We start from the raw sequence: 144179 nt of genomic DNA, 5'->3' as shown, positions 1-144179 counted from the left end.
ATAGAGTAACGTGATTAATGAGACCTGAGATAATTCTAATAAGATATTTAAAGAGACATTAGAGATTACATGATTAGAGACAGTCAGGGGAACTGAGTGATGTCTTAGTATGAGAAATGGTGTTCATATTATGGTTATAGAAGGAAGTAAGAAGAAGGATGGAGAGATAGCATTTCTAAGAAGAGTGCAGGGTAGGATGTCCTCAGGTAGCTTAGGTGAGCAGGGAGGAAAGAGGTAGAGAAAAGGTCTGCAGGGATGAAGTAGATAAGGTAAGGTAGTGGTAAAAACAAAAAAAGGAGTGGAGTAGGAGGCTAGAAGAGGGTTATGAAGTATGATTTAAATTGAAGGGGATAAGTGAAGTATAGTGAGTAAGTTCAGCCAATATAGGTGCTAGAGAAGGTACATGATTCTGTAAAGTATTCTTTTAGGGAGCATTTACAGGTAAGTAGGTTAGAAATAGTTCTGGTGGTTAGAGGAAAGGAGTTCCGTTTTTTTTTTTTTTTTGCTACTGACTGTGAGTATAGGCTTTGTCCAGGGGAGTTATTTGGTTTATTTATGTGAGAAGTTGTTTGCCTTCTGATCTAAGAGTTCTTTTTGGAAAATATACGTTGATTAAAGGAGTAAGGGCTGGGCAGGCTAATGGTTTGCGTATGATCTTATGTGTTGTTATAAGCTGAACGTAGGAGAAGTTCCAACCAGCTAAGGGTATGCAGAGCATTACAATGATACAATGATGGGCAAAGGAGGATGAATTAGTAGCAAACCTGACAATTTTGTTCTAGTAGTTTTCAAGTTCATTTTTTATGGAGGATTGTAAGTTGATTAGAATTGGTGCTCCACAGAGTAGGGAGACAGACATTAGGTTCTGGCTAGAGTATTTTTGTGGTGTGCTCAAAAATGTTTTTTTCTGCATAGCATGCCGAGTTTCTGGTGGGTTTTCTAGATACTGCTTTGGATGTAGATGTCAAATTTAAGATTATCATCTGTTATGACTGTTAATAGTTTGGTATGGTGGGCAACTTAAATTTTAGTGCCATTTGCTTAAAAGATTTGTAAAGATGCTTTGTTAGGGGTGTGATTTTTGGGGGGTAAAGAAGAAGAGTTTGTTTTTGGGGGGGGGGGTGAGAGAAATTGTGCTCTTGTAAGCCTGGTTTCAATGGAGATGACAGTTTGTTGAGTGATTTCTCTGAGGTGAGTTAAGGTGTTTGAAGACCCGATGATGGTAAAGTCATCTGCATATTGTGAAACTACACAAACCCGAGACATGATGAATTTGTGAGTAAAGCAATGAACAGCATGCATGTATGCATAGGAGAAAAGAAACAGAATCATAGAACTATATGGCAGATGTGAATGGAGCTATTTCTAAAGTCTGCACGTATTTCTTTGATCGTTTAGCTAAGTTCAGATTTCTTTATGTCTTAATATCTTCCGTCAGTGTCTTTATGTGAGTAGTGCTTTATATTTGTCTGCTCTGTGTTCAAACCCCCCTTCTATTGGGCTTGATACTGTAAAGACCAGAACTGCAGGAGGAGAAGAAGAGTGAAACTTTAACATTTCTCTTCTTCTTTAAACTTCTATTTTGCAGGGGAAGCCCCCAAACTCCCCTTAACTTATATATATATATATATATATATATATATATATATATATATATATATATATACACACTAACTCCAAGATTGCCATAGCTCAGAGAAAAGGGAATATTCTGGGAAATGGCAATCCCATGCTTAATATATGTAAGTCTGCTTTATCTGCAGTTCAATCTTCATGTTTCAATACTCACTCTAGTGGGTCCTGATGTTTCAAATGGTTAACTTCTATTGTTTTATCTAATAACCTTTAAAAGAAGGTTACTCTATGAATGCACTACCATTTAAAATTAAATCTTGTCCCACATATTTTAAAATCTGCAGCAACTAGTTACTGATAGACATGTAAACAAAACAGCAGGTTTAGCAAAATGAAAAATAGAGTATAGTTTATTGCTTGTTCTAAAATTGTGAGTGGTGTGAGCTATGGTCCATGAAAACATTAAAGTTTTGTCATTGCTGCACAGTTGATAGATTACTTTTCAGGCACTGTTTTATAGCATCATGTTAAAATCCATTTAGAATGTATATTTGTCTGTTTGCTTTGATGATTGTTCCTTCAAAGACTGTTTAAATAGGATAAACCATTAGAAAAGAACATTCTTTCAATCATTTATTCATTCTCTGATTACCCAGATAATCCGCTTCTGGATTGTGGGGAGACAGAACCAATCCTGACACTGAGAGAGTGCAAAGAAGAGAAACTATTCTGCATGACATACCAGAGAACTATGGAGTATGCATACACATAGACACTCACATTCACAACCACACCCACACAGATGCAGACGCAGCATGTAACATTGTGATAGCAAGAATACCAACTGAAAATCCATGGGAACAAGAAGGGGAGGTGGGATGTGCAGATTCCAAAGCAAAATGTATCCTAGCTGAAAAATGAAGCAAGTGTTGTGAGGCAGCTGAGCTAACTTTTGCAATACTGTGTTGCTGACAAAGCTTTAAGACACTTTAAATTATAACTTTATAAGTTTAGAGGATCAAGTTTTAGAGCTAAACTATAATTTTTATGCAGATGTTTAGTGTCCTCAAAGGGTACAGTTAGTCTGTCACTTCATGCTAGATTAGGAGGGCTTTTCTACCTTTTTTCACAGAAAATACTAGCATCTAAATTCTTCATTTGATTGGTTCCTTAAGCCAAATAAGCTTAGATAGAACAGTATTTGACTGGATATTCTATATTCTTTAATAGCAGCAATTACATGTCAGATTTCGGTAGATAAAGAAAACTTGCCTAGATCCCCTAAGAAACCAAATGCACCATCTTGGCGTAAGACAACCTTTATTAATCAAATGTATTAATCACAGAATTTATTAGTCACAGGCTTATTAATCACAAATAATACATAGCTTCAAACATAAAAAAATACAGTAAGCAGCATCATGCACTCACCTCTGTGTCACCATGATGTAAGCAGCATTATTTCAACCGCTTACTTACTCAAAACTGTGGTGGTGGTGCTGCGGTAACACTGTCACCTCACAGTAAGACGTTGTCCCGTTCGATTCTGAGCTAGAGCATCTTCTATCTGGAGACATGCGTGAATGGGCGTACCTTCGTGGAAGGTTGTGCATCAGGGCTGGCAACTAGGCACGTAAAAATCTACTGCCAATCATTAGCGGACCGGAGTTCCGCTGTGGCGACCCCTAACCGGGAAAAGCCGAAAGACACAACAACAACAACAACAACAACAACTTACTCAAAACTTCTCAGCAAAAGCAGAAGCAGCGTGACACCACTCACTTCAATAACAAACCAAGCACCTTCTAAGATCCAAAACATAAACACAAGAGGGGGAACAGAAGAGGGACATCCCACTCCCTCTTCTCTGCCTGCCCTCTACACTCACATAAAAAAAATCAACACATGCCAGCTGGAAAAAAAGATCAAGCAGATCACCCCTAAATCTGATATCTCCTATCCCCCAGCAACTGCAAAAAACTAAGTTAACTCCTCCTTGCCATTACCTCACTTCCTCTCTAACAGCCATTCTCCTTAATCTTAACCCTTCCTCATCAGTAACACTGCAAAAACTCCTTCATCCTCCTAACTCTAAAACTCCTCAGTCCAACCACCTCTCCACCACCACCACCCCCAATCCCCCAGGCATTTCAGGACAAATTAGTTTGTGTTCAAACCATATATATCCACCGTATGCTCATGCATCACATACTGCCAAAAGACACAAGTCATAAAATACCAGGATTTGCTGGAAACTAGAGCAGTGCAGAATAAAAATGCTTAGTTCCAATATTAGTAGGAACAACAGGACTAATAAAAGTTAATTTACAATCGTAGTTAAATATGTTACCAAAACATGCAACCCCATATAAACTGCAGAAGGAAGCAATTCTGTGCACATTGTGGGTGCTGAGAAGAGCGCTTTTGGACAATATCAAAGACTGAAACAATACTAATTGCATGAATTCTAATATTACCCTGACTTAGGAATGATGTCCATTCCTGTCATGGTATAAAACAAAAATACTTGGAGAATTTAAAAGTGACAGGTATTAAGAGAAAGAGTGCTAGTCTCTGTCAGCAAGAATCAAGGCACTTGCATAAAAACAGTGAAGTAATTTCCTGTATAGTGCAAGTGATTTGACAAACTAAGGAAATTGATCACAAGAAAGCACGTGGCTGGTAATTCATGTGATGGGTGGCTCAGCTCCTGATGTTAGGCATGCATAAAATGTCAAGTTAAGTCCAAATGATACTTATTCTAAACCATTGCTGTAAGCCTTTTTTTAACTGACAAAAATCCATCAAAGACAGCATTAATACACAGTAGGTGTATTCATCTAGATATGCATCAGTAAATGCAGTGAAGTCAGTGCCATGCAGCTAATAATAACAATGCCATGAACACTGGAATTATTTAATTTAGTGTGAAAAAAAAACACATGCTGATTCAAGTCAGGACAACAAATATTTAGTTAGAGTGCTACAGATATGTTGCCATGTGTGTGTTTGCATCTAAGGTGACAAAGACATAACTAGCGCTGGATGGCTTAAGTGGTTGCGGGGGGGGCATGATTGACAGCATAGAAAAGATGGCAATTGGCCCTTAAAGTCATTGGTGGGATCAATAAATCTCTGTTGACAAACATAAGTGCATATAATGATTTTAGCAGTTGTTATTAACCTTAGGTTAATACAGAGTCCTGTAAACTGAGAAAACTGAGGTGGGGATTTCAACATAGAATGTAGAAATTCTAGTATCTTTGTTGAAAAGCTTATATGTGATAAGGAATATGTGGAATACCAGGTAGTCTTACATAAAAGGCTGTAGTGTTCCTGTAAAGAAGATGTCTACTACTGCACTGAACTGGCTGTCCATGCCATTTTGGGAAGGCTGAGAAATGTGAAATGTCTCTCCATCTTTAGAGACATTTCTTCCTAAGCATGTGCATTTGCTGTTGGTTCTGTTATGTTAAGCTGCCATTACTGATGAAAGTTTTCACTGACATGATGAGCTCAGGAGGAGATTCCACTGCTTCCCTGGAGAGACTTTACCATGGTCTTTGTGTCCACTTCAGTGCTTAAATTATCTTGAACTTCACTTTCTAGTTTCAGGCATAAAATTTGGATTGCTGCCCAGCAGAACTGACTCTTTCCTTTACAAGATGAGCTTTATAATCCACCAGATCATGGCCTCTTCTTTAAGCAATGGTGTCTTTCCACTGTTATTATTGGAGGACTTGGGGATCCCTATCTTGAGGAACCCTTCCCTTGAGCACCATGATCTTGATAACCTGATAATTACTGAACTATCTCCTACCTTCCATTTAATAGAATGGCTGTTGGGAAGGCTGTTTCCTGACAGCCTGATTCAGCTTTTCAGGCATAACAAGTTCTTGCTCTATTTCAGTCTAGATTCTGGATTAGACATAGTATTATGATGGCTCTTACTTGGGTCATGAATGATGCCTTAATGCTAAGGGATAAGTATTGCAACTTCATTTTAATTTTTCTTTGGATTTCCCCAGCATTTTATATGGTGGACTACAATGTTCTCTCTGGCTGTTTTGGACCTGTTGTGTCTTCAAGCACTGTTATGGACTGATTTGCCTCCTATCTTTTTTGCACAAGCCCAGAGATAGTTTTGGGTTTTCACACTTCAGCCAGGCATTCTGTCGCCTCCAGTGTTCCACAGAACTCTTTTCTATTTTTTTGTTGTTCTCCATATATATGCTTCAGCTGTGCAAATGATACAAACCTTTATCTGTCCCTCAGGAAAAAATGTCTATGGCAGACTTTCATGGCAAGGATGCAGAATACATCTAAAAGTGGCTATTCAGCAATTGGCTGTAACTTAACACTCTAAGACAATGGCTGTGGCTACTCATGCCACTTTATGGAACTCTATCTCCCAGTTATGATAAAATGGAATTTTTGGTCAAGCTGAAAAATCTTGATGTGAATTTAGAAGATACACCATCACTTAGGGACCAGCTGTTGTCTATCATCAAGTTATGTGATGTCATGTATCCATTTGAGGAGCATTGACCATAATGGACACCATCTTCCTTCTTAGGACCTTTCTGTGGCCATGTATTTATCTATTATGTGTTTGCTAATCAAGATAGAGCTCTGATCTACATGGACCTTTTTAAAAACACAGCCCAGGGGCACTGTTTGGTTTAATTGACTTTCTCAGAGTCACACAGTAGGCAAATGGAGGCTGTGAAAATCAAACTTAAGACCACAGGAAGCAAGTGTTTAATAGCTCATGTCTTCATTCTCTGCACTTACTGCAAGGAAGGATGGCTGGCATAATGGTTAAGGTGTTTACCTCACAGACACAGAGTTTGATTCTCACCCTTGAGAAACTGAGTAGGCTTAAAAATAGCCCAAGGGAATAGCTAGCCCAGTGCACTCCTATGAACCTATACCACTATATCTTATTCTACTCTTATCTGGACTCTTAAAGTTCACAGTACCTAGGGCTTTCTATTACTGAACTGGACGGCACTCATTGGTTGCTGAATTACACAGTCTGGCTGCTGAAGTTGTGGGTTACCTTTATATTACACTAGTCCAGACCATGTTGGTTTCACATCATCTTTACAGTTTTAATGCTGGTCTGTTTAGCTCTACATGATCAGAGCCCCCTAATATGAATGAGCTTCTGTCCCCATCTGTGTCTCTGTTAAGACGTTGTATATTGAATTGATGGGGTTATTAGATGTCCTTAAACTGTACTTGGAGACTGTTGTTGCCTAGTCTATTATCAGTCACTATGTTTCTAGAACCTTCCCCTCACTGGGTGAGGGTATCCTCTATCTAGATTTTTTTCTAAGAAACCACTTATTCATTTAAGTTTATGATTTATTCATTTAAGTTTATGATTTTGTGACTACTGTTTTAGCATTGTATCATAACTTGATTCCAGCTGTGCTGTGTTATCTGTGCCCCTTAATTTTGCATTTATTGTAATGGTGTTTGGGCTCAAGCATCTTAGTGAAGTAGAACTTGGATTAAATGGCCAAGACATCATTATACCATATGCCATATTTTAGCTGTACTGTTTGGATTTTGTTTTCTGTTTGTTGAATGTTGGAAAAGTAATACTTTTCAACATAAAATAAAGAAAATCATGCCTCTGTCCTGTAGAGTTCAGAGGTGTGATTGTTGTCTCAGCCCACGTATGGCCCTTTTGAGAACTGTCCTAGCCGGAATTTTTCAGACTGTCGATAACTACTAATAGCACGCTTTTTCCAAATCCTTACTCTGCTTTCAAAGTTTTACATAAAATGAGTAGGAACTGTCCCTTGAGCTTTAGGACAATCTCATTTTTACTGCAAAACCGGTTAGAGTGATGCATACCATACCAGAAATAGCTGCCTGAATCAAAATATCAACATTTCTTTCAGCAGAAATGAGAGAGAGAAGAATAAATCACATTTTTAAGAATACTGTCATGAAAGCAAGACGAAGAATGCAACTGCTTTTACTTTGAAGTGCAAAACACAATTCATTAGAAGTGATATAATACATAGCCACTACTGAGTTGAACAGACTGCCTTAAAATGTTTTACATTTTATATTAGCCTCAAAACAATGCATGACTCAGTAGGCACATTTAAAAATAAATCTTTCATCATCTTATGATTCTGTTTTCTAGTAAGTTTTTTCAGTTGTCAGGAAATGCTATATGATTTAGCATAGAAGTTTAAATTTAAATGAATTATCAATGAACTGTGCACTCTATTTGTTAAGGCATTTTGCCAATATGTACAGCATTAGTATTTCAGTTCCTTAAAAAATACATCATTTGGCAATGCATGAGTCAGTAATGTATTACCAAGTCATTCAGAAGCTGTTTGCATTAAGTATTTAATGTGAACCAACATTCCTATATATTTTTTCTTTTATCTATATCATTCATATAAACATTTTGTATCAATTCTTAAGACTGAGTTACATTTCCAGAAATGGGTTAAGGTAAAATTCAAGCAATGTTTTGTATCCTGGGAATAGTATGTTTCATCTGACTGTCTTAGTATAAACAAACAATTAAGATAAATGAGAAAAACATTTCTCCACCCACAGACACTTTAGTGTTCTTTTAGTTTTGGAAGTACACGTGGTGGAAATAGCTGTGAAGCTTATGCCTTTGTCTGGATATCTCTGCAAAGTCTAAATGAAAACAGAATGAGTTTTTGTAACATATCCACTTGGTATTGAGATAAATAATGTTTAGCACAACCACTTAATGAGGTGTCACAAAGAACAGTTGAGTCATTCCAGGGTTTAATTTTTCAGGAGTATGCCAATCAATTGATGGTCATTCTTGCAACTGTCTTTTCAGTGAAAATGTTTCACTGAAAGCACTTTCATTGATAGTGGGGAATTCCCTTTCAGGAGGGTATGGAGTGTCACCTCACATGGAGGGGTGCAGGTGGCAAGAAAAGGTTTTCTCTGAGTTTCACTGAAAGTGCATTTGCTGAATCATTTTCAGAGTTTTTGCTTTTGGGAAAAGTGGTGTCTATCTATCAACATGAATCAAAATGTTCTTAACTATTGATGATGTACTGACCTTGCAAAAATAAACTCTAGACTTGCCTGCTCCAGATAAAGTCTAATAATCAAAGCTAGAAAAGCTGGAAATGATAAATATACTTCGGTGTATAATTTTCAGTTAGAGTTTTTGAGGTGGAGTCCCTACAAAAATGAAATATCTTCAGGCCCATGGTAACATTATTTTAAGTTTTCCATTTTTTATTAATAATATAAAGCTCATTTACCATTTTGCTATCCAATGGTTACATGGGGAGGTGTTAATATTCAGGTTGTTAAGCTTTTGATTAATGCCAGAGAGTGGGATAATGTCAGAGCCTCAGCTAGAAGCAGGTAGGCAGTGTGCACTGATTATCCATTATCCTGTACTTAACTCATACCTTCAAAGAATGGCACCCGATTCAGTAGGCTGGACCTGCCTTTTACAAACCAAACTGGTTTGGGTTTAGGAGTTGCAGACTTCAGATGTGATTATGAGTTACATAATAATATGCTCCATGAATTACAAATATTACCAGTATGATTAATTCATCTGTAGTTCCTAGGGTCAGTGGTAGGCTACAATTCTGTAAGGATGCCATACTGGTTGTTCACCAGTCAGTAAGGGTGCCATACTGGTTGTTCACCAGTCTTCAGACATGTACTCAGTGGGAAGACTGGAATTTCTAGTTTGAAAAGGCATGCTTTTGACAGTAATGAAGTTAGATAGCAGTGCATATTTATTATTGGTTGTATATATTAGCCATTTAATGAACAGGTAGATAAACTCATTGACGGTGATTGTATTAGGCTCAATAGGTACAAACTCCAACTGATTGAGCTAAGCATCCTGGCCAGTTGGAGACATAATAGGTGTTGTATACCTGAAGGAACAAGATAACCAGGCTTGTTTATTGATACCAGAATATTCAGAAGTTCAAGGTTGTCATCATGTGGAATTTGCTGTGAAGTAATGGGACTGAGGATAAATACAGATATATCCCCATAATCATCAGAGGATCTGAATGAATGATATAATCTGAACCCAGCTAAAGAAATGAATTTTCCCATTACACTGAAATCAAGTTTCAGTAATTATGCAGATATGTATGTGTCAGGAAGGCCTCAAGAGCAAGTGATTTCTTAGTAAGACTCCTAGCATTTAGGTTGCAGGGTGTGAGTGAAGTATAGTAAGTTCAGCCAGAATTGGTACAGAAACAGGTCCAATATTTTGTAAAGTATTCTTTTAGGAAACATTAAAAGGTGTGTAGGTTAGAAATATTTCTGGTGGTTAGAGGTAAGGAGTTCCATTTTGTGCTACTGATAATGGGTATAGACTTTGCCCAGGGGATTTATTTGGTTTATTTATGGTGAGAAGGTGTTTGTCTTCTGATCTAAGAGTTCTTTTAGGGAAATCTATGTTGATTAAAGGGTAAGTGCTGGACAGGCTAATGATTTGTGTATGATTTTATCTATTGTTATAAGTTGAATGTAAGAGTAGTGGAGGGGGAATTACAGCCAGCTAAGGGTATACACTGCTTTAAAGTGATTGGTAAAGGAGGAGGAATTAGAAGCAAACTTGGCAATTTTGTTGTAGTAGCTTTCAAATTAGTTTTTTATGGAGGATTATAAATTGGTTAGAATTGGTACTCCATACAGTAGGGAAGGCATTCGGTATATTGGCTAGAATAATTTTCATGGGTATGCTCAGAAAATGTTTGTTTCTATCTAGCATGCCTAATTTCTGATGGCTTTTATTGATATCACTTTGGATGTGGAGGTAAGATTTAAGATTATCATCTATTATGGCTCCTAATAGTTTGGTATGGTGGACTAATTCAATTTCAGTGCAATTTGCTGAAAAAGATAATGAAAGATGTTTTAATAGGGGTGTGAGTTTTGGGTTTAAAGAGGAGAATTTTTATTTTTTGGGGGTTGAGTAGGAATTATGCTCTTGTAAGCCAGGTTTCAGTGGAAATGACAGCTTGTTGAGTGATTTCTTGGAAGTGAGTGAAGGTGTTTGAAAATAAGATGATTGTAGAGTCATCTGCATATTGAATCAAGGTGCCTTCACAAGAAGATGAATGTAGGCTATTGATAAAAAATATTGAATAGTAGAGGACCAAGGATGGATCCTTGTGGGAACTCCTGTGGAAGTCGGTAGGTATGCAGGGATGGATCCTTGCCATTTTACAGCTTGTTGCCTGTTGGCAAGGCAGTTAGAGAAACACTGAATAGATGAAGATGATAGACCCAGGGTGGAAAGTTGACTGAGGAGTTTACTGTGAGAGACCATGTCAAAGGCTTTTGCTAGACTATAAACACTGCAGATACAAGTTTGGTAGAGTTGTGAGCTTTCTTGACATTGTCTGTAAATTATAGTAATGCTGTGGAGGTGCTGAGGTCTAGGCGAAATCCATGTTGCATGTTGGTGATTAGCTTATTTTGCAAGAGATAGTGGAGAAATTGTTGATGTATACATCAATGATTTTAGAGAGGGGAGACAGGATGGCTATGGGACAGAAATTTGTAATGTCAGTGGACTTACTTCCTATATGTAAGGGGATGATATGTGCAATCTTTCACAAGTTAGAGACACAAGATTCAGTTATTGATCTATCAATACGAATACTGATTAGGTATGCTGTTGTACCTGCAGCTAGATTTAGGTATTCTGGGAATGATTTTCAACTGAGGAGGAACAATGTTTTAGTTTATGTAAAAGCTTTTTTATGAGAGTTATAAAAACTGGTTGAAAGTTAAAGTGGGTGGAGTTGTCAGCATGTGCATTGGAGAGGTTGCAGTTAGTTGAGTTTTGTGAAGGGCATGTACTAGGATCAAAGGAAGTTAACTGTGTGGAAATGGGTGTGTTAGGTGATTCTGAGGTTAAGTTGGCTATGTGTTCTATGAAGTATGTATTAAAATAGGTAGTTGATTGAAGAGAAAGAATGTCTGGGTATGGGCTGGAATCCTTTTCTGTACTTGGTTAATGAGAGAGGACATAGAGGAACAGAATTTTTACTGTTGCTTTTATGGCTATCCTGTAAGTGAGTAAAATAAAACAATGACCTCTTAACCTGTTTCTTGACTTGGTTTTGTAGATGTCTGAACTGTCACCAGTTTTTGCCATTTTTATTCTGTTCCTAGTCCATGCTTTGTCTGTGACGTTCATAATGAGTTTGCATTGGTTGGTGAACCATGGGGTACGGCTGTTTTTAATTCTTTTTCTACCCTGTGGGACTAAGGTGTTAAGAATATTTAGAAATGCTGCATTGAAGTTTTTAACTGAATCGTTTTATGGGAGTATTTTTAGGATGGGCCAATTGACTGCTTTCAGAGCTTTAATGAAAGACTCTTCGGAGAAACTGGAGAGATTACAGGTAGTTTTGAGCTTATGTTCTTTTACTAGCTGTGTAACACTCCTGTGAGTATAAGCTGGCAGGTGGTCACTTAGTGCATTAGGGAGGTTACTGGAGGAAGCTTAGTAACCAGAATCCAGTCCAGGATAGATTGTCGAGAGCTATTTTTTTCATATCTTGCTGATTGTTAATAAGTTAAGTGAATTTAAAGAGGTTCATGCTGTTGATTGCTGAATTTGCAGATAAAGACTGTCAGTTGATGTTGACATCACCCAGGAGGTTAATTTCATTTGTGATTGTATCTGCTATCCAGAATAGTATATTTTCAAGTACTGGAAAGTTTTGTCTTAAGGGAATATATTGTTCAGCAATGCATATGCTCTTGGCTCTGTTAAGTTTTAGGAATGTGATTAGGATTCCTACTTTTCCAAAATGTGGGGTTGTATCTGTATAGGGAGTTACTGAGAGCATATTTGGGAAGATTATGGCTATTTCACCTCCTTTTTTTATGTGCTCTATTGAGCCTAATAATATAATTGGGGTAATATTTCAGCATCTTTTATTTCAGGCTTTATCCATGTTTCTGTGATTTTGTTGCATATGCTTCTAATGTTTAATTGACTGTTTTAAACTCTTAGGATGCATTCTTTCATTTGGGGTTTGATAGGTTGGGGTGGATGTCACCACATTGATGTTTGGTGGAGAAAGATGATTTGCTTATTACTGCATTTTTAGCAGAGAAGGGTCAACGTATTACCTTGATATTAGGACTGACATTTTTTAGTATTTTGGGTTACAAGAGCTGAATGGAGTTATGGGAAATAAGCTTGAAGAGATTTTTGAAAACCTAGCAGGAAGATTTATTTTATTTATTTATTTATTTTACATTTGTTAACCGGGGGGGGGGGGGTGTCTGACTTAGCCAAAAAGGCCCTTTTTCAGCATAGGCCCAGGGATAAAAGCTCCACAAAGAAAAATTACAGATACATTTAGTTATTTAGACATGATCAGTATACACACAAATTACAAAAGACATGTTTTTACAGTGCGATGTGGCACATCAACAGTTACAGTGGAGAGAACAAACAAAAAAATATTAATTTAAAAATAAAGGTAATTAATACATTTGTGGTATACAGCTGAAATTTGGAACATATGGAGACTACATACATAGTGCACAGGTACAGTACATACATTGCAGATTAGCCAGTGTTTGTAAGATTGAAAACTATTATCGAGTACTCTAGATTTAGTATGTATACTTTATCTGCTTTCACTAGTCTAGGGAGCAATCACGGCACTGCCAACTTTGCTTGAGATGTTGCCTGATGAGGTCTTTAAAGGAGGCTTTGGATGATGTGTTTTGATTGCTAGTGGGGACAGAGTTCCATTTTTTAGCCACTGAACTACTATATAGCACATCTCCAAAGCTATTGCAGCTGTTGGTGACTTCTAGTAGTAGCTTACTTGATGATCTAAGAGGCCTTTTGGCTGAGTGATGTACTAGGTTTTTGAGGCAGGACACTTATTGGGGAGGTAATAGATTGAATGACAGAGGCAGAGCTGATTGTAGGTTAAGAGGTTGGACAGTTCAAGACAGTGGAGCCGTCTCAAAGCAGTACAGTGATGAGTTCTATATGAGCAATTTGCAGCAAAGTGGGCAATTCTGTTATAGCAGGCTTCCATTTTGCTTAGTTCAGTTCTGTTGAGATTAGTCAGAATGGGAGATGCATAGAGTAGGGTGGATAGAAGCTGGGAGTGAGCAATGGCCGATCTTGTGTTGTTGGTAAGAAATGGTTTGATACGGTAGAGTGATCCCAGTTTGGCATGCACTTTTTTAACAGTTAAGTTGAGATGACTATCACATTTTAGATGGGAGTCTATGATTATTCCCAATAGCTTAGCCTGTGTCACTGGAGCGATTGGAGTAGCATTTGTGAAGTAGATAGTGAATTGACAGTTATCAGTGTTTTTGTTAGAACTGGTTATAATCATAAGCTGAGTTTTCTTTGGATTAATGATAGGGTGGGCTTTGGTTAGGTAGTTTTCAACATCAAAGAATGCTAGTTGAGTTGTTTGCAGGAGGGTGGGAATGTTTTGTGCAGCACAGATTAAGGTAGTGTCATCTGCATACTGAATGATAGATGCATGCTGTGTGGCAGTATGGAGGCCATTTGTGAAGTCTGTGAATAGTAGTGGTCCTAAGATAGAACCCTGTGGGACTCCTATAGTTATGGGCAGCTGAGGAGAGAGGTAATTTTCCCATTTCACAGCTTGGTACCTGTCAGTTAAGTAGCTTTGGAACCAGGTAAGAGTGGAATTTGATAGGTGATATTGGTTTAGTTTGTTTAACAGGATTTGGTGTGAGACTGTGTCAAATGCTTTGGACATATCCAAAAAAAGAGTTGACACCTGTAGGCCTTCATTTTTGAGACAGTTTACTGTGTCTGTGAAGCAGAGGAGGACGGTAGTGGTACTATGGACAGGTCTGAAACCATGCTGAGTAGGTGACAGGATGTTGCTGTCTAGGAAATAGTTTAGCATCGGTATGGATGCATTTTTCTAGGATTTTGGCCAGGGGGAGAGTAAAGCAATGGGTGTGTCATTAAGTTCAGTGGAGGTCCCACCTTTATGTATGGGTGTAACATAGGATATTTTCCAGAGTTTGGGCACATAGTTATCAACAATTGATCTGTTTATGACAGTGGAGACTGGGATAGCAATAACATCTGCTGTGAGTTTCAGAAAATAGCTGGAGAGTAGGTCAGCTGTTGTTGATGAGGTTTTTAGTTTGGAGCGCATGCTTTTGAATGACATGGTGGAAACTATTCTGAGGGTAAAGCTTGTATTAGTGTTTTATAAGATGGTTGATAGGTGAGGATTAAGTAACGGTTGGAGGTATGCTTATTTATTATTACTACTGGGATGAGAGGAGGAGGAGGGGGATGAATAAAATGATATAGGATGGAAACATATGGATAGCAATGTAAAAATCTTGCAGTATGGTGAGGTGAGGTAATGAGCAGTGATACTAGTAAAGAGAATAGTAAGGTTTTGATGAGGAGAAAGTAGACTGAGATTTGAGAAGGAATTTAGAACAGAGGTGAGTGGAGATGGTATAATTAGAACAGCTTGTGATTGGATAGTCCAGTTAGGTACAGGATAGGAGGATGAGTACAGGAGGTGGAGTAAGTGAGGTATAAGTGTAGATGTAATGGGGTGGGCAGGAATTGGAGGTAGGGTATGGGGAGTGGAGTGGATTAAAGCCCAGGTGCATTGAGGACTGAATTGAGTGGGTTGGCTCATGATGGAGTAAGTACCATGAAAGCAATCTGTAAAACTGCAGCAAAACAGGAGGTAATACAAGTCCTGATAATTCTGAAGACAGTAACACAAGCTGCTAGATTGCTGTTAACATACACATATGTTAACTGTAACAGGAAGTATTGCAGTGACTTTTGCTTGACATGAGGTTATAGTAGCTGGAGAAACAACTGAGATGAGGGGAGGGCTAATCAGGCACTTCAATGACATGTAGTTACTCACCACCACAGATAGTTTACCACCAAAAACAATCAAGAGAGGTAAAATGTTCTAAATATTTGACATGAGTCACAACATTTAATTTTATTGTTATGGTCTTTTATTGCTTTTCCAGGGAAATTTTACACTGCTAAAGTAAAATATGCTAAAGTCTTAATTCAGCTTCACTTACAGCAGTTTAAGGCCTGAGGGTGTGGGTGCCCCTCCAGCAGATTTAACATTATAGCACAGAACATGCTAATGCAGAAGTGAGGGAAAGCAATTAAGTTGAGTTTGATTCTTGGAAACTGCCTTGCATGAATTTTAACTGAAGGTATTGCTTCTTGTAACCGGAGATGAAATTCAGCTGCAGAAATTCCTTTAGTAGTGAGATTATCTTAACTATTGCAGCAAAAATTTTCAGATATAATCTGTGTTTAGTACACTGAGAGAGAGAGAGAGAGAGAGAGAGAGAGAGAGATTAAAATAATTAGGATTGTTTGATGGTTGAACTGGGTAGGTAAAGTACTATTTATCTATACTCTAATGCATTACATAGTGTTTGGCCAACATAAGCAGTGCAGTATATTTCACTTTTGTGCATTCCTGCTTTATAGCCTTTAAATAGGAAAATAAGGAAGCTAACAGGAGAAATGTCTAGGCATGCAAGTTCAGGATTACTAAAATGTATGCTTCCACAGTTTAGAAGGACAGAAGGAAAATAAAGTAACAAGAGATATATGTGGATATACAAGTTTGGGATTACTGAAATGGAGGTTTATATATTTTAGAAGGACAGGTAGAACACCCATCTCAGTTAGTCCCCCCATTTTGCTACAAAGCATGCAGTCTGCAAATGTGACATTAAGCACTTTAAAATAAGCAGCTTCAGTTTTTAACATATATGAAAACACTAGACAATGACCCAACTCTTTTCACAAACAGAACTGTCTCATACTAGTAACAATTGACTAGACTAGCCAGTAACAGTGCTATTCATAAATCTTACCATCAGGTACTACAATTGAAACCTTTGGTAGAAGCCAGTAGAAACATGCAAATATATATGCTTGAGATTATCAACAGACAGAAAAAAAAAAACACTTAGCCAGATGGCAACGCACTGCAAACTTACTTGCTATAACTGTGCAGTTCATAAAGCAAAAATTAGATGTTTTCACTGAATCCGACATCACAAAGTTGATAGAAACATGTTAAGATATCTCTATCTGTCTCTCTCCCTCTCTCTCTCTCTCTATATATATATATATATATATATAAAATCAGTAAAGAAGGTAATATCCCATGTCATTTTGCTGATATAATGACTAACTTTATGGCTCTGGTTGAACTTAGAGAAGCATATTACTACTTTGCCCCATCTGTGCATCACAACGAATAAAGTGAAGTAGAGAAAGCAAAAGCATTTTTGTGTTTGTCTGCTACCCACTCCCCATTGTGGGGATGGTATTCACATACTCCAGATTGCTTAACGTACTAACTCCAAGACTGCATCAGCTCAGGAAAAGGAAATAAGATCATTCTCTCTTCGTCAATTCATTGTGACTTTGGATATACTAAATGTGGAGATCAGGGCTGTTGGGGCATTACCCACTGCATCAAAAGAATACAAAATATTTACTTTAAAATCAGCTTGGTTTACTATATCACAACACTACCTTGATCAGATTCATGGTAGATTATGATTGACACAGGAAACACAGAGAAATTGGAGATAACCCAACTTTATTTGGCTTTCAGGATATGACCTTGCAATGATGACTCAAAGTTAAATTATTATAATTTCTGGTATACATTTTATCAGCTGATACAGCATAGCTGCATCTCTAATTAGAAGACCAGTTACATAGCTTTATGTATGTATTTTGGCCAATCTTGACAGAAGAGTCTTTGTGTACTCAAGCTTTGATAAGTCAAACATGAGTGTTATAAAAATCATGCTAACAATATCTTAAAATATGTTTATGTATTATTTTTTGATTATGGGTGCAATTGTCATAGTATTAGATTATATAGCTCCTAAAAACTCAAAACATATAATATGTGTGTTTTTAATTATTTTCATTTTTAAGTTTCAGATTATCCACATATTTAAGTACCATTTATTTTCAAAAATAAATGTAATACGAGTGATGGACTTATTAAATAGTCATTTACAGAATTGTTATAGTTATATTACTTCTTGCAGGATGTTAACATAAAGAAACTACTTTATCCCTCCTACAACTTACCTTAATTTTTTTTTGGGGTGGAGGTGGCCTGCATAGCCACCAACCAAAGGCCATTTCTCGGTGCCTCACACTATAATCACTTTCTACCTGGCCTACCCAAGAGAGCTATCTAGCAGGCCAAAGCCACTGTGGGAAATTATATTATTGTACCGAGTGGCTAGAGAAGATGGCGAGGCACCTGAGCTTTGTACCACTTTGGCACCCAGCAGGAATTTTCTTTGCAGTTTTATTGTGACCCTTGAATGCAAGCAGGTAATGATGCTAGAATGTGTGCATCATTTGCACTTCAGTGAATTGCAGGATGTTTGCCATTTTACATTGTTCTGTTCCACTCATGCATGTCAGTGTCAGCCCTCCCCCCAACTGCATCAGAAATGGAACTCCTACTTGCTATATAGTTCTAATAACAAATTCTTAAGTGAATCCACCTCAGTAAATATATATTTGAGGGTTGATGCTTCTGCAATTTAGAAATTAGTATACTGTGGACATTTATCATACTATAGTTCTAATTATAGGCAGTCAGATAATGGCAGGTTATAAGCCTGTATGCAGTTGTCCATATACCTGGTTTGCTATCCATTTAATGATATCAATTGACAGACTGGAACCTAACATTTGCAGTTTTTCATGTCAAAATGATACAATTATCAAAATGAACAAAAATCTGTATGATAGCCTTATATTCAGTTGTTCACTTGTATTTTATTGAACAAGACCTAGTCTTCTCAAATAAATATTGATTAGTAATGTGCGGTGGTGCAGCAGTAGCATTGTTGCCTCACAGCAAGAGGTTCTCCCGTTCGATTCTCAGCTAGTGTGCAGGGAGTGCCTTCTGTGTGGAGTCTGCATGTCCTCCCCATGGGTCCAGTGTCGTTCTGAAAGACATGCGTGAATGGGCGTGCCTTCGTTGAAGGTTGGGCGTCAAGCTGGCAACTCAGCACCATGAAAATCTACTGCCAATCATTAGCAGACCGGAGTCATGGCCACAAGTTTAACATCCAGACTTTCACATTACATTTTGCTTGCGGTAATTCAGGTATGGAACATCAACAAAAAGAACATAATTCTGATACACAGAAAGCTAAATATAGTTCATCATTGTTGAGATACAGCTGTTTTTGCCAAAGTCTGGAACTGCATCTCATTAACACTGAAATCAACCCAAGAGCTTAGCTCTTTCAAAAACCAGTTAAAATCTCATTTGATTGACAAATGGTCCTGTTTCTGCATTTCAACAGGCCAGCTTTATGACTTTTATTTTTTACTGTAGATTGCTCTCACTACTAGTCTAACTCTGTGTACAAAGCCTATAGTTTATCCATCCTACCCCCAAAGCCAGATGCTGTCCACCCCCTCACTTTCTTCCAATGTCATTTTCACTCTTGCATGGCTCTTCCTACACTCAGCTTACTCCTCCCACCCCCACATCTCTACTAGTACCACCCTCCCCTCTTCTTTTCTTTGTTCTAGCACCCTCTCCCTACTCAGTGTCTGACTACCTTCACCCTTACTGTTACCTCTTTCAGATCTCCTCGTTCTCACCACCCTTTCTGCCTGCATTCCTCTTGCTATCCTTCCTAATACAGATCACTAACTTGCCTCCATCCAACCCATTAATGTACTTGTCAAGATTCTACATTCTCACCGAATCTCTCTTGGACACATCAGACAAAACTATAACACTTCCTATCTTATTCGCTCTCTCTCTTTCTCTAAAGACTAGGGGTCTAAATACTATCCACCAAAGTAATGCCTCTGAGAAGCCTGTCATCTCTTTTTTAATAAAAATGCATGGTTTATACTCTCCATGTTATTTTTTCACTTCCTGCTATACCACCAAATGGAAAAGGATCTATATTACAACTGACTTAGACTCATTAGGTCACCTTATAAATAAAATATATGATGAGATATTGATATGTATGTGTGTGTGCGAGTGTGTGTGTGTGTGTGTGTGTGTGTGTGTGTGTGTGTGTGTGTGTGTGTATATATATATATATATATATATATATATATATATATACATACACAAACACACACACTTTTTAAATATTCATGCAAATTTATGCAGACTGTTTAAAATATGTACACTGGAAATATCTGTATACTGTTTGTATACTGTCATTTTTTGTGTAATCTTGATAATTTTTGTAAAAAAAAATCTGCTGAGCTTTCTCTCTTGGCCTTCACAGAAAAGGGGTTTAGCTAAACCCAGTCAGACTTTCCCCATAAACAAAGGCAAAATGAAATAAAATAAAATAAATGAAAATTTAAAATTCTATACATAAATGAGAATGAACTCTGCAAAGTATTTAGGTCATAAGTATATTGCTCCAATAATTCTTAGAATCATATAAACAGCTGTGTCATGTGGCCGTTAATGCCTTGCTTGTACCAATCCTCAGACCATACCTTGCTTTCTCAAGGCAAGATAGGCCAGTCATGCAGGGGTTAATTTGTGAATGCCAATCCAATAGTCTAACTTCTTTTTAAAGAAAGATAGTGTCACATTGTTTGATCTGGAGTGGAAGTTTGTTAGAGAGAAGGGGTAGTCATTGAGTGATGAATCTGTCATTCCACTGTGATTTGTTTATTTGCTGAAGCAGTTTCAGATCGCTGGTCATAGTGTTCATTGGGTTGTTTGATTTGTAGAGATAGAGGTCTGGGTCTACTGGATCCCTAATAGCCAATAAAGCAATCAAAGATTGCCCCTAAGGTGTTGATAGGGCACTTAATACAGGTATTTTAGATCCATGACTTTTTTTTTGTTAGGAACCTCTGATGTCTCTCCAACTGCTAAATATGTCTAGTAAAATACATTCTACAGGGGGCATTGTATTCTATGATTGGCCTGATCAATGCAAAATATAGAAGGGTAAGGACATCTTGGATCTGGAAGAGATTCCCTTTGCAATCAGCTGTATCAGCTAGAAGGATTTCCTGATCACTGCTGCAACATGATAATCAATAGAGAGGGAATTGTCTAACCATATTCCAAGATCTTTCAAAACACCTTCATTTTGAGTATACTGTTATCTATGCTACGAGCATGGTTGAGGTATTGTTTACCAAATGCAACAATATTGTACCTTTAGCGTTTACTTTTAGCCCATTTTTTGTGCACCAGCTATTAACATGTGTTACTTCAAGCTGTACTTTCTACATGTCAGAAGGGGATTTAGGGACGAGACCCAGCTTACACTCATCTGCAAAATGGTTAACCAGAGATATTTTTTTTTTTCATTTGGAGATCAGGGAAGTATATGCAAAATAGTACATGATGTAATATGCATCCCTAAGGAACTCCACTGGTTACCTTCATACTCTTTGAGGATGCACCTGCCACCCTTACTGTGTGGATTCTGTACCTTGGCCAGTTTGCTACCAATCTAACTACACAGGGATTAGTTTGGAGCACATTTAGCTGGTTATTTATGTTAACATGTGGTATGGTTTAAATGTTTTGGTGAGGTCAATATATGCTCTACGGACAGCATAACTGCTATGCATGCCTTGTGTTATTTTCCCAAAGAAGTTTACAAGATTTAATTGACAGTACCAGTTCTTAGAAAAGCCAAATTTCTTGATGTCAAGTCTTATAACTTTTTTAGTATCATATTTTATCAGGTCTGTTATGACACATTCCATGGCCTTGAAGCTGAGGTTCTTCAGGCTAATTGGTCTGTAGTGTCTCGCATCTATGGTGGGGTCACTGTTATTAAGTGACATCACAACTGCTGTGTGCCAGACTTCAGGGAAAATGACAGTGGTGAAGCTCTGAATAGCTGTAGGAGAAGCTCCACCAGTACATGTTTAAGGTTATTCAGCAGGCAGCCAGGTATGTTATCAGATACCTTGGAAAATGTGGGTTTTGCATAGTTATCTTGGGATGAAACTCACACTGAATTTGCTAGCTAATATCTTTATATTAACTACTGGATCCAAGTAGGTGGTGCCATTTTGAATAAGTTTGAAGCAATGTTGAATATTGTCCTATGGATTCAATAAACTCTGTGTAGCTTAGCGTGAAGCCTACACAAAGTTTATGTGTTTGCATGAAGAGTAGCAATGCTAATTGCATATGCATGCTGTGCATCAAGTATAAATATAAACAAGTGAGGTTTCATGACCACCATGTAAAGCAGCGCAAACACCTGCAGATATGTACACCTGTTTATCTGCAAGCAAACTAGTTCTGCAGAATTGTACGGGAAGCCACAATGACTACCAGGGTTTTTAATAAAGAAGCCTATACAGTTCCAGCACATTACATGAAAGTGTATACAGTGCAGAGTAGTGTGTAAATCTGCACTGTATACACTACAGTGCACAGTAGTGTGCAAATATGTTTCAGTCATACTGAATGCATTTTTTGCAACTGATCAGCAAGGGTATATAGACTGCATTAGAAATAATTATTCAGGGGAATTCAGGAGTGTGTATTGAAAAGGGACATAGAGATGAATTGTAAGAATGAACACAGGGGGAAGAGGACAGGTGAAGTACAGCAGATGAGGGCATGTAAATGTATATACACCACAAAGAAAAGAAAGTTGTATCATGAGCCATAGTCACATATGTACATAATACATTATATCTCCTGTGTGTGTATAGTCATATCATCACACAGTTATTCTACTACTGTATAGAAGGACAACACTTTAGATAAAACAATAGTTATGCTATGCTACATACATACCCATTGCTTCCTTTAGTCTTTCTAAATGCTCAGCATGGGCCTCCCTGTTTGCTACTATTTCCTGGTTGGCTGTAGAATGAAATCAAGAGAACAAGAGAAGAGAATTATGCATACCAGCCTTGCCTATATGCAGATTTCTATCTAAATTGTATCATCTTTATCTGTATACTTACACAACTGTGGGATGTCAGGACTCCTAAACTCATCCAGCCACTGGTTGACCATATCCTGCTTGCACCTTTTGAGGTCATTAAAATGGTGTCTGCACTGCTCTCCAGTGTGTGGAATGCCAGTTGTACTGGACACAGCCTTGGCTAGACTATTCCAAGCCTCAGATTTGCACTGAGACCCAAAATAATCCCTCTGCAGCAGCCTTTGTCTGTGGCGCTTTACAAGGAGTCCAGTAAATATTGTAGACTTCTCCACACCCCACCTTTGAGCCCTAAATTGGCCACCTTCCCTTCTAGCTCCAAACATGTCCGTGCAGGTAGAACAGCAACAGTTTAGAATGTTTTCTCACCAGTTCACGTTATTGAATTTAATGCTAGCACTCGAACCCAAACAACTATGCCAACCAAGTTTATGTGATGGCAAGCAGACAGCAACAGTGCCAAAAAGAGAGGAAAACAGTTTTTGAAACTGGAAAGTTAATCTGATAGTTGCCATTAGTTTAAGGGATGGTTAATGCTGTATCTGTTATTTAATTTAACTTTGTAGACATGTATTGGAGACACATATTTTATGACCTGACACATTTGTTGTGTGGCTTTATACACTGATAAAATTATTTTGTATAATGTGGGCTTCAAACCTATGCAAAATAGGCAAAACATAACATTCCACATATAGGTGATTTTTCATCCTTGTCAAAGAAGAAGTGCTTGTTGGACATGCTCATTAATTATATATAAATACACATGACAGAGTGAGGGGGTAACCATGTATGTGTGTGACCTAACAAATTCCTGGTTTATATATTCAAGTGTGTATGTATGATTATCATTAAAGTCTGAAGTCTATCCAAGGTCAGAAAATGCAATTATAATTACAGAAACATAATTGTCAGCAAACCCTCAGTTGTACATATACTTATATGAGCTCCAGTGCTTCACATACTTATTGTTATTTATAATTATGTTTATATTGTTTAATAGTTTTTAAAATTGAATGGAAAAGCATTAATAAGATTGGGAGTGGGCTAGATGAGAACCCTGGCTCACCTGTATTGTGAGCATTAACTTATACCAGTTGTCACAGGGAAGGTTGGACTATGAGTGTATTTTTTACAGTCGTTACTGTGCAGAGTGCTCATTGCACCTGAGACTTTGTTTGTCAGACCTGCTCATTAGTTATACATATACATTAAAGAACTGAGTGTTTGACTGTGTGTGTGTGTGTGTGTGTGTGTGTGTGTGTGTGTGTGTGTGTGTGTGTGTGTGTGTGTGTGTGTGTGTGTGTGTGTGTGTGACACGAATGTTCAGAAAATAATTGTGTAATTGTAGAACCATAATTGTACTGATACCCACAGCTGCACATGTAATATAGCTCTGATATCCTGCATATGCTCAATGCACATGCTACAGATAGTCATTCCTATTTGTAAGTATTTTTCTACTGCTTGTTAATTTTTATATAAAGTAAAGTGCAACATCAGTAAGAAAAGCTTGGCCTTGGCCAGATTAGAATCCAGGCTCATCTATACTATAACCCTTAACTTACAATTGCTGCCACTGGAACAACTAGGCAGCAGCTGTACATTTTCACATTCATTACTCCGTATGTGCGCTGACCACGGTGTAATGCTGCTTAGTGTGTTTGGATGGTGGCAAACCACACATGATACAATATATCCATTTTGAAACTCTCTACTGTCTGCTTCCTGTCTGCAGGTGTTCTGGACCTGCAGGTGTTGTGGAAGCTTGCTGACTGTTGTGCAATGCCACTTAGTGGGTTTGCACGATAGTAAGCAAATGATGCAACAATGCATCTGTTTTGAAATTAACTACTGTCTGCTTCCTGTCTGCAGGTGCTCTGTACCTGCAGGTGTTGCTGACCATCATGCAATGCCACTTAATGGGATTGCATGACAGTTAGCAAAAGAAGAAATAATGTATCATTCTTGAAACTGGAAATGTCTGCTTCTTGTGTGGGCCATTAGACCGTGTTTGCATGAAGGTAACTGATGAGCAAACATGACTAGCAAAGCTCACCTTGTATTATCCTTCTAAGAAGCATTCATTAGATATCATCCTTAAAAGATAAATGTGGGACTTGAACCATGATCTACAGATATTATATACTGTGTGGTTCCTCATGTTTACCAGGTGTGCTACACACACACACTCTTGATTCATAGGTGCAATTTATGCAGTCTTTATCATAGAAGTACGTTACATGAAATTTATTTAATTTATCCCTTTCATCATATTTGCATTAAGCCGTTCACTGTGCAAATATTAATGTTTAAAAGAAAAGCATAAACAGCATTACAAAATAAATTTTAGCACACATTACAGATTTTTACACAAGTATGAATTTGAGCTGTCACACCAATGGACCTACAAAACACAGTACGGGTTTCTTATCTCTCTTTGTAACAGAAATAGCTTTGCAGCAGGAATGCAAATCATTGTGCATACAAGCAAATCCAATTTCATCCACAGTATTAACAAGACATATAACACTTGTTCACTCTCAGTTGTTTGTACATGTTACTTACATATTTAGTGCAATAACTGATCATGCAAGCATTCATGAGTATTGTTTGCAGCAATGCAGCTCTGTCTTCTCTTTGTATTGTATTCATTCTTCTCTCATCTGAGCTGTAATCTCAGACAAGCAGTCTGTAGGGCATTTTGTATCACTGCCCTTAAAATGTATGAGAATTTTAAATGACAATACTATACAGTTTTTAACAAATGCAGGGGAGATTGGATATTACTAAAAAGAAACTGAGAAATGTGTGCTGCTCACTTCCATGTAAAACCTTGATACAATTACTTCTACACTTTGTAAGTATGACCTGGGTGACACACCCATTGCAGATAAGGTAGTCTGAATTGCTGCTGTGTTTTCCTTCTTTCTAGCATTAATCATTCACAGTTGTAATCCATTAGCAACTAATACTGAGGGAGTGCCTGCACTATATTTACATCTGATACATGGAGCCAAATGCTTGGGATTCAGTGATTCTAATGAGTTCACATCTCATTTTCATCTTAACCATGCTCATAGGCCTGACTATACACTATAAAAAGGTAACTATGTTGTTAGGGAACCTGAAGGTGAGGAGAATTGTGTATGTGGACAACACAGAAGAAGATTGCTATTAATTTGGATTTATCTACACATAAGATTTCTGATCTTGATAAGGTATGACTGAATTTTTCAGTTGCATACTAGATTTGCTAACATGTTACTAGGGAAAAAATATATATATATATGCATTAGCAATGCAACTTTTATCTGTATGCACTTCTTAGAAGTTTACTGATGGAATATACATTTTTGTCAGGGCATTTTACTTTATCAGATACACAAGGTTTACATTCATTTACTTGAATTGCACTTGGTCAAGTGATCTCATAATTGCAACACTTCAACAAAAAATTGAAATGCAGAATTCCGGTACGCTCAAAATAAATCCGGAATTTGAAACTCCCTACCTATCTGGACCTAGGAACAAGCATTAACATGGGTCAAGAAGGGGGTAAAATTTGTCATTTGGACATATTGGTATTCAGTATTTTCAACGTTCATATTTTAGACTTTGCAAAGTGGATCTGACCAAGTGCAAATCGGATAATTGAAGGTAAACTGATACACAGCCTTATTAAATTTCATCACAAGTTTTATTGTTGCAACTGTTTATTTTACACTCTTCTATGTTATTTCAGTGAAATGTAAATATCCAATATTGTCAATGATGCAGGGGCATTAGGCTTCTAAGATGGCCCATAGACATCTCTAGGGGAGTGCTGGGCACAGGTAGAGGTGACTGGCAATTGTATAAAATGATTTTTCTGTTGTACATATATACACATTTTGTGAGAATTTTTTGGAAAGCACTTATAACAAGTGACTGATATGGTATTCCTTGCTTTGTACAAACTGTCATTTGCCTGTTGTTTTGGAGGTGGGGGAGCCTAGTTCCACTTATGTGTTTCCACAACTAAAAACTTTTTTAAAGAGGATTTCTCTTGTTATTCCTTGTTTTGGATCAAACCTTGGTTTGTGTGTGACTTTGGTATGTTATAACCACATACATTTTTATATTTTAATGCCTGACTTCTAATTATATGATATTTATGTGTAGCATCCATCTTTTTCACTTTATGTAACCTAGGATTATGGCACGCAAGTGTCCCAATCCCCTCAAATCCCTCTTCAGTGACTCTGAGAATGACATAATTGTCAAAGCATTTAGATGACACTGTGCCTTTCTTCTTGAGACAGAATGTGGGAATATGTCTGGCAAAATGCAGATTTGGAGCTAGACAGTGAACAATGTGAATGGAATACAGGGGCACAGCTGGGTTTATGATGAGGTGCATCATAGGGCCACTGATATGATTTCATCAGCCCATAGATGAGCAACTGCAGTGGCCTGTGAACAGCCGGCTATGGGTGGAGCTGCTACAGATCCACTACTGACAAAAAATGAAGAGTTTCTGTCCACTGTCAGGGGTCTAGACAGCTCAGTGGAAAGGACACAACAACATGGAGACACAGGCACATTCCAATAGAGTGTCACACTGCCAGCCTTGCTATCTAGAATGTTGTAAATAATTATATGTCATTTGTGAATATTAATATAATTTATATAGAAATGTAACAAAATGAGATACTGCCAGCCCAGCTATCTGGAATTTTGTAAATAAAATCCTATGTCATTTGTGAATATCAACATGATTCATATGCTTGTCTTACAAATGTATTAGAAATATAGGTTATGTGTATATTAAACTACAGGTACAGAAGTGTGTGTTGAACAGGGTTTGTCCAGTACTGAGCTTCAAGGATGTGTCCACAGTGTTCCCTATTGGAAAAGACAAGAAATGTATATAAACTATATACTTGTGCAAATGTATATGTTTTAACAGTAGAAACTAGAACATACAGAGTTAACGTGCAAAACTTCAAGAAAATAGTTGAAATTAAATTGTTTTATGATTGTGCTATAAATGTTATCTCTCAGTTTCAATTCAGTAGCAGACACAATGTCTAGAGCTAGATGTTTTTGTATTGTCTTGAAGAGAAGTAATTACTAGGTTTGAGATGCAGAAGTGTTTTGTTGTTTTATGACTTCCAGGGTCTTCAAACATCTGAGAGATATGTAGTTGTCGCATAGAGATGTTAAATTCTGTTACTTTCTGACAAAGGGGGTTTAGCTTGGGAACTAAAGTCAGGTGACAAAAAGTGTTGTCATCCAAGCTAACCCAGCAGTAATATTTGATATTAATTTAAGAACTCTCTCAGAGAGAAAGAGGGGGCATTTTGCATCTTATCTTTGACCTAGAAACATCCACTCATCACCACCTTCTGCACTTGCCTTACTGTAAGTTTTTAGGGCATAGTAACTCTTTATAGACTCAGGACTATACATTTCTAAAGTATAGCTTAGATGTTTTCTTTATTTATTTGAGACTGTCCTGCAATGTTCTTTTAAATATTTCCTATGATTTTGAACTCTGAAGTTACTGTGTTGTTCTTTTATTATTTATTATTAAATATATTTAAACCTATCTTTCTGGTGATATTTGTGAGACATATTTAAGCTCTTAGAGTACTTGCTTATCTATTTGGTGAAACTTTACAGGCCACTCCTAAATAGCCTTGCTCTTGGTCAGACTACCATTTGGATTATTAGTAACATTACACAGTAGGATTGGACACCCTTTATTAAGGGCATAAAGCAGTTGATATAGAGTTGGCTTGTGGCAGCTGGAACTACCTTATAGTCTGGGCAGAAGAGAACATAGCTAGTAAACCTGTACCAGCCTTTCCCAGGTGTGTGTGATTGTTTGTATATAAATCAAATCTCAAAATGTGTATGTGTCAGCTACTTGGGCAGGGACAAGAAGCACTGGTTGGACAGAAAAGGTGCTGGAACTTCTGACTTGGCCACTCAGCTGAGATTGCAACCCTATAGCTGTGCCAGTGTGGTCTCTTATTGGAAATCTGGAGAAAGAGGGAGAAACCAACCCCAGACTGACTGTGATCTCTGTGCTCTTAAGGGAAATTGCACTTTACTGTGTGTGTACTTATCCTCCCAATGCATACATTCCCTACTGTTGCCAGTGGTGAGGATCAAGGCTCCTTGATTACTGGGCCAGTGCAGGGGCATCACATAGGGCATCCAAGGAAATAACTTAGGGTTGTAGATGTGGCACAGGTTGACATGCATGACTGCCTCCACCATGTTGCCAATTCACTAGATTGGATGAACAACATATTGGAATGGATAGTGTCTCTGATGGAATGTCTGCTGTGAGGAGATGGCATTCACGTAGATGTATGTCTGCCACATCATCTGATGTAAGTCAACATATCCATGGCCATTCACCCTCCTATGGTGGCACTACTTCCACTGCTCCGTCAGTGGTAGAGGTGTCCATACCCAGACATGGTAGGCCATGGGATCATGGTCCTGGGTGCACTAGTGAGGTGAGCTCATCCAACAGACATCTGTCATGTTCAGGTAGCAGCAGTGCATTGGACAATAGGCTTGGAAATGTCAGTGCAACTCCTAGTAGAGCCAGTTCTTGTGGTTGGGGATGACAACAATGGACTCCTTTATCATGCATGGCTCACACCTGTTTGACATACCAGGACATAAATCTAGCACAGAACTTGGCTATGTCTTGCAGACATTCACACACACACACATTTCACCTTGAGTGCCCATGCAGACAGACACACACACACACACACACACACACACACACACACACACACACACACACACACACACACACACACACACAATATTTACATCGGTCAGTCAAAAGGTTTACAGCTAATTTTGTCTCAGTGGCCATTTGATAATTTATCCAAATGTCTGCCTGTTTCTCTTTCTTATGCACATGCACTCACTACCTTTTGTGTCAGCCTAGGCCTTCTAACCCCTCCCCCCCCCACACACACACACAGACAACACCCTGTGCAAATGATGATAACTGTACTATAGCCTTGTGTTCTATCTTTTGGATTCAGGGATACATAAGTCTTTTGTCTAATGTCCAGGGTGCATAGCTGACTGAGTTCTTAGTATATATGTGTTTGTGATGCACTTTTGCAAATTGTAATGCTTTCTTTCTATTGTGTACATCCCTCTCAACCTCTTAGACAAAAAAATGACCAAGTCATAAATAAAAATGGGACAAAGGCTCCAACATAGGGACAATTATGAAATATTTTGGTCTTACAAACTTAGACAGTTGATAGAATAACAGGTTTTGCATTACTGTGAATATTCTGAAGGATATAAATTCTGAAAGTGAAATGTGTGTCATTATTTTCTAACTTCAATCTTTAATGTTTTGCCATTACAAAACTATGCAACCAACTCTGGACATTCTCTGAAAATCTGTAAATTTAAGAGATATGAATGTGTGATTCTTGATGAATGAGGCCTATTAGTTGATGGCGAGCACATACATTGATATAAGTCAGTGCTGTCACATATTGATGTCATTGCTGTAAAAATCACATGCCTTATACTTACTTACATTAGCAAGTAAAGGTATGCAAGGATATGCCATTAATTTGTGTTCTTAGACATTTATTTTTCTATTCCAGGTTCAGCACTTACCTTGGAAGTGTGGCAGTTGCAAGAATTTTAATTTGGGGCAGACTCTGTCTGATGCTAGCAGTTCACAACCATTACGTGTGTAAGTAAAGGTTGTGAGCATTGCCTAGCATCAATGTTACTGCATGTATATGTGTAAGATGAAGGTTTTAGCCCCTTAGATGGTGAGCGTGTGTGATATCCATTGTTTCTTGGCTAGTGTGTGGGCATATTGTGCATGCCTGCATATGCCTACACCCACAGTGGCTGGTGGTTACCCCTCTGACTCCTCACCTGTGTGTGGCTATGGTGACATTGCCAGTGGTGGTGGGATGTGTGGCCGTTCCCCTTGGTGTTCTTGATGAAGCTGTTTTCTTGGAATAAAACTGGGAAGCATGGCATAGATGGTAAACATTTCAGCACATGTACTGGGATTGTACTGCAGGGCTCCCCCAGATGTATCTAGGCACTGGAACTATGGCTACATCAGCCCAGATACATGGTCTATGATATTTCTTGTTTTAGTGTGTGCCTCATTATAGCATTTTTCAGTTAATTTGTGTGCATTTCTGCTGAGCATCATCAGCCACTGTTTGAGTACATAACCTGCATCCCCCAGTAAATGACCCTGTGGAGTATCCCCCCTAGAAAACATCTGATACAGTTGAGAGCTGTGCCAGACATGTGAGTTGTGGTAACTTCCTGGGTTGCTAGCACACCCCCTCAGGATGATTTCTTTAGCATTGCACATGACCTGGCATTTAATGGAGTGGAAGCCCCTTTTGTTTATGTGCACTCTTCCCTGTTTCCAAGGTTGTGCTTTGATTTCAACATACATACAGTTTATGATGCCCAAGACTTCAGGGTAATGTGCTACAAGGTAGAGCTCCTGCATAACGGTGCCTCTGTCCACAGGTGTACGGGGAAATATATGTAGTTACTGGCATGTTGTATTACAGCATTCAGGAATTGATGTAGGATCTTGGATGCTGATGCCTGTGACACCCTAGCATGTACCCTGTTGGTCTCTGGAAGGTTCCTGTAGCTAATGTTCTAAGAGCTACACAAACCTTAATCTCCACTGGTATTGGTTCTCCTCAGTTTGCCCTTGCTCTCAGTTGAGGACGACAGAGGTTGCAGAGTCCCAGTAGTGTGTCTCTATCCACCCTTTAGCACTCTACAATTTCCACCTCATGCAGACCATGAAAAGTTAAACAAGGTCTAAACACCATCCTCCTTCTTGGCCTAGGTCTATTAGCAGCAGCAGCAGCAGCAGTAGCAGTAGCATAGAGTTGGACCTACTGCACATGCACATGAATAAGAGCAACAGCAGCCCTTAACATTCTTTCTGTGTAGTCTATCTTTCATGGCTGTATTCCAATAAGTTTTGGAATTCACAGGCAATATCTGCACTAAGCACACAATTGCTTTATAGCATCTTGAACAGCTCCTCCATCTTGGATTAGGATCATAGGATCATAGGAGATTACTAGGCTATCAACCCAGAGGTAATTTTAAGCTTAACCATTTCATCCTAATGTAATACCATAAAAATGCTAGTCAGTACCCAAAATTGCATTTAGTGATGATTGCCCATGTCCAGGAGGGTTGTGGGCTCTAACCCTGGTAAGAATTTACGGTGCCCCATCCACTTGTCCAGGTTCCTCCTGAACAGTGTCATAGAGGTGCTCTGTTTTACATGAATTGGTAGCCTGTTCCAAAGATGCGGCAGTCATTGGGAAATAAATCTGTCCCTCCAGCATGTCCTATTTAAGTTGCAGGCCATATTTAGGTCCCTGGAATGGGTAGCCCTACTCTTGTTTTATTTACAGATATGCAGCAACTTCATTAGGTTTGGGTCTTGGACTGCCCTTTAGCATACCACTCAACCTCTTAGAGCAAGAAATCTGGACAAAGCCATACATAAAAGTGGGACAAAGGTCCAAAAATAAGAACAATTTTTAAATATTGCTCTTACAAACTTAAAACAGTTGATAGAAAAACAGGTTTTGCATTAGCATGTTTTCTGAAGAGTATGAAGTCTGAAACTCAAATGTCTGTCATTATTTTCTAACTTCAGTCTTTAATGAGTTGCCCCTAATTTGGCAGAAAACCAAACTTTTATGAAAAATGGACCAAAAATATGAGGCAAAAATCTGGATGTTCTGTGAAAATCTGTACAGTTGAGAGGTATGCTCTGTAGGCCAGGCATAAGTCTACCCTAAGAAGTCTATATGATACAGAGTATAGTGATAGGGACTTTCATCGGTCTGTGTAAGGCACATGCTGAAGCCTCTTGATCTTCATTGTTAGAAACCTCTGAGGTCACTCCAATTGCTGCAGGTGCATAGTATGGTACATGCCAAATGGGGCGTTATACTCAATTATGGTCCAGATAAGTGGCGAGTATATGGAGGTTATAACTTCTTTTGCTCTTGAGGTGATGCTTTTATTATTCAAGTGTGACACATAGAAACCTTTCCGTACTACAGCAGACAAATGATGGTTGAAGTTAAGGCTGCAGTCAACTTGTGATCCCATGTCCCTTACCACTTCATGGGTACTTAGGATATTGTTGTTGATTTGATAGTGTGAAGGGACATTGTTTGTGCTGAAGGGAATGATGATGCATTTCCTTGCATTCAGTTTCAGACTGTGACTAATACACCAGTCACTGGTCTGCGTGAGACCCTCCTGCAGTATACTGACATAATTTGGGGATTCAATGATTGTACCTAGTTTGCAGTTGTCTGCAAACTTGGTCAGCCACAATCCAACAACCAAACAAAATTCACTCTAGAGAAGATAAATAAGGGTCCAAGACCTGGAACAATGAAGTTAGTTGAAAAACGACTTTAATCACAAACCAGCCAAGCACACTTTGGTTAAAGAAACATCTAAGTAGATGCATTCATGTTTGTTTAAATTATAAGTGAAGTCCAGAAAATTAGTTGTGCTCCTGAGATAGGCTAAACATTCGAAAAATCTTTCCTGGGAATCTATCCAAAAAATACAAATGTCATCCAGGAAGCATTTATAAAAAAATCCATAACTTAACATATTCACAATTATTAACAAATAAGTGTTCCCACCATGACAAAACTATATTAGCATAGGGGGGGCACATTTGGCCCCCATAGCTACACCTCTTTCTTGTTTATAAAATTCACCTTCGAAATACATAAAGGAACTCTAGGATTTTGATTGTTCAAAAAATTGAATATTTCCAAGTCTATAGAACCTTCTAACAACAAGTCATTAATTAAAAGACTGATTTTTGATTTGGCAATGTTAACCTCATTAATCGAGGCTCTGGAATACTTGGAAGTATGAAGTAAACAATCCTTCATCTTAGACTCATATAAAATAGAATCCATGAGAACTGTTCCACCCCCTTTATCAGGTTGCATAATTCTTATTGTCTTGTTGTTTTTTAAGAAATTCAATAGTTGATTTTCATTCTTGGTTAGATTAGAAGCTATCCTGTGCCCACTGATAGAATTTCTGATCTCTTTTTCTAATAACATTTCTAAATTTTTAAGCTGGGGATGGAGTGGAGGGTTCATGGTACTTTTTTTCTTCAGAATAGATGGGTCACAAGATTTGGAATTAGTATCTTGAAACATTAAGGACAACTTTTGTTTCCTTAAAAAAAGGTTTTAAATCTACAATAGCTCTGGGAATACTCATTTTTCTAATAGGAATAAATTTAAAACCTTTTGAGAGTAAATTGAAATACTCCAAATCAACATCCTGATTACTATAATTAAAAATTTTGTAATTTTTATACTCAAAAATATTACCCCACTGTGTAATGTTGTTACTGGATAGTAAAGGTGTTAGGTCCTCCTGTTGGTCCTGTAATTGTGATAATTGTAAAACACTGGATTCTGATTGCATATCCTGTCTGACCTCCATGGGAGGGGTGGATAGTCTAAAGGGATATCTTGATGGCTATTTGTAAAAACATCCTGCAAATTTTCTAAATTTCCCTCTTTAACCACTGTATGTAAATCCTGCCTACTAACATTTGACCGATAGGTATTGTATGCCTTAGGTTTAGGATAAACTGTCCCTTGCTGATATTCCCTGATGTCCCTCTTCAATTTACCTACCTTTCTTTTCATATTGTGAATACATTCCTTGTCTATTTGTGAAAAAATGTTGTAGCATGAAGCCTTCTCAGATTCAACAGTAAATAACAAATCATTAACAATCCTGGTATTAATAGTATTCATTTTGTCTAGAAGGAAAGTTCTAACCCTTTCATTTTCTGCCAAAATAGCTCTCACCACATCCAGTCCACATTTATCAAAAATCTGGATCAGTTCTTTGTGAAAAACCGACCCCTCCTCTACCCTATTTGGGTATTTGCAAATTCGTAAACCCTTTGGAACTATATTTTTACTTAAACATTCAGTCACAAGGGTAGAATCACAACCTAACCTCTTGTATTTATCCATATAAAAAAATAGTAAATCAAGATTTTCCCTGTAAGTAGGTGTGATAGTCGTTGAATGTGAGGGAACAGTTTCAGAGAAATTAAAACTGTATTGTCTGTCCAAAAATTCATTATAGTCAAAAGAAATTCTGTTTACAGAAAAGTCACCTTGATTCCTAGATGCTCGTTGTTCTTTGGGAAATGCAGAGTGTCCGTTTAGTGCTTCACGCTCACCAGAAGAATTGGAGCGTAATAGGTTAGGAAAATTGTCCAAATCACGGTCCGTTGAGCCCAAAGGGCATTAAAACGATCGTCACCATTAGTCCGATTAGATGCAGCCACAATTCCTTAGTTTTGACCTGAGCTTCTGAGAACTATATACCAAACATTAGGGGGCCCAGCACTGACCCCTGTGTCACCTCACTGGTAACAGGTCTACTGGTTGATGTGGAGTCACCCACTTTGATGGTGTGTGTCTGCTTTGTGAGCCAGTTGGCAACCCATATTACAATGAAGGGGTTTACATTCAGTTTGCTAAGTTTATTGGTAATGCCTGAATGTGGGATTGTGTTGAAAGCCTTTGCCAGGTCGAGATATGCTTTGTGCACAGATTTTTCCCTCATCAATGGTCTTGGTCACATTTTCGAAGAAATTCACCAGATCTTCCAGGCATGATCTGCCCTTCATGGCGCAGAATATTGGGTAGGATCCAGGGTTTGAAGGTCACCTATGTCTTTATTTATGAGGTCCATAATGATATGTTTCATAGCTTTACAGATGAGGCTAGTCAAGCTTATGGGTCTGTAATTCCCCAGGTCTGTTGCTAGGCCACCCTATGTGGAGGAGAATAACTGTTGCTATTCTCCATTCTGCAGGAACAAAGCCTGTGGTTAGGCTGTGACTGAAAAAAATACTTAGAGGTGATTCTAGTTAATGTTTTAGCCTGTTTAAAAGATAGCCTGGGATGTCGTCTGGTCCCATAGAGGGTGTGTTTTTTGCCTTGGACAAGGTTGTGAGGACCTGGTTTTCAGATATGTAGGGTGGAGAGGAGTTTGGGAGAAGGTTTCTGGAGTGAAATTTTCACCAAACCTATCTACTAGCAGGTTTGCTATCTCTGTGAGGTCAGTGTGTTTGGTACTGTTGGCCATTAGTTTTGCACATGCTTGGTCCTACCCTTTAGGTTATGTACATAGCTGTAAAAGGCCTTATGGTTATCCTTGGCTGTACTTGCTAAGATTCTCTCAAAGGAGCCCTTGGAGGATTTGACAAGTTGTCTTATTTGCCTGTTGAGGCTGAGGAGGGTGCTTTTCAATTGTTGGGGTATTGCCTTTATTATCTTGGGCAGCAAAGTTTTGCATTTATTGTAAAGTTTGTTGATGCTGGATGTCCACCATGTCAGCTTGTTTTTACTTGGGGCTCTGGCTTTGATTCTTTCTGGTAAGGCCAAGTTTATACACTTATGCAAGTGATTGTAAAGGGCTTTAGTGTAAGCTTTGGAGTAGTTACCACTTCCAGCTTGGGGTGGGGCATAGAATGCATTTATACTTTCACCTAGGAGGATATAGTTTGCCTTGGTGAAGTTTTTTAGTCTGATTTCACCCTTTGAGAGTTCTGGTGTTAGTGCCAGCTTGAAAGTGACTGATTTGTGATCAGTTTTAACTAATGAGGGTCTGACAGTTGCAGCAGTGTATCTGTTTGACATGTTAGTGATGACCAGATCCAGAATATTTGTTGTCCTTGTCAGGGTATGGATGATTTGTTCCAGGGCATTTGAATTAACAAAGTCAACGAGCTTTTGTGCTAGGAAGCTAGGGCTAGTGTAGGTTTCTCACTTGATGGTGGGATAATTGATATCCCCATAACCAGTGTGAGTGGTAAAATTTGGATTGTCTCCAGTTTGGTCAAGTAGGCTTTGTGGGCATTATGACCCATGGTGGGGGATCTATAACTGGCTATGACTTGAATGGGGGTCTTACCCACCATAACCTGGATCTGGAGTAACTCCATGGAGTTGGCCAGTCTAATTAGATAGGAGGTGAATTTATCTTTAATATAGATTAAAACACTGCCTCCTTTGGTTTTCACACATTCATTTTGAGGTCTAAAGGTGTGGATGGCATTGTAGCCTTGCAAGGCATGGGTACTCTCTGAGGCCTTGAACCAGGTTTCCGTGTTTGCACAGACATCTACATCTTCTAGTGAAAGAAGTGCTTCCAGGGAGTGCAGTGTTTGGCTACGCTCCTAGCATTAACATATGATTCAGCTGCTTGTCGTAATTAGCATGCCACAATGTTTAATGTATTTGAATGGCTCTACACTGGAGTGCTTTCTTTTCTTTTAAACCAAATTTATTTTATAATGCACTTGTGAATGTATTTCAAATGCAGTAGGGCCTCATGATCAAATCATTTATTACTTAGACACCTGACATTGAGCAGCACTGCCATGATAATGTCTGCTTCTTTCTGACATTGAGCAGCACTGCCATGATAATGTCTGCTTCTTGATTTTTTTTTTCAGGTTACAAGATCTATTAACTGGACTTTACCTTAAAAAGGCACTGGGGCAATTAGGACTTTAGCCAGTGTGCAGAAACCTTGGAATGAGAGCCATCTTTGATTAAGGAAGTAAGGCCATGCAATAACCCTTTTCAAGTGAACACAGACTGGATCCAGCTCGAGTGACACCACTATTTAGCCAATTGTTCATAGGTTCATAGGTAGGTACTAGGCTATCAGCCCAAAGGCCTAAGTAAGCCTAGCCAACAAGGTTCCCTGGCTTAAGCCACCCAAGAAAGTTAATTTACTGTGCCCCTGTCAAGCAGAGCCACAGAAGTGATCCCCGGGGTGTATTTCCTATTTCCCATCCACTCATCAAGATTTTTCTTGAAGAGTGCTAATGAGGAACTTTGCTTGACATAGAGGGTAGCTTGTTCCAGAGTATAGGAAGTCTCTGGGACAGGAATCTATCCCTCCAGCATGTCCTGTTTATTGTGGTGACAAGGTTTAGGTCCCTAGAGCATATAGCTTGGAGGGATTGTGATTGCTTTAGGTGTAGCATGTCCAACAGCTCTGGGTTTAACATAGCTTTATACGTTAGGTAGAGAGCTCCTTGGAGTAGGCGATATGCTACAGAGTAAAGCTGGAGTTTTTTTGAGATGGTCAGTGTAGGGCATCTGTTTGAGGCCAGTAATTCTCTTTGCGAGGTACTTCTATGGCCATTCCAGCTGCTGCAGATGTCTTGTGAGGTACATTCAAAAAGGGGCATTGTACTCTATAATAGGTCTAATGAGTGCCGAGTAGAAGGGAACAATGACTTCCTTTTTCCTGGATGAGAACCCTTTTGTGATGAGGTGTGCCACATAGAAGGATTTCCTGACTACTGTGGCGATGTGATTATCAAAGGAGAGACTACTGTCCACCTGGGTCCCAAGGTCTCTTATCACACATTCGGCATTAAGCAGATTGCCGTTTATGTGGTAGTTCATGGATACAGAGTTTTTACCAAAGGGGATGACAATGCACTTTTTGGCATTTGCCCATGCCTCTGACACCAGGCATCTGTCTCAGTGAGGCCCTTCTGTCGGATGCCCACATCATTTGGAGACTCAGCTATGGCTCCTAGTTTGCAGTCATCTGCAAACTTCATTAGCCAGAGGCCTTCTGTGTTAACCTGTACTTCAGGGAAGTAGATACCAAACAGGAGAGGTCCAAGGACTGAACCCCGTGGTACTCCACTTGTCACTGGTTTGAAGTCAGATTTGGACTCTGCAACTTTTATAGTGTGGGTTCTGTCAGTGAGCCAGTTGGCAACCCATCTTGTGACATAGGTATTTATACCTAGTTTAGTGAGTTTTGCTATAATTCCAGAATGGGGGATGGTGTTGAAAGCCTCAGCGAGGTCAAGATAGGCTTTGTGAACCACCTTACCCTCGTCTACAGCTTTGGTGACTGCCACAAACAAGTTGATCAGGTTCAGAAGGCATGATCTACCTTTCACAAACCCAAACTCGGTGGGTTCCAGAGTTTGGAGGTTACCAATGTCTTTGTTTATGAGTTCCATGATGATATGTTCCATGGCCTTGCTGACCAGGCTCATCAGGCTAATAGTGCAATAGTTCCCAGGATCAGTGGTGGCTCCTCCTTTGTGGAGTGGAATAACTGTTGCTGTGTGCCATTCAGTGGGCACAAAGCCTGACGTGAGACTTTGATTGAACATGGTGCTTAGGTGGGGAGCCAGTTCATTCTGAAGTTTGTGTAAAATGCAACCTGGGATGTTGTACGGTCCCATGGATGCTGTGTTTTTGGTTTTAGAGAGTGCAGATTTTACCTTCATATATGTTATTACAGGGGCTCTGCATTCCTCCTGTATAGATATGGGCCCTTTAGGGTGTGAGAGGGGAGTAAAGTTAGCACTGAACCGATCTGCCAGGATGTTGGCAGTATCAGTTGGTTCTGTAATTTTCATGCCATTGTGCTGTAACTCAGAGCAGATCTGGGTATTGCCATTGAGATTCTTGACATAGCTATAGAATGCTCTGTGGTTGCCCTTAGAATCAGTGGCAATTTTGTTTTCATAGCTAGCTTTGGAGGATCTTATAAGGGATCTCAGCTTCTTACTGAGGCTGACCAGGGAGCTCCTCCACTCATGGGATTTTACTCTCTTTTTCAACAGTTTCTTCCTTCTGTTGTAGAGTTTGTTTATGGCAGAGGACCACCAGATTGGATTCCTTTTTTTGGAGACTAGTGTCTTGGTTCTGTTTGGGATAACACAATAAATGCACTCATGTAAGTGCTTATAGAGTGCATTTGTGTAAGATTCAGCAGTCGTAACTGTATTGCCCATCTGCATGGGTGTCATGACGTTCGCCACTTCTGTCTTAAGAAGCATGAAGTTGGCTTTGGAGAAATTTTTTACTGTGGTTTCCTTAATGGTGGATGGGTGTGGAATGCGGATATCTAGGGTGATTAGCTTATGGTCGAATCTGACCAACGAGGAGTTGACTTCAGGTGTGGAACACCGATCACTCATGTTGGTAATGACTATGTCTAGGATATTGTTGCCCCTGGTGGGGGTGTGGATAAGTTGATCCAGGGCATTAGAATTTATGAATTCCAAAAAGCGTTGAGTGAAGGAGTTAGTACATGAGTAGTTTTCCCAGTTAATGGTGGGGTAGTTGAAATCGCCCATTATTAGGGTGTTTGGTTGAACACTAATATTTTCCAGTTTATCAAGAAAAGAGGAGTGGGAATCCTGGGGCATGGTGGAGGATCTGTAGCAAGCTACAATTTGGATTGCAGTTTTTCCTAGAGTTAGTTGCACTTGGATAACCTTGGGTGCATTATGCTGCGCAATTAGACTGGAGGTGTGGATATCCTTAATGAATATGGACACACCTCCGCCTTTGGTGTTCTGGTCCAGTTTAGATGGCCGAAAAGTATGGTATGAGTTATAGCCTGGTAATGCAGGGGTGCTCTCTAGAGCCTTGAAGCAGGTCTCAGTCACTGCACCAATATCTATGTTCTCCATTTTAAGGAGTGCCTTGAGTGAATGCATTTTGAGATTTAGACTTCTAGTGTTGAGTAGCATTATCCCAAGTTTTTGCTTGCCTGTTCCTGTTACAGTGGTGAATTTGTCATTTGAACCTTGCCTAAAAAAGGCACTATAGAGGCGGCAAGACACTTAGCCAGTATTCAGAATCCCAGGAGTGACAGGTGCAGGCCATCTCTGGCAAAGCATCATGGTCTGTCGACCATGTAATCCCAGGCAGACAGATACTGGATCCCCTTAGAATGACACCAGAAGCTTAGCCAATTGTTGAAGTCAATCATTTTGTACTTGTACTGCAGTATCATTCTGGGCGATGGCAAGATGCTACTCAGGGCTAGAGTCATACTTGCCTGGGCTACAAGATCAGAGAGCTTTTCCATGTCTCTTTTCATATTTGTACTTGTTGTGGCGTGACCTGAGTGCATGGGTTATTTGCCTTATCCTGGCACCCAACAGGCAGCTGACAGTAACCTTCTCTTTGTTTAGCCTGGTGAGTGTGACATCAGTTTGCCTGACTATAGAGTCACCTATGACTAGTGTGTTGGGTACGTTGTTTTGCTTATGGGCTGTGGTTTATTGGCACACTGAGTCTGTGGGCTATGTGTCATTTGGGTTGTGTTAGGAGGTAGAGATTGCTTGCATTTCTGCTTTGGAGGTCTCTGTTACTTGAGCAAATTATTACTGAGAGCCTCTGTGAATGTTTTTGTGTTTCTATGTGTGGATTTTGGTGGTGTAGGTTTAGTGGGACTAAGTGATGAGTGTGGTGTGGTGCAAGTGTTTACCTTCTCCTCTTGACTGTCAAGTTCAGTCTTGGTTGGAGAGAGCTTTACCTCCAGTTTGGCTAGATAAGTGCATCTCTCACAGGTTGTGGTGTTGGGTGGTAGGAGGAGAGGGTTGTCTGTGTACATGAGGCAATTGCTACATTGCCCCAAGATGCCCAGATTCATCAGATAGACAGGAAAGAGCACTGGAAGCTGACCCTTGGACATGCCTGAATAAAAAAATTACTTTCCTCTAGACAAGTGAGGAAAGTGAGTATAAGAGCTGTTTTTCTCTAAGCAAGTGCGGAAAGAATTACAAAAAAAATGTTTTCTTCTAGGTTAAGAAGAAGGTTGAATGCTATAGTAATTTGTAGCTTATTTAGTGCTAAAAACAAGTTCTGAACAAGTGCTGAGCATGAATAACAAAATTCAAATGCTAAAACTAAGAATCTGTACCTGGATCTTGTGGTAGATAGGCTACCTAGTGCTTACCACTCCCACTGATAAGGTAGAATGCTTCCCTCCAATACAGAAAGGCACGGGGGGGCGGGGTCAGAAGCTTACAAACAGTCCTGGATACCACAAATCTGTATCTGGACTAGACTAGTTACAGGAAAGGTGGAAGAAAAGCACAAACATGGGCTTTTAAACCAGAAGGTTGAAAGAGATGGAAAAACTGCCCAAACGGCCAATAAAGTACAATTTCTGGGCCAGAAACCACTATTGTGGTAGATAGGCTACCTAGTGCTTACCACTTCCACTGATAAGCTAGAAGGCTTCCCTCCAACACAGAAAGGCTTGGGGGGGGGCTCAGAAGCTTACAAACAGTCCTGGATACAGCAAATCTGTATCTGGACTAGAGTAGTTACAGGAAAGATGGGAAACAAGTGTAAATGTTGGCTTTTAAACCAGTAAGTTGAAAGAGATGGAAAAGCTGCCAAACGGGAAATAAACTACAATTTCTGGGCCAGAAACCACTCTGGTGGTAGATAGGCTACCTAGGGCTTACCACTCCCACTGATAAGCTAGAAGACTTCCTTCCAACACAGAAAGGCTTGGGGGAGGGTCAGAAGCTTACAAACAGTCCTGGATACCACAAATCTGTATCTGGACTAGACTAGTTACAGGAAAGGTGGGAAACAAGTGCAAACATGGGTTTTTAAACCAGAAAGTTGAAAAAGATGGAAAAACTGCCAAACGGGAAATAAACTACAATTTCTGGGCCAGAAACCACTCTGGTGGTAGATAGGCTATCTAGGGCTTACCACTCCCACTGATAAGTTAGAAAGCTTTCCTCCAACACAGAAAGGTTTTGGGGGCTCAGAAGCTTACAAACAGTGCTGGATACAGCAAATCTGTATCTGGACTAGACTAGAATACAGGAAAGGTGGGAAACAAGTGCAAATGCAAGCTTTTAAACCAGAAAGATGAAAGAGATGGAAAACCTGCCCAAATGGCCAATAAACTAAAATTTCTGGGCTAGAAACCACTCTTGTGGTAGATAGGCTACCTAGTGCTTACCACTCACACTGATAAGCTCAAAGGCTTCCCTCCAACAAAGAAAGGCTTTGGGGGCTCAGAAGCTTATAAACAGTCCTGGTTACAGCAAATCGGTATCTGGACTAGGCAAGTTGCAGGAAAGGCAGGAAATAAGCTTAGAAATTTTTATATATATTTTTTTTGGAAAGTGAGAAGGGAGAAAGGAGAAACAGAAGATAATTCAAAATTAAGGACCTAAATGGCTTGCCCTTCAGAAATGTTGTCTCTGTATTAGGTAGAATCAGCTAGTTACATTGGACTGGAATAGAGCTGGGATAGAGCTGAACAGATGGGACTGGTAGGAGTGTCTGAAGTCAAAGTATGATCTCACTGTACTCAGTTGAGTGAGCAAATGAGATAAACCCAGGAAGAGTTTTCAAACACAAATTTACAAAAGGGGCAGGTAATTCCAAAGCCACCAAGATTAATACCAGAATAAGAACGGGGGGGGGCTTGCGGGAAACTAACTGCAGAGACAGAGAGAGAGAGAGAGACCACAGTATTCTATGAAACAATTACATAGAAAAATAAATAACTACAGAGAGACACAGACCACAATATTCAATGAAAAAATTAAATAGACAAAAAAATTAAATGCAATCATTAACACTGCAAGTTTGTAATTAACTCAGCTAGTAATGCAGTTAATTGTAGGTATGTAGCAGAAGCCAAAAAAACTCAGATATTGAGCAGTAATAAATTCAAAAATATGTGACTAACACTTATAAATAGAGAGAAACCCTCTAGGCTAAGAGTTTAACACTGAATATCAATGAAGTGAAAAACAATAGCCCCCATTAACTGCAGAGACAGAGAGAGACCACAGTATTCTATGAAACAATTAAATAGAAAAATAAATAACTACAGAGAGACACAGGCCATAATATTCAAGGAAACAATTAAATAGACAAAAAAAAAATAAAATAAAATACAGTACAATCTTTAACACTGCAAGTTTGTACTTAACTCAGCTAGTAATGCAGTTGATTGCAGGTATGTAGCAGAAGCCAAACAACTCAAATATTGAGCAGTAATAAAATCAAAGATATGTGACTAACACTTATAAATACAGAGAACCTCTCTAGGCCAAGAGTTTAACACTGAATATCAATGAAGTGAAACACAATAGCCCACACTAACTGTAGAGATAGAGAGAGACCATAGTATTCTATGAAACAATTAAATAGAAAAATAAATAACTTCAGAGATACACAGACCACAATATTCAATTAAACAATTAAATAGGCAAAAAATAAATAAAATGCAGTGCAATATTTAACACTGCAAGTTTGTACTTAACTCAGCTAGTAATGCAATTGATTGTAGGTATGTAGCAGAAGCTAAATAACTTAGATATTGAGCAATAATAAATTCAAAGATATTTGACTAACACTTATAAATACAGAGAAACCCTCTAGGCTAAGAGATTAACACTGACTATAAATGAAGTGAAACACAATAGCCCCCACTAACTGCAGAGACAGAAAGAAACCACAGTTTTCTATGAAACAATTAAATAGAAAAATAAATAACTACAGACAGACACAGACCACAATATTCAATGAAACAATTAAATAGACAAAAATAAAATGCAGTACAATATTTAACACTGCAAGTTTTCACTTAACTCAGCTAGTAATGCAGTTGATTGTAGGTATGTAGCAGAAGCCAAACAACTCAGATATTGAGCAGTAATAAATTCAAAGATATGTGACTAACACTTATAAATACAGAGAACTCCTCTAGGCTAAAAGTTTAACACTGAATATCAGTGAAGTGAATTATAATAGCCCCCACTAACTACAGAGACAGAGAGAGAGAGAGACAACAGTATTGCATGAAACAATTAAATACAAAAATATATAACTACAGAGAGACACAGACCATAATATTCAATGAAACAATTAAACAGACAAAAACAAATGCAGTACAATCTTTAACACTGCAAGTTTGTACTTAACTCAGCTAGTAATGCAGTTGATTGTAGGTATGTAGCAGAAGCCAAACAACTCAGATATTGACCAGTAATAAATTCAAATATGCATGTGACTAACACTTATAAATACAGAGAAACCCTTTAGGCTAAGGGTTTTAAACTGAATATCAATGAAGTGAAACACAATAGCCCCCACTAACTGCAGAGACAGACAGAGACCACAGTATTCTATGAAACAATTAAATAGAAAAATAAATAACTACAGAGAGACACAGACCACAATATTCAATGAAACAATTAAGTAGACAAAAATAAAATGCAGTACAGTCTTTAACACTGAAAGTTTGCACTTAACTCAGCTAGTAATGCAGTTGATTTTAGGTATGTAGCAGATGCCAGACAACTCAGATATGTAGCAGTAATAAATTAAAATATATGTGACTTACACTTATAAATACAGAGAAACCCTCTAGGCTAAGAGTTTACCACTGAATATCAATGAAGTGAAACACAATAGCCCCCACTGACTGCAGAAACAGAGAGAGAGACCACAGTATTCTATAAAATAAATAGAAAAACAAATGAATACAGAGAGACACAGACCACAATATTCAATGAAACAATTAAATAGACTAAAAAATAAAATGCAGCACAATCTTTAACACTGAATGTTTGTACTTAACTCAGACAGTAATGCAGTTGATTTTAGGTATGTAGCAGATGCCAAACAACTCAGATATGTAGCAGTAATAAATTCAAGTGTGTACTTAACTCAGCTAGAACTCAGCTAGTAATTCAGTTGATTGAAGGTATGTAGCAGAAGCCTTAAATCATGTTTTTTTAGCACTTTGTCATCATTAGCACTTTGTCATTATCTTTGGAGAAGGAAGAATTATGCACAATACCAGGGTAATTTCTGCATAAGTGATATGTGTAGGAACTCAAAGATTTTACTTTGCATATCCTTTGAGGTTTTGCATGCCAAGTTACTTTCACACACATGAACCACCTTCATGTCGCAGTCCTACTTGTTTGGTCTGAGTACCCTGAGTGTCCTTGCAATGTCAGAGATCTTGGCACCTGAGAGATAACACAGTCCATTTTTCTCCAGCCTTGTGAGAGTAGAGTCTGTGTGCCTGACAAAAAAATTATCCAACACCAACATATTTTTAGTAAGAAAGGGTTTATATGTACTGGATTTAGGGAGAGATTTTTTTTTTCTGGTTACTCTCAGCTATGGATGTGGTAGTATTTATTTACTATTTGGTAACCAGATTGGAGGACTGGTCCAAAGATCTTTTTCAGTTATGACCCATAAGTGCAGAAACAAATGCAAATGTGATGAATATTCAAGAAGCATACAATAGATATGAATAAATGCAAAATCAAATGCTTGTTGCAGATCCCTATGCCTGTTACAAAGTCTTATGTACACTGAGATGTTGCAGTGATAACAGTTATGCAGTAAAACTAAAGTTGTTTACAATATTTATGCTATATACATAAACTCTACTTTGAAACTCAACATTTAGGATAACAAGCAATGAAAGATTGTGATACCAGAGGTAGCATGCTGTTAGGATTCAACATTTCACTGTGACTGTCTTGCTGGAGGTAGTACACTGTTTGATAACAAATGATGAGATGAACCATTGTCCGTAAATCATTTACACTGGATTTCCCAGTGCATCTATTCACAGAAACCTTTTTGCGTTCAACGAGAGATTCCAGGCTCCTTAATTCAGGTGGGAGTGTGTTCCATAATGGCAGGTCTAGTCAGGAGAAGGCACTTTCTCCAGTAGCTGTTTTATATGGAGGTGTGCGTAATGTGTTAGCTTTCCCCTGAGTACTTCAATAGTAGGTAAACCTGGTCTTGGATGGCTAGTTTCCATCACAAACATATACAGTAGGCACGTTTTAATGTGTTGTGAATAAGAGCACCTAGGAGACAGCTGACCTTTCAGTGACTGGAAGCCATTTTAGACATTGTAGGAAGTTACTATAGTGAGATCTACTGTTGTCAAGGTGGGCAGATTTGCAAATTTTATTCTCAGTAATCTGAAGTCTTTAGGAATTTTTTGCTGAGTAAAAGGCAATCAGAGTAAGTCAGTACTGCAGTGTAGGGAGAAGAACATCACTGCCTTTGAAAAAGCAGGCTGAAGGGAAGAGTAAAACAAGAATTTGAGAGCAGAGCTGAAGTTGAGAGAGTACTGTTACTTATTTTGTCTGTGTGATTTGAGAACATTAAAGAAGGATCAAGAATAAGTCTGAGGTATTTGTATACAGAAACAAGGAGAATTATATTGATGCAGTTATTAGTGATGTTAATAAGAGGTAGATGAGAGAGTTTTTGAGGGGCTGTGAATAGCATAAGGCTATTATTTTTTTGTGGTTACTTGGAAAGATTACAATCAGTCCATTTGCATAGCATAGAGAAAGACTGTTGAAGTTTGCTCTGTAGATCAGATGGACTATTATTAATTTATAACAGAAGGATGTTATCTGCATACAGTTTGACATCAAGGGATGGAAGGTCAGCCGTAAAAGCATTAATTAATAAATACTAAAAATGGAATGGAACTCAAAATTAAACCTTGTGGCACTGTAATGTTTAGGGTGCCTAAAACTGATGATAAAGAAGTCATTAGTGTGGATTTGGAATGTTGTATTCTCCATTTCACTTTGGAACCAGTTGACAGTGTTTTGAGTACGAAGTATGTGCTGTGGTGTCTGATTTCTGCTGTGCCCTAGTCTTGTTTGACCTTGGAAGCTCAGGTAATGGCATTGTTACAGCTTCAGCATATGCTAACATTCCAGGTATTTGTGTAAAGTACTGTGAAGGTATGTGATACTCACAGACTATGCTTATATTTGACAGTGATACCTTCATCTTTCCTAACTATTTGCATCTCTCGTAGATAGTTTGTGATATGGCAAGTAATAGTTCATTTTCTGTGTGCATCAGGCAATTGCTACATTGCCTGAGTAAACCAACTGCTATGAGGCTATCTAGTAACAGAAGACAAGCTTGCTGACCTTCCATTTGGACTAAGAGTATAGCGATATGAATATAAACCAAATATATTTAAAGTAGTGAATATGGTAACAGAGATTAAAGAACAAGAAGTGGAATCTTTAGAAAAGGGTAGGAGTAAATTTCATTAAAAAAATGGAAATTGTCTGAACAATACATGCAGAAAAATGGTTTGGAAGAGGAATGAGATTTATGAGAGGTAGGAATTGAATAATTTAAGTAATGTTGCTTAGATTACAGGATATATAACAACACATGTATCATCATCTTCTTTAGGCTGTTCCCATTAGTGGTCGCCACAGTGGATCATCTGTTTCCATTTCTTCCTGTACTCTGCATCTTACTCTGTAACACCAACCATCTGCATGTCCACTCTCACCACATCCATAAACCTTATCTTAGGCCTTCCTCTTTTCCTGTTACCTGGTAGCTTCATCCTTAGCATATTTTTCCCAATATATTCAGCATTCCTCCTCAGCACATGTCCAAAGCAACATAATCTTGCCTCTCTGGCTTTGTCTCCAAACCTTCCAATCTGGGCTGACCCTCTAATATACTTATTCCTAATCCTGTCCACCCTCATCACACCTAGTGCAAATCTTAACATCTCTAACTCTGCCACATCCAGCTCTAACTCCTGCCTTTTTGTCAATGCCACTGTCTCCAACCCATATAACATAGTTGGTCTCACTACCCTCTTGTAGACCTTTCCTATCACTCTTACTGGTATTTGTCTGTCACAAATCACTCCTGACACTCTTTTCCACCCACTCCATTGTGCCTGTACTCTCTTCTTCAGCTCTCTTCTGCACTCACCATTACTCTGAACTATTGATCCCAAGTATTTAAACTCAGCCACCTTCTCCACCTCTACTCCTTGCATCCTCTCCATTCCTCTATCCTCCCCCTCATTCACACACATATAGTCTATCTTAGTCCTGCTGACCTTCATTCCTCTTCTCCCTAGAGCATATCTCCATCTCTCCAGGGTCTCCTCCACCTGTTCCCTACTTTCACTACAGATCACAATGTCATCTGCAAACATCACAGTCTACGGGGACTCCTGTCTGATCTCATCTGTCAACCTGTCCATCACCACTGTAGACAAGAAAGGGACTCAGAGCTGATCCCTGATGTAATCCCACCTCCACCTTAAACACATCTGTCACTCCCACCGTAGACCTCACCACTGTCACACTACCTTCGTACATATCCTGTACCACTCTTACATACTTCTCTGACACTCCCGACTTCCTCATACAATACCACAACTCCTTCCTAGGCACCCTGTCATATGCTTTCTCTAAGTCTACAAAAACACAATGCAACTCCTTCTGACCTTCTCTGTACTTCTCCATCAACACTCTCAGAGCAAACATCACATCAGTAATGCTCTTTCCCAGCATGAAACCATACTGCTGATCACTAATCATCACGTCCCTTCTTAACCTAGCTTCCACTACCTCTTCCCCATAACTTCATGCTATGACTGATCAGTTTAATCCCTCTGTAGTTACTACAGCTCTGCACATCAACCTTATTCTTAAAAATTGGCACCAAAACAATTTTCTCCATTCCTCAGGCATCCCCTCACTTTCCAAAATTTCATTAAACAATCTAGTTAAAAACTCCACTGTCGTTTCACTTAAACACCTCCATGCTTCCACAGGTATGTCATCTGGACCAACAGCCTTTCCATTATTCATCCTCTTCATAGCTATCCTTACTTCCTCCTTACTAATCCATTGCACTTCATGATTTACTATCCCCACATCATCCAACCTTCTCTCCCACTCAGTCTCTTCATTCATCAACCCCTCAAAGTACTCTTTCCATCTGCTCAACACACTCTCCTCACTTGTAAGTATATTTCCCTCATTATCCTTTATCACCTTTACCTGCTGCACATCTTTCCTAGCTCAGTCCCTCTGTCTAGTCAATTGGTACAGGTCCTTTTCTCCCTCCTTAGTGTCCAACCTTTCATACAACTCTTCATATGCCTGATCCTTAGCAGTCGCCACCTCTCTCTTTGCCATGCACCTCATCTCCTTATACTCCTGTCTACTTTCTTCATCTCTCTGACAATCCCACTTCTTCTTTGCTAACCTCTTTCTCTCCTGTACTTCCTCATTCCACCACCATGTCTTCTTGTCATCCTTCCTCTGTCCAGATGTCATACCAAGCACCTTTCTAGCCATCTCCCTTACTAGCTCTGCTGTAGTTACCCAGCTATTTGGTGACTCTTCACTGCCACCCAGTGCCTGTCCTAACTGTTCCCTGAACTTCACCTCACAATTACCCTTTTTCAATTTCCACCATTTGATCCTTGGTGCTGCCCTCACACTCTTACTCCTCTTCTTGATCACCAACGTCATCTTACAAACCACCATCCTATGCTGCCTAACTACACTTTTCCCAGTCACCACTTTATAGTCTCCAATCTCATTCAAACTGGCCCTCCTACATAAAATATAATCCACCTGTGTGCATCTTCCTCCATTCTTATATGTCACCCTATGCTCCTCCCAGTTGTTAAAATACATATTTACCACAGCCATGTCCATCCTTTTCACAAAATCCACTACCATCTGACCTTCTGCATTCCTTTGTTTAACACCATACATACCCATCACTTCTTCATCCCCTCTGTTCCCTTCACCAACATGCCCATTGAAATCTGCTCCAAACTCCACTCTCTCACCCTTGGGTACAGTCATCACCACATCATCCAACTCACTCCAAAATTTTTCTTTCTCATTCATCGCACACCCAACTTGTGGAGCATATGCATTAACAACATTCATCATTACACCATCAATTTCCAGCTTCATAAACATCACTCTATCTGACACTCTTTTCACCTCCAAAACACTCTTAGCATACTGTTCCTTCAGGATAACTCCTACGACATTTCTCCTCCCATCCATACCATGATAAAACAATTTGAACCCACCTCCGATACACCTAGTCTTACTCCCCTTCCATCTGGTCTCTTGCACACATATTATACCTACCTTCCTTCTGTCCATCATATCAACTAGCTCTCTCCATATACCAGTCATACTGCCAACATTCAAAGTTCTGACCCTCACTACCACAGTTCTAGCCTTTCTCCTCTCTTCCTGCCTTCGGCCATGTCTTCCACCTCGTCTCCTCCTTCAGCCAACAGTAGCCCAATTTCTGCCAGCACCCTGTTGGCTAACAGTACTGGTGGCGGTCATTGTTAACCCGGGCCTCGACTGATCCAGTATGTAAATATTTACTGGTGTCCGCATGAATGATTTGGCCAAGTTTTACACCAGATGCCCTTCCTGACGCAACCCTCCCCATTTATCCGGGCTTGGGATTGGCACAAAGAAATGCACTGGCTTGGGCGTCCCCAGTGGCTGGGTTATATGTATAATGTTTGTAAATGTGAACTTGTTAATATTGTTTGGTTACTTTTATATAAATGTAACTTTGTCAGTGTCACAAGTGATAATTCAATAAAGCTGTTTAAAAAAAGAGTATGCAAATATGGGATGTAAGACTTATTTGTACAGTATTTAACTTGCTTGAAGAAGTTCTTATGAGGCATTACATTTAAATATTAGTACAATAAAACATTTGCATTATAATAAACAAATGTTGGTGGGACTCTAAATAAGGTAGGAACCTCTAAAGCTATCTAACTTGGTCCTGAAGCAAGGGGTAGCACCTTAGTGCAGTTTGTTACTAGCTATGTCGTGATCTAGTCTTGGCTAAAGACAAAACTTCAGATGAAGTCCCTGCATCTATTGAGTACACGTTTGTATAGCACTGCTTGAAACACAGCTCATCGCAATATAGCTGAGCTAAGAAATCAAAGAATCCAATTAAAAACAGGTCTTAGCTTCATATTCAGAGAAAAAAAAAATAAGTAGGAATGCAGAACAATGAAAGAACCCACTCAAAACATTTAAATAGCTAGGCACAGCAAAGAACACTCTTGGAAAAGCAGTACAAGAAGTGAGACACCTTCACTCAATAGCTGTAACTTCAGATTCAGAGGAAACACAATTAAATACAGAAAAAATGACAAGAACCACTCAAAACTCATTTAAATAATTAGTTGATTAAATATATAAAAAATGACAGGAACCACTCAAAACATATTTAAATGGTTATATGACTTCAAGTGCAGTAGAATAAATGTACATTCCTGGTTCCTGAATACAAAATGGAGTAAACATGCCTTGCTTGCTTTTAATTTGTACACAAGAGCTTCATCTTCAAAGAGTCTTAGCGTAAGACAACAATCTCTGACTGCTCATGCAATATAAATTAACAGGGAAAATGAAAGCTGTAAGCAGCTAGAGCTCTAGCCAATAGTAAATAATCTTCTAAAAAGAACAGCAGTCACCCCACACTCAGCAGGCTTAACCATCACAACCTCTAGATGACTCACACAGCTGGCCAAGACTGTCTTGTTTATTTTAAGTTTGAAAAGTGACTAAAAGCACAGCAAATACAAACTGTGATGTTGACAAATTCTCTCAATAGCATAGAAAGGACTTGAAAACCAGAACAAATTGTAAAATCAATTCAATTAATGGCCATATTCAAGAAAAAAAGCACAAATGAGAAAAAATAAGACTACCTGCATTATATTTAAAATAATTAATCCTGTTTTTCTCCTTATCTATCAGTATTTTTATTTATCTGTCTGTTTATCTGTGCATGTGTGATAATATAATTGTATTCTAGGAAGCAGCTATTATTAGTAATGTCTGTCTACTACATTATTCATTACTAACAATTATGTCTAACACTAAGTACGTAGAATTATGAATGAATGAATAAATTAATATTTTGGTCTACATGCTAAGCTTAAAGTCCAGTAGAAATACAACTATGTGGTGATTCAAAATTAATAATTTTGCATGCTCTAGACAAGACAGCATTTTTTCATCCTTGAGGTTTCTTCAGCTTTGTGTTTTGCAAGCTATTTAAATGTAATAGCTAGGAAGTGCCTTGCAAGCATACTTTCCATAGGAGATGTAGGATTATTCCCTTATCTCTGGAGAGTGTGCACTCTCAGAGTTAGTATATATAATTAGCAGGGGGTGTGGGGAAGGTGCAGGCCCCCTGCAAAAACACTTATTGTTGGTTTAGTCCACTCTGGGATAATCCTCTGAACATGTGCACAACTTGTCGATATTCTGTGTTTTGAAGTTAGCATATCAATGTTCTGAATACTGACAATGTGCCCACTTCATGAGAAATAATGAACCTATACAGGTATAGCCCACTGTAAGAAGGCCCGGAGAAAACCCAGGCGATATTGCAGGGATTATATCTCACAGTTCGCCTGGAAACACCCTGGAATTTGAGAATATTATCTTTTTTCAGCGTGCTATAGCATCAGTCCTCACCAGGACAAATTGTTTACAAAGTGGAAGATGATAATGACAATGAGCTAGTGGAAGCTGCAGATAAAGAATGTAAAACTGAATTTAGGACAAGATATTTTTCTCTTTCATGTCTGATCTTTGACTCTTGCCAGATATACTTATACAAACATTTATAACTGTAATTACGCTATTAAAGCAAACAATTAGCTAAGCAAAGGTTCATAGGTTCATAGGTTCATAGGTAGGTACTAGGTTATCGGCCCTGGGGCCTATACAAACCCAGCCAAAAAGGCACCCTGGATTTTGCCACCTAAGAAAATTATTTTTCTGTGCCACTGGTGAGCAGAGCCACAGAGGTGATCCCCGGGGGTGAATTTCCTATTTCCCATCCAATCATCAAGATTTTTCTTGAAGAGTGCTAATGAGGAGCTTTGTTTGATATAGATAGGTAGTTTATTCCAGAGTATGGGAAGTCTCTGGGACAGGAATCTATTCCTCTGGCATGTTCTGTTTATTGTGGTGACAAAGTTTAGGTCCCTAGAGCGTGTAGCTCAGAGGGATTGGGATTTATTTAAGTGGAGCATGTCCAACAGCTCTGGGTTTGACATAGCTTTGTATGTTAGGCAGAGATCACCTCTGAGTAGAAGATATGCAACGGAGTAAAGCTGGAGTTTTTTGATATGGTCTACGTAGGGCATCTGTTTGAGGCTGGTAATCCTCTTTGTGAGGTATTTCTACGGCCTTTCCAGTTGTTGTAGATATCTTGTGAGGTACATACCAAAAGGGGTGCTGTACTCTATAATGGGTCTAACGAGTGATGAGTAGAGGGGAACAATGACCTCTTTTTTTCTGGATGAGAAACTATTTGTGATGAGGTGTGCCACGTAGAAGGATTTCCTGACTACTGTGGCAATGTGATTATCAAAGGAGAGACTACTGTCCACCTGTGTCCCAAGGTCTCTTATCACACTTTCAGTGTTAAGTATACTACCGCCTATGTTGTAGTTCATGGGTACAGAGTTTTTACCAAAGGGGATGACAATGCACCTTTTGGCATTGAGCTTGAGGCCATGGCGTTAACACCAGGCATCTGTCTCAGTGAGACCCTTTTGTAGGATGTCTACATCGTTAGGAGTTTCGATTATGGCTCCTAGTTTGCAGTCATCTGCGAACTTCATTAGCCAAAGACCTTCTGTGTTAGCCCGTACTTCAGAGAAGTAGATACCAAACAGGAGAGGACCCAGGACTGAACCCTGTGGTACTCCACTTATCACTGGTCTGAAGTCAGATTTGGATTCTGCTACTTTCACAGTGTGGGTTCTGTCAGTGAGCCAGTTGGCAACCCATCTTGTGACATAGGGATTTATACCTAGTTTAGTGAGTTTATCTATAATTCCAGAGTGGTGGATGGTGTTGAAAGCTTTGGCAAGATCTAGACCGGCTGTGTGAACCACCTTACCCTTGTCTACAGCTTTGGTGACTGCTTCAAAGAAGTCTATCAGGTTTAGGAGACATGATCTGCCTTTTACAAACTCAAACTGGGTGGGGTCCAGAGTTTGGAGATTACCAATGTCTTTGTTTATAAGTTCCATGATGATACATTCCATGGCCTTGCAGGTCAGGCTCGTCAGGCTAATGGGGTGGTAGTTCCCGGGGTCTGTGGTGGCTCCACCCTTGTGGAGTGGGATAACCATTGCTGTGCACCATTCAGCAGGCAAAATAAAACACAATCCCAGCTGAACCTCCAAAGGTCCTCTCCACTAAATCAGTAGAATTGTAGATAAGACACCAGTGAAAGGACCACCACGATTATGCAGCAAAAGAATCTTCTTTATTAAATACAAAAAGAGATGAGCGCTTTCATGTACAGACTGTACGCTTCTTCAGATCTATTTGATTAAAACTACACAATTCCTTATATAGTACAGAGTAAATGGCAAATTGCATCAATTATTCAATTGGTATTATAATTACAAAATTAAGTGCAAAAAGCTGTTGCTAAAGTGTCAGTGCTATTGCTTAAAGAAAAGCTAACTCACTCTATATACAAACAGAAAAACAGTTTTCAAGAACAACTCAAAACATCAGAAAAAACAAACATGTAAGAAGCATAAAAAATAAAAAATATATATGTATGTATGCTTCTATTTATCAGTATCACATAAAAAATCTTAATTTCTAGAAAACTCCATAAAGAGTTTTATAAGAAGTGGAACATTATATCCTTAGGGTTGGAAGCAGTGTATATTCTTGTGTTTTTATATATTGTGTATATAAACCTGGTTTGTTCCCTTATGTATTACTATTTAAAACAGGGCTATTAGTGCCATAAATACCTATAATTATGTATGATCCTAATGTCTAAAGCTAAGATAGTATAACTTAGACATAGTTAACATGTGGATAGATGAATAAATAGAAAAATGAAAAATGAATAAAAGGAAGGGTATTAAGTCAGCACAAAGCTTCTGTCTATCTTCTAAAAAACCTGAAGCTAGGGAGCAAAGTCAACTGCACTATTAGACTAGGTTAAAGGCTATCAGATAAAAATATATCTGTTTATTTGACTCAAGTTAGTACTATAATCAATTGAAATGTATAAAGTGTATATAAAAATATATATATATATATATATATCCATAGTTAGACTAAAATTATGTCTATCTAAAACATGCAACGAAACTGTATTAAGTAATAAATGTTAAATAAATAAATAATCTATGGAAAATCTATTTACATTATGTATTAAAAACTTTAAGTTAAAAAATGTCATTAATATAAAGAGACATGTGAACATGAAAATGTGTATAAACATATAATAGTGTTTGTGTATTCATTTGTAAATGTATCTATTTACTAGTGTAATAGATACATAATTAGTAAAAGTAACACATATCATATATATAATATAGTATACCATTCAGCAGGCATAAAGCCTGAGGGGAGGCTATGATTGAACATGGTACTTAAGTGGAGTGCCAGTTTGTTCTGTAGTTCATGTAGAACGCAGCCTGAGATGTTGTCTGGTCCCATGGATGCTGTGTTCTTGGCTTTGGAGAGTGGGTTTTTTTCCTGTGCAGCGGTGATTACAGGAACTTTGCATTCTTCCTGTATAGAGATGGGCTCTTTAGGGGGTGAGAGGGGGGTAAAGTTAACACTGAACCTATCTGCCAGGAGGTTGGCAATATCAGTTGGGTCTGTATATTTAGTGCCATTGTGCTGTAACTCAGAGCAGATCTGAGTGTTGCCATTGAGATTCTTGACATAGCTATAGAATGCTTTGTAGTTGTCTTTTTAGAATCAGTGGTTATTTTGTTTTCGTAACTAGCTTTGGAGTATCTAATCAGGGATCACAGCTTCTTACTGAGGCTGACCAGGGAGCTCCTCCACTCATGGAATTTTACTCTCTTTTTCAACAGTTTCTTCCTTCTGTTGTGCAGTTTGTTTATGGCAGAGGACCACCAGATCGGCTTCCTTTTTTTGGAGGATAGCGTCTTGATTCTGTTTGGGATAGCACGATCCATGCACTCATGTAAGTGCTTATAAAGTGCAATTGTGTGGGATTCAGTAGTCGTAACTGTATTGTCCATCTGCACGGGTGTCATGAAGTTCACCACTTCTGTCTTAAGAAGCATGAAGTTGGCTTTGGAGAAATTTTTTACCATGGTTTCCTTAATGGGGAGTGGGGGCAGGATGTGGATATCTAGGGTAATTAGCTTATGGTTGGATCGGACCAATGAGGTGTTGACTTCAGGTGTGGAACACCAGTCACTCATGTTGGTAATGACTAGATCTAGGATATTGTTGCCCCTGGTGGGGGTGTGGATAAGTTGATCCAGGGCATTGGAGTTTATGAATTCCAGAAAGCGTTGGGTGAAGGAGTTGGTACATGAGTAGTTTTCCCAGTTAATGGTGGGGTAGTTGAAATTGCCCATTATTAGGGTGTTTGGTTGAACCCTAATATTTTCCAGTACATCAAGAAAAAAGGAGTGGGAATCCTGGGGCATGGTGTGTGATCTGTAGCAAGCTACAATTTGGATTGCAGTTTTGCCCAGAGTTAGTTGCACTTGGATAACCTCGGCTGCATTATGCTGAGCAACTAGCGTGGAGGTGTGGATATCCTTAATGAATATGGACACACCTCCGCCTTTGGTGTTCCTGTCCAGGTTACATGGCCGAAAAGTGTGGTACAAGTTATAGTCTGGTAGTGCAGGGGTGCTCTCTGGAGCCTTGAACCAGGTCTCAGTCACTGCACAGATATCAATGTTCTCCATTTTAAGGAGTGCCTCGAGTGAGTGCATTTTGAGATTTAGACTTCTAGCATTGAGTAGCATCACCTTCAGTTTTTGCTTGCCTGTTCCTGTTACGGTGGTGAATTTGTCATTTGTAACTTGCCTAAAAAAAGGCACTATAGGGGTGGCAAGAACCTTAGCCAGTATCCGGAATCCGAGGGGCGACAGGTGCAGGCCATCTCTGCCAAAGCATCGTGGTCTGTCGACCATGTTATCCCAGGCAGACAGATACTGGATCCCTTTAGAATGGTACCAGAAGCTTAGCCAATTGTTGAAGTCAATCATTTTGTCCTTGTACTGCGACATTATTCTGGGTGATGGCAGAATGTTACTCAGGGCTAAGGTCATACCTGCCTGGGCTACAAGATCGGAGAGCTCTTCCATGTCTCTTTTCATGTTGTCTAGTGAGGTATGTCTCAGGTCATTCACACCAACATGGACAATGTCAGAGTCATATTTGTACTTGTTGTGGAGTGATCTGAGTGCATGGGTTATGTGGCGGATCCTGGCACCTGACAGGCAGCTGACAGTAACCTTCTCCTTGTTTAGCCTAGTGAGTGGGACATCAGTGTGCCTGACTATAGAGTCACCTATGACTAGTGTGTTGGGTATGTTGTTTTGCCTTATTGGCTGTGGTTGAGTGGCACACTGAGTCTGCGGGCTATGTGTCATTTGGGTTGTGTTGGGGTGTGGAGGTTGCTTGCATTTCTGCTTTGAAGGTCTCTGTTGCTTGAGCAGATTATTATTGAGAGCCTCCGTGAATGTTTTTGTGTTTCTATGTGTGGATTTTGGTGGTGTAGATTTAGTGAGACTATGTGATGAGTGTGGTGTGGTACAAGTGTTTACCTTCTCCTCTTGACTGTCAAGTTCAGTCTTGATTGGAGAGAGCTTTACCTCCAGTTTGGCTAGATAAGTGCATCTCTCACAGGTTGTAGTGTTGGATGATAGGAGGAGAGGGTTGTCTGTGTACATGAGGCAATTTCTACATTGCCCCAAGGTGCCCAGATTCATCAGATAGACAGGAGAGAACACTGGGAGCTGACCCTTGGGCATTCCTGAATAAAAAAATATTTTTCTCTAGATAAGTGAGGAAAGTGAGTACAAGAGCTGTTTTTCTCTAAGCAAGTGAGGAAAGTAAGTACCAAAACTGTTTTCCTTTAGGTAATGATGAAGGTTGAGTGCTGTAGTAATTAATAGGTTATTTAGTGCTTACAAGTTCTGAACAAGTGCTGATCACGAATAAGCAAATTCAAGTGCTAAAACTAAGTACTGTATCTGGACTAAACTAGTTACAGGAAAGGGGGAAACAAGTGCAAATACAGGCTTTTAAATCAGAAAGTTGAGAGAGATTGAAAAACTGCCCAAACGGCCAATAACTACAGTTTCTGGGCCAGAACCAATCCTTATGTGGTAGATAGGTTACCTAGTGCTTACCACTCCCACTGATAAGCTAGAAGGCTTCCCTCCAACACAGAAAGCTTGAGGGGGCACAAAAGCTTACATACAGTCCTAGATACAACAAATCTGAATCTGGACTACACTAGTTACAGGAAAGGTACATTTCTTTTTGTTTTGTATATATACAGAAAAGTAGCTAAAACATCAGTAAAAACAATTCAAATGCAGTACAAGCTAGCACACTTGAGTATGTAGCAATGTTACACCAAACAGTTAAAAAAATGCAATTAAATTAAAAATGACTAAAAACAAGTGCAGAAGGAGTCTATTAGGTAGAATGAGGTAAAGAGATGGGACTAGGGGGAGTATCCCAGATCAAATCTACAGTGGGGGGTGGGCAACTACAAAAGCCTCCAAATTTAAACAACAACACAGAAATAGGGAGGATGGGTATGGGAAAACCAACACCTTCAGCAGAGATCTGATAAACTATACAGTGAAGCAAAAATAACAGTGCACAACTCTGAAGTCAGCCAGCAATGATATAAAATTAGTCAAACAACAATTACCAGTACACAACTCTGAAGTGCCAGAAAAATATACTCAGCTCTGTATATCTCCAGATAGTTTGAAGAGCACTCTGTCAGGACCAGGGCTGCCTATCTGGGCGGGACTATCCCGAGATCAGCAGCCTGATCCTGAGTCCCGCACTGCCGGTTTAAATCCCGGGCAGCCTCCGCCTTTTTTTTTTTTGATTGGCCTGTGTACCGGCATACGGGCCATTCAAAAAATCGCAAAACAGAGCTACTTCTGTTTAATGTGGAGCTGCGATGTTTCGCATTAAAAAGAAGCAGCTCCATGTTTATTTATTTTTGATTGGCCCGGGCCAATCAAATAAAAAATAAACACAGAGCTATTTTTGTTTACTGTGGAACTCTGATCCGCATTAAAGACCCTGGCGTGGAAGACCTTTTTTTTTTTTTTTTTGTCTTCACTTTGTTTGTCCCTACCTGGCCAGTCGGAAATCTGGCATCCCTGGTCAGGACACAAGAAGGCTCCAGCAATGATATGCAGACTTTTACTAAGAGGGTCTAATTTTATGCAAGTAATCCTTGAAATAGTCAGATAACACACAGGATGTAAACCCAGTTATACCAACTTAAGACACAGAGAAATAGGGGCAGGGGCGAAAAACACCTTCAGCAGAGATCTGAAAAACTATACAATGAAGCAAAAATAACAGTGCACAACTCTGAAGTCAGCCAGCAATGATATAAAATTAGTCAAACAACAATTACCAGTACACAACTCTGAAGTGCCAGAAAAATATACTCAGCTCTGTATATCTCCAGATAGTTTGAAGAGCACTCTATCAGAACACAGGAAGGCTCCAGCAATGATATGCAGACTTTTACTAAGAGGGTTTATTTTTATGCAAGTAATCCTTGAGATAGTCAGATAACAAACAGGATGTGAAACCAGTTATACCAACTTAAGACACAGAGAAATAGGGGGAGGGGGGAAAACACCTTCAGCAGAGATCTGAAAAACTATACAGTGAAGCAAAAATAACAGTGCACAACTCTGAAGTCAGCCAGCAATGATATAAAATTAGTCAAACAACAGTTACCAGTACACAACTCTGAAGTGCCAGAAACATATACTCGGCTCTGTATATCTCCAGATAGTTTGAAGAGCACTCTTTCAGGACACAGGAAGGCTCCAGCAATGATAGTAATCAATATTATGTTTACTCTTTTCTCTGTGCATTGTACAGGCCAATGTGATAAGTCAGTTTAAATCATTTCAATAATATAAGGTGTGCTAAAACCCTCAAATGTTTTCTACTTCTTGAAAGTATGTATATCATGCAACTTACTTGGAATAACCTCTTGATCATCTATAACTTGCTATATCAAATATTCAGCTAATCAGTACTGAACAACGTTTTATAGTGTCTAAATTTTGTGTAGCAGCTACAAATCAGCAAGCTAACATATTTTCTTACGTCTGATCCCAGTTTTCCATTTTGGTCACGTCATCTTTATTTACTAATTTGTTCCACTTCAGCAAACTTCTGTGATTTGGAAAGCGCTGTTTTCTGGCACAAGCATTCCTAAGTCAGGAATTACTCACATGTTTAGCAATCATTCTTATTGTCAGATTATAAAGCATCAAAAAAGTACTATGCATATTTTACAAAAGCTGCATTAAGTTGCTTTCCCTTTGTCTCAAGTTTAAATCTCAGTAAAAGGTTATTGTTTAAACAGTTAGGAATATTTTATTGGTAATTCACATTATCTACTGCAAGAAATTTTCCTGTATTTTCATGGAATACTAATTTAAAAACTCCCCACCCCCATGATCTCCTTTAGAAAGAGTCATCTGGACGAGCATTGGTGGCAGCTTTTTTGATACTATTACAGATTATACTGCCCACCATGACATGTTCAGTAAAGTTGGCTACTCAGGGTAATAAGATTCACTAAAGACGTTCGGTTAAGTAAACATTTTCACCAAACACATATCCAAATCAAAACTGATCGGTTAAAATAGCAATATGTAAGGCTTCTTTTGCTTCTAAACATTTTTTTCTACTTTTAATTAATTATATGCAGAACAGAACTTATATCAGCCCTTCAGACTGTAAAAAGAATTTAATTAATAATTTACTGGGTATACTAAATACATTTAAGCATACCCATGGATGAAATATTAGCAGTTACAGGAAATGAAAGATTATCTATACAACCATTTTGTATTTTCACTTTTATCTAAACTAGCACTGTGAACCCTTTGGTTGAATGAACAAATTTTTAAATAAAAAATTTAGCAGAGATAATAAAGATGAAAAGACATATCCTACCCTTGTTAGTGTTCCTATGTAACTCATGGTCCTAATAGAGGTGCACATGATAACTGGTGTTAAATCATTGAAACAAGTCTGACCTCCCCCCCCGCAGTGAATTCCTATTAAATAACTGATCTACTATAGACCATAACCAGTGAATAGCCTGTCTCGCTTCTAAACTTGCAGTAACAAAGATGGCAAACCTTAACTACCAGTTTGAAAATTCTTGACGTAGAACACCAGTTATACAGTTGACCTCCTCCACCCTGCAAAGACGGCATGGCTCATACATCTCAACTGCCCAGACTTTCACAGAATATCCAGATTTTTGCCTTATATTTTTGCTGTGTTCCTCTAACTTTGTCATAAAATTTGTGTTTTTTTTGGCAAATCACTGAAGATTGAAGTTACTAAATAATTACAAACATTTGAGTTTTAGACTTCGTATCCATCAGAAAATGCATGCTAACACAAATCCTGCTATTCTAGCAACTTTCTTAGTTAGTAAGACCAATATTTAAATTCTGTCTTTGTCCAGATTTCTTGTGCTCCTGCCTCCATTTTATAGTAAGGCATTAGAGAAGTTGGCAAACCTTCTCCATAGATTTGCAGATTCCTGGAATTGATCCCTCTAGATAGATGTTATCTCAAATGTGAAAACAAAAGTGCAGTTCTTCCTTCTGAACATATTCAGCTGATGGTATGTTTAACTGCATTATTGTTAAAACCACTTTATAATTGTGGTGCATGTCTGATGTGGACATGTCCTTGAAATATGAAATATGCTATATGATATTGTGCGGTTACAATATTTCTACTTTATGTCAGCTTTTTTTTTAGTTGTGATTTCTTAAATGTTGGCTTTAGTGGTGATGGTTAACCACATACAGATGTTCCCTATAAAGCAATAGGTCTATATTTCAAAGTCAGTCTTTAAGTTATGGTAACAACAAATCCCAAAGGTGTCTTTCATATCTCCCTTTTGCAATAAGCAAGCCTACCCTACATCCCCTGTGTAAGGGCTTTGCTTCCATACCCCTTACTGCTGTATGTACTAATGTCAAGGTAATCTTGGGGAATGTAGCTAACATAGGAGTTAAACAAAATCCATGTTCACACTTTACAGTGACTCAAAACTATATCCTGGAAGTGCCAAACAATACTATGACATAGTTGTTGTCTAGTTGCCTAGTTGTGGAACTGGACTCATGTATGCATGTTTCCATGTGGTGGGCACTCTAGCAGAGAAGTGTGTCTTTCCTCCATGATGCTATGTCCTTAGTGAGGATTTGATTAAATAAGGGTCAGCAGGGATAACAGTCCCCTAGGCCCCCAAAACTGAAGTACTGTTTCTAGATTGTATCATTTACTTTGTGCATTCTCATGCAAATGTTTGTTTTCAAGTATGTGGTACTTGTCTTTAATGATTTACATTGCCACCTTCTCACCAATTTTGTATTTATTTGGGCAGTATTCTGTTAATTAATTTACAACCAAAATCAGATTGCAGTCTAAGTGTGACCCCCTTCTAACATAAAGAAATATGAAAGCGGGCAAATCCTTTCTAATGTACGGAAGTAGGAAAGTGAATAAACCTTCTCTACAGCCTAAGAAACCTTGTCTTCTTTAAAAAAAAGTTGAAATAAAGTGAGCAAGCTTTTTCTACAGGTGAGATTTTTTGGAATGGACCCATATAATATAACTGGCCTACTGTAGATGGAAACAAGGGTGATCCCTCATATCCTCCTAAACTAGGAAACTGGGCAAGCCTTTTCTTCCACTTGGTCTCCACCAGACTGAAGAAATACACAACTACTCTCCCCCTTTTAAAATAGGACAGTAGGGACATGATAAGATATCACATAAAGCCTGTATACGTCATACTGATATAATTCCCATAGCCTTCATCTCAGATTTTTATGCTCTCTGTCTCTTCTGATAAAGCCTTACTTAAATTGCATTTATCCCAAGTCTTACCTTACATTCTCCTTTTTGGTGCTACTATTTGCATTATGTTTTCCAAGGGCTACCCTATTTGGAACAGGCAAGGATGAGATTAGACACTAGTCTCTTCCTAACTATCACTTTGTAAATGAGGAATGACATGTAGCCGCAGAGAAATAAAGCACATACACTTTCACACTCATCTCACACACAGTCAGTATTTGCCTTGTTTGATCTTTCCCTCATTGCCTCTTAGATCTGTAAAGTGTTAAGGACAGTTTTCCTGGTTACTGTACTGTGACTTGTCTGACTGACTCACAGATTTGTGTCATACCCTTGAGGCCTAAGGCACCAGCTGTAATCTTTCTTTATATATCATCGCTTTTCTTTCTCATTTTATTCCCACATTCTCTGTCCTCACATTTCTGAGGTAACTCTTCTCATGTCTGCATCCTTGTCACTGTCCTAATGTTCTCTCCCACATCTGTGGCTAAGTTTCACATTAAGTATCTTGCCTTTCTGTCTGTGTGGCACTCAAAGTCCTGAAAGAGATGAAATGGCATGAGCTCCCTCACAAAAGTGGTACAACCACAGAGGTGCAGTCTTACATATATCGACACAAGTGAATCACTGCTAAATATGGTACATTTAATCCTAACTTAATTATCTAACTGGCTGCAGGCCAAATTCACACCGCAACTGTCCCCAAAAGGGAACCAGGAATTCAGCAAAAAAACAGAGCACTGCTGTAGCTGCTAATTCTTTATTTACTTCATCTGGTACCTCGGCCTCACAAGCCTTCAAAGGAAAAACTCAATACTATCCCAGCAGCCATTATATATTCCATCTTCACATCAATTAACATTTTAATTACATTAAATAATTGATTTATTTATTGCTTAAATACTATTAATTAAAGCTTAAAGATGTACCCCCCAATACTACACATCATTAATACATTAATACATTAATACCCACAAAGGGACTTTAAATCTAAAAATAATATTTTTTGTATCACATATTCCACATTCATTTAAACATCTTATACCATTTTTTACTATTAGATGTCAAACAAGAAAAAACATTGACCCTCCCCAGTAGAATTCTAATATAAACAAACTTAACATGCTTTTCTTATATCACTAAATACTATTTCATTGACACATATACTAAATATATCCAATACAATTATTCCTTACATTATATTTCATCCCCAACTTTATCATCTTACACCCATTATTTATTCCTCTCACATCTTAACTTCCTAAATATTACATATAAATTCATGTGTCCAAAACAATAAAGAAATCCACAAACACACCTGGCAACCATAAATCCTATATTATTTACACCATAAACCCAAAAAAAAACCAGATTGAGCCCAATCAATCAATATCAAAATGAGACCCTACCTTAAAGTTACTAAATACACTATCAATTTGGTTTCTATCATCATGAGCCTTCATCGTGCATCCACATCCAATGAATCACATCTAAATTCATTCTCTCAAAAAAAAAAAACCATCCTCTACCATAATATTTGCCATTTTAATGTTATCACACAACATTTTTCCAATTTCACACACACAACAAAATCAAAATCCCCAATTCATTCTTCCTTCCTTTCAATTAGTTTTGTCAAATGATCAAGTGCTTTGAGCATCCATCCAATGAGACCACCCCACATGAATCACATCTAAATTCATTCTCTATAGTCCTTTTTTTTTCTTTTTTATCATCCATCCATCAACATTTTTTTTTTTTCATCACACACTTTGCACCACAGGGAAAGGCTCCTTCTATTAAAAATTTCATCATTATTGGTTGGTCTCTCTATCTTTCTATTTATCAATTTATTGAAGGAAAATATAACTCTATAACTGAGGATAGTATATTATATCAGATTTTTCTTTAGTGTGTTAGTGTGTTTATATAAGTTCATGTTATAGGTTAGTGGTAGGCTAACTGCCCCCTTGCCATAAGATGAAACCAACAATTACCCCTAGTGAGATTCAAACCACCCTGCACCTTATGTGTGTGTATATTGACAGGGGGACATTTTAAAGTTATTTTTTGTTTTACATATATATATTATATATTACAAACAGGAAGTGTGAAGATGTGAGAATAATTAATACTGGTGATAGTGGTTGAGGATGAAATAATAATGTATTGTAAGATTATATTATTTAATTAATGTGAAGATTCAAACCCTGCACCTATTGTGTGTGTAAAAAAAAACATTAAGCCATTAGGCCACCCTTTGTTTTGGACACATAATAGAGTGGACTATTGAGGATAAGAAAGAAATTATGTATTTATACTATTATGCAAGAATTTCCCGACAAAAGATATACAAAAGGATTAAGAGAGAAATTAGAGGAAATAAAAATACTTCCACAAGAAAAACTGTCAGAAGCTTCAAATAGAAATTTGTGTTCATTAATACAACAGATCCATGAAAAACACTATATAAACCAAGAAACCTTGTGCCATTTGGAAAAACAAGTGACTGAGGAAGTGCAAAAATGTAAAGAACAAAACTTAGAGACATTTGAAGGGTATAAAAAGAAATATGAACATGGGAAAGAAAGAGAGAACTGATGTGGTACAATATTTATGCAAAGGAGAAAGCCAAATTAATCAACACAAGAAAGGCAGCCCCAAAGATATTAAAAAAAATATATAGGCAAAGGCATCCAGATATAGAAAATTTCACAATAAAAACATAAGATTACATTTAGGGAATGTAGAACAGAAGATTAGTAAAATAGAAGTTAAAAAAATAGAAGATGAAGTTATAGAATATTTGTGATGTGAAGGATTCAGTGTAGAACGTATAACACAGGTCATATCACAGCATGATGGAACAACTATTTCCCAAAGTAAGGAGAAACAAGAGGAGCAGGAGACATCTGAAGAAGAAATATGGACATGGGAAAGAAAAAGAGATTTAATATGGTGCAATATTTTTGCAAAGGAGAATGCAAAACTAATTCATGCAAAAAGAACAGCACCAAAGGTATTTGAAGAGAAATACGGGCAAAGACATCTGGATATGGAATTCTGCAATACAAAAAAATAAGAAGACAAGGAGGAAAATAAACTGAGGCTATAGATTACCTGCAAAGTGAAGGATTTAGTATAGAAAATTTAACTCGGAAAACAACATAACAAGATAGAGCAATGGACACCCAAATGAAGGAGAAACCAGTGGAGCAGAAAGCATCTAATTGGTTGACATATGAAGACACGTTGGAGCCTCCCAAAGGAAACCAGTACAAAGGTTCAGTTGGGGAAAGAACAAGACACTGTGACAACTCTGACACAGTCAGTGCTGAGGAGTGCTAGGCCAGTGAGTTCCCATATGAAAGAGCAATGGATGACACAGGGTGAAACTGAAGAGAACATGCCACAGGAAGAAGCTGTGAAACTTTCTATAGAATGCCCGCAGGAAATGGTGAATAAAGAATATGCCCTCAGTTTATAGGAAAATGATCTAAGAGAAGAGTTACTTTATTTAATAGAGATGGATAGCCATATAAAGATCAATGAAAGAAATAGACTGCAGAAGGTCAATAAAACCCAAAAAGTTAGAAGTTTGATAAAACAAATGAGCACAGTAATTAGGACTGTCCATAGAGGTTCATGCGATAGAAGTAAATAGGATACATTACTGTGCAGCCAAAGTAACAGATAACATCTTACCACAAGAACACAGGCTAGTAAGGGAAAGGATGGGGAAAAATCGAATGCTATCATGGAAGTATCAAATCGAGAAAACCATAAAGCAATTAAGACAAGAAGTGTCACTGTTAGAAGAGTATAGAAGAGGGAACAGATCAACAAAAATACTCAGAAAGATAGATTTGATAAAACCAATGCCCAGTAACGGATAAGGATTTATCATACATTATTGCAAATAAACTAAAAATATCAGCACAGGCAGAAAAACTTAGCAGATACACAAATAAATATAAAGGAAAAGTACAAAATAAGGAATTTTATATTGATGACCCAAAAAAGTTTTATAGAGAACTGGGAAACAAGGTAAAAGGAATTGAAAGACCACCAAGAAAAGAAGAAATAGATATATTTTGGAGAAGTATTTATGAAGATCCTGTGGAACATAACAAAGATGCAAAACTGATAGAAAAAGTGAAAGGAAGAATAAGAAGTTTAAATGTACAGGGTATGAAATGGAATGAAGTAATTGCCAGAGTGATTGAAACAAAGTTAAGAAAAGCCTCTAATTAGAAAACCCCAAGCCCAGATGCAGTACCTAACACCTGGCTAAAAGTATTAACATCTTTGCACAAAGATTTAGCCATGAGTAAGAACTATTTACATGCATACCCTGAAGAGACACAGGCCTAGCTAACAAAAGTAAAAACAATGTCCCTAATTAGCAGTGAACCTGCAAGCTACCCTAAATATTATAGCCCAATAACTTGCCTTCCGATAATGTATAAACTATACACTGGAATTGATGCCGACAGATTTTATAGTCATTTAGAAGAAAACTCAATTATGGCAATAGAACAAAAGGGTAATAAAAGAAAGTCATATGGAACAAAGGATCATTTGTTGTTAGTGGAGAACTGTAAAAAGGGGAAGAATCTAAGTATGGCATGTATTGATTACAGAAAAACATTTGATAGTATCCCACATTAAGGATAAAAGAGTGCTTAAAAATGTATAAGATACACCCTACCCTGATAAACTACATCACAGTGACCATGAAACAGTGGCAAACCACTTTGCAGTTAAGCCATGATAAAGGACAAATTCTTATTCATGGGATACAAATTCAAAGGGGGATATTCGAGGGTGACTCTGATGATATAAAGAATGTCATTTGGTCTTGATAAATATACAAAACAACCTTTAAAGCAGGAAACATCAGTTTGGGAGAAATGTGATATAAAGAACTAAAGAAAAGAGAGAAGAGAAAAATGCTTGAAATTGAAATGATGAAGGATCAACAATAAAACATGACCAAATGTGAATGAAACTCAGTAAGGAATATTTTACAAGACTTAAATTAATCCTGAAAACAACATTGACATCTAGGAACAAAGTTCAAGCTATAAACCAATTTGCTCTTCCTGTCCTAACCTACAGTTTCATGCTCATCATGATTTTTATAAAAATCAGTCCATACCAAGATTATATATTCAGAATAAATCTAAGATGACTTCTCTTCTTAGTCTAGCAGAAGCCTATTGGCATCAAGCGGGAATGAAAATCAAACCAGAAGTGGATAAAAATCAGGCAGCAACTGAATGTGGCAAAAAACAAAAGAAGGAATATAAGGTGAAGGATCAGAAGAGAAAGCAAGAAATGTGGAAAATGCTTAAATATAGTTGCAAGTATAGAAAACTCCTGGAACAACCTCATGTTGATCAGGATCGAATGCAGGAATGGTTAAGGAGAGGCACATTCAAACAAAAGATGAATGGTCAATATTGGTGGCCCATGATAGTGGACTGTATACAGATTGGTTTACAAAGTCCAATGAACATGTGGGAGAAACAGACAAATGTATGTTTTGTAAAACAGAATTGGAAACAGTTGCACACCTTGTTACTGGCTGTGGCATACGAATGGCAGAAGGACTATATATTGAAAGGAATAATAATGAGGCAAAACTGTTGTACTGAAGATTGTGCAAACATTATAATATGGAAGTAGCTGAAAAACACTGGAAACATGAGCCACAAAGCATCATAGAAAATTATGAAGTCTATGCCACATCGAATCACCCATTACCAACAGTCCAAAAGATAGATGCGAGAAAACCAGATATTGTGGTCTATGAAAAGAAGTCAAAAGTAGCATTGATCACTGAAATCGCTACACCCAGTAACTTAAGAGTCTTGCATACAGACAGATGCAAAGTCATAAACTATCAGGATTTGGAGGCAGAAATGAGAGCAATGTGGAAGAAAGATACCCAGACAGTTCCAATAGTAGTAGGAGCAACAGGTCTTATTAAAAAGAATCTACAATTGTATTTAGGTATGTTACCAATCCATGTAACTCCATACGAATTGCAGGAGTCATTACTGGGCAGATTGCGGATGCTGTGAAGAGCACTTCTGGCTGACATTAAAGACTGAAATAATACTAATTTCATGAACTGCAATCATACTTTGAATTAGGAATGGAGTCTATTCCCATCATGGTATTAGAAACCCAAAAGATATGGAGAAATTAAAGAGTGATGGGGTAGATGTGAATGACATTTGTCATTTAGATTTACATAGGTCTTCATCTTTTTTCTTTTCTCTTCTTTACTTTTCATTTCATTTCTTATCTTTTTCTGCATCAGCCATTTCACCCTAGTTGCCTGCCAACCATCAGGTTCCCCTATATCCTGATTTCTGAGAGGGGTCCCATTATCAGGCAGAAATCAGGGTTTCCTCTTTATGGATCTTACCATTTTCCCTGTGGTTACTTTGACAAATGTTCCTGTTGAATTGAGGGGAGGATGGGGTTAGAATGCCAGGCCCATTAGATGCATATATTTTTCTGCTTATTCTACTCTGGCTACAGTTCCAAGCACTATAGGGCAATTCATGCAAGCCACTGAACCTAGTGTTTCTTCTGTAATCTCCCATTCTCCTGTTCAATTAATTTCTGCTAATGGGTATGACAACATCTCCCGTCAGGAAAAGTGAGCTAGTGTAAGCTACTCTCTTCTATCTTCCCCATCCACTAATGGCTTTTGGGCTATGGGTTTATTCATCTACAGCATGGAGGTAGTTGTGTTTTTAAACTCATGTACATGACAAGTGGGCACTTGTTATTAAAGTCTTTGCTTTTGAAAATTGTTTCTAGCACTGCAGCAGCCATCTGTGAGACAGTTGATTCAATGCAGATAACTGTGCATCCACATCAATTAAAACATTAGTATATAAACAAGTCCTAGAAAATAAATAGGGATAGCCTGTCTGTCACTAGTGCCCATTCCCAAGGGTAGGGATGCCTTCAGTAGTGCACATGGACCAACTGAAATTCCAAACAGTGTTTTGCTAAATATTCACACTGCTCACCAGTTCCTGGTCATCACACAGTCATTAACAGTCCCTTAGTGTGGTGTCTATCACTCTGACATGCAACTTAAAAGGAGGAAGGGCTCATTAGCATATGAATAAATGTTCCTTCTAGGCTGCAAATGCAGGTAATTCAGATGATCATTTTACAATGTTGTCATGCACCTGCAACAATACTGATTTGTTTCTAGTTTCCTTTTGAATGAATTTGCTGCTCACTGATAACCTTTGAACTTCCTTTGCATATAACACAAACAATGAATCCACAGCACCGAGACTTTATGATCTTCTCTTGTATAGACATGATAGTCAGTCAGCATTGTCATGCTGCTTAATGCCCTTGAATTCATTGTGAAGGGAGTATGCTTACAGAAAAAGTGGCAACCACCTCTTTCCTTTGGCTAAAATAGCTGTATGTTGAATCCCATGGCATGCAGATATTAGCTAAACTTCTTTACTGCACAGATCAGGCTTAGAACTTTGCTACCAATTTAGGCTCACATACACTTCCATTTCATAACTGCTCTTGAAGCAGATAAAATAAAATTTTCCATGCAGCAGAACACAACCTATCCAATTTGGCTCTATTTGGTAACACATCATATCCCAGCTTAATAGGTAAAACATTTTCAGTGTGCATCAGTACCTTGTTCAGCATTATCACCTGGATGGTCACCAAGTAGCCTGGTCAATGTCTTTATGCAGTCACGTGTAGACCAGCCCTGTAATAAGACAGCACCAAATGTAGAGCAGGGGAGAAGTTTGGTATAAATATGTAATAGTACTTCATTGCTAACTACAGCTACAGTTATGGTATGCCTGAAGATTTGACTGCTTTTAAAACAACTTCTTACTACGTGATTTGTTCTGCCCACCTTTACTAATTGCCTGCCCAGAATAAAAATATTAATTTTTGAAAATTCCATATTTAATTATTTTAATTCCATACCTCTCAACCTCTTAGCAAAAGAAATCTGGACAGAGTGAAACATAATGGGGGGAACAAGGCCCAAAACTAGGGACAGATTTTAAATATTTGGAAAACAATGGGAGAGCAGCAGGGCAATATGCTCAACACTGCGATGTAAAACGGTAATGCGGACCACAACTCAGCAGAAACAGCTCTAAAAAGCAGTTCACAGCCCACCACGAATAAATCCAAAGGAATCCAATTAATAACGTAACATCTGTTTTACTAACAGAAATAAAAGGCAAGCGCTTTCACCATATAGGCTTCTTCAGGCCAGTGTGACCCTGACCAAGTCACTTAACCAGGCTGCGCTTTGGGGCAGTTGGGACAATTGGTATAAGCTCTTCAATGATTTCAGAACCACATGTGTAGTTACCCCCTGTAAACTTGTTTACTGAGGAGCTATGCATCAGTACCAATTATTCTGTAAAATGTTCTGCATCCACTTCTTTTTATTTTTATTTGTTAAAAGGATAAGTGGGCTGATGAAGTGACCTTCTCAGTCATGACCCACTATAGCAAGTTGGAACTTATGGTTATTCTGAGAATAATCAGATATGAATTGCAGAACCGTGCACTGGAAAATCAATAAGTATCAAAAGCTTAATCTATAAAACTGAATTGCAAAGCATAATTTGTTGCTTAGTGCCAAATGAAAACTAACTTGCAGACGATAACATCTTAAATTAATTATTAAAGCTGTCAGTGCCTGGCTTTAAACCTAGGACTGTATGCAAAGAACTGAGCTGCAATATCACGTTTCGCAGTATCAGCAGTAGAGAAACCACTATTTGCATTTTTTTTGGTCTTCTGGACCTTACCTGCTGGCTCTTCTATCTGAACCCATTTGGCCAGTTCCATCTGAGAGGAAAGGAGGCTAAGCAAAAGCCCTATGGCTCATTTGTTTCTCATCAGGAATTTTCATAATCTCTCAGTTCAACATTGAGTTTGATGGTATGGAGCAGGCTAGCTTACTAGTCCTGGGAAATGGCCAATCTCTCCCAGTGAGATAGCTCCCTCACTCCCTCCCCCTTGGCAGCCCCTCCAAGCTCCAGTATTACTGTCTCATGAAGATAGGCATATCTCCACATTCCAAGTTCCCCTCTGTTTCTAATGTAACTAAGTGTGTGCTCAGCAGGCTCAAGCTGCAGTGGATGTAAAACCTGGTGGTCCTTCTAGGTATCATGATTATGGTGATCCAGATCTCTCTTCTGAAATCCAGGATGGGTTAACAAACAGCAGCTGCTCACTCTGACCTTCCCTGGCCAGCTCCTGTAGGCACCCAAACTGCTATTCAAACCGGGCGTCATCTTTGGTGCAGTCAGTGATTTATCCCGCTATACTATGGAGCTGACTGTTTCTGCGGTTTTGTTCACTGGTCTCATAAACACGTGGATACTTTCTGTCTCAGACTGCAACAAATTGAAGTGATTGGAAAAAGTAATGTAATATGCAAGGCTGCGACAATGAAACTTTGTGGACAAGACAGATGACAGAGATCTTACACCTTCCAGATGAAGACTACCATCTTCAAGAGTTAGCAAATCAGTGCAGTAGAACAGTATTATGAATGTGCAAATGTTAAAAGAAATATCATTTATAAAACTAAGCAATAACTTGAGTTTGCTATTGCCTATTTTTTCTATGCACATTCAACCTTCCTTCATATGGAATATAATTAATGCTGCTCATTAATTTTAACTTATAATAAATGTTTTGCCTTAACTATCAGTGATAGGGTGTTCATCACTATAGCCTTTATCAGTTTTTAAATAAGTTTATTGCATAATAGTTTCTGCTTGGACTTTTTTATTTTTCATATTCCAGACAGAGAGTTTTGTGAAGGAAAATTGGATTTTGTGTCATCACAAAGACTTTTCTTATTCATAAAATTTCTGGGTATCAGAAAGCTTCTCACTCCTTGCATAAATTGCTCATAGTAAGAAAATGCAATTTAGAGTCAACTATGGTTGCAGTGAGACAGACCTTAATAACATATCTTTAAGTCATCCTTGTTTAACACTACAGCAAACACACACACACACACAAGCCCCCAACAGGTGACCATACCAATGGAAAAACTCACCTATTCACCCACATGCATGATCCATCAAACGAATCCACACCATCAATTCCCTACTTAATCCCGCCGAGTGTGGTGACCCAAAAGGAAGTACGTTTACACACACACACACACACACACACACACACACACACACACACACACACACACACACACACACACACACAAAACACATACATAGACACACACATATCCACCCAGCAAACAAGCCCCCAACAGTCAAGTCATACCAATGAAAACAATCACCTATTTACCCACATGCATAATCCAATAAACACATCCACACCATCAATTCAAACAGAACACACACGCACACACACACACACACACACACACACACACACACACACACACACACACACACACACACACACACACACACACACACATTCTTCCAGCTTCATTCTCACTGTTGATATATTTAGATAAAATATTCTATAATTGTACCATCTAGTGTGTTGAATACCAGTTTCGGTTCTTTTTTATGTAACTCCAAAGAGAAATTTAAATTAGATTGTTTATATGTCTTTGGATAATTATATACTTCCAAACCTAATAAATACTAAAGAAAGGAGTCAATAAACACCTTGTAGGCAAATAAAAGTCGACCCCTGACATATCTATAATGGGGGGCATAAAGACCACTGAAACACATCTATTCTTATAGCATAATTGCTTAATGTTAAGTATTTTTTTTGTAAATTTACATTGTACTGGTTTATACAATTTAGCTATCTATTATTAAGGGTACAGAACACTACAGTGTGGTCCACAATTGGTCTGATACATACCTTAAATAAACTAGGTGAGATTGTAACTTTTCTCATAGTAAAGTTTTTCAGAATCAAACCCATCTGTTTCAAGGCCTTATTACTTTCACGTGATTCTCAAAATAAAAAGAGAAAACAGTCAGTATACTAAGATCTTTATAGGTTCATAGGCTGGTACTAGGCTATCGGGCCTAGGGCCTATACAAGCCTAGTCATAACAATTCCTTTGATATTTCTTCCCACAATATTTACTTCCCTGGACCCCTGTTTAACAGGGCAACTGATGTGATCCCTGGGATGAATTTCTTATCTCCCATCCAATCGTCAAGGTTCCTTTTGAAGAGGGCCAAGGAGGCGCTCTGCTTGACATGTATGGGCAGCCTATTCCAGAGTATGGGGAGTCTCTGGGTTAGGAACCTATCCCTCTAGCATGTTTTGTTCATTGTGATGACAAGGTTTAGATCCATGGAGCGTGTGGCTCTGAGGGATTGGGATTTCTTTAAGTGGAGCATGTCCAACAGCTCAGGGTTTGACATGGCCTTGTATGTTAAGCAGAGATCACCTCTGAGTAGATGATATGCCACAGAGTATAGCTGGAGTTTTTTTAGACAGTTAGCATAGGGCATCTGCTTTAGGCCTGTGATTCTTTTAGTGAGGTATTTCTGCGGCCTTTCCAGCTGTTGCAGATGTCTTGTGAGGTACATACCAAATGCGGCGTTGTACTCTATAATGAGTCTAATGAGGGATGAGTACAGAGGGACAGTGACCTCCTTTTTTATGGATGAAAAGCCCTTAGTGATGAGGTGTGTCACATAGAAGGATTTCCTGACTGTTGTGGCGATGTGGTTATTGAAGGTGAGACCACTGTCCACCTGTGTCCCTAAGTCTCTCATCACACTTTCAGTGTATAGTGTACTGCCACCTATGTGGTAATTCATAGGTACATGCTTTTTCCCAAAGGGGATAGCTATACATTTCTTGGCATTAAGCTTGAGCCCATGGCTCTGGTGCCAAGCATCTGTTTCTGTAAGACCCTTTTGTAGAATATCCACATCATTCGGAGATTCAATAATGGCTCCCAGTTTGCAGTCATCTGTGAACTTTGTTAGCTGGAGTCCCTTAGTGTTGGCCTGTACTTCAGAGAAGTAGATGCCAAACAAAAGTGGTCCCAGGACTGAACCCTGAGGTACTCCACTTGTCACTTGTCTAGAGCTGGATTTGGAGTCGGCTACTTTTATAGTCTGGGTTCTGTCAGTAAGCCAGTTGTCAACCCATTGAGTGACATAATGATTTATGCCCAGCTTAGTAAGTTTATCTATGATTCCAGAGTGGGGATGGTGTTGAAGACCATGGCGAGGTCCAGATAGGCTGTGTGGTCTGCCTTACCCTCGTCCACAGCTCTTGAGACTAATTCAAAGAAGTCAATCAGGTTCAGGAGACAAGAATGGCCCTTCACGAACCCAAATTGGGTTGGGTCTAGTGTTTGAAGGTTGCCAATGTCTTTGTTTATAAGTTCCATGATAACGCATTCCATGCCCTTGCAGATCAGGCTCGTCAGACTGATGGGACGGTAGTTTCTGGGATCCAAGGTGGATCCCCCCTTGTGGAGTGGGATAACTGTAGCTGTGCACTACTCAGTGGGCACGAAGCTTGAGGTGAGGCTATGATGAAACATGGCACTTAGGTAAGGGGCCAGTTCATTTTGTAGTAAATGTAGTACACAGCCCAGGATGTCATCTGGTCCCATTGATGCTGTATTCTTAGCTTCTGGAGAGTGCGGTTTCTACTTGTGTGACTGTGATTACCAGAATTTGGTAATCTTTTGGTATTGAGATGGGCACTTTAGGGGGTGAGAGGGGGGTAAAATTGGCACTATATCGATCTGCCAGGATATTGGCAATATTCTTGGGATCAGTTTATTTAATGCCATTCTGTTGTAGCTCAGAGAAGATCTGAGCATTACCATTTAAATTCTTGACATAACTACAGAATACCATGTGGTTGTCTTTGGAATCTTTGGCAATTTTATTTTCATAACTAGCTTTGGAGGATTTTTTGAGGGATCTCGGCTTCTTACTGAGGCTGTTAAGGGAGTTTTCCTCTTTTCTGCAACAGTTTCTTCCTTCTGTTGTATAGTTTGTTTATGGCAGGGGACCACCAGATTGGCTTCTTTTTTTGGAGGAGAGCATCTTGGTTCTATTTGGGATTTGGGTTTTAATTGGTTGGTTTGAATCAGTTGCAGATATAAAATTGTCATGATAATGCATTTATTTGTCTGAAGAAGTCTGGTGATGTGCACCAGACAAAAGTGCTCATCTTAATAAATATTTTTGTGTGCCTGATACAACCAGTGCTCAGTTTATTTTATTTTTTCTATTTGGGATGGCATGATTCATGCACGAGTGGATGTGCTCGTACAGTGCCTTAGTGTAGGATTCAGCAGTCGAACTTTCAGCTCCCGTCTGCATGGGTGTCATGAAGTTTGTCACTTCTGACTTGAGTAGCATGAAGTCGGCTTTGGACAAGTTTTTTACGGAGGTTTCCTTTCTGGGGGGTGGAGGTGGGATGTGGATGTCAAGGGTGATTTGGTTATGGTCAGACCTGACCAATGAGGGCGTGACCACTGGTATGGAGCATCTATCTCCCATATTGGTAATGACCAGGTCTAGGATATTGGAGTCCCTGGTGGGATGATAGATTAGTTGATCCAGGGTGTTGGAATTTATGAATTCCAAGAACCGTTGGGAAAAGGTGTTGGTACCCGAGTAGTTTTCCCAGTTAATGGCAGGGTAGTTGAAATCACCCAGTATTAGGGTGTTTGGTTGTAGCTTAATATTTTCCAGTATGTTTAGATTGGTGTCTTGAAAATCTTGGGGCATGGTGGGGGATCTGTAGCAAGCTACAATTTGGATTGCAGTCTTACCTAGTGTTGGTTGCACCTGGAGAATTGCAGATGCATTGTGTTGGGCAACTAGCCTGGAGGTGTGAATATCCTTGGTCAATATGGACACTCCTCAAGCTTTAGTGTTTTGGTTTTGGTTTGGTGGCCGAAAAGTGTGGTAAGAGTTGTAGCCTGGTATTGCAGGGGTGCTCTCTGGAGCCTTGAACCAGCTCTCAGTTACTGCACAGATATCAATGTTCTCCATTTTTAGGAGTGCCTTGAGAGAGTGCATTTTGAGGTCTAAACCTCTAGCATTGAGTAGCATTACCTTCAGATTTTTCATGCTTGTATCTGTTATACTCACTAACTTTCAATAAATCAAATGTAGACAGTATAATTGATCTCCTTAACTTTTGCTTACCAAAACTAGATGGCATTACACTTTTTTCTCACTAAAAGAGAGAGCAATTCTTCTAGCCTACCTACCCAGGGATAGTAAATAACTATTAATATTAGTGAAATCTTCATTGTAGCAGAAAAAGACAATTTTATAATTGTTGGTGAATTTAGCCAACTGATAATGATCATCACATAGATTAGAGGCAAAAATGATATTAAAGAACAAAGGCCTGAGCAGAGATCCCTGAGGAATACCTGATCTCACCAGTGCTGAATCCGATTATTTCCTTGAATCACTACTCATTGGGTTCTGCCTCTGAGCCAACAATTAATCCATCTACATAAATACTGATTAACCTTATATTGCTATAATGCCAAATCAATTTATAGTAAGTCAAAAGCTTTAGTTAAATCCAAATAGATTATACTTGTTCTAATTCATGTCTCCATAGCCCTAGCGATGTAATCATAAAAGCTTTACAAAGTAATAGAGTGTAGAATGGCCTTTCAGAAAACGTACCGAAAAATATCAAGTAACATATGATTATTTTCTTTAAGTATGATTTTATTCATACTTCTGTCAAAGCATTTGTATAATATTATACTTACTGGATGATAATTTTGTATTGCCATTTTATCTCCAGATTTAAAAATTGGAGTAAATCATGATTCCTTCCAAGATCTTGGTATATATTCATTATAGACCACAGAATGAAATGTTTTAGTTAATAGTCTCACTAAATAATCTTTTATATTAACCAACAAAAATCACAGGAATACAATCTGCTCCACTCGATCTAACAGATTTAATTTTATTTAAGGCTTTTAATAACATCTCTACAGTAATATTAGAATATTTTATCATGTAATCAAATCTTTCTTCTACTAACTGAAAATAACAATCACTTGTGGCAATGCTAAAACCAATAAAATATTCATTAACTTTACTAGCAAGAATGTTAATCATTGACCCATCTCCAAAAGTAGAATTGTTATCATCTGTTTCATTCCTGAAGGAATTAATATATTTATCCATATCTTGGTGCTTGTGTGATCATTTGTAAACAAATTTCCATATTCTAATTGTTTTATTTCTTATACTCAGTGGCAGTTAATTGCTTTTCAACCTTAACTTCTTTGGAAATGTATAGCAAAAACAAGAAGCCCTCTTTTCTTATTATATAATCTTTTCAAATTATAATTCCACCATACTGAGAATTTATTTTTGAATTTACTCTTTTAGTAAGTTGTCCCAACTGCACTGTTGTACAAAACATTCTATATTATCAGAACCCCCACTAACAGAGTCAGACTTCTGTACCTAATCCAAATTTAGCAAATTATTCTTTAACTGGCAATAATCAATTAGGGCATAATTATAAAGTTTAGTCCATACTCTCAGTTTACTGTTAGCACCTAATTCAAATGAGAAGGACAAATGATCAGATAATTCTAGAGGAAGAGAAATCTGAATATTTTCAATTAAAATCACATTATCTGTACCTATAAAGTCTAGGATATTACTACCTCAAGTCGGTTCAAAATCAATTGTGTAATATTATGATACTTAAATGTCTCAATAAATTCTCTTTCACATTTATTTCCTCTTTTGTTTACTTGTCAATCAATGGCAGGAAAATTAAACTCTCCTATAAGTACTAGATTTCAATAATTAAAATTCATATTTAATATAGATAATTATAGTGAGCATCTAAATCCATTTTAAGTATATGATAAAGTATCAGTGTTATAGCATCATGCAATGATATTCCATAAGCTTGGAATATAACACATACTAACTCAGCAATAGCCTTTACAAGTTTACAAGAAATTGAATTTCTAAGCTACAAAGTTATGCCTTTACCTCTCTTGCTTATTTGTAAGCATTCACATTTTTATATCCTTGTATTTGCAAGTCAGATGAATTTCATGCCTCAGTAACACCAATAAACATAACACCAATAACACCAATAAACTCATATCATACAGAAAGTGCAATACATTTTAACTTACTTCCTTCATTCTCAAAGCTTTGGACATTGCAAAAGAAAGATTTTAAAGCTCTATTAAATTTCCTGTTTCTATTTCACAAATGGATCTGCTTATGAAAAGCTGTACAAAATTCAGCATGATTCCTAAACAAGCCTGACAGAAACTTAGATCCATACTAATTACCGTGAACTCCATCCCTTGAAAACCTTTTAAAATCATAGGCATATTTTTCCCAATTTTGTATTAATTTAATACTGTTGACAAAACAATGCTGTCTTATCCAATTGTTAAATAACTTTGCATTTGACCACAGGTAGTTCGACCAACATAAATAAGGAAAGAATTCACATAATGCAAACTCTAGATTTAGAGTTTCAAATTACTCAGTTATATCCAGAATTGCATTTTTCATCTTACTTAATGGTGCATACCTTAAATCATCAGTACCTCCCTGCAAAATAAATTTACTATAAATCAGTTTACCCCTAGTTAACTTTGGTAATAACTCTAAACAATCATTTAATTTCAACCCTGGTACAGAGGAAACTGTAATATACTCTTTCTTCAATTATGTTATTTGACTAGTAATGCATTTTACATGTGCATTCCCAGTTACCAGAAGTTCAGAATAACAACCTTTTCCACTGTTATCTCTTATTTTTATTTTATTTTATTTTATTTTACATTTGTTTACTGGGAAGGTCTGTCTGGGCCAAGGAATCATTTTCAGCGTAGGCCCGGTGAGAAAAGCTCCAAAAAGAAATTTACAAATAACCATATATAATAGTAACACAACCATATTTAAAATAGTAACATTCCAAGTAACTTCAGTATTTTAACATAGGTAGAGAAACAGTTACACCATATAGGTTTCTAGCCTAGATAAGACAGTGGCTTTATTTATCAACACAGTGAAGAATCTGGTTTTATTTCCGTAACAGAAACTTTTGAGGAAAAACTTTCTTGGACGAAAATCTGCCATCCTTCATTCTGCCCACTAATATAATTATTAATGTCATCAAAACAAGGGTTATATGAAATCCTGCCAGTTATAAAGAAGAAAGGTTTTCCTCAAAACTTTTTGTAGTCAAATCAACATCCTCTTTACTAGGATGAATCAAGCAATGATATTTTCTTACATTAGCAGAACTATGTTCTGCTTCAGTCTCAGTTAAAAGCTTCAATCAGATGTGTTACTATAAGAACTCTATGCTCCTTTTCTTAAAGCATGTTCAAAGTCACCCACACTTATCCCTGAATGAGAGAGCATAGCCAATGAGTTAACCACAAACTTTAGAATCAGCCATTTTTTTCTTTCCTAGTTTGTTCACATTGTTCCCTATTAACCTATAGCACTGTCTCATTTGAAATAAAACTTCATGAATTAAATGACATTTCTTCTACAAAATATGTCAGTGTGTAAGGTTTACTAGCTTTCTTTTGCTTCACTCCATTAGTATGTCAAACTTTTTTCCCCTTAACTGGAGTTTTATCTGACTTAAAAAGTAAACTTTTCTCAGCATACCTTCAACCTTGATCCTTATTTAACTTTTGATTACCTCTCTTGTTTCCACTGTTTCTTTCTCAGTCTCATTATTTTTATATCTAAATGCTCTGACTGCCAATTAACAAATTCAGAAACAGACCTTAATCTTACTCCATTACTGCACATATATGTAGTTTGAGAATCAAAGAATTTGCTTTTTAAAATTAAACATAAATCTTCCAAATATTTACAATTAATTTACTTTTTTTCTAAATCAGAATTTATTAGCAATACCCCACTAGTTATACATTTACCCAAATGTTTCTGATTAATCAAATCTTTGGGAACACATACATTTAAATAATCCATAATAATCAGTTGCAAACTCTTAATTCAATTCTCACACTTTAATTTATCTCCAAATAAATAAGCTATTAACCTATAACTACTTAAATACAGCAATACTCCGAAACCACCAAGCAACAGAATATTGCATCCATTCAGGAGCAGAACAGTTGTACATCAGCACACAGCCCAAATAAAAATACACTCCTCTATTAAGCAGCATGTAGTTTCAGCACTATAATACTAAATAAAATAACACAAAGTTTGTTCACCTGTGTCTTTAAAAGGACAGCCAGATAAGAGTTTATAACATAACAAGTGCCACCAAAAAGCATAGTATAGTGTCCACTCAAGAGAGGAACACTTATAGCTTATCAGACAGCCCCAAATAGGAAGACCCCCTCCTAAAAAGTGTGTGCTTTCAGTGCTGTAAAACAAAATAAAATAGCAAAATCAAAGTTTCTTTATCTCTGTTCTTAAAACGACAGCCAGGTAAGTGTTTATAGCACACCAAGCACCACCAAACAAAATAATATAGCATCTAGTCAAGACAGGAGCAGTTATGGTTCAGCCTACAGCCCCAGTCATGAAGACACATCCCCATTAACTCATTATAGCTGAGTGACACCTCCAGGTGTTTCTGAAGTTGAAAACTACTGATGCCTCTAGACATCAAATATTGCTTGTTCATATCTGCATTAATAATTCTAAAACCATACTACATACAGACTTTCATCTTAAAACTTACACAATGACAAACACCACTGTATTGATATACAACCTCTGTGTAGAGCAGGTAAAGATATATTAATTGTTGTTTATGTAATATTTATTTTTATTGTTGAAAATGTAATGTTTATCTAAATATCTCAACAACCCAGTAGCACAGACAGAACTGCTTAGCCTCTTATGAAAATTCTCAGTTGGATGAATAAAATGCTGTTGACCTTTACATTTTCTTTTTATAGAAATAATATTATTTTTTCATTCATTAATTAACTATTTAGACTTGCAAGAGTATTATATTCTTTTTTAACCATTAGATGAAAATCTTATCCTTTTATTTAACAATTAGCTGTTAGATATATCAAAATGTCCACTTCTAAGCAATAAATCAGTTTTGCGTTTTATCATTTTTAATACAAGTTAACTGAACAAATACAATCAGAATTAAATTTACCTAAAGGATACCTTCCAGTTATTAATCAAATCTTACTATTGATCCTGTTTAAAATGACTCTTAAAACAATAGATTGGACTAAAATCAGTTTCTTTAAGCAATTCCTAGATACTTTATTAGAAATGAGGGTTTTACCAAAAGTTTACAAATTAATGATGAGTTGCGAATTAAAAAATACCATTATAACCTCAGCTATATGATCTAAATATGACTCATTATTATCAGAATCAAAAAAAAACTTACTTGTTCAATCCAAAATTCACTCAGATTAATTCCTTTAAAAAAAGATTAGACCTAGTCTATGATCTTAAATAACACCTATGTCACCCCACTCAAAAAGAAACAATTCTCTTCTAAATTTTCAAATCAGTACTTAGCTTGTGATTCCCCTGAAGCTGATATATTACACATTTTTGGAAATGTTCAAAGGATGTAATCAGAAATAATTTCCGGTGGCCAAGGATGAACACAGGATAGCAGCAGATTTCTTCAGCTCCACCAATTTCATTACACTGACAGGAATTAATTACTTAAAAAATTAATTTTTGAAGTAATTTTCTTTCTAAATACGTTTGTTTTATATAGTTCTTGAACTATATCTAAAAAAGAAAGGAAATCTTAACAATATTCCTGTCAGAAATCACTGTGGAAATTTTCCTGTCAGTTTATCAGTCTGAAATGATTCCAGTAAGACAAATTCTCAAGACTCCAGCATCAAGAAAGAACTTCAGTCTCTGATAATTATAATCCAGCAACTTACTGATAAAATGGATAAAATGGATATTAAAATAGACACCTTCATAGAAAAAACTACAAAACAAATAGACCTGTTACATACAGACCTGCAACAACAGAAGAACCAGATGACAGGCATTGTGAATGACATGGAAAATAGAATCCAAGAAGAAGAAATCAACATTGAGTTTCTGCTGAAACAAAATACACATTTACAAACAAAGCTGGATGACCTGGAAAATAGATCTAGGTGCAATAACATTAGGATTTTTGGACTGCCAGAAAATATTGAAGGTAACAATATTACTTCTTTTTAACAACTTGGCTCCCTAAAACTTTAGATTTACCAGAAGCATTCTCTTTTGGTATCGAAGAGCACATAGATCTATAGCTAATACTAACTCTAACAAAAAATATCCTAGATCAGTTATAGTTAGATTTCTATCATCTTTTGATAAAGAGATGGTTCTTAAATCTGCTTGGGCTAAAGCTCCTGTTAAGATTAATGAGACAACTGTGCGTTTTGACAATGACTATTCTTCCATGGTAATAGCTAAAAGAAAAGTTTTTCTGCCACTAATAAGGGAGCTTAAAAAGCACAGTTTAAAACATACCTTCTGTTTCCTGCCAAGCTTAAAATCTTCCTTCCTGATGGTCCTAAGGTTTAGACTCTGCTTTACTGTTTGTCAAAGAAAAAAGGATTTTGGATAAAATAGAAGAAATGGAATGGGCTAGTTCTTCATTAAAGAGATTGGCAACTGAAGCTTCATGGAAGACTTCAGAGAAGAAGAAGAGACTAAAAACAAATGATTTGTTATATGTTTTTCTCTCTCATCATTTTAGTTCATTATTAATCTTTTTGAATATAGTTCCTGCATTTCCAGAAAGCAACAAATATTTTGGAAAAGATTTAATCAAAGTTATTCTCTATGTGCAAAGAAATGTTTTGTTTCATAACCAGTCAAAATACCTGAAGATTTAATGGCAAGCTGTGATTCAATTTGTTTCTCTTTCTGAAAAGAAGTAAGGTTAGTAATTTGATACATTTTTTATCTTTACCTTTTTCCTTCTCCTTTTATTATTTTCTATGTTTAAACAATGACCTTCTATTCAGATTATGGAGTGGGAAAGGGGGGGGGGGGCAGGGAGAGAACAGTAATGAAAATATCATTAATAGAATAATAACATATTTATTCCTTGTAAAAGTTGTTATAAGTTCTTCAAATGCTATTTCTAATTATACTTTCTTGATTATACTGCTTATGCCTGTTTGTAAATAATCTGTTATGCTTTAACTAATAATAATCAGAACTAAATAAGAGTAAATAATATGTTTTATTTTTAACTCTATTAATATAAACAGTAAGTAACATTCCATTGTATATACTTCTTACAGCTTTCTCTTACATTTTTTATTTCTGCCTCACTCCTTTTATTTTCTACTCTCTTTTCTTTTCTTTATTAATATATAGAAATGCTTTTGATTGTGTGGGCACAGTGAATAATAGGATTTGTATGAAAATTGAGTTGGGAGAAGAATGTTGAGTTTTATTGCTTGTTGGTAATTTTGGGCTTAATTTCACTTACATAGAGGCTGTAATGATCTGTGGAATACATTGTGAAGGTTTTGTCATGTTTAGATGCATTTACACTGCTAAATGAATGTTTGTCACTAGTTTTAATAAGTTTCCCACCAAAATGTTAAGAGAGACAATCTGAGATGTGGGCTGTCTCATGCACAGTGTTCATGAGTTACTTCAGAAGCTTCAGCTCACAGAATTCTCACAGAGAAACTGAAAGCAGTTAGTATAACCTTTGACATAGTTATCACACTGACACACCACAGATTCAGGAAAATACTCTATTCATAAAATATGTCAGTTATAATGTTTTGTTTCATAACCAGTCAAAATATCTGAAGATTTAATGGCAAGCTGTGATTCAATTTGTTTCTCTTTCTGAAAAGAAGTAAGAGGCTGTAATGGTCTGTGGAATATATTGTGAAGGTTTTGTCATGTTTACATGCATTTACACTACTAAATGAATGTTTGTCACTAGTTTTTAATAAGTTTCCTGCCAAAATGTTAAGAGAGACAATCTGAGATGTGGACTGTCTCATGCACAGTGTCCATGAACTACTTCAAAAGCTTCAACTCACAGAATTCTCACAGAGAAACTGAAAGCAGTTAGTATAACCTTTGACATAGTTATCACACTGACACACCACAGATTCAGGAAAAATACTCTATTCATAAAATATGCCAGTTATAATGAATCTAAATGATGTAGTTTCTTGTAGTAAGTAAATGTCTTATTTTAGAAGGCATAGAAAATGAAACATTTATTTAAATGTTTTTGAAAATCTACTTAACAGCAGCATAATAATCTGTGTTAAAAATTTGTGTTCCAAACATATACTTTACTATAACTCATTTAATTCATCTGATTGACAAGCATAAATAATCTTATAACTCTATTCTGGAAGAAATGTCATGTGATATATTTTAAAGCAGTAGGTTAGCATGATTGTAAAATCTGGTTACTAAAATGTGTTTGCTGTGCATTATTTTGTATAAAGCAGACAGATTTATTCTAGGGACAGCAAGTAGGATAGTGCTCAACAAAGACACAACTCAGTGAGATCAGATATATATATATATATATATATATATATATATATATATGTGTGTGTGTGTGTGTGTGTGTGTGTGTGTATGTATGTGTATGTGTGTGTGAGTGTGATGGCTTTTTTTTTTTTTATATATAATAATGCAAGTGTTTCTGAGAATCTGCATAACTATCCAATATGAGTTATAATAATTTCTATGAATACAATATTTTACTCTATTGACAAAATGAATGTTTGCCACAAGTTTTAATAAGTTTCCCGCCAAAATGTTAAGGGAGACAATCTGGGATGTGGGCTGTCTCATGCACAGTGTCCATGAACTACTTCAAAAGCTTCAACTCAGAGAATTCTCACAGAGAAACTGAAAGCAGTTAGTATAACCTCTGACCTAGTTATCATACTGACACACCACAGATTCAGGAAAAATACTCTATTCATAAAATGCCAGTTATAATGAGTTTAAATGATGTAGTTTCTTGTAGTAAGTAAATGTCTTATTTTAGAAGGCATAGAAAATGAAACATTTATTTAAATGTTTTTGAAAATCTACTTAACAGCAGCATAATAATCTGTGTTAAAAACTTCTGTTCCAAACATATACTTTATTATAATTCATTTAATTCATCTGATTGACAAGCATAAACAATTTTATAATTCTATTCTGGAAGAAATGTCATGTGATATATTTTAAAGCAGTAGGTTAGCATGATTGTAAAATCTGGTTACTAAAATGTGTTTGCTGTGCATTATTTTCTATAAAGCAGACAGATTTATTCTAGGGACAGCAAGTAGGATAGTGCTCAACAAGGACATAACTCAGTGAGATCAGATATATATATATATATATATATATATATATGTGTGTGTGTGTGTGTGTGTGTGTGTGTGTGTGTGTATGTGTGTGTGTGTCTGTGTGTATGTGTGTGATGGCTTTTTTTTAATTATGCAAGTGTTTCTGAGAATTTGCATAACTATGCAATATGATTTATAATAATTTTTATGAATACAATATTTTACTCTATTGACAATAATGAGTTTAAGTAAATGCTCATATACAAACAATTCAAGATTTTTGAAGCTGTTAATAGTATTCACATGACAGAAAATCGATGCATCTTAATATATGTAATGTCTGAATCATATTAGCCAAAGTTTTTGATTTAAATGAATGTTAGAACCTAATTTTCTCTCCTTTTGATTTCTAACATCAAGATTATTTGAATGCTATTTGAATACAAGTGTTATATATTACATAGATCTATATAGTAGTATGAACAGTTTAAAAAAAAGTTTATTTTAGTTTATATGATGCTGTTTTACCAAATGTGTAGTTTTGTCTTGATAGATAATTGAATTGAAAACTGTTAACCTCAGTTAAATATAACTAGTATTAAATTGATAAGGTGGTAGCTGAGGTACTGCTGCTTAGGGTTTTAACTAGAGCAGTAAATACTACTCTAAGTGGAGGGGGTGCTTGAGCAGTAAATACTACTCTAAGTTGGAGTTTTCAACTCCAGGCTGGATGCAAGGTTTAATCCTTACATTATTTTCACTTGTTCATTGTTATATGTATATAGTTTTGACATCCACAATATATTTTGTATACTCATTGTCACTACAAACAAAATTGAATCCTATACAAATTTAATAAATACAGCTATATTTAAAGGTACACCTAAAAGAGGAGATGTAACATTATTTATCTTGTTATTTGTTATTTAGATCATAAGATTCTTGAGTTTTAAAAATGCCAAATGACATCTTTAAAAGGAATTTCTTTAAACATTAATGGATTGAATAATCCGTGTAAAAGGGCAAGCCTAATAAGATACATTAATTTACACAAGGCCAATCTAGTCTTCCTGCAAGAAACCCATCTCTTGAAAAAAGATATTGATAAACTAGCCACTAATAAGTATACAGTATTGGTTAGTTCAGAGCACACGCAGAAAAAGAGGAGTGGCTATTTTATGGAATAAAAGTATGCCCATTCCTAAAACCATTAAGTCTTTTCAGGATGACAAAGGAATGTTTTGTATGGTTACAATACAAATTAATGGGAAGACTTACACTTTAATTAATGTATATTGGATACCTGGAATTGGTATTAATACAGTGAAACATCATATTGATAAGATCATATCATTCTCTATAGGGGATATTATTTTAGCTGGTGATTTTAATTGTATACTACATGAAAGTGATACTACCACTATAAGGAAAAGAAGAATTACATCTAATGCAAAACATTCAAATGATTTTGCTAATTCTTATCATTTGAATGCTATTAATAGTCAGATAGATTCAAAATCATTACCATACACCTTTTTTTCTAACAGATACAAAACTTATTCAAAAATAGATAGGGTCTTTATTTCTAACCAGATGGTAACATATTTAATTAATTCCAAAATCATTTCATGTCCTATATCTGATCATAACTCAATTGTTTTTGAATTCGTGATAAAAGGATACAGCATACTTAACTACTCAAAAAATATATAAAGAATATATACTTCAGAAGTACATTTTCTAGACATAAATAATACTCCTGAAGTCTCCATTGTCTATGTTTGGGATGCCTTAAAATCATATCTATATGGACAAAGTATCAGATGGTATAATAATAAAAGGAAATCTTGGGATAAGGAATTGTTAGATATTCAAAGTAAATTAGACTCTTATAAACATAATAATAAAGAAAATATTATGGACAAGAAAGTTATTGAAGAAATAAACAAACTAAATGAGAAATACAAAGAAATTTTAACTCATAAAGTTAAAATAACTTTAGAAAATACAAGTTTTGTCTTATTCAATAAGCCCCAAATACTTACATAGACTTAAAAATAAAACAAAAGATTGAATAAACAAAACCATATCAAAGAAATCTTTCTCTAAGGAAAAAGAAGAATGTTTCTAGTATACCAGAAATACTGGATGAATTTAGAAATCACTTTCACAAGATTAACCATAATAACATTAACATGGAACCTAAAGATAAAATAAAGGAGTTTATAACCACAAACATGAATAAAAAGCAATAAACAACAGATTAAACTATTGGACAAGAGTATTTCATATACAGAAGTTATTACACAAATAAATAAGCTTAAATCAAACAAAGTACCGGGTAATGATGGTATTATACCAGAGATATATAAAATCCTTTCTAAAACTACATATTCATTAATACATAAGGTTTTATTTTGGCCCAAACTGAGTTAATAACCCCCATCTTGGCAATATACATTTATTTCACCAATTTTAAAACCTAATAAAGATCCAACTAGATGTTCTTCATATTACTTAATGTTGATTATAAAATGTTTATGAGTATTTTTGCTGATAGATTGAAGACAATCATCCCGGCATTATAGATATAGATCAGACGGGCTTCATTGTAAATAGAAATACTTTTGATAATATAAGAAGAACTTTAACATTAATTGATTTTGCAAATAGGAAAAAGAAAGATTTAACACTTATTAGTCTTGATATAGGTTCAGCATTTGATTCAGTAAGTTGGGACTATCTGTTTACCTTACTGAAATGCACAAACTTCTCTGATGCATTTGTAAATTTAATTGAGCATTTATACAATGGCTTATATTAAGGTAGGAACATATGTTTCACAAAAATACCCATTCTAAAGGTACAAAGCAAGGATGTCCACTTTCTCCACTATTATTCACTTTAGTAATGGACTAATTTGATTAGAAACAGTACTGACAGAGGGTTTTGAAATAGATGAAAATACAACATCAAAATTCAACTTTTTGCAGATGATGTTCTAATTACATCAGCAGGATCTAATTCTTCTATGCAGTCTTTATTTGATAAAATGATGAATTTTAAAAGTATTTCTGGTTTAATATTCAATGAAGAAAAACTAAAATACTACCTATATATACGAAAAAATATTCTCATTAGTGATTTTACTAAATATGTACACAATTCAGGTCAGATAACTTATTTAGGTATAATACTATCTAAAGATATTAAATCTATTATATATAATAACTATAATACCTGTTTTCTTAATATACAAAATCTTTTAATACCTGGAATAATATGTTTTACTATGGAGGAGAGACTTACAATTATTAAAATGATAATATTCCCCAAGATTTTATACTTAATACAATCAATAATACTTTCACCTACAAAAATAATTATCAAGAAACTGAATACACTAATGTTAAATTTCTTATGGGCACCTAATAGACCTAGGATTGCATTAAAGAGACATACTAATAGCTGGTCTCTATTTCTTTTCCAGACTTTAATTTATATATTATCTCTTCTATTATAAAAGTTATTACTTTATTAATAGATCAGTCATATATCATAAAATGGAAAGATTATTGAGAGCTAATTAGTATCTCCTTAACACATAAAAATATGATTGTAAATAACTCCATGTTGTGGTTGCTAAAGGAATTTTGTACTTCACCTATTACACCTAAACATATGGTTTGTTACCCATTAAATATTATTATTAGTTATGACGTACTTTATATTCATAATGGAATTTTATTGTATTCCTATAATGTATACTCAGGGTATGCTTATGTCATCTACTTCTGAAGGAGCTCATTTAGCTATAGATAATGATCTAAAGTACTGGTATCAGCTGATATCTGATAATAAAGTTAAAATCTAGATTTCTTAAAACAAGAATTTGATCTAAGAGAAACTTGCTGGTTAGAGGTTCAGATCTTTAGACAACATCTCATTGATAGAATAGATCTAATGTCTATAACAGTTAAAGAATCTATTCCAAAACTGATTGATTACTTGATATTAAATTTACAGCATAAAGTTTCTGATAAAGGTAAACTTTCATATATACATAAAATTATCAGACAAGAAACTTTTACAGTGTAGATTCATACTGGAATTATTTCACCTCTATTAATGGGGACCCACCAACTCAACAAGGTAAACAATATATATTGGAATCTGCTTATAGAACTACATCTTCCATTGTCTGGAGACTTTATACATGGAAATTTTTACATAGATCTTTTTATACACCTTTGATGATGAATAAAATAAATAATAAAGATAATCTATGTAAGAGATGTAATGTAGAAATTAATGCTGACTGGGCTCATATGTTTTATGACTGTATGAAGTTGAAAGAATACTGGAAGTCAATTAATGAATTTTTGCAGGCTCTTTTACAGATAATTTCATTATTTCTAAGTCTCTTATATTATTCAACACACCTGTACCTCAATGTGTTAAAAGATTAAGCTTCCCTTGTTATGGTCTATCCTAGCAGTGGCCAGGAAAATAATAACTAGAAATTGGATTTCAGATACACCTCCTTCGTTCAATGAATTTAAAATGTTATGAATATAATGTGCCATATGGAAATAAGCACAATTAGAATGAGAACAACTAGAAAAACATCATATTATATTGTATGGGATAATTTACAAAATTTGTTAAAAAAATTCTAATTTCAATAGCACGGTATTTTAGTTTAATTAATTGATCTGATTGTAGTGGATGTCTTTGTAAATACTTTAGTTGTTTTGTTGAATATTATAATAATACCTATTTTTAATTACTTGTATAAAATTGTTATGATATTTCTCTTATATGTTAAAACAATAAACCTGTTTTGAAAAAAAAAAGAAATAATTTCCAAAATTATATATTTTTTTTCAGATTTGACAGCAGTAACCTGGCAATTTGCTATTTTCTTCATATCCCACCTTTCAGATTACAAAACAATAAACATTTTATATCAGCTTGTTTTTCCTCGCTCAGGTTGTAGATTTCACAAAACTGGCTCAATCTTAAATACTTAAACTGGAACGATTTTCTAAAGCTTTCTGTTAAATATTTTTTATTAATGGCAAATTACAAGGGAATATCATTCTCTAAATAAAAACATATCTAACACTATCTAATGCTAACAACTGGGGCACACTTTTATTAATCTTAACTGATAACTTTACCTTGGATTAAGTTTATTATTATTAATATACACAATAATTCTTTTTGGAATAATATCAGGTCATTACATTCCTTAAATAACCATTTTATTATGGTTTGTAATAGTTCTAATTAATTTAATATACCAATTTTATGTTCTCAATCAAGAAGGAACAGTTGCAAGCTTTCATTATTGTACATAGTATAAATAGTTGTATAGAGTGTGTTAATGTGTTGTTTGTGTTTATTTTTATTTACTTGTTATGCTTTAATGAAAAATAAATGTTAATAAAAAGTATTTTCCAAAAAACAAAAACATACTGCTAACAGTATGTATCTAATTTGATTGGCTACTGAGATATTAGAAGTTTTTAACAAATGTTTTGCTACAAGGCTTGAACACTTCACTGAATAAAGAACCACTACAAAGAATATTCTTTCAGGGCTTTTTTTTTCCCTTTTATTTAACACAAACATGGAACTTCATCAGAATAACCTTTTCATTCACAAGTGCACTTAAATAACCCTCCTAATATTATATAATTTCTCTCCACAACCTCTAAAATTCCCTCCAAAAATTTAAATTTTAAAGGAAGTAAATATTGTGGGAAGAAATATCCAGGGAATTGTTATGGCTAGGCTTGTATAGGCCCTAAGGCTGATAGCCTAGTACCAACCTATGAACCTATGAACATATTTAACACATATTAAAACACATTAGTAATTTAAACACACATTAAAATGTAAAACATAAATAAATCATCATAAAAAAATCTTATTCATTTTTCTTGTTAAATACATTTGTCCATGGTTAAAACATATAACTATATCATCTTTAACCTCAGCAAGCATTTTAGATTTTATGCCTGGAGCATGATCCACTCTTGGAAATATTTGCCATTTGTATTCTGCTGCTTCCTGAACACTATTGCAACTAAATGCAAAGCCTTGAATGTTGATTTTTTCTAATAGTATAAAACAAAACTTCTTAAATCCTTTACAGACCAAGCTATATTTAACCAAAATATATATAGTACAAGTGCTATAGCAACTGAATATCTTTGTAGGTTCATATACAAAATCAATATGCTTAAAATATGCTTAAAACTAACAGAACTAACATTACTAATGAACCTACATTGTTTACAGTCGGTACATGAAAGCGTACCAACTGTCATAGTTCCAAGCCTAAATTCTTTATCTAAATTTAGTTCCAGTAACATTTATAGGTTTTGAACTTTTTAAAATACAAATTGGAGTCTTTCACCTACTACTGAACTTAACTTGGGATTATCAAGCACTATTTTCCAATTATTTTAACTATATCAATAATATCCTGATTGTCAATAGTTAATGGCACCACAAAAGCACACCTCCTATCATCAGAAGTGGTATTGTTTTTTGCTTTTTTTCTTTATAATTAAAATTAATTCCCCTGGTTAAAATAGATGTAAAATTAATATCTCTTTTGCTAAGTACTTTTATTTTTGATTTTTTGAAGTTCTTCTACAGGGTAACATCTATCTACAAAAAGTCTTTCCAAATATTCCATATATGTTGTTTACAAAATATTGCAAATTTAGTAGTTACTGTGATTAAGACACAGAACCTAAAGATTGCTAACACTGAAAAAATAGTTTGTGCTGAAGACTTTACAATTCTCATGTTTTAGTAACCTTTATGGTTCCAGAAGTATGAGCATTTGAAATGTAAAGACATCATTTGATTATATTTAAAAAGTTTAGGCTCTGAACATTGGAAGTTATAATGCAAACTTTCAGAGTTTCATAGGAGGGAATGAGTTAAACAACGTATACTTTCAGTGCTGTACAGCTAAATAAATCCTGTGTCCTTAAAACAACAGCCAGGGAAGAGTTTACAGCACATCAAGAACCATCTTTGCCAGCAATGAAACTTTCCAATTGGTTGATTATTGTTGAAAGCTAATTTATTAGTGCATATTATTTTTATTCCAGTTTTTGACAGTGTTATTCTTATGTTTCCAATTGTTTTTGTTGAGACTGTGTATACGTTTTTGATGTATTTAATGTGGGTGTGTTTTTTTTCTGTTCTAATGTGAATGGCACTTAAATGCACTGATTGCTGGTACGGTAGTGATAAATGCTAGGGTCTATGTCACATAATCGAACTTCCAAAATTTCGAACACCATATGTTCAAACTTAGAAGTTTGAAATGTGATAACATCAAAACCTCAGAACACACACAACACAAGCACACCAAAAACCTTATAAACCTACACTAAACCTTATACACAACTATCTATGCACTAACCTTAACCCAAACCCTAACCCTATGGTCCGTCGCTATCGCACACATACCTTACCTGCACACTCGTCACTATCTCACACTTATCTTACCTGCACCCTAACCCTAAAGTCCATCACTATCGCACACTTACCTTACAAGCACCCTAACCCTACAGTCCGTCACTATCACACACTCACCTTAGCCACACCCTAACCCTAAAGTCCATCACTATCGCACACTTACCCTACCCGCACACTAACCCTAAAATCCGTCACTATCACACACTTACCTTACCTGCACCCTAACCCCAATGTCCGTCATAATCGCACACTTATCTTAACCCATTCTGTAACTTTTGCACCACAGTGGAGAAAATGTCGAAGCCGCAGAAACAGCCAACTGAATTATTTCCCTGGGAAATAATTCGGATTTCCACGGCTTTGACATTTTCAACTTTCAAACTTCCCAGTTCAAACTTCTAGAAGTTCGATTACATGACATAGACCCTAAATGCTACACAACATGGGCAGAGTAATGATAAAAATATCTAAATTCTGGCTCAGATAAATATTTTGTCACATCTCTTTTTAAATATTCTATGCTTTCTCTCCACTTTCTCTCCCAGCTGTGATATCTGTATCATTGATGTAGTTATGGGCATTTACTTAAGCACACTATTATGCCTTTTCTGAACATGTACAATTGTTTGAGTGGTAAATACTGATGGTTCTGCTGAGCAAATGATGAGCTTATCATTACCTTTGTCCTCATTAGCCACCTCCCCTGTATCTAAACCATGGGTCTATATTATATTGCCAAAAGTTGTTTACAGCAAATACAGCAACATTGACCTGCAAACAGTGAAACCCACTAACATGAATGGCCAGGTCAGCGATTTTTTTTCCTATGGAAAAAATCAGCAGACCAGCCATACACACCACCTAAATCACTACAAACTGGGGGAATTTTACCCCACACCCCCCGATGTGGGCAGCTGTGCCCTCCACACACCCCCTAACTAAATATGTCAACTTCAAGATCTCACTACAGTGAGGAAAAGGGCAATTTCATGGCAATGAGCAAGCAATTTTTTTCCCCTAGGAAAAAAATCGCTGACCTGGCCATTTGCATTAGTGGGTTTTCACTGTTTACGGGTCGGTGTTGCCATATTCACTGTAAACAGCTTTTGACAACATAATATAGACCCCTAAACCACATATGAGCTCTTAACTGGGTTACAATCATAATAGACAGGTGTCCTTCTTCTGTGTAATTAGATTAGCTTTTCTGGCATTTATAATAAAAAATATATATTTTCCTTCTCACCCTCATGTATGCATCTATGACCTGACATTTAGTTATTTCTTTCTAATATCATGATTTTCTTGGGGTAATATTTCTTACTGTAAATTCACTTCATAAACATAGTTGAATGCATTAATTTCTTTATTTCTTAACCGGCTACTTGAACTGGTCCTTTATAGATCCTTTATAGTCATTACCTATGCCTCAAGGGTAGGATAAACAATAAAACATGAACAAATGTGAATAAAACTCAGTTAGGAATATTTTAGAAGACTTAAATTAATCCTGAAAACAGTGTTGACATTTAGAAACAAAATTCAAGCTATAAAACAATTTGCCCTTTCTTTCCTTACTTACAGTTTTGGAGTGATTGACTAGCTCCAAAATGTGTTGGATAGATTAGACAGGAACACAAGAAGAATGCTTCATGCTCATCAAATGATTTATAAAAATCAGTGTATACCAAGATTATATATTTCCCATTCTGAAGGAGGGATGGGCCTCCTTGAAATTGATTACATGTATAGATCTGCAATCGTGGGACTGCACACATATCTGCTGACCTCACAAGAACCAAATGTAGTGAAAGTTTTGAAACATGAGGACAATAAATCTAAGATGACTTCTCTGCTTAATCTAGCAGAAGCATATCAGTGATAAGCAGGAGTGGAAATCAAACCAGAAGTAGATAAAAATCAGGCAGCAACTAAATGTGCCAAAAAACAGAAGAAAGAATATAAGATGAAGGACCAGAGGAGAAGGCAAGAAATGTGGAAAATGCAAAAATATAGTTGCAAGTATAGAAAACTTCTGGAAGAACGGCACGTTGATCAGGATTGAACACAGGAATGTTTAAGGAGAGGCGAATTCAAACCAAGAGATGAAAGGTATATTGGAATAATATTGGAGGCCCAAGATAATGGTCTATGTGGTTTACTATCAATATGTCGAAAGTTAAAAAAAAAACGGTATGAAACAGCGAAGTGTTGTACTGAAACCGCAACTAACCGAATGGCCCTAGTGTTGAAAAACAGCTGTTAATGCTGAAAATGTCGACAGCGACATTTTACGGCATTAACAACAATGCCACTCTTACCGTAACTCCCTAATCCCTACACCTAACATCCCATTTATGCAGGGGGGGCAAGCCCCCTTGCACCCCTCCTGTGGGGGACTGTGCCCCCCCACCCCCAACTTAATATTCCAACTCTGAGATCGCACTACAGTGAGGAAAGGGATGTATTTCCCTAACCGCACTGTACTACGATCCCTTTACATGAGCGAACGTTATATTTGCGAATGCATGGTCCATTTGCAAATATGATGTTCGCTCATGTAACCTGCACACATATGAAGAGTTTGAACATCTGTTGTTCGAATACTTCATAGCCGTGCAATTGCACGGCAACATTTTAATGGTAAACCGGGCTGTGTACACATTGATTTACAAAGTCCATTGAACATGTGGGACAAACAGACAAATGTAGGTTTTGTAAAACAGAATTGGAAACAGTTGCACACCTCATTGCTGGCTGTGACATACAAATGTCAGAAGGACTGTATACTGAAAGGCATAATAATGTGGCAAGCCTGTTGCACTAGGGATTGTGTAAACATTGTGGCACTGAAGTGGCTGAAAAACACTGGAAATATGAGCCACAAAGCATCATAGAAAATGATGAAGTTTATATCACATAGAATCACCCATTACCAATAGTTCAAAGGATGGATGCTAGAAAACTGGATATAGTGGTCCATAAAAAGAAGACAAAAGTAGCATTGATCATTGAAGTCACCACACCCAGTGTCATAAAATATCAGCATTTGCAGGCAGAAATGAGAGCAATGTGGAAGAACGATACCCAAATCATTTCAATAATAGTAACAGCAATTGGTCTTATAAAAAAAATCTACAATTGTATTTAGGTATGTTACCAATACACGTAACACTGTATAAATCGCAGAAGGAGTCATTACTGGGCATATTGAGGGTGTTGCGAACAGCACTTCTGGCTGACATCAAAGATTTTAACAATACTAATTTCATGAACTTCAATCGTACTTTGACTTATGAATGGTGTCCATTCCCATCATGGTATTAGAAACCCCAAAAATGTGGAGAAATTAAAACAGAGGTAGGAGAAAAGCTAACACATATGTGGTCAAACAGGAGTAGACAATCAAGTTTTAGGTTTATTAATGCTGTCCCAAGAAAATGCTTTTTCAAGGATACAATGTGAATCTAATTAAACTTTACATACATTAAAAGTAATACTTAAGATCTCTGGATGACATCATGTACACCCCATAATTACATGCTTCCTCTTGGTCCTGCACATTCTATGCAATATTAATGCAAAGGCTTTATGGAAATCTCTAAACAGTGCTACCACAAAGCCTTAGTCATTCTCAAATTCATTGCTCTTTCTGTTACTACAAACACATTCAACAATAGGTGCTTTATTAAGTCAGTAAGGAATGAACAGCATGATATACATGGATTAGATTTTGTTCCTCATTTGAACCACCAGGACCTTTTTGAGTCAATTCTCCTTTATTAGGTCTATGTTTCGAAATATTACCCTCCTGAAATTCAAATTTGTATTTCATGTATGTTGCTATCAAAGCTGTATTCTCCAAGTGGAACAAATATTCAATGTTGTCCTCATTTCTCAATTAATTAGCATATATTTTAGAAAACATATTACCCTTTATAGCTAAAACATTAGTTATGCAACACTTTTTTAAAACAGTCTTTTTGACATGTGATACATGAGAACTACTCAATGTAATATTATTTTACAAAAATAGTATAAATTTTCCAGACCGTATTATCTTTAAATTCTATTCCAGTGACTTAGTAAAACTACATTTTTAAATTCCTCCAGCTTTAAATTTTAATGTTTCTTGCTGCACTTCTCAGCCAATATGTTGTGGTATTTTCTGGTTTACTTTATCCATCCAACAATCACGTGACTATCTAGAATTACCTGTTCATGTTTTATACTCACTTCTTATATCTCATATATAGCCCTGGGAAGGACATGGCATTACAAATCTTCATAATATTTACCTTAAGAAATCTTATATAGCATATCCATTTGTCACACACATAAAAATGTTAACTGCTGTTAAATGTGACTTGTAGCAATCATAACTTTTTTTTGTCTAATTCTATATTAACATTGTTTCTTCACCTTTAATTGTATTCCATTAGTCTTAATTTAAATTTATTTATATGTAAATAACATAGAGATAGGAATCTCTCAACATGTGCTATCTTCATGGTCTAGTGTGTCATGACTAATAATACCAGATCATCAGAGAACTCAAAATAGCACAAAAATGTAGTCTCTGATTAAGTGATATCCTTATTGACTTCTCAGAACTCTCTGAAGATATTTCATGTATTATATATTTATATATTCACCAAAACCAACCAAGAAGCTAAAACATGCATGGCTCTCAACCTTCCATCTCCAAAATGAGGAACAGCACCTCTCATAATGTGGAACAAATAGGCAAAATGTGGAACACCTACTAACAGCTTAGTAACAACTTCAACTAGGAAGCTCATAGGATGGTGAAAATATGCTACTTTATAGTTATAAAAAGTTATTCTGATGAGTCAATACAATTCAGTACTATTTGCTATAGATTTTAGTTAAAAAATTCCTAAGGCTGAATGTGTGACAAGTTCCTTCAATGTGGAACTTTGAGGAACACAGGCTTTTTTAGACCGGAAATGAGGAACATTCCTCATAATGAGGTACACTTGAGAGCTATGAACACATGCCTTTGTCTTATTCCTTTGCTTGTCTCAAACTAATCTGTAAATATGTCCTTCCTTCAAATTTTAACTTGGATTAGTGCATTGTGATGATGATGTCAGCTTAAGGCAAAGAGAATCCCTTCTCATAACCTCCCATGAATTAGTTCTGTTTACATAAAGAAAAGGGGCATCTAAGTTTGTGAATAAGCTTTACATGTAATGCTTAAGATCTGTGGATGACATCATGTACACCCCAAAACTACATCTTCTTGGTCTTGTGCATCTTGTGCAACATTAAAGTAAAGGCCTTATACAAAATTCTTCACTGACTGAGGACAGTGCTGTCATAAAGTCTGGGTCATTCTCCACACATTGCTTTTTGTGTTACATACAAATACTTTCAACAATAGATGCTTTCTTAAGTGAGTACAGAGTGAGCAATATGGACTAGAGTTTCCTCCTTATTTGAGCCACAAGGCCAATTCTTAGTCAATTTCATTTATTATGTCTATGTTTGCAAATATTACTCTCCTGAAATGCAAATTTGTATATCATATATGTTGCTTTCAAAGCTGTATTCTCCAAGTTGTACAAATATGCAACATTGTTCTTATTACATAATTAATTATCATATATTTTGGAAATCATGGTACCCTTTGTAACTAATAAACTGTTCATACACCACAACTTTAATATAATATTTTTCATGTGTGATACATAAGAACTACTCAATGTGATATTATTTTCCAAAAAGAGGGTAGGTATTCCAGGCCATATTATCCTTAAAACATATACTCGTGACTTAGTAAAATTGCAATTTTTTAAATTCCTGTACCTTTAAATTTTAAAGTATCTTGCTGTACTTCTCAGACAATTTGTTGTGGCATATTCTGGTTAACTTTATCCATCCAGCGATCACTTGACTATCTAGAAATACTTGTTCATGTATTATACTCAATTCATATCTCAGCTATAACCCTGGGAAGGGCATTGAAAGGCAAAAATGGCATTTTTAAAATGTTGTAGATGGTGTCAAAAGTTCAGCTGTACCATTGCACCACTGACCTTCCGCACCACAAGCAATTAATTAGTTGATATAGCTTGACAATGACTGATTTGACCCAAGGTGCTAGTATTGAACTTTTCAATGTTCTGTGTATGGAACGATATTATAAATCGTTATAATATTTACCTTAAGAAAACTTATTTGGCATATCCATTTGCCACAAAAAAAAAAAAAGATAATCACAGGTAGTGTGACTAATCGCAATCATATGTCTTTTTACCGAATTCTATGTTAACAGTATTTCTCCACTTCTAATTGAAAAAATTAATCTTGATTTATGTGTATTCATCTCTCAACATGTGCAATCTTCAGGGTCTCTTATGTCACAATTAATAATACCAGATCAACAGTGAACCCAATAATGGGACAAGATATACTCCAGACTTAGAAGTAAGCAATATCTCTAATGACCTGTAATAACCCTTTGAAGATATTGTATCTCTCTATATATCTATCTATATATATATATATATATATATATATATATATATATATATATATATATATATATATATATATATATAAGTGTATATACCCTATTAAGATGCCAGGCTTTTGTGATATAAAAAAATGAGACCACAATAAATCATTTAAAAAAATTCTCATCTTTAATGTGACCTATAACCTGTACAATTCAATTAAAAAATTAGGGGAAAAAATATAAAAATTAAAAAAAGTGCAATAAGCTGGTTGCATAAGTTTGCACACCCTTAAACTAATACTTTGTTGAAGCACCTTTTGATTTAATTACAGCATACAGTAAAAGGGATGCCAAACATGACACTACCTGTGCTCAACCATGTATAGGGTGTGTACTATGTGCATCCAACATAGGCACCCCTCCAGCACCATCCGCAATTCAGGCACACCCACAAGGTAAGTCAATCAACCTACCAACTGCCAAATGGAGTAGAACGTGTCATTACCTGCATCTATGGTATGGATGTGAGCATGCAAGGGAATTGGGTGGCTGAATATTATGGCAGCAGAAAGTAGACACCCATAGTGGCACCATGACATCTGTAACACATACTGGAGTAACCATAGTAGCCAGTACTACAAAACTCACTGCAGGAAATGTGCTGGGCAACATGTGTGTCCATATGACTCACACATGTCAGTCAGGGCTGTTCACATACCCAACAACAGTCTCAGTCAGCAGGACAGGTGTAGACATACCCAAACAGAACCTATGCTATGGCCTCTAAATGATGGCTATGGGTAGCAACCCCCCAGGCCTACATAAACAGACTACAGCAGGTCAGACAGTGGGATGTTAGTTCTGAAGGGTAGGACGTCAGACACTAATATGTAGGGCAACCAAAGCTAAGATCTGTAGTACACTGATATGTCTAGTGAGCATGATAGGTAAGAATACAGAATGAAATAGAGTACCTGACATACCAGTACAGTCATAATAGCAAATGTATACAAGTGTCATCCATCATAGTGTAGTAAAAGTAGTAGTGTGTAAATAAATCCTAGCATCATGTGTATAGTCATGTGTAGAAGTATAGAAATAGAAATCGTATGTCCCCCCATGTGTGTGTAGAATAATGTAATCCTGTGTGAAAATCCCATGTAATAACAGCAGGTGTGCCAAATAATCCTCTGTAGAAAGGTAGAAATTGTCTATATAATAACATAATAATTGTAGATCCTAATCACCCCATCCCCTGTATAATAATAATAGAAATAGACAATGTGCCAAATGTGTGATCCTGTGTAGTGTAGAAATGTAGAAATGGCCAGTCCCAAATGTGTGTCCCAGTCCGATGTAATGTCAGAACAGCCTCCCATCCCAACAAATAAAGTGTAGAAATAATGTAATGTATACAACCAATCCTGTGCATCCTATGCAATGTAGGCCACCTCAATGCAAAATGATTGACTGATAATGTTGCACCAGTCAAATAGCCCAATACTGAAAATAGCACTACAAAACAGTACACACTAGGTAGGCTTACTACACCGGTACAGTACAGCATACATATGGACTCTACAAATACCTACAACATGGCACAAATACATGTCTCACAATACATACTGTCTGTCAACAACACACTTAAACATCACACTGGTCAACATACACCATGAAGGCATGCTAACCACATGAAGACCATGTCTGCACCAGACAGTGGACCAGACATATCTGGCAGTCACAGATGTTAGTGCAGACACGCACACAGTGGATAGGAATACAGACATATATGATGGGACACAATAATAATATAATGATAGGGACAATGTACATAGATCAAGGAAGAGGGGACCGTAAAAGAGAGCCAGGGAGCCTCCCCCCCACCCAGTGACTGTGACAATGAGCACAACCATGAGGGTCCACCCACACTCACTCCAGATAGATACTAGCCACTGGTGGTCAGATGTCACCACTGCAGATACTAGCCACTGGTATCTGTCAGCAGTACAGACATGCAACATGACTGTCTAGCAGCAGCAACATCATGTACCTGTGAACTATGACCCTGTGTGTACCTGCTGTGTGTGTGCATGCCTCTGTGAATGGGTTATGGCCATTAATGGCCCATGCACACTACCCACTGGCCCCCCCCATGACCCACTGCCCTCCCCATAGCCCTACTATGACAAGCCTGTTGAGGTCATCTTGGGAGAAATCTCCATGGCACATCGCCATGCATCCACACTGCTGTAGTGTAGTGCACAAAACTGTAGTGTAGGTTCCAAATCCCCAATTAGTGTGTGTGTGTGTGTGTGTGTGTGTGTGTGTGTGTGTGTGTGTGTGTGTGTGTGTGTGTGTGTGTCTGTCTGTCTGTCTGTCTGTTTGTGAAGAAAGCAATGCTTTTTAGGGTAGTCACACTCCCTACAATTTAAATCCTCTTCGGTAAGGCTGCTGATGTCATCCACCTAGAAATACATCTCTGGGAAGGTTGTAGCCCAGTAATCTCCGTAGCCCATGCCATAGCTGCATACTGCTGTAGTGTGATAAAATAAGTAGGTAGGAGTTCTAATCTCAAACTTGGCAAGTGTGTGTGTGTTTGTGTGTGTGTCTGTCTGATTCTGACTGTGTAGAGAGCAATACTTTTTAGGGTAGTCACACTCCATACAATTTGAATGCTCTACTTTGGCAAGGGTGCTGATGTCATCCACCTAGAAATACACCTCTGGGAAGGTAGTAGCCCATTAATCTTTGCAGCACATCCTATAACTGTGTACTGCTGTAGTATGATAAATTAGTTAGGTAGTTCTAATCCCAAACATGGCAAATGTGTGTGTGTGTGTGTGTGTGTGTGTGTGTGTGTGTGTGTGTGTGTGTGTGTGTGTGTGTGTCTGTGTATGTGTCTGTCTGTGTAGAGAGCAATGGTTTTTAGGGTAGTGCACTATATACAATTCAAATGCTCTACTTTGGTAAGGTTGCCAATGTCATCCACCTAGAAATACACCTCTAGGAAGAATGTAGCCCAGTAACCTCCATAGTGCGTGCCATAACTGCATACTGCTGTATTGTGATATAGAACTCTGGTAGGGTTCTATTCTCACCCATGGCAGTTCTGGATGTCATTCACTGTGAAATACAACTTTGGGGAAGGAGTTCTCCAGTAATCCCCGTGGTGCATCCTATAAAAGCTTCATGCTGTTAGTGGTTCTATGCCCACTACCCACACATGTCGTTTGTGGATGTTTTGTGTGTGTTTCAATGTCTGTGTAGGGAGCAATGCATTTTTTTTAACCTAGCCACACTCACTACAATTCGAATGCCCTACTTTGGCAATCCTGCTGATGTCATCCAATGTGAAATACACCTTTGGGGAAGGAGTTCTCCAATAATCCCCATGGTGCATCCTATAACAGCTTCATGCTGTAGTGTGATATAGACCTCTCTAACGGGTTCTATACCCACACATGTTGGTGGTGGATGTTTTGTGTGTGTTTCAATGTCTGTGTAGGGAGCAATGCATTTTAGCCTAGCCACACTAACTACAAGTTGAATGTTCTACTTTGGCAATCCTGCTGATGTCATCCAATGTAATATACACCTTTGGGGAAGGAGAACTCCAGTAATCTCCATGGCACGTACTATAACTGCGTACTGCTGTAATGTAATAAACTAGTTAGGTAGGAGTTCTAATCCTAGACATGACACATTTGTGTGTGTGTGTGTGTGTGTGTGTGTGTGTGTGTGTGTGTGTGTGTGTGTGTGTGTGTGTGTGTGTGTGTGTGTGTGTGTGTGTGTGTGTCTGTGTTTGTAACTCGTATCCTGTGTGGAGGTGGGTGTGAGAGTGTAACAACTGGGCTCAATGTGGTGCAGGTTTTGCAAATCTCTTATATGGTGGCCCTAGTATATATCACAATGTCCACTGTATAGGGATAACAGATGTAAAATAGCCGAGATGCTGGGGTGCAAATTCATACCCATATATGTGACATCAAGGCCAGGCAAACAAAGTTAGCAACCCTAGTATTAGCCAGAGAACACTCTCAACCCATGTCTCATACACACACACACTTGCCTAGGCAACAGCCGCTATGTTGGTAGTACACTGCATATTGCCCACTGATAGTAACTATGGAGTGATTGCAGTGGCCTACAGAGGGCATGGTACCCTGTCCATCTGTCCAATAGACATATGCATGCAGACAGTGCACCTTCCCCGTGTTCCCCACTGGACACCTGCAACACCTGTGGTGTCATCAAATGTGACCCACAAAGGACATACCATGCCTGAAAACATGCCCTGTATGGACATATGCCACTGACACCAAGGAATGCCATTAGCATGCTATCAATTTAGGTGCAGGGTAAACCTGCTGTCCATTACCAGTTCCCAACACATGAGGCCAGGACTGGTACATCTGATGATAATCTGTGTACACAACATGGGCCAGACACCCCAGGTACAGTTCCACATGTCACTGTACATGCATGTGGGAGGTGTGCACATCACAGACACCGTCCATGTCATGGACTAAGGAACACATACATGGGAAGCAATGCACAGCATTGGCCACATGGAATAGTCAGCCAGGTGGCTGGATGGTGAATACAATACCGACCTATGTGTGCAAATCCAGAAACTACAGCCCTGAGCCACAATGCAAACCATTGTCATGTGGCCTGATGCCAAGGTATACCCATCATTTAGCCTTGTATAGTCAGCTGGCACAGTTGACCACTACACACCCATGAATCAATGCACCCATGCATGTCAGTGCTGGCACCCTGTGTGTGTGTGTGTGTGTGTGTGTGTGTGTGTGTGTATGTTGTATGATGCATATGTTCACATTCACATTCACTACAACCCCCATTGGCATACTGAAGCATGCTGTGTGATGTCAGACACCTCCCCATACCCTTTGCCCATGTAACCTCCCTGTGATCCCTCTGGTGCATATGATACCTGCACAGTAATGTGTTGTGGCAATCTCACTAGTGATGAGTTGTATGCCTGGCCCTGCCAAGTGTGTCAATGTGTGTGCATTGCTGTGAGAATGTGGCTGTGTTGACGCTGGCACCTGTTCATGTGGACAGGCACATATACTACACCTACAGTATAGCTACCATATCCCTGTTGCAGATGTCACTCACCATCACATATACATTCCGAGGGGTCCACAGCATGTAACCTATGTGGCGCATTCAGTAACTGCATAGAAATGTGATAGCACTACAAAGTCGTCAGGGGTTTGATACCCTGTGCTGGTAGGTGTGTGACACAAACATGCTTAAGTTTTACTCTCCCACCCCTCCCTGACTTGTTTTTGCCTCTGTCTGCCTCTCTCACTCCCTCTCTGGTGGATGTGGAGACCTACACTTGCTTTGCTTAGGCAGCAGCATGTGTATTTTAAGTAATGCTCATGATCAGCTGATGGCTTCTGCACAGATTGCATCCCTCCCCTAGCTGACTGCATGTGGAACAGCTGTGGCAACATTCCCATAGCCAATTGCATGGAAACACATTCCAATATCTAGGAGCATCATGTTGGTGTTGGACCTTTTCATTCACTGTGAGGAGAAACTTGGTCTGTTGTTTGGCTAACAGCATCTAAGATGGATTGGGGATTTACCTCTAACAACATACACTGTGGAAACAGGGCATCTCACAGGAGGGGGATGTACCTGACCTGACTACAGACTGTAAGTGCTGCCATACTGCATTTGGAGTAATTTTGGTTTAACAGGGTGTGTGTGGATATGGCTGTCCTACATGTTTTAATACCTGCCATGTCAGTTCTATGTTTATGAGGAATCCCCATCTGTAGGGTCATCTGCTGACTGGGCAGTGTGTGGTGCCTTTGGTTTCATGTGTTACCCACAGAGCATCTATCTGTGAACTGCAGAAGGTAGTGTGAGGAATGCAGTCTGTAGATGGTGAAAGCCATGAGAGTTACTGACTTCATATCCCTCATAGGACATACGTTGCAACAAACCCTGTTACAACAGTAAATGTATGAGGTTATCACAGCAACATGTCAATATTGGCCCTGTGTATGTGCTTCCAGCTACAACTCTGTCAACCTTTGTACATGTCATGCATTAAGATGTGCATATGTGCTGTACACCATAATTAGTGTCATCATATCTGATAACAAGCCAGTGAGATATTAGACTGCTACACATGTTATGTACATTAGGGGTTATATTTGATGACATAACCTAGACATTCTGTGGTTGTTTGTACAGTGCTGAGGTCTGTGTACTTATGGTGAATGCTGACAGTGTGTGTATTGTTAATATGCACTTTGGCCTGTGTACAGACTGTGGTAGACGTAATTGTTCTTGGTCCTGTCCTATCTGATGTTACATGCTGCTCCACTGTATGTTACTGTATTGGCTTACATGGTTGTAGGGCCATACACACACATGTCCCATACCACAGACAGGCATCAGACCACACTGTGTAGCAGCCCAGTATATGTAGGGTTAATGTGTGAGCAGCACATATGAGGATGATGTTGAACAGATAGTCCATATACTGTAATATTATGCTAGCTTACCATATGTGGCTGTGGCTGTGTTCACATTGGTTGTGGCTATGCACTTTCACATAGGTGTATCTTACCCTGTGCTGTGACATGCCTGTAGAGCCTGCTATATATGCAGGTACATGTGAATTCCCCCATAGGAGATGTAGGCCAGTGTTGAGCCAGTCTACCTGTAGCCTGAACAATGCTTTGTTACATGCCTAGCAGCTTAGTGTACTTACCCAGTGAGATGTCATGTCCAGATACTTGCCAGATGTACTGCTGTCAGGCCTCCCTTAACAGTCAGGTTTGTCAGACAGAGCAGTGGGATGCTGTACAGATGTATGTCAGTATCTAGTGGGTAGTATTTGGCCACGTCTCCTCTGTACCAGCAGTTATTATATGTCAGTACAGAAAGGGGTGTGTGAATGCATAATCTATAGGGGCAAATATATACCAGTCATTATGTGTTATACCCATCTACATGGCTGTTAACATCCATATTGTCAGGCTTGGCCCACATGTTTTGCACTAAGGGGTTTTGTGCATACCTCTGGACTGTACAGAGTGTGTCAGAATGTCCACATATATTGGCCAATATCCCTGCTGTAGTCTGCTGGAGCATTACGTGCTAGCAGCGGTACTGTACTATGATGTCCTTATGGTTGTCTGTCAGTAGCCAATGGCACACATGTGAAATGCAGATGTGACCTCCCATACACACCAAGTCTGTTAAGACAATCCCTATTACAGTAGTAATAGTCTACTAATATGCCTGCTATACATACCTGACATCCCCTTGTACTACGAAATTGGGACTATAGGGGCTGAGGTAGGGCTACACTCCATGTTCAGGACATGGTGAAAATATTTGTACATATAATTATCCAGATATCTATATAGATAATTACAAATATAGATATCGACAGATATAGATGGGTATGTATATGTACACAGATATACATATACACACCCAGATATATACGTATACAGAGCAATATATTTCTACACATATACGGATAGTAATACATATGCACATATAAGGATGGATATCTACATATATATTGACAGTAGTAGGTATATCAGAATAGATATGTATGCACATATAGTTATAGATATCTACATATATACCAACAGAACTAGGCATATCTGTACACATAGGATGTGCATACATATATAGCTATATACACATATGTCTATATATACGTATATGTATAGCTATTTATACACATATGTATATATACGGCCAATGTGTGATGGTGGGTATGGCAGAGTGTCATCATGGGTTTCAGGGAGTACAATATCTAGTGGTTGATGTGGGTGCTGTGTACACTGTTATTACACCAAGACACCAGGTATATATCCCATGTACCATGTTATGGTTATCACTGTCACCATCAATCATACAGATAACTGTTACCACAATCCAAGCCAGTTATGCATGTGATGTGTGCAGCCTACCTGCAACATATTGGAGACACGATCATGTTAGCTAGCAGCGATAGGCCCTGGTATCTCAGATTTGTGTCTGGCTGTTATGTGTCTGTAAATATGTATATGACGGTATGTCGCACTACGTATCATCCAAATGCACCCATTACAGCCCACATTAGCATACTGTACATGTCAGGGGATGTTCTGTAAGTACCATGTAACCTGGGATACACCTCAGCCTAAACACTGTGTGGTGTGTGCAATGTAAGCCACACACATCAGTATCACGACATAGCTAGGTAGGGGTCTAGTCCCAGTGTTGCCAATTAATACTGTGCATGCATGTGGATGGGTCTACATCAGGTTGCAGGGTATACACACCTCAGTGGGCCACCTGTCCATGTGGCACAGGCAATAACTGGTTTAGTAACTTGTGAAATGTGTTTGACTGTACCCCAGATATGTCAAAGCCATGGTGTCAGCACAGTGACATACCCCGTTGTGGAATATGACTGCAGACCATCCTCTTGCTGACACATTTACATCTACAACACAAATGGATAACATCATAGGGACTGCAATCAACCAGTGTTACTAACTGCTATACTGCATCATTGCTGCACAGTTGCACTACCTGCCTAATATGCCTCACACTCTACTCCCTACAACATGTTACACTGCAGTACTGTGGTACACTGTTGTACAGTCACCGTGTGCATCAGAACCATATCAGCCTGTCCCTGCATTGATGGTATTGATGACAGGGATGCGGCACAGGTATCATCATATGCACAGGGCATCCTAGTGCTGACAAATGTACACCTACAACAAAAATGGATAATATTATAGAGACCACAACCAACCAGTGTTACTAATAGCTATAAGGCATCATTGCTGGATGGCTACACTACCTGCCAAATATGCCTCACACTCTACTCACTACAACATGTTACACTGCAGTACTGTGGTACAGTGTTGTTCAGTCACTGTGTGCATCAGAACCATATCAGCCTGTCCCTGCATTGATGGTATGGATAACAGGGATAGGGCACAGGTATCATTATATGCACAGGGTGTGGTGTTGGTTTGCCAGAGGTTGAGGGCGGGCCATACATTTGACACCATGTGTGTGGGTGAAGGGTGTACTGTGGGGAGGTGGGCGAGGTGATGTGGTGTGTGTAGGTATGGGGTTGCCCTAGGTGTGTTTGCATAGTGTCTGGATATGCATGCACACAGTTCTGCCATGTGGCTGCCCTACCCGGGTGTTTATGGACAACTGCAAACCATACCTGGCAGGGTGTACAGTTCACTGCCTCCAGCCATGGACACATGGACTGTGCCTCCCAGGGGTTCCGCAGGCACATCCAGGTACAGAACTTGATGTGCTACTCTCACCTCCTGACATTTGTCCGCTTGTACCAGGTCCCTCATGGGACTGGCCAGGACCATGTCCACATGTCCTGCTGTGGTGTGGTGTGGACAGCACACACCCCACACTGCCAGGACTGCTACTGCCACTAAGTGAGCCCCTTGGTGTCCTGGCATGTCCACATTGACTACCAGCTGTTGGCATTGCTTGCCTACATCCACGCGGCCGTTGCCGTGTTCCCACCACATGTTCAAGCATGGACAGACCACAGTCAATGAGGGCCATCATCTCACCAGACCAGCTATCCATGAACTCATTTAATCCACAGATGGCACCAGCCAGTTCATGGGCATTGTCATTTGAAGATGTGAGAGCAGCCCTCTGCAGCCTCAGGCCTTGTCTGTGGTAACGTTCTTTATGTGCCTGTGCCACCATGACAGCCTGAAACATGCTTCTGCTGGTACCACCTATGCCGCCTCTGCCAGGGGCATGATGTCCAGTGGCCCTACCACGAGCACCCTGTAGGCATGGTTACCAAACTTTCCTGTGCACTGTCAACAAATGCCAGCTGTCCCTCCACTATGGCCACTGGTGATGGGGTGTGTATAGACACTGAAACTGTGTGCAAGGGGTGTGGTGGCTAAAAGGGGGATTTCAAATGTTAAAGCAGTGTCGGCCCCTAACAACCCCACCTGTGCCTCAACATTATTATCATTATCTTTGATGTCTGGATGGACACCAACATCAGATTGCATGCAGGAGGGACTCTGTCCCACCTCACCACATATGGGGGAAAATAATAAACGTACTTTAAAACCTGTACAGCATTGCCTAACAGTACGCACACACACACACACACACACACACACACACACACACACACACACACACACACACACGCACACACGCACACACGCACACACGCACGCACGCACACACACACACACACACACACACACAAACACCTCCATAATATCTACCTGTCCATGGCTTTACAGACAGTCCCACTTATATGTCCATGTGTTACCCAATCCTGCATCACACTTGTTAACATACACACATTGATACCACTCATTAATATGACAGTCCTCTAAATGCCCACACAAGTGGCCACAACACAAGGCCTGTTGCTACTTTACCTGTCTGACCTGTGTGTAGTGGATTTACATGGCCCCATTGTTGTAATGTGGTATGCACCCTCTGTATGCAGGGAAATGATGTGCATGGCCCCATTATGTGTGGGCTACTAAGCTGTATCCATAATATATCGCAATGTTGTGTCATGTGTATGTAATACTCAGTACATGCCAGATATGCTGCTCCTTCAGCCCACCATGTGACAACTGTAATATTTGGATACACTCCCTAGTGTTGACTAGTACTTCCCCAATATATCTGTAGAGCTGCATATGTGGGTTACAGGTGACCTCTCTGCTGACTGCGATATTAAGTGTGTACCTCATGTCTACCTTCCCTCTGGATGCCTGTTCCATGCTACAGACCATATTATATCATTTGCTGCCCTGTGATTACACACATGACAGGTATTCCTGGTGTGTAATGTGGCATTCTATGTCCATGTACTGCACGGTCCCAAAGGGAGGTACAGATGTATGAACACCCCACAATCACACATGTGGATACATGACCACACACACAAACACACACACATGCACACATGCATCCTACATGCATCTACCTCCCTCCACTTCACCAGATTGACCCTGAAGGCAAATTAACAAACCACCAGGATGCACACACACACATACAGGTGAGGTTGCACAATGATAGTACACTCAGTCTTCCTATTACCCATCTGCCAACATGCAGAACATATGGTACAGAACAGCATGCAGTTCAGCTATAGTCAATCTGTGCTACCAACAGTATACATGTGTGTGATGCATGTGCTGTGTCACTATGTGATGCCCCTTTCCCTGGATACCACTGCACCCATGCACACAGTATTGCTGTGCACCTGTTCTGCACCCTACCATGTACTGTGCACCACAACTCACAGGTCTACAACCCATTGCGGAATGTGTAGTACTGTGTCAATTATGTCTGCTTTACTTCCCATAGCCCCTATGCTTTTTAGCAACACATACCTGGGATGATATGTAGACAGTTGTCACTGGTGAAAGCCTGATGCTTGATTTACAGCTGTCAACATCAACAAACCATGTATGACTACTGCAATACTCTTACACTGACAACCATCAGAGCATACCATGGCTATGAGGGGTGTACACACCTTTATTGATTTTACACACACATCCTTGATCTGCCATGGGACTACATCACTGCATATCTTAGCAGTACACAAGCCCGTTATGTGACATATGTTCTGTACTTTCACATGCAGTGTCTACAAATTGTGTTATGTGTGCGGCTGCTGACCACAATGCATACACACCATGTGGGCATATGTGTGCACACCCTTATCATGATGATTTATTGTATCTCTTGTTGTGTGTACTACAGCAGTCACTGCTCCTGGCAGGGGTATACCAGCATGGGCTATCTGCATTTGCCAGTGTATTTTCAGTCTCCTTACACATATCCCCCTATTCTGCATGACTGCAAGGTCTACTTATGTGCACATCCCATGGTGTTCACACACTGCCATCACTATTGCTGTGTGGGTAGGGTTATGGCTGCCACAGGTCCTGAACCTGCCTATGTGCAAATAGAGCCATTCCTACCATCCTTAGGTTCCCTGCTGCAGTACACAGGTGTGTCATGCTGAGACCTCCCCTCCTTCAGCTTTTATGCAGATGCATGACGACTAAGCCCTACACATGTGTGTCACTTTGCAGTGACCCATACACTGAACACCACATGTTGCAGCCTAGACCCAGATGATAATGTGGACTACTGTAATGTTTTACATGATAGTGTATCTCTGCAGCAGTTGCCATTGTCCTACAAGTATATACACTGGTGTTGCACTGTATTTGGGTGTTGTTCTGAACATGTCACTACTGTAGGCCATGTCTACCACCAGTATGTTACTCCCTGTGGACACATTCTGCAATGACAGGATGTTAGTTATCATGCAGGTGTCTGACATACCCTTCCAATACCCCATCATGGTCACCCCTGTGAGACCGTGCATTTCACAGCAACAATACATGCACATGTACAGCATGCATTCAGGGTAGGTGTATGCATGGAATATACAATCACCATTATATGCCCGGTGTGTTGGCAAGCATCTACATAAAACATACTCACCAGCTACAGGCTGCTGCCTTGTTGATATCCCGGAGGGACCTAGATAAGAGGGTGAGAGATGCAATGTCAGTGGCCACACCTGTGGCAGTGCTTCAGGGTGGGTGCAGTATTATCATACGTCAGTGGTACATTCCCACGATACTACCACATCTGGACATCTGTTTATCACTACAATGCAGCGTCACAATATATCTATGACATGTCAGATATGCATGATCTAACTGTACCAATGCAGATGTTTACACAACAGTAGTCTAGTGATATGCCCTGTGTCCTTACCTGCATGCTCTTCGGCTCTTGTGTGGGTGACACCTACCTCCATGAAGGAGTCCAGGGTTGTTGGCTGTCTTGACGGGCAGGTGGCACGAGGCTGGCCAGGAGCTCCTCTACAGGTATCGGGGGGGATGGATGTCATGGCCCCCCATGGTGAGGTGATCCTCCCAAACTGCAGCAACATGGGTATTGCGAAGCAGGTCAGTACAATGCTGCCGGACCTGCTCATAACTGCGTTTGTGCAGTCCGGCATCATTGACCCTGTGGACTAGGTCATTCCACAGGGCAGTCTGCGCCTGCTGCTCATGTATGTGCCTGCCAAACAGCACTGAATAGTGCTGGATCATGTGTGCTATCAACACTTCATTCTCTGCATGGGAATAGGTGGGCAACCGTGCATGTGCCATCTTGGCTGAAAGACATAAAGATGGAAACAGGTCTGAGCAACTCATACTGCAAGGTTACCACAGTTTGTAATACACATCTCTGTCACCCCCCCACCATATCAGCCTCAACAAACTGTACACACAACTCATTAGGTATGGCTACAGCTTAACTACTGGTTGGACAGATATTGTATTGTGCCACACCTTCTGCTATGTGATTGTAGCCATGTCCCTTGTGTGGACACTATCATTGCTGGCCTGTTACAGACTATTCACTTGCATGCCATTGTCAGGGCCACTATGGTTACATATATGCCAGTGGTATGGCTGCTCTGAGATTGCTGCACATCTGACAGTCTGTGTTATTGGGGATATCTATGCATGCTGTTGGACATGTAACGGGATTGTGTAGACTATTACTACCAGCATATGTTCTATAACAGTGACACAATAACATGTATATGTTCAATTGGCCAGCAGATCCACCTTTCCAAACCCATTTGCCCATAATACCTGGCCACATCACATGTGTGTCCCAACCTGGGGCCTCCTCATGTACTGTTCCAGAAATACCATCAGGTGGAACCACCCAAGGGATGTAATCCCCCCCCCCTCAGGGCACACACAAACATGTTCCTGTCCCCTGAGCTCAGGTCTAGCATCTGTTCCATACTAGGCTCCACAGACACATGAGGGATGTGCTACATCAGTCTGAGGTACCCAGTACACATTCACAGGGCCAACATGCTCCTCCTGCTCAGCATCCAGACCAGGCACCTTCAGGATGTGGATTGCTGTTGTGAGTAGCAGTGGGTGGGAGGCTTGCTCCCATTGTGCCCATATTGGGGCCCATGGGGCATCCACATCACAGACCACACACACCATCCACGGTGTTTACCCACCACATGTGTCACATACCACTCCTGTAGACTTCCCTCTATATCTACCAATCCTGACCACCTCCACATGTGTACCTGCCATACTTCCCCATATTCCCATTGCATACTTCACAGATGGGGGCAATGTGGTCCTAATAAGGGACTAACATGTGACATACCCATTCATGTTGCACACACTGCCAGCTATAGATATCTGTGTGTATTGCTATGTGTGATGGTGCCTCACACATAGCATACATCACTGTGGTAGTAATATAGGGGACGTGTCTTTACATATATATATGTTTGTGTGTGTGTTTGTATACATACATACATATATATATATATATATATGTATATATAGACATGTGCATATAGGTATATATCTATATATGTGTAGATATATGTGATGTTGTATATATATGCACATATATATGTCTACACAATGGTATATGTATATTTCTGGACATACATGCTGATATACATATATATCTTTATATATATTATATATGTGACATATGCACACATATGCATACCTATATGTGGGGTGCATTCAGACATCAGATCCACAATCTCACAACACCTTCCTGCACAGCTGCACTGTTCTGCCTTGCTGCAACACAGACAAATGCCACATATGGACACTGCCTGACATTAGGGGGGTATATGTAGGACCTGACTACAGATAACCCTATTACACACCTATGGCATTCTGGTATGCTACATTACAGAGTCTCCTGAGTATCCAGCCAGTGCTGGGACATGGCTCCCACATGTCCATCATAATAGCATTACTTCAACCACCAGCTATTGGCCATGTAATATACATACTTCCCATTATACAACGCACACTATGATGGCTTACGTCTTGTCTGTCAGTGCTGACCTGCACAGTTGATGGCTATGGCCCACTACCCACAGGGACAGACACTATTGTCCATAGCAGTTACTCGGTACTACATTCTATTACATGTATCTATACTTCACATACCTTTTGTGGGAATGATGTCTTGAATGACAACTGGCTAAATGCCTTTGACGTAGTCTTTAATTTTTCAGAGAAGTGTCTTTCTGTTTTTTTCTCTCTTTCTCTTGGTCTCTCCCTCTCCAGTAAATGGATTGAGCTGCTTTGCATATATTGCAGCCTGGCTTTAGTAGGTGATGCACATGATCAGGTGATGGCCTCTGCACCAATCAATGCCCTCCACTTGCTAACTGCATGTAGCTTGCTGAGTAGAACTTCCAATTACCACTGTCATGGCAACCACCTACTATAAATCCCTACATCACGTGGGTGTGGTCCCTTTACCTTTCCTGTGTGATGGACATCCTTACTGTTTGTGGGCATCAGTGTTACAGACAGCAGGTAGCAATACCTCTTACAGTGGAACCGGCACACTCAGGCCAGCTACATATTTGTAGGAGGTTCCAGAACTACAGACAGAGTGTGAGTAGAGTTGTGTTATGCTTTGTATAGTACTGGTGTTACAGGGTGTGTGTGTACATACTAGTTTACCTTGGGATACAGTCTGTCTGCATAGCTCTCAACTGTGGGCCTATCATCTTGGTGGCCAGAGGTGTGCCTATCATGTTTTGTCTGTCCACCACACAGGTCCTGTGTCAGATATTTCACTGGCAGTGTGTGTGTTGAGTGCTATCAGTACATGGCTACATCCATTTATGTTTCTAACCTCAATTACCTGATTAAGGGTATGTCACAGACTATCCAGTAACACCAGCGACTTCCTTAGTGTATGGCAACAGTTTTCCACATATGGTCCTGTGTTCCAGCCTCTGTCCTCCACCTACATACCAAGCTTTGCACATATGACATGCTGTCAGGGGTTGTTCTGTAGTGGGCTGTGAGTATATCACACTGCCATTGCTGTCATCAGTCCACTGCTCTTGTATCCCCCACACATACGGTGGGGCTGGGGCCATATATGTGTGGGCTTCACCTACACAATACATGTGTGCCCTTATGCACTCCAGAGGCCAGTGTATGTAACAGTGGTATATGGCCCTGTATTATTGAGTCTGGGGGGGAATGCACCAAATATAACCTAGGCTGTTACAAAATGTGGGGGTATCAGGGGTGAGCTGCTTTATGGTTTCTGGATGTACAGTACCATACAATTCACCTATATTTACATTACTTATATATATTGGGTTAATGCAGGCCTACTGCCTCCTGTCATACAGACTGTTCTGTTTGTCAGTGTGCTTGTGATGGTGTCAGTTATGCCTTGTTATGTGACAGTTACATCCCATTTGGTCAACTGAAGTCTTTACCACCTAGGGATTTTGTACAATGTTTAGATAGAGGCTGTTGAACTATACACCTGCATTACTTACTGTTGATAGTTTGGTATCCTGTGGCCCAGACTGTGTTTACTATTGTATAATTTGAAGGACTTGGCCTGGACAGCAACAGTTGTGAACCTTTCCAGACTACTGTATTAGTATAACTGTTTCATAGTTATATTACTCTGTTTATATGGATGTCAGTGTCTGAACAGCTATATTGCAATGCATATAAAACTGTAATATTACACAAATAAAGGTTTTCCATTTCTGCAAACCTGTGTGTGGTATGTTATCCTATGACTTCTCTGTGGTTATATGTTGCAGGCAACGATTGTCATTTGTATGGGTGGCCCATACAGTATCCAGTTGTTAAGGTGTTAACTGTAGGCATAGTGGCTGTTCCATATTGTGTGCACCTTCTACATATGTATCTTACTGTACATATCTCTGTGTGTGTATGTGTAGTCACATGTATATCTATATATATATGTATATATATATATATATATATATATATATATATGAATATCTGTATCTGCATATATGCGTCTGTGTATATGTATCCTCAGGATTTTGATAGCTTCCACATTTTACATTTCCTATTGGAGCCAGACTGTACTGTATGATAAGTTACCAATACCAGCCTGACATCATACAGGTGGGATGTATTATTGTTAACATCTTGTGCCCATGTCATGTCAGGTCCTGGTTATGGGATCTGCAACACTTGGTAGTGTATTGCAGGGCAGACGTGTTTGGGTGTGTGGGATGTGGACATATATGTTTTAGTTAATCTACCATTGATATATGTCTCTCTCTCTCTATATATATATATATATATATATATATATATATATATATATACATATATATATATATATATATATATATATATATATATGATTACATATATATAACTATGTCCGTATATACCTACAAAGATATATATCTGCTTACATATATGTAACTTGCTGTGTATATGTAGACATATAGGTGCAGACATATATATGTGTCGATGTAGGCATTTGCTGTATATATGTTCATATATATTTATATATATATATATATATATATATATATATATATAGAGAGAGAGAGAGATGTTGTATCTGTTTAGATATTAATATATTTGCACACACATACATCTAAATGTTGTAATACATTCTCTGTACTGTTGCGTGACTGGGCTTGATGATATGTTTTTGAAAATTTTAGAGTTATGTACATGTGGTGTGGCTTAGTGGTCTATTGTGTGCAGGTTCCTGGGTATGAACCTTGCAGAGGCTGCTTATTTTGTTGTTGGGCAGAACATGGGCCATTGGATACAGAGTGATTAAGGCACTTTAAAGAGGTTGTAAGCGGGTTTGCATGGAGGTAAGCACTGCTAACTTCCGGTTACAGTTTCTTATACTCTGTTAGCTTCTGCATTGCTTAACCTGTGTAGGCATTGCTTACCTCCATGCAAAGAGGCTTAAACCCACTTACTACTACTGAAAAGTGCTTAATCCCACTTACCCTGCACTAATTTCTTTAAAAAAAAGAAAAAGGGGTTGACAGGAAAGTGGTGAAAAAGGGGCACAAAGAGGGAAAAGACAGTAGGGAAAATAACCAGGGAGGTGCAGGAAGGGTGTAGGGAAGATCCATAGCTGCCCATTTCTTCTACAGCAACAGCTGTGCATATACACTGAATTTGGAGGTAGATTTGGACACTCAAACCCCTGGGAGAGGAGTGAGGACAACAATCATACGTTGTGATGCCAATTAGACCAGATTACATGTGTCCAGTGGACATGTGTGCGAAATGGACAGCTATGTATGAGGCGAGATTTTTTTGTGGGAAAAGATTGTCCTTTTTTTTCAGGTGAGAGTGGGATGTTGGGGAGGGGTAGTAGGTATATTTCGGGAGGAAGGTTGGGTAGGTTAACAAACAAGACAAACAAGATGCATACAGGGGCGGTATATGACACACGTGGGGGTTAAACACCTTGATGGGGAGTGGTGTAGCCCACAAGCCCCCTAGTGATAACAGTGGGACTGAGGTACCCACCCATGGGCAGTCACCACTGCACTTTCACAGCCCCTAAAGTGGCTGTACTGGAGGCTGAGTTGCAGAGCCAGGCTGACTCTCTAATCATGACATGCAGCCCTCAAGCTGGAGTAGAAGATCACCAAACTGCTGGTTGATCTCTCTACGCACCACAACCCCGAACTGGTGACAGGTGGCAAGTGCCTGTCCACACCCACTCTCGGGGAGGCGAGCCCCATTCCCTGAGGCAGTTCCACCTGAAGGTGGTGCAGGACCAATGGACAGGAAGGTCCCGGGTTGGGTCCCAGACATGCTGGCTCCCGGTGCCATGGCCAGTTGAGGTGGGACAGGTGTGTCCGCTGGGACCAGCCTTTCCAAGCATGCTATAGCATTTAGATTTCATCATTTGTGGGTTAGTAATAGTCAACACATTCCAGGGTTAGGTATAACAGCATGCATAGATATTCCCATTAACCCAGACACCAGATACGGAACATTTGCATAGCCAAGAGAACACATGCATATATGGGACCACAGTGGTAATAAGAGCAGCATGCAGTTACATTGATGACACCATGCCACCAATGTTTGAATAATTTAATATAGCACATGCATGGAAACCATCAAAATACTTATCAAACAATTGGACATTATCAGAACATAGGTGTCATTACATACCAGTTGCGGTTGGTATGTTGATTATTGTTGGTGATAACATGGGGGGAGAGAAAAATGTCAGTTAGCAACTAGTATATTCCTGTAGTCCACATTACTTTCCTAGTCAGTGCTGTTATCTGTACCTTACAAGTCTTACTGCACTACCCTATAGCCTTAGTTTGGACAGTGATATGGCTGTCATCATCATTACACATGAACCGGTTTTACCTGCAGTATACACCTCTTACCTGGTATACCTGTGGAGGGAATGTTTGTTAACACTAACTGTTTGTACACATACTCCCGGATTCTGGGTTGTTGTTTTGCACATAGCTTTCCAACTCTGCACAGACTCTGGCCATGTGTTGACCACATGCTGGTGTGCCAGGACATATCTAGAATATTGCCCTCTTCCACCTTTAGTGACCTGACATACACATATACATGCTTTCCTACACAGTTATATTATGTAGCACAGTGTGGGTGACAGTAGCCAGTGATACTTTATTATTCAGAGAAACTGCAACACTCACAATTCCCTACAATACCAGAGTGAACAGTGCCAGTACAGGTTATAATGGTCTGTATTTCTCAGCACCGTGTTTGTATCCAATGTACCTGTGGGAGCAATGTTTGTTAGCACTACCTGACTGTTGCCACACAAAGTTCCAGATTACACATTAGTATTATGCACATATGTCTCACTCTGTTACTGTACACACTCTGGTCACAGCTTGACAACATGGGAGTGTAGATAGGACATACTTGAAATACTACTCTCTTAGCAGTTTAGAGGGCTGCTACAGTGACAGGTGTGTTCTCATGATGTTTGACAATCACTTGTATTCCTTGTTTGCTGGCTAAACATCTGGGATAATCCCACAGGCTTTCCAGGGGGACAAGGGGGCAGGCAGCAGATATGGGCACATATACTGAACATTCTGGCCTCATCTGTACAGTTCTGGGGTATGAATCTGTATGCAGCCTAATTCCACTCCCAGGATTCAGACCATGGCTATGTCTGCTACAACTTAGACACTGTCCATCACAGTTGTGTCTGCTTTATAGATATTGCTGTATATCTCCTATCTGCTTTCTGTCTTATTAATCCCCTGTGCTTCTGCATTCTGAACTTGTATTACAACACTCATATACAAATTTCCTAGACAGTTATATGTTGTTGGACAGTGTGGGCGACAATGATGCGTAATACCTCATTATTCAGAGCAACTGCATATCATTCTTGTATTTCTCGGCATAGTGTTGGTATCTGACAGACCTGTGGGAGGAATGTTTATTAGCACTACCAGAATGTTTCCACACACAGTACCAGATTCCACATTACTATTATGCACATACAGCTCACTCTGTTACTGTACACACTCTGACCACAGCTTGACACGTTGGGGTGTAAATGGGACATATGTGGCTTCTTAGTCACATAAAGTATTGGGGAGTTGCTAGTGTGCCAGCTTTCTTCTCATAGCTGTGTGTCTATCAGTTGTATTTCCTGTTTGCTGCCTATACGTCTGGGATCATCCCACTAATTTCCCAGTCAGACAGGTTGATAGGCAACAGATATGGGCCACTTTACTAGACATTCTGGACATATCTGTACAGTTGTGGGGTATGATTCTGTATACAGACTACTACCACTGGCAGGATTCGAACCATGGCTGTGTGTGCTAAAAAAACAACAGTTCACATCTCAGTTGCATGTGCTATACAGATTTTATTGTCTGCATTTTCCCTGTTTACTGTCCATGTGTCTCTCAGTTGTATTAAATGGCCTCTGGGGATTACACCTGTCATATACAGGCATTCCTACACATTCAATTTATGGTGCACAGTGCTTAATACTACAGTACTATTACATGATTGCATATCTGCATTACTGTATGATACCAGGATATACACATGCAGTCCAGCAGTTAGACCTGTTTTGTCAGGCTATTACACTTTTACTGACTTGCAAACAATATGAGACTCGTCCTGCCATATTCTCTAGTGTATGCAGTACTTGCCTTGAACAATACAGGTTTACAGCAAGCAATTAATTTACTACTACTTTTATTTTTATTTCCTGTGACAGTAAATGCATAAGTACAACTGACCTGCCTCACGTCGCAACCTCACCAGGTGACTGATGTGGCCCTCCTGATTTGCGGCCCGCTCCATTGCAGCTGTGGGGGACATAAGTGGAATACTTAGCCATACATATCCATGATATACCTGAGCTGGCAATTATTACACACATACTGGGGTGATACTTACACACAACTGGAGCATCCCCTGCCGTTCTTGCCTCCTGGACCCACTCCTCCAAGACGTCCCCCTTACGTGGCTTCAGGTCGGCATAGTGGTGCCGGACCTGCTCACCAGTTCGGAGTATGCCAGTGACATCAGTGAGGTCACAGGCGAGACAGTCCCAGGGCTCCACCTTATATTGGTAGCTCTGGTACTGGCCCTGCAGCAGTCTCTGAGCATGGTCTTTAACTAGGAGTCCTGCCATGACCTTGGACTCCTGGATGCACCAGTGCTGCACCTGGAAGCGCACACCTTCTCCCCTTACTGCCATAGTGCCTGCAAGGGGAAGCTACAACCAGTTATGAGATGCATTCCAGCCTGTTGGGTTTATGTAGGGCAGATTTCACACTTTTCCGTTATTGGCTGGTTTTGAAAAGGCTAAGCTATGGGCAAACCTGCTTAATGAAGGTTGGCATTGTTTAAAGGGGTATAACACTGGGCACATTAAGTTAGCTGGCCTACACATTGCTTACACCTCCTAAGCTGGCCTGTGCAATGCTTAGCATTGCTTACATTAGACTTTGCACTATTTTTTCTTTTTGGCATTGATTTCTTATTCATTACATCTTATATATCTGCCTGGTATCCAGGATTAATGTGTACTTACACTCTATGCAGTCCTTGTGTTTTATTGGGGACTTCAACACTCTGTTACAATTACACCTCACTTCTGGGCTTACCGCTGTACTCCAGTTCACATATTTATGTCATCTAGTGGGTTATGGAACATATGACTATATACTGATTCCTGTTACAGGTTCAGTTTGGTTTTACTATAGTGAGGACTTGTTTGCCGATACCTCATTCTTTTGTATTTCTGTGATGGCTTGGTGGTTTACTGCTATGACTATGGTGTATAGGGTCCTGGGTTTGAGACCTGAATGGTTCCATATTTTGTTGATGGCCAGAACAAGGGCCTTTGGATACAGAGTGATTAAGGCACTTTTGAGCAGTTTTAAGTGGGTTTGCATGACGGTAAGCACTGCTAACCTGCCGTTACATCTGCTTACAGAGAGTTAGCTTATAAATTTCTTAACCAGTGTAGGCATTGCTTACCGCAGCACAAAAGACCTTAAGCCCACTTACTAGTGGTTAAATATGTTTACTACTGCTCATTTGTGCTTAAACCTCTTACTAGTGCCTTATTCATTATAACACTGACACTGCACATGTGCATTTACTGCAGTACTCCAGTTCATGTAAATATGTTAATTAGTGGGTTATGAAACATAAATATTACTCGTAATGTGCTTTGCCATGAAAAATGGAATGCACATCAGTGGGACTTGAATCAGGAATGTCTGCTTGTAATGTGAATGTTCTGCCCACTACACTACTGCTATGCTGTTTCATTTGCGTATATCTTCCTTGTTATCCTCTTCAGCCATTTAAGATGTATTAACCGTAGCTAAGCAGTGGGCACACTCATGCATCTATGGTTAGCTTTAATCGGAGTTTAAAAAAAAAAATAAGGGCTTCTTCATTTTATTTACTTATACTGTTGCTGTTGTACACAGGGGGGACTGTTGGTGGGGATATGTGGTCACCTGTGAGCAGTCTCGTTCATTTCATACCCCTTTCTGCTGTTCTTCCTTGCGGGGGCATGTTTATTCTGAGAGCTCTGCTCTCAGACATGCCCTCTGCACTATTACATGCTCTGTGTAAGCCTAGGAGCTCAGGCAGCATGCCTCATTATTATGCATGGTGCACTACTGTCCTGCTCCTAAACGTCCGCCTCCGTGCAGGAGGAATAGTAAATCTGGGGGGTTGTCTTTCCTGAAAAGGTATAGCCATTGCTTTTATTGTCACCTGCATTCGAGCTCAGAATTTCAACATTGTGTGTTGTTAATAATTTAAGCAAATTCACACAACAGTTATTAATTGGATGATCTATTGTACCTCTCTCTATCAGACCTGTTTCCTGTAGCATTATTATTATTATTTTGCAATTTAAATGCTATCCATTCTTTGCATGTAATCTCCCATTAAAGAAGACAGATTTCCTTAATTAAATGTCCTTTCTATACTTGTTGACAATTCCTTCCAGAAACTGTGATTACTCTTTGTCATACTACAAATAGGATGTGTTCACATTCATTATATGTATTATTAAAATGTACTCCAATTGCCAGAATTCCTGACATCATCTTGACTAATTTGAGCTTAATTACAATGACCACATTAACTAAATTTAGTAAGCACCTCTTAGAATGTCCAAATATAGGTTTTCATAGCTGGAATTGAAAATTCTGCAAACATTTTCAAAGAAAATAAAGAAAACAAATGGCTTTTCTAGCCAAGCCACTTGCTATTTAGTAATGCCCAAACCTTGAAATAAAAATCACATTATGTTGTCCGAGCTTTCCCACTAATTCATCTATATTAGAAGATAATATGCTTAGCTTTCTTGCATTTTTAAATGTTCTGTGGGATGTCCCTTTAAAATTAATTAAAACGTAATCCATGTGGATTACAATGGCTCCTCAGCGCAATCTAACCAGTAGAAGTTTGTGCATGTCATTTGTTGCATTCCTTTTTGATAACTTCATAAAGTACCTTAATATATCACATATCAACTTCAGTAAAGTCTGTCTGTCTGTCTGTCTCACTCTCATGTAACACATTTTATTGCTAATCTTTACATCCTCACCTGTCACTGCTCCAAGGAGCATGCATATAGTTTTCTTTGAAGGAACCAGTGCCTCATTTTCTGATATCAGTATATTAAATAATGAATTGAGTCTTACCTTGCCATCACCATAACTGTCTACATTAAATTTAACTAACCATCTCTTATACCACAAATAAATGCCTGCAGATATGTAGGTGATGTTTTCCTAACACACCAACTATATAATCAAAACGTATTGTCATATTGCCCAACATTATTTGCAGGATTTCAAGAGGCAAATTCCCCCCACTTTCCTTTTTGTTTACAAGACTTTCTTTAACACTCTAAATTTACTATTATACTGACCACAATTAAATTTATCAGTTGTTTTAAGAAGAGCACCTTCTGTTCTTTCTCCATGAAACATTCTATATCTATATCCATTTTAATAAAATCTAATATGTCATTTTCTTCCTTTGTCTGTTCAGTTACACAGATATATCATATATCTTTCCCTATATGACTTCTGCACTCACATCCTGCATCGCTCCATCAGTATTTTGACCTACTAATTTCTTTTTGACAACATTTCATTGACATCCTCTCTATTTTAGAATCCATTTTCTGTTTGGTACACACCTGCTGTCTTTTTCATTTTCTTTGTTGTCTCACATTTTTTTCTCAACCCTATTTTATCTTCACTTCTTACAGTAGTGGGATACCGGGATTTTCTTCTGTTACTGAAAATTAATCTGTATCCACATCTCTTTTTATGGCAATTTTCCTTAAAGTTAATACAGTCTTATCTTCTTCCTTGTACTTCCCTTTTAACAATTTTGTTTGATTTTATAGACACCTTTATTTATCCCTTGAAAACCTTCCCTCTTACCTGCCGCAGCTTCCATTACATACATTTTGAGACATATCTTCACACTTTGCGATACTCCATCAGGCATCTCTAAGTACCCCCTCTCTCTGTCTATGTTTCTGTCTCTCTCTCTCTCTCTCTCTCCCTTTCCCTGCCTTTTACTCATCCTTAATTTCATCTTATTATTTCTTGTTCCCTCTGATTTACTTTTATGTTCATTGTGTCTTCATTCAAATTTGCTAGTAATGTTTATAACTTTTTATATCTCTGTCTTCTAGCCTGTATTCACTTCCTTCCATTTCCTTTATTAACCTATACACACAAATCCTACTCTAAAGTTATTTGCCTGATTAGCTGTTCCAGTATCGTTATATTTGCCCTTTTCCATCTTTTAATTGTTTTAACATGTATTCTGAGAGAATCCCCTTTGTCCTGTCTATACACTCACCTCTCTTCCTTTTACTTTATCCTTAGTAAACAACATATTGTCAAACTGTTTAGAAAACATTATGGTCCCTATGCCTAATTCCATCCAGGAGATTTAATCCCTACAAGCAAGGCATATTGCTACATCTTACATGACCATCTAAAGAAGCAGAGGTTCATCCATTCCATCTGTTAATTAAATTTTCACTGCCTTCCTTGACTTCCAACCAATCAGTTCATTGAACTGGTTCTGCTTTAATAAGGAAGATCTTTTACCCCCTTTCATTGAAAACTGTGATTATTTACTTTGGCTGTTAATTCTTTCCCTGGTATGGTATCCACATTAAATAAGTTTAATATGCTGTTCAAAGGCATCGTTCCAACAGTTCAACTCATGTACCATTGTCATCTATTTTTCCTGAAGTAGTGCAACATTTCATAACATTACTGAATCAGCTATTAGTTCTTCAAGGGTTCCCAGAGATCTTGTTTAATTTTGTCATAAATATTATAAAAAATATAAATCTGTTGAATGGTGACCTATTGCAATTTCAGAAAATTATAAGCAACTGTTAACTTGTACAAATAAATAAATAAATTAATACAGAACATGTATTTAGCAAGAGTTAACATTTAATACATTAAAGTTGATGCACTGATGATGTCTTCACAAGAATACATCCCTTAAGATGCTCTGTTGTTTTATTCTGTTTCCCATTCAACAAGTATTTGCTTTTTTATGATGTAAGGACCAGGATAAAATGATTACACAGAATTAACTAGATGCTAGTCCGAATAAGGAATAACAATAATAAAAAACAGAATCAGCATCTAATGGCATTGTTTAAGAAAAGTGGTTAACAGTAGCATTTGGGCTACAAATTACAAAGTTTGTAAAGAATTCTTACATATTACTAAGCAGAATATTTGAAGACACATATATCAGTTGTTAAAACACTTTAATGGATTAAACATTAATTTAAGACATAAATGGAAAGCAGTTTAGCTTTTCCTTTTATATACGTCTGCTGTACTGTTCCCCTCAAAAGAAAAAAATATTTTTCACAACTTAGTGTTTTCAATTTGACATATACTATATTTCTTCAATTACCAAAGCTTTACTCATACTACTGCCCATCAGTGTTAATGTTTAGCTCTTTGTGTGAAGAATACATTGACTCCAACAAATGTTCTTTCGAGTTTCCTAGAATACAGTACTGTTGCATGAAGACAGTAACAAATATACTATGGATTAAATGAAAATGTTTTAGCCTTATTTGATTACATTGTGACCAAAGCATTCAAGAACTGTAAAGAGATTTTGATTAGCATTGGGGCAAAACTATTAAACTTGATGATATTCAAAGTGATGATGTCATAAAAAAAATCCTCACTATGACCATCAATCAAAAATTCAGTGTCCCAGTCTCACAGCCAAAACAGACATAAGTGCCACCTGGTTGAAAATACAGATATGGAAATCAGATCACTTTTTTGTTAAGAAGAAAGTATATAATTATTCATTACCAATGGCTCAGAATTTTGCTCATTTTGTAAGGTGGCAGCTACAGCCAAAGGGTAAATAGGAGCATTTATATAATGCCATCATGCTTTCTGTTTCAAAATAAGCTTTTGACTTACTTTACATGACATGAACCTTCTTTTAGCCTTGTCATCTGAAAACATCTTCTGGCACTCTAGTATGTTTTCCATTACAATTCATACTTTGTTTCTTTTGCAGGACTCTGCTATTTGCATTCACTTCATTATCTGGATATTTTTTCTCTCTCTTCCTCTCTTCTCACCTGTGTACACCATCACTCACAGGTTTCTTAAGTAACGAAATGCTAACTCGCTGACTCAGAGATCTTTCTTTAGCAGCACATCATCAACTCCAGTTATAAGGCTTTAAAGGGGTACTGCTTCTTAACTAGGGGATCAGCTTCTGTGAGAACCAGTCACACTCATTTCTGAATCGGATACAACAAATAAAATCTACAGGTTACATAAAATACTAAACTTATCCTATAAGTTAAATGCCAAATGCTTATGTAACATAACTTGCTCAGGTAGGCTATCAAGCATTATGGTTCTGGGAGTTGGGAAGAAGTCAGAATGTCAAAGAAAATCCACACAGACATGGGGAATGCATGCGCAACTCAGATTTAGGGTATTTAATTGGAGCTCTACCTGTTGATCCCAGCAGTATTGAATAACAGAAACCAAAAGCCCTGACATTGAAAAGTACAGTGTGAAATGTCACTTCCATTGAAAATGCACACAAATTCTTTATAAATTATAACAGAACTAAAAAATACAAGAAGCTGCTATTAGCATCAAAGACTAGAACAAATATAAGCCTGCACCTTCCTTGCTTGGATGAATTTCTCCCATACTGCCCTTAATTATATATACAAACTCTGTGATCACACAACCATGGGGCAATCAGCAGCACCACAGCCTTACTTCATGCAGACCCAATTTTTTTCTGATACCTGCTTCCATATTATGCTTTTTTGCTAAAAAGGTACTTCAAATACACCCTTTGTTGCTGCAACACTGTTCTTAGTATGTTTGATTAAAAGATCATTATTAAATTCCACAGACTGCAATCAGAGGTCAGGACTGAACTCTATGCTTGGAACTGTACAGATCTTACTATTAAGACACTATGCTAATTAATCAATTAATAATAACTTAACCAAGCTCTCTTCTGTTTCATTTGTTTGATGAAAAGCCACTGAGTCAAATTTTTATTGAATTAAATAGTAACATTAGATCTTTTCCTATTGGAAGTACGATAACTGACGTTATGATGTGTCACAATTAAAAATTTACCCAAATGTTTCTTAATAACAGCTAAAGCAGACCCAGCTCTATGGTACAGAGCGATGAAGCATTGACTAGCCTTAATGCTTACCAATATGGGACACCTTTGCTCCCCACCAATTGTAACTTCTTCCATGTCAAATCAGACAACAAATCAGTGACATTCACCCTAGGACTGAAGCTGAAGCATTTGCCAATACCTTGGATTCAGAGACTATGCTAGGGCTAATCTACTGAAACTGAGTGATGACCTGTCTAAATTCAAAATCTCCTTCCATCTTGATGACCCCACTGCTTTTGTGGAAGTCTTTACAGCTAAATTCTGTCTATACACATGTAAATAGCTGCAGAGCTGCATCTGTTTCCTTCAAAGTGAATACAATGCCAAATTTAAAAATAAACATCTGTCTATGTGGAAGACAAATATAAACAGTAACTATAATGAAAGAAAAAGAACTATCAAGATGCCAGAAATGATCTTGCTAAACCAAACAGGGAAGTTACAACCTTGATCAATCAAATCCAGATATCAAGGAAAAATAACCAACCAGGTGTGTTAGAAACTTCAGAAACAATACCTACCACTGCACAGAGCCAACAGTAAATTATACCACACACTTAAACTCAGAGGACATAGCTAATCTACCAGGAGACAAATTTAGTTCATATGTTAGTACTAGGCTAATTGCCCTTGTGGGCTATTTTAAGCCCGGCCAAATATTATGTGAGAATCAAACCCTGAACCTTGTGTTTGTAACATAAGCACCTTAACCATTAGACCAACTCAAATGTCACCTCTTCTTTTCCCTTCCTATATTCTGCATACCAATATTTATACCCCATAGTCTCTAAACAATAACTCCTAACTGCACTGTCCAAGCCAAAAGCACTATTTATTTTTGGTCAGATAACATACCAGGCTGTCTACTGTCCACCCTCATATTGGATTTGTCAGACCCCCCCCTACAGAGGCTATTTAATGTCAGCCTTCAAACAGACTTCATGACAGATGAGTGCAGGATGGCAATAGTTATCCTCCTGCACAAAGGAGGGGCATCAATGGATCCAAGTAATTATAGATCCATAAGCCTGGCCAGCCTCATCTGTAAAGCTATGGAAATGATCATTATGAAAGTAATAAACAGGTAACTTACAAACTCTGTCAACAGGAGTAAATCATGCCTACTTAATCTGGTCTGAGTGATGTCTTCAAGCAGGTTAGTAAAGCAATGAATGATGACAACTTAGTACATAACACATATCTGCACCTTGTAAGGGTGTTCAACACCATCCCACACTTAGGTGTCATAGAAGAACTCTCCCATTAAATGTAAATTCCTATGTAACTCATTGGGTAGCAAACTGGATTACAAACAGAGCTTAGGAAATTAGAGTGAGCGACCCTAACTCTTACAGGTGACTTGTCAGTAGCGATGTATCCCAGGGTTCAGTCCTTGGGTGACTCCTCTTTTGCACTTACTTCTTACAAATTCATAGATGACTGCAAACACGGTGCCATCATAAATCCAACTAAGGACCCCAATATCCTCCAGGATAGCCTTTGCCAAACAAATAGATGGTGTCAAAACAATGGACTAAAACTAAATGCCAAGAAATGTGTAATAGCATCTGTCAGCAAGCATGACTTCTCTTGTAATTGTTACATTCATAACACCTCCCTGAAAGTTGATCCTGTAGTTGGGGATCTGGGAACCTATGTAGACAATGAACTGTCTTTTGATCACCATGTATCCACTATTGTAAAGAAGTATTTTCTCATTACACAGCTTATTTCTAAGAGTATTGCATCCATGTCCAGGGATGTAATTATTCCATTGCACTCAGCCATCTTTGGCCATTCATTGAGTATGATGTCCCTTTTAGTGTGCACCTGTCCAAATACTTGTTCCAACTGGAAACACTGCAATGCTTTCTCACTTAAAAAAGAAAAACAATAAATGGCCTAAACCATAAAAAGACATGCAGACCATCTCAAAGCTTTGTCCCACGTCCCAGTATCATACAAGTTGCTAACAGGCAACCTTTGCCTCGAGTATACAGCCCCAGTGGACCTTACCTTTTCTGACCCATTACTTATACAAGTGCAATGCTAGCATGTGTCCATGATTAGGGATCTCAGTCTCTTGCAAAATAGATAGAACATGTTGGAAGGACAGGTATGTATCACAGAGAATGCCACTTCTATGGAACCATCTTTGATGCCACATAAAACATAGGACTTGTCTAAGTCTAGTCAAACATCATTTGGATGAATGGATGGGAAACTAGAAATTCACCCCAGGTTTAACACTCAAGTCCCTCATAGTTAAGGTCAGCAAATAAATATCCCATCAAAATCTCCATTCTGCCCATTTCTGGGCTATTCATACGCAAAATGTAAAGGCAAAAAAAACCTACCATGGGAATGCAAGGTTAGGTTTCTTAAGATTCTCACTGATCAATAGCTTTGTACGTACCTATGATCCTATGAGCCAATGACTGGGACTATGATGACCCAAGTTTGAGCTGTTCATACACTTGAAGAGGTGGAGAGAGGAGGGTAGGAAATGAGTGGCTTATGGCTTGTCCATCCAGGTAGGAGGGAATGGGGGTATCCTGGTGGCCACTTGCTCCTGTTGAAATACAGACCTGCATGACAATAAGGAATGGTTCCAGAAGGATATGGGCTTGGTATTTATAGGCCCCTTTTGGTAGCTGTCAGGGACATGTGTGTGGATACATAAATGTTTCTGGGGAGGGTATGGAATGCCCTTGTGGTGATAAGGGTGCTCACATCAGCCACCAGGGTGCAAGGTTAGGCATAACTAGAACAGTTCTCTGTGCAGTCCTACTCATGATGGAGGACTGAGATAATTTATTTCCCCAGCCCTGGGACAATTATGGTCTGGTCTGAAACTTTTGACTGCTACAGTCAGAGAAGGAAGTCAGCCACACAGATCTTAGGAACAAGGATGTCATCCCCAACCAGATAAATAAAAAATCTGGTATAGGCAGGAGCACAAATTTCTTGTTGGCTCTCACTCAGGTGTATATGGAAATTTATAGGCTTGAGCTCTGTGGGAGGAGACCTTGACAGCCAGCTGACACAGAAGGACAAAGCATTTAGGTTCATACTAGCCTAACTGCCCTTGTGAGCCATTTTAAGCCTAGACAATTACCCCATGTAAGAACCAAACGCTGCACCTTGTGCCTATAAGGTAAACACCTTGACCATTATACCAACATACCAACCATCATACCAATCAAAAAACAAAACATAAAATGTTCTACACATTGTTGTGACAACACAATCCCTTCTGTTTATGTTACACCCTCTACATCCACTCTCCCAAAATCTATATCAGTATAAAGGAGTCACAAACAGATCAAGAATAATAAACAAGCACATTCCGTAAATGTGCTATACTTGTCAAAATAATTTGTGGTAGACATATCTTCACTCATGTATACCTTTGTTGCTTACACATTCAGAAAAAGCCTTAACAAATCTATTAATGGTATTTGTTTTAATCTTAATAGCTGCTTGACATGGGGAATTAGAGGTTAAAGCCATATTTCTTTATTTGCTTAATTTTGATGGGAAGTAACATGTAGATTGTAAATAAAGGTTTCATAGCTACTTTCTTACAAAAAAGCACATTACATTCTTTGTCACTTTATCTTTGTCTGCAAATCTGAAAAAAACTTGAATAATTATGTATATGTGCTCCCTTTCTGTGTTTTTCTTCTTAATTCAGTTGCAATGATATCTTTAAGAAGACTTTATCAGACAAAAGGGAGAGAGTTCACTGGTATAAGTGAACATCTGTGAATGAAACATGACTAATCATACTGATACAGCCTATTTAAGGCAACTGTGTTTACAGCAAGAAAGACAACACATTTCTCTTAGTGTTGTATTGCACATATTTCTTGTCTTGTGTCAGTGTGACCCTCCCATGTATATCTATCAGTCTATATAAATATATCATATATAAAATATATTTCATTGTTTTCTGCAATATCTTAGTCCAAAATATGTATGTTTTCCTTTTACATGTTTGAAAGTTTCTCCAGTGTTTTGAACTGTATTCCTTTTGAACCCTCTCTACATAAAAATATTTCATTTCTGTCCAATTATAATCTCCTCAGCCTACTTGCATCTTGTTCCAAGATATTAAAAGTTGCCAGACAGCTGCAAGATATCTACGGCATGTTCATCAGCTATTCTTGTTTAACTACAACAGTTTCCATTTTTCCTGTTAATATGTTGGCTCGTGTTTGAAGCGATTATTAAAAACAAACTGCACAATCTTTATAACTTATTTAATGCCAGCCTCAATATTTTTAAAGGGAAATGCATCCATAATGGAGTACAGTTATCTATCAGTTATAGACATTTTTTATAACTTTTGCTAATTTCTAATCTAAACTTTTTGTCGTTATGTTATAATGTCGCCCTTTAACTCATTTCTTTATGGCCGATTGTAAAGAAATACTGTGAGGACGTGAGAGGGCTTCTGTACAACTATGATTTTTTTATGCTGTTTCTGTGTCTTTGCTATCGTGGCTTTCACTGAACCAACAAATAGTATGACAAACATAAAATGGAACTGGAGAATTATATTTATCTATGTAAAGAAAACTTTTTGTTCTACCCTTGGGTTTAAGAATGAGTTTTCCATTTTACCCGTGCTAAGGATTGTGAATTATTGTCATTCTTTGCTCTTTTCTCACAGTTGTTTTTTAATTCCTGTAGCTCAAGACGAATTGTAAATCATTGCTTGATGATGGACTGTAGTCATACCAAATAAAGTTACGGACAATTAAAATCAAAATCTTGTAGTTACTTTGCTTGCCATTACATTTCTGACCATAACAGTTCCCTTATTAAGGACTCTATACAAAACTGTATGGTAAAGACATAACTTATCATTTAGGCTAAGGTTATATACCTCCATCATATGCACTACTGATTACTTTTATTCCACACTGGTAAAATTAAGTTGTTGTATCTTTCGGCTTTTCCCGGTTAGGGGTCGCCACAGCGGAACTCCGGTCCGCTAACGATTGACAGTAGATTTGTATGTACTGTGTTGCCAGCCCTGACGCACAACCTTCAACGAAGGTACGCCCATTCACGCATGTCTCCACACAGAAGACGCTTTAGCTGAGAATCGAACAGGACAACGTCTTACTGTGAGGCGACAACACTACTGCATCACCACCACCGCAGTACTGCAAGAGAAAATGAAGTATGAGCAGTATATTAACTCAAACAGTAATAGCCTATTCCAAAGCATTGTATGTGTGACACTGATGTTACTGCCCAACTATATCTCCAGGGAGAGCAGGGCAAAAAGTGAAAAAAACAAGACTCTGATTATTGGGAAGGCTTAGTTCTGCTGATGATATACTGCTGAACTGGGTGGACATTACATGGTTCACAATTTGGTATGACAGACTTGAGGTGACTATGGACATTTAGTAAATTTTACTTCCTAGATGAAAACTTCTCCTCATGATTTTACTGTTTCAGCTGCTTAGTTCAGATTCACTTTGTTGCATTAGCTCCATAAACGTCAACCAGTCAGCATAATATTATTGCAACAATTGAAGAAGCAAGTCAGAATCATGTAATGTGTGTTTAACCTTATGGCATAACTTCATGACAAAATGTATTATACATTGCATCCTTCCTTGTAAGCCAAAACACTTTCATTTATACAAAAAAATACAATGGCCATATTGTACTCAGAGATATCACATGACATGCATACAGACATTGAAAATGGATATATGCATAAAGAAACAACAATGTACTCAACACTATGCAAAAGAAAAATACAATAGTAATATTAGCTATGAAACTTGATCTTTGTGAACATAATGTGTTGCAGAGCCATTCAAATTAGACGGCTTCTTAATCATTCTATATTTTGTGACTTTATAGCTGATAATGAAGGATTATGATGCATACTGGGTTCCTTTTTTGTTCACTGGTGTAGATGACATATTTCCTGACAAAATGGTAGTTTCTGAATGAATGTACATTCATAAAATCTCTTTTTACTGGCATATACATCTCTTCATGACTTCAACTGTCCCTTACTTGGAATGTTTCACACACATCACTGTTTTGACATGAATTGTCCATTGCCATCATTTACACCTGAGCCTTAGACTGTCTAACAATATATTGGCTAGCTGTATTTGCATGATCAGTCATGAACAACTTCCTTTTGTTCCAAATGTTTGTAAGATGGATTTTGTAAAGATGTGATTAGTGCTGTAGTTGTACTGTGACACTAAGAGATGTTGTTATTCACAGATTACACATTATGTTTGCAATTGCAGTTTCACATATAGTAATACAATCTAGTACACCACTTTACCAAGACAGTGGACAAGAAGATGGACCTTTAGAAGGTGAAAGAAAGAGTGCTAGCTTCCAATGGTCTCAGAAAAAAAAAAAACACCAGTCTTACATTGTGAACTAGAAATCTGGACAGAAAGGTGATAGAGCTCTGATCAGGTTTTGGAAGAATTCAAGAGGTAACTTTCTCTAGCTTGGGACCTTGTTTGTTTAGCTTATTGAATGAGGCTACCTATAAGGAAAACTATGGGTTGAAATCAAAGGCTGCATGGTACTCATAATTTGTGAAATATTTAGGAGAGAGAATGAAATGCTTTATAAAAAAATCCACTAATGCTGAGGATACTATATTTATAATAGCAAGAAGTGATTATTATAAACAAACCAAAGAAATTTGCTTGATTTGGATTTTCCTATTAGGAAGTAAGTCTCATTCTATTATCGATTAGGGTTTCTAAACAATACATTTTGCCTGTTTTTCTTTTTCTTTCTTTTTTTTTCTTGCAGGCCACTTTTGTACTCGTGTGAAGGTTTTTGCATCTGCTTTAAGGTTCTTGAAAGCAATGGCACAAAAGTAGCTGTTCCATCATTTAAAAGATGTCAAAACTTTAATTGTTCCTTGGAACAGTCTTGATACTTTATGTGGGATACCCGAGTAGTTAGTTCATGTGTGATACCTGAGTAGTCTGATTGTATGTGATACCTGAGTTGCCAGACCATTTGTGATACCTGCATAGCCTGCTGAGTTGAAATTCTGTTGAAATTTGTCTTGTGGAAGCAGCATCTATTCCAAGACAGTGTTGTACTCTAAATTGCCCTTTAAAACATAATGCCTTATATGTTACTTTTTTTTCTTAAATTCTACCTCTCATGGCCATCAGTCCTCTCTCTTACCAATGCTATAGACTCATTTATTCCTTTCCAGGGTGAGAACTACTGACCCCCTCATGGAGCAAAAGACGTTCAGTTCATTCATTCATTCCTCTTAGAACTGAGTCAGGCACCAAAGTGTTGTTGTCATATGCAGTGGACTAAGGCATTTTTGTTTTTGGCATTAATTCTCTCATTCTGACAGCAATAACTTTCACATTCTCTTGTTTCAGTATGTAGAAGTGTGTTTAAACACATGCTAAACCAGATAGTAATGTGGCTGACTGCTCCTGCCAGCTCTAACACAATCTCCACCTGTATAGTGCATAAAGTGCCTCTCTCTCCCCAGTAGGAGCATCAGACTGATCTCCCAAGATGGGTGAGCTAGCATTGCCCTCTCACTTGAACTTGGGTTGTTTCAGCCATATTCAGGCTTCTATCCCTCATCCTTGGACATATGCTGCTTTCCTAATATTACTCATATATGTGTTTTATTTTTTGTTACTGCTCTATTGCATCCTTACTATGTCAGCAGTTTACTATTTATATACTCTGAATAACATATAATCCTAATATCTATTTTTCTTTGTTGTGCATTTAGCCATTTTCAGTGTTTACTTAATCTACTAGAATTGCCAATCTCTATAAATTATAAATGTGTTCCTGAATTGCTCATCACTTTAAATTTTTATTTTCATTGTGTTAAACATGTGATAAGTTCTGCCTAAATGTTTATATTTGTTCTATCTAAATTGTTTTTAACTATTTGATTTAATTCAGCTTGTAAATATATTTTAACAGCCTTGTGCCTCAAGTCATGACTGAAAAGGATCCTGGGACCAGTTCACCCACCAGAACAAATATATTAAAAATAAATAAATAAATAAATCAGTACTGCTTTATCGCAGATCATCAGCTTATGAGACAAAGCTCAATAAGTTGGAAGTTGGAAGTGTCTATATCCTGGAATTTGGATGTTCTGGTATCCAGTCATAATTTGTATTGGCTTTGAGGCATATACACAGTTCTGTTAATTTTTATAAGTAGTCTCTGCAAAGGCACTGATAATAACAGTATGCTGCTTAAATAACCAAAAAAGTTATACCTCTTTGCTTTCACAAATGGGCAAGATAAAAACAAGTACTATTATTTTTCTAGACAGCTAATGTCTAGCCTGCATGTAAAAATCAAGATATTTGATATTGTGGCAATCATTACTGGCTGGAGTAACTGTAACATGGCATACAGTGATGTTCAGTGTGGTATGTACACTAAAATACACATTCATATAGGCTGCTTACAGAACCTTGTGCTCTGAGCACTGAATGAAGAGAGAGAGGTTTTGTTGTCTCTACTAAACATTGGAATGGTATTTTTGAAACAGTCATATGGGTACTATTTCCTGGCTGACCCTTTGGCAGCTAAGGGTTTGAGTCTAACTGTAGGCCAGTCATGAAAGAGAGAGAGAGAGAGAGAGAGAGAGAGAGAGAGAGATACCTTCTCCCTTCACCAGAAGGATAGATCTTAATCATTATGAGAATAATCTGACATAAGGAATACAGTGATAGCACAGAAATCAAAATGTATGTTTATCTGTTTTAACATAAAATATTTACTATAAATCTTGTTACTGAAACAAATACTCTTTTCTGCACCTTCATTTGAAACATGACCACAGATATTTAAGTTGTGTTGATAACAGGTGCCTTCATTTATATTAATGATCAGGCTGCATACACTTTCATTCACAGACAATGGAACTGATCAGATGAGCACATTTTGAACTAGGGGTCCATTTTCCCTTGAGAGGTATTCTTTTGATGGTCGAGGGAGGCCATTTACAATGCAAGGTTATTATTAAACATGCCAGTGATGACACTGTAAAAGCTGAATGTGAAACACCTCAGTACTTTACAACCAAAACCCTCCAAAAATCATATGTTCTGTATTTGGTGTTTATTCTTGCTTGTCACTGTTCAGTAGACATGATCTTGGCACAATCCACAAAATGCAATCAACCCCACTGCAAGATGCCCACCACAAAAGGCATACAAAGTTGAAAAATGGAGTCAGATCAGTGTAGAGTGCCTCCTGTTAGCCTTCCTGTTCCATAGCTGAGAATTTTCCATAATGGTATAAATTGCTGTTAAGGTTTATGTCCTTCTCTAAAGCCATGCATTGTGTCGATGAGGAGGCTCTGTTTGTGTAGGTGGTCAAACATGGTCAAATGAGCTAGCATGAGGGGTTACTAAGGAAGGGGTATAATGACAGAGTGTTTGAATTGGGCTGGAACATTACCTGTGATAATCAAGAGATTGAATATGTGGGCATGTGAAATAAAAAGTTGATTAGCACATATTTTTAGGAACAATGGGGCTATTCTACTAGGATCTAGGTTGTGTTTATGACGAGTTTTTCTGGGATTTTTCTGACAGATTTGATGAAGTTTCTCAGAAGTAAAAGGAGGGAGTCCAGCTAGAGGGGCGGGACTATGGAGAAGAGGATTATGGAGGCAGGGAAGTTGAAATGCCCTGTGCTGAGGGGAGAACAGAGTTAACCAGAAACTTTATTAGTTTTTTAAAGTCATTCAGGGAAGATAAAATACTTATGCTGCAGTTGTTGTTAGATGTAGTAGTGGTTTTAAAGATATGTCTTTATATCATCACAAAAATGTTATGGCTGTATAATTGCAGCTTGACGTTTTGAGCGGTAAAATGTGAATTTGGTTATTTGTATTAGTAAGTTCTAGGAGTGATGGATGTCTGAGAAAATATAGTACTTCTTTACAAAATGAGAAGATTTCCATTGCTTCCAGGCATGGTCCCTATCAGATTTTTTTTAAGTTAGTATCACGTCAGGAACATTATTGTCCCAAAAGTGCTGCTTTATGTTAGGGGAGGTGGTTGTCAAGTATGACACTGAGGAAGCTACTAAATATGTGCAGTGCAGAGGCTGGGCCCTCTGAGTGATATAGAAGAGATCAATCTATTGTGTTCATGTTAGAGTAGTCCTCCTCTCCTTTATTGTCTGTTAAAGGTATGGTTTCAGTTATGATGGTGTTTGGGGGTGGCAGTGCAGGGAACCCTGAATGATAGGATCATTGGATAGGTTAGTGGTCACTGAGGGTATTAGGTTAGCAGGCACATTATCCATTCTTCCAGATTCAACATTTCACAAAATATATGTGTGTGTGTGTGTGTGTGTGTGTGTGTGTGTGTGTGTGTGTGTGTGTGTATATATATATATATATATATATATATATATATATATATATATACATATATTCACTTCAGAAGCCTGAAATATCACAAGCCTGAATTTCATAAGCCGGAAGACCAAAAGCCTGAAAATTCAAAATCCTGAAAACTTAAAAGCCTGAATCCCAAAAGACTGAAAATATACAGAACACAAAGAATAACAATATTTCAGTACAAGGACACACACAAACACATACAAGACAAAGGATAGCACTTTTCACCAAGAATGGGTGGGGGGAGCAAGCCCCCATGCATCCCCTCCCATGTGGGGGCTGCACCCCCCACACCCCCTGCTAATTAAATATATCAACTTCAAGATTGCACTTCACAGAAAAAAATTGCAAACCTACCATCACGTTTCATGACTGCCTGTTGTTACCTAAGTAATGTTCCATTTTAACTTGCTATACTACAACACAACTCATGAAAGTGTAGTGAAGCGCAATCTTGGAGTTAATATATTTAAGTAGCAGGGGAGTGTGGGAGGTGCAGTCCCCCACATGGGTGGTGCAGGGTGGCTTGTCCCCCTGCTTATATTTGGTGGAATTTAATCTGGTTTGTGCTGTCTTCAACAAATAAAACCAAGAACTGGAGCAAGCAACAGTCGAAATAAAGTCTAAGCAAAAGTTTAATGCAAGTAATTAAAGCGCTTTTCATCAGCCTCAATAGCTGACTTCTTCAGAAACAAATCCAGTCAATAAAACAATTACTTATATATACACCTGCATTAATTGATGATCATCAATTAAATCATCCTTTTAAAAACATTGACTCATTGTAACATGTTGAGTGAATAGAAGAAGTAAACAAAGGGACACATTATAAAGTTACCTGAGACACACACATTTTAAAACAGCAAAAAATGAATAGTAAAATAGAGAATAGTATAATGACAAATACTGATACCAAATAGCTGACACTATTTATTAAAAGTGTATGCACCTATAAAAATTAAAATATATACACAGAATATGTACCTACTGCTGTGAACAGAACGTGTTATTCTTATTTACCTCTTGAGGCTATTTAGTTTCAAAACACTACTAATAGAGCAGGAGTCAGTAAGTCCCGGAACAATATAAGCATTTAGACTGACCTGCCATGCTAATTCTAATTCCTCTAGTTTGAGGGGTCTCGGACCTCCCCTGCTGTCTATTTTTACTTGGTCAATTACTAAGAATTTAAAAGAATAGCTAATTTAGTCATGGCTTTTTGGGAAGGTGAGTGCATTTTTAAGGGTAACAGGTTTGCTGACACCTTCATTTTTTACACTAGATTCCTGGACGATATTTTTATATTGTTCAATGGTGTCAAAGGGGACAGCAGACTGGTCATGGATTACCTTAATAGTACTACTGAATTTTTGCAATTCACGTCTACATTCAACACCGACACTATTGCATACCTGGACATTAGTATGGTTAATAACTATACTTTGAATTGTTTTACAGCAAAGATCTTTAGGAAAAACACATACTCTAACACTTTTTTGCACTATAATCACCCTTTCCACCAAAAGAAATCTGTTATTAAAGGTCAGCTGGTGAGAGCTTCCAGAATGGTTACCCTGGACGAAGAATTTGCAGATGAGTGTAGTGTAATAAAGAGTATGTTCCTCCACAGGGTTTATCCTGAACCCCTTCTTGATAAGCTTATACAAGAAGTAAAGGATAAGTTTATGTCCCACTATTAGGTGTAAAACCTAATGTAGCACTTACCGACACAGGAACTATACCTGAAGAAACCAATGATAGGTCTACTGTTATCATTCAACATGAGGATGCCAGCACCCCCACGAAGATTATCACCACATTCAGTACATACAGTAATGTATGTCTAACTATCCTAAAGAAAAACTGGGAACTATTTAAAATGTACCCAACTGTCTACCAAAAATTGGGTGATGGTCTAAAAGTGACCTATAGGAGGGGTAAGAACATTAAAACTCTTTTAGAACAGTCTGACAACATTGTAATTAGGAATCCTGGTATGCACAAATGTTTAAACTGCAATTTTTGTAAATTTGTGGAAGAAACAAACTTTTTTCAAATAAATGGCCTATTGTATAAGCTTAAGGGTAAATACAACTGTAATTCCACCTTTGTTACATATTTGGCAAGGTGTTCACTCTGTGCAGCCTTCTATACTGGGAAGACTGAGAAAAGACTACGTGACAGAATTTACGAACACCAATATGCCATAAAGAAATGTAAACCAGAAAATGCCCTAGCTAAACATATTGCTTGTCACAAAGACCATTATTTTAAATTCTTAGTAATTGACCAAGTAAAAATAGACAGCAGGGGAGGTCCGAGACCCCTCAAACTAGAGGAATTAGAATTAGCATGGCAAGTCAGGCTAAATGCTTATAGTGTTCCGGGACTTACTGACCCCTGCTCTATTAGTAGTGTTTTGAAACTAAATAGCCTCAAGAGGTAAATAAGAATAACACGTTCTGTTCACAGCAGTAGGTACATATTCTGTGTATATATTTTAATTTTTATAGGTACATACACTTTTAATAAATAGTGTCAGCTATTTGGTATCAGTATTTGTCATTATACTATTCTCTATTTTACTATTCATTTTTTGCTGTTTTAAAATGTGGGTGTCTCAGGTAACTTTGTAATGTGTCCCTTTGTTTACTTCTTCTATTCACTCAACATGTTACAATGAGTCAATGTTTTTAAAAGGATGATTTAATTGATGATCATCAATTAATGCAGGTGTATATATAAGTAATTGTTTTATTGACTGAATTTGTTTCTGAAGAAGTCAGCTATTGAAGCTGACGAAAAGCACTTTAATTACTTGCATTAAACTTTTGCTTAGACTTTATTTCGACTGTTGCTTGCTCCAGTTCTTGGTTTTATTTGTTTTAGTTACTTTGCCAGTTTGTTGTGGAGTTGTGTTGTCTTCAGTCAGTATATGTATTCTATGTGTTTTCAGTCTTATAGGATACAGGCTTTTGAGTTTTCAGGATTTTGAATGTTCAGGCTTTTGGTCTTCCGGCTTATGAAATTCAGGCTTGTGATATTTCAGGCTTCTGAAGTGAATCTATATATATATATATATATATATATATATATATATATATATATATATATATATATATATATACACATATACAGTGGATATAAAAAGTGTACACACCCCTGTTAAAATGCAATGTTTTTGTGATATAAAAATATGGGACCACAATAAATAATTTCAAAACTTTTCCCACATTTAATGTGACCTATAACCTGTACAATTCAATTGAAAAACAAACAAATCTGTCATGGGAAAAATAAAAAATGTACAATACACTGGTTGCATATGTGTGCACACCCTTAAACTAATACTTTGTTGAAGGACCTTTTGATTTAATTACAGCATTCAGTCTTCTTGGGTACACACCTGCCATCAATTAAAGTGACTCTGATTAACCTTAAATAAAGTTCAGCTGTCCTAGTAGGATTTTTCTGACATTTACTCAGTTGCCTGCTACAGCAAAAGCCATGGTTACAAAGCATCAGCTGGATCTCACTGTTGAAAGTTATCAGTCAGGAGAAGGGTGCAAAAAATTTTCAACAGCATTGGATATACCACTGAACACAGTGAAGACAGTCATGAAAAAGAGAGAAAATATGGGACAACAGTGATGTTGCAAAGAACTGGACGTCACTTCAAAATTGATGAAAAGACAAGATGAAAACTGCTCAGGGAGGCTGCCAAGAGACCTGTAGCAACACTGAAAGAGCTGCAGGAATTTCTGGCAAGTACTGGTTGTGTACTACATATGACAACAATCTCCACTATTCTCCATATGTCTGTACTATGGGATAGGGTTGCCTTTTCGTACACAGAAAAACATCCAGGCCCAGCTAAAATTTGCAAAACAATACACCAAGTCTCCCAAAAGCATGTGGAAAAATGTGTTTGGGTCTGATGAAACCAAGGTTGAACTTTTTGGCCACAATTCCAAAAGGTACATTTGGCGCAAAAACATCACTTTGCATCACCAAAAGAACACCATCCACACAGTCAAGCATGGTTGTGGCAGTATCATGCTTTGGGGTTCCTTTTCTTCAGCTGGAACTGGGGCTTTAGTCAAGGTGGAGGGAATTATGAACAGTTCCAAATATTAGTCACTTTTGGCTCAAAACCTTCAGGCATCTGCTAGAAAGCTGAAGATGAAGAGGAATTTCACCTTTCAACATGAGAATGACCCCATTCATACATCAAAATCAACAAAAGAATGGCTTTACCAGAAGAAAATTAAAGTTTTGGAATGGCCCAGTCAACGTCCATACCTAATCCAATAGAAAATCTGTGGGGTGACCTGAAGAGGACTGTGCACAAGAGATGCCCTCACAATCTGACAGATTTGGAGCACTTTTGCAAGGAAGAGTGGACAAATATTGCCAAGTCAAGATGTGCCATTCTCATAGACTCCTACCCAAGAAGACTGAATGCTGTAATTAAATCAAAAGGTGCTTCAACAAAGTCCCCCAGAATCAGGTGTGCAGGAACAGTGCAGGAGCTCCAGCAGGCAATATGTCCGCCATGCGATCCAGGAATAAGCTGCAGGGACGTGCATGAGTGCTCCTGCACTATTCCTGCACAGATGCAGCTCCAGTATGCAAATTACCCCATTTGCAGGTGAACACCATGCAAATGAAGTGAATTTGCAAACCAGGAAGCTGGCAGCCGACTGTGCAGGACTAGTGTAATCTGCAGAAATGTACTCAAGTTGGTAACCGAGTACATTTCTGCAAACTACAAAACGGAGCCATGACAGCTCCAAATAAAGGGTGTATATAACATGTAAAGCATACCAGTGACCAAATATATGGCCATTGGCATGGAAAACAGCTAAAAAAAAAAAAACTTT

The sequence above is a fragment of the Protopterus annectens genome, chromosome 12.part0, assembly GCF_019279795.1.
Source record: "Protopterus annectens isolate FY-2018-M chromosome 12.part0, PAN1.0, whole genome shotgun sequence".
Taxonomy (NCBI): Eukaryota; Metazoa; Chordata; order Ceratodontiformes; family Protopteridae; genus Protopterus; species Protopterus annectens.
Note: the sequence above shows the minus strand (reverse complement) of the source record.